We start from the raw sequence: 117,975 nt of genomic DNA, 5'->3' as shown, positions 1-117,975 counted from the left end.
GTGGAGTGGTATCCTGGTATTTTAAAGAGTTTCTGTTGAACTTTTTTACATGACATCATAAAGTTCAGATTTGAAATCAGAAACTATACTAGAATAGAAGATATTCTATTCAGTGTCTGTTGAACAAGAGTTTCAATAACATATACATCTACTCGGAAAAAACCAGCAATTATAAAACATTAAAACTCTTTAGCGTCCTTAATGTAAAAGGGAAATATATATATAATTGGGGTTTTTGGAAATTGTAATAGTCAGAATTCTTATTTTTAAGAATGGCTCCTAACATGGTGGCTAGTACTTTAATCTGTAGTTCTCTAAAGAGTGTGCTCACTGTAAGTCTCAGGGATAGGGGGAAGGGGGTGTAGGGAAGGGGCCCGACATTAGACTGGGGCCAAGAATGTGCTAACTGAATATACTTTAAACTTTGCCCAGTCGCTCTGTGCGTAACCACCCAGTTTTATCTGCCAGCTCATTGTCACCAACTACTGCTGTACTCACAACAGCTACCATACCAACAGGATCGTATGTTCCAATTACCAGTGCTACTTAAGTAACCACCCAAACTTAGTGTCTTCAAACAATCAGCGTTTTATTATGCTCGTGCTTCTGTGGCTCAGGAATTTGGACAGGGTACAATAGGGGTGGCTTTTCTCTATCCTGCAGTGTTTTGAGGCCTCGGCTGGGAAAACTAAGGACTCGGGGTGGCTCCCACAGCTGGTGGCTCTAATCATCTGGAGTCGTCTTCACTCACATGGCTGATGACCGGGCTGAGATGACTTGAAGCCATCACTCGACCAGACCACCTGCACAAGGCCTGTCCACATGGCTTGGGCTTCTTGCAACGTGGCAGCTGGGTGTTGAGGGGGCGTTGCAAAAGACCCGGAAGGAGCTGCCTTGGAAGCTGCATGCAGCATTACTTCTGCTACAGTGTCTTGGTTGTAAGTGAGACGCTTGCTATAAAGCTGTATCAGATAGGAGGCCTTCAAAGAATGTGTGGACATGCTTTAAAACTGCAACAGTACATACTGAAAGGACGAGCTGGCCGTGTACCACGACAGTTGGCCTTTAGGATTGCCATATCTTCGACAGAAATATGGATCAGTAAGTCTTTTGTAACAGGGACTATTAGTACAAATCTTTAATGAGCAAGGACACAAAGGTGCCAGTGAATGTTAGTCTTGTGTCTGGTAACAGTGCAAATATTAGTCTGAACCTGGCAGTTGTGTCATCAACTCAGACCCTCTGTCTATATTGTCAATGCTCTTTAGCCAAAGACTACCAGGACCACACCTGTACCTGAATGTGCTGGGTTTAGTACTTGTCGTGAGTCAGAATATACACCATGGGGAACTGTGGGGTATGTCAGTAAGAGGGTGTTCAAAAGAACTTAAAAGATTTGGGCTTTGGTTGGATAATTTGGGAGAGGGCCTAAGAAACTGGAGGTTCACTCTAGCTTGGGTGCTGTCAGAAAGCAGGGGCAATTCTATGATTAGGTATTTCATTCAATCTTATCTATAGGGAGGACAATAGAGCATGGATTAAGTTGTAATTTGTTTAATAAAAAAATCGTCACATTTATCGAGAGAGGATGCTTGGTGTAAAAGTAAAAACCTGTCCAGGACGGAAGGACTGAAAATTAGCTCAAACTGAAAAAGAAGGAAGTAGCCCTGCCTATTCATCAGTCTGGGAGGACAGACACAGGTAAAGCCAGCTGCAAATTTAACAGGAAACATTTTTCCCCAAGGTCATGACCACCTTGCGTGGCCATTGCTTTGCGTGGCCACTGCTCTGTTACCAGTGATGCCTCCAGACGTGCTTTGCCATCCTCACCCATCTTTTACTGGGGATACCCAGTCGCTAAACTGCCCTCACTTCATGATAACAGCCAGTCCTTCAGTTAAACCCTGCTGCTAATCCTGTGCAGAAACAGCATCCAACCAGGAACTGGTCTCTCTTCCCTTAGAGCTTCCTCAGAATTCTTCAGCAGGAACCCAAACCTTACAACGATGAGGCCCTCCTCCCCCTGTGGAGAGCACCGTTTGTGTTTCCTCTGAAGTGTGCTCTCTTGCTTACATGTCAAATATTTTGTCAGACTACAGGCTTGAGCCTGGTGGTCTTTGGCTGACTAGACTTTAGCAGATGTAAATAATTTAAGGTCATGTATGCTACTGCTGTATTGTGTAAGCCTAGCAAAATGCCAGCCCTGGATGAACTGGACACTGCTGCTGCATCCACGCATCTGGAGGTCATGTTTCTGGTAGGTTTGTACTGCTATAAATTCATAGTCACCACCTTCATTTAGGCTGTCAGTGCTGCCTGTTATCTTACTACTTCTTCATTCTCTTGTTTAATTCAAACCCTCTCTACTCTGCCTGCCCCTTTATTCCCTAAAGACTTGCTTCACTGGAAAAAAAAAAAAAAGCCACCGGACAAATGTACACAAATGCATCTGCATATACTTCATCCCTCCTCTTCCTGTATAAGAAGTATCCCTCCACCTATTAAAAACCAGTTATTCAACATGTGCTTGAATCCCGTGCCCTCTCACTCTCATGAACTCTATTGTTACTTGGTCTGTAATTTTTAAAAAAATCTTTCTCCATTGGCCCTTTGCATGAACTGTTGAACATGCCATTCCTCTCATCAAAAGAAATCTGGCCCTTACATTTCTCTCCAATTACAGTCCTATCTTTGCTTCCTAGTCAGACTTCTCAAGTGTTTTCCCATTTTTTTTTCCATTTCCTTACCCATTTGCTCTTCAAACCCACTATAGCTGCTGCCACCACTATATACAACAGATTTCATTAGTCAACAATGACGTCCATGTCATTAAGTTGAATAAACACTTCATTCTTTAGCTTGTTCTCTAGGCAATATCTGACACCAAAATTGAATACACCCAGGCATCTAGAATACAATAGCTTGCTTTCTAGCTTTTGTGCTGTTTCTCAGTGTTTGGGGGGATTCTTTTCCCTTACCTAATCTGTAAGAACTGGTGTTCCTCAAAGCTCAGTCCTAAGCATTCTTTTCTCACGTCACAATATCCTTGGACTATTTCATCTTCTCCTGAAGCTTCAGTTAGCATCTATCACCATTGACCTCCATATTTATTTCTAATCTGATTCTAGACCTTTACTAACTTGTTTCCACTGGGAGGTCTCACAAAATTTGTCATACTATTCCCTAAGTTTACTCTTCTTACATTCCCCTCTCATTGATGGCACTGACACCTACTCACTTTCCCCAACCAGAAACCCCTGGAATTGTTTTTAACTCCTACTCTTAAATCATCCCCAAAACCAAAGAGTTGATCTCCTAAATATTTCTTGGAGCTATAATCTCCATTCTCATTGTCCAGTCTTGAGTCTGAACTGCCGTCATCTCTCCTGTTGCTCTTTCAAAAGCCTTTTACTGGGCTCCACACGTCTGTTCTCATATCTTACAATCCACTCTCTATTCAGCAGTTCCAGGTATTTTTCTAAAGTACAGAAAGCACCACAAAACCCCTCTGTAGTAGCCAAAATTTATATATAGGAGGTTCTTATACACTGGAGGGGGGAAAGGTGGGAGTTGGATAGGACCTATGTTAGCACTCTGTAATAAAACTGATGTTACAGATCAATGAAAACATGGTTGTCTGAGGATGCCCTTATTACACTTTACATAAGATTGAGGTCAACTTGCATATCAGACTTTTTAAAATAGAGATGAATTTAAGGAGCTATATTTCAATCCCTTAGTGCTGCCACCTTTTGCTTAAAGCCCTTGTAATAGTTTACCACTGCTATTAAGATAAAGTCCATAATTCATAAATCTGTACTGCCTACCTCTATAGCCCAATTTCAGGCTTCTCTCCCCTAAGAAGAGCCTCTCTCTTCTCTTTAATCATTCTTAAACCAAACTGGCTTTTTCCCCAGCCCTTTTAAGGGGCCAGATCTTGCCTTTGGGCCTCAGAGCCTTAACACAAGGCTGTTACCTCTGCTTGAAACACTTTCCCCCTCTACTTGGCTAACACCTACTTAGCCTTTGGATTTCAGTGAAAATATTTCCTCAGTCTAGGTTAGGTCTGCCCACTATATACTCCCACAGACCTCTGTATTTTTTCTTAGGAACACTTATCACAACTGTGATCAAATTATTGTCCAGTCGTTTCTTTCCAGTTAATCTCTAGCCCCCATCCTCAACCCTGGGTCTCATTTGCTGCTTTATCCCCAGCACGCCCAGCACGTAAAAGACTCTCCATAAATACTTGTTTTAATGGAAATAAATAAATATAGCAGACGCGTCCACTTGCCATTGTAGAAAAAGATTTAAAAGGTGCAGAGAAACTGTTGAAAGCCATTTTCTGATACCAAACTAGGAAAAGAAGCTCTCTATCTTTGCCCAATTTTTTTAACGGCTTTATTGACGTATAATTGCTTAGATTATTTAAATAAGCATTACTCCACTAAATTACACCTCTGTAGCTATCTCGGATAGACCATCAGAATGCAAGCCCCAGCCAGCTTTGGAACAACCAGGTCAGACCAGTTCCTTGGGGGGTACCGGAAGTAAAAGCCGGAGAGGAGCGGACCAGCTTCCGGACTGGGAGCCCCGCCTCCCCTACTTCCGGTCCCGCCCCCCGATGCGAGCGGAGGGCGCGGTCAGGTCGGGACTTCCGGTCTTCATTTGTAAAGTGGGGCGGCTTTCCTAGCGTGCGGGAAGGTTTGAATCGCAGCTGTTTGCCTTCGCTTCTTCTCCGGGGTCAGAGCTGTCGTTGCTGCTGCCGCTGCTCTTCCGCCACTCGGACTCGACGAAAGACCGCCAAACACTCTCCCTTTGGCCTTACTCCTCTCGGTTATGATTGTTTTCTTTCATCGAGAAACATAACTTGCTGGTAATTTGTTAAACTCAAGACAAATTCCTCGAGAAGCAGTCGTGGGCAGGCGCAGACGTTTCTACTCCGACCATTTTGGCAAATTAAAAGCACAAGGGCCGTTGATTGTCCTCATTTCCACGACTTTTCAGCTCAGAACTGCTTGCTGTGTGAGTTTAAGACGTTGGTTGTTGTTTTGATGAGGCTTTTTCTGTAACTAGATAGCGCATTTTAAAAAATGAGGTTCCCGTTTATGTCAAGAACAAACTTGAGGCTTTTTGATCGTTAAATATACTCGGACGTAATGTGCTGGGTGGTGAAAACACAAACAGGAATAAGACAGTAGAGATGAGGCTGGAAATTTAGGTTGGAGCTGGATTATTTTTTTATGATGCCAGGAACTTTAGACATTCTACTGTTTCCTGTGTATGCTTGATTATTTAAATAATCTAAACAACAATTATACCCCAATAAGCTGTTAAAAAAAAAAAAAGAAAACTTGGCTAAAGATAAAGACCTTTTTCCAATTGTTACCAGAAAATATGTTTTCCAACTGTGTATCTGCACCTGTTTTTTTCAGAAATAGCAGGTTGATATCATACATATATATGATACGTATAGCTGCAATATAAATATATTTATTGCTATGAATATTTATTGCCGTTTAACAAGTATGTAAACAAGTGATGTAAAGTGGTTGGTATGGTCGGGTTGTGGAAAGTTACTTGTGAGGGCAGTACTGGAAATGGATTAGAGAGGGGAAAAATTGGAAAAAGTTCCCAGACAGTTTACAGGAATGGAGGGGCAAGTTGTCGGCCTGAAACAGAAAAGGAGGAGCCAGATTTATGGGAGAGACTGACAAAATCAACAGGACTTGTTACAAGGATGTAAAGGGAAACACTGAGAAATCAAATATTGCTAACATTGAGATGCCATTAACTCAAATTGCAAATTCAGGAGGAGCAAGAATTTTAAAATTCACTTATATATTCTTATATATTACTTATATATTTATCATTAAAAAAAAATTTATTGCACCCTTATTATTGGCCAAGTATTGTTTTAGATGCCAGGGATAGAACTGTGAATAAGACAGATGAGGGCCCTGTTCTGAATGAGTTTATGTGCTAGTGGGAAAAGACTAAAAGCAAGTAAATAAATAGAACAGTTTTAATAGCAATAGATATTTTGAAGAAAAACGATGAAATGGATAAAAAGCGATTGGGAGATGGTTGGGAACAACTTTAACTGGTCAAGTTAGGCCTTTGAGGAAGTTAGATATTTGTACTGAGGTATTAATGGTGCCAGAGAACCAGCCATGTGATGAGCCAGGGAAAGGACATGCTAGGCGGAAGGAACAGTGCAAAGGTTCTGACATGCAATACAGCTTCCTTAAAAAAACATTAAAAAGGCCAACGTAGCTAAGTTGTCCTGAACAAGAAGGAGAGAGTTAGGAGATGACATTGGAGAGGTAGATGGGGGCAGGTTGTATGGCTTTTATAAGCTGTGGTTAAGAATTTGAGTTTTGGGGCTTCCCTGGTGGCGCAGTGGTTGAGAATCTGCCTGCCAATGCAGGGGACACGGGTTCGAGCCCTGGTCTGGGAAGATCCCACATGCCGCGGAGCAACTAAGCCCGTGAGCCACAATTACTGAGCCTGCGCGTCTGGAGCCTGTGCTCCGCAACAAGAGAGGCCGCGACAGTGAGAGGCCCGCGCACCGCGATGAAGAGTGGCCCCCGCTTGCCGCAACTGGAGAAAGCCCTCGCACAGAAACGAAGACCCAACACAGCCATAAATAAATAAATAAATAAATAAAATTTAAAAAAAAAAAAAAAAAAGAATTTGAGTTTTGGGCTTCCCTGGTGGTGCAGTGGTTAAGAATCCACCTGCCAATGCAGGGGACACGGGTTCGAGCCCTGGTTCGGGAAGATCCCACATGCCTAGGAGCAACTAAGCCCATGCACCGCAACTACTGAGCCTGCACTCTAGAGCCCGCGAGCCGCAATTACTAAGCCGGCGTGCCACAACTACTGAAGCCTGTGCGCCTAGAGCCTGTGCTCCGCAACAAGAGAAGCCACCGCAATGAGAAGCCTGTGCACCACAACGAAGAGTAACCCCCGCTCGCTGCGACTAGAGAAAGCCCCTGCACAACAATGAAGACCCAATAAAGGCAAAAATAAATAAATAAAATAAATTAATTTAAAAAAAAAAGAATTTGGGTTTTATCTAAGTGCAAATGTTGGGTTGTAAGTCAAGAAGGGTTAGATCTCATTTTTATTTTAAAAGGTCCCTCTAGCTACTGTTTGTAGACTGGCCTCCAGGGAGTTAAGAATGAAAGTGAATTAGGGGGTATTACAGAAGTCTGCTTTTGGTGGGAGTGATTAAGTTCCATTTTAGTCATGTGGAGTTTGATGTATCTGTGGAACAGGGACATGAAGAGAGGTCCTGCAGGCAACTGGAAGCTCTGGAGAGAGGTCAGGTAGATTTGGAAGTTCTCTAAAGAAAGAAAATGATTAAAGTGTGAATTTCCTCAGGAGAGATCATTTAATATTGGTTTAATATTTACTTATATCCTGACATATTCTGCAAAAGATTATAGGCTATATCATACGTAGCTAATTACATACATTGAAGAGGGGTAAGATTTTTTTTTTAATAAATTTATTTATTTTATTTATTTATTTTTGGCTGCGTTGGGTCTTCGTTGCTGCATGTGGGCTTTCTGTAGTTGCGGAGAGCGGGGGCTTCTCTTCGTTGCAGTGCGCAGGCTTCTCATTGCGGTGGCTTCTCTTGTTGCGGAGCATGGACTCTAGGCACACGGGCTTCAGTAGTTGTGTCTCGCAGGCTCTAGAGCGCAGGCTCAGTAGTTGTGGCGCACGGGCTTAGTTGCTCCGCAGCATGTGGGATCTTCCTGGACCAGGGCTTGAACCCGTGTCCCCTGCATTGGCAGGTGGATTCTCAACCACTGCACCACCAGGGAAGCCCGGTAAGATTTTTTTTTAAAAAGCAAGGGTGGGCATAAAAGCAACATGAGTGTATCTAGTAAGAAGAGATGAAATGGGGACTAACTAAGGTCAGGTGTTGATGAATCCTTGATTTGAGAGAATGGTGAAGAAAAGGAATGATTAAAAAGAGCAGTAGATATAGAGGGGGTGGTGGAGGAGGGACCATGGCGCACCCACCCCCCCTTTTTTTTTAAAATAAAAGGCAGAGGAAGAGGAAGTTTGGTGCAAGGGAAGATAGACAACATTGTCACACGTTGACCAGTTTAGCAGGGTGAAGACTGAAGTCATTGGGTATAGGAAGATACTGGTGACCGTTGTGAAACAATTTCAGTAGAGAGGTGGAGGAGAAAGCTGGATTGCAATTCATCGAAGATTGTTGGGAGAGAAAGCTGACACTGAGTGGATACTATACCTGAGAAGTTTATTGGTAGGCAATAGAGGTAAACTGGGGAAAGTGGTATCTATGGAAAGTTTTTTTTTTTCTGACAGGTGAAACTTTTTATCACCTGAGTAACAGAAGGAGATGATGTCCTAGAAGGGGATGGAGTTAGTTTTAGAAAGAACCATAAAATTTACTGAGCTCCTACAAGGCAACATTCACACTACTGGCGCTGTCATACGTGTTGTCTCATTTAATCCTCACAATGATCCTGTTACCCCCATTTTACAAATAAGGAAACAACCAACCCAACCAACCTGTGGTTTATAGCTATGAGCTGGTGGAGTTGGAACCCAGCCCTCCATTCCCCTTCCGTCATACCTGTATGGAAAGCGTAAGTGAAAATACAGAGACATTTTAGAGGTAAAGAAGAGGAAATTGAATTCAATGAAATAAGGATGAATCTAAGACACTAGGTGGTTACTTAGCTTTCTGAGTCGTGACATGGATCTACTTCCTTAATGCCAGGCTGGGGGCAAGAATCCAGGTGTTCTTTTCCCTTAGGCCTAATAGTTACTTTTGGCCTGCCTTTTACATGTCCTACAAATGATTTGCTGTATTCTTTTTGCAAAGATGGAATTTGCTTGTTATTTGAAATGAGACACTGAGCATACAATTTTCGGAAGTTAAACTTCAGAAGTAAAGCTACTAAAATGATAAGGGCATTTATAACTTGGTGGGCCATCTCCCTCTCAGTTTTCTTCCCACACTGAAGTAGAGCCCTTGGGGTTAATGAAGGCATTCAGATCACATAAGCGTGTATAGCAAGATAATCACTTTTCATTCAACAAAAGTAAATGCAATGGCAATTTTGTGTTTTGCTTATGTTCATCCACTTATTTTGATAGAACTTTTGTACATGAAGAGAACTATTTGGAGCTACTGTATTTCTTATTTCCTCAGCCTTTGCCTTGGAAGGACATTTTATCCGTAGTCATAATAATGGCGGCTGAAGTGCAAATAGTACTTTATGAAGATGACTCAGTGCAAGTACAATATGTTGATGGTTCCAGATTGCAGCTTTCTCCCTGTGGCTCTGAATTTTTATTTGAAAAAGCACCTCCTATTTCAGCACATCCTTTACAACAACCAGAAAGAATTCGCCAAAGGACACACTTTGTTATTAGCACGTACAGAGTAAGTAAAGATGACACAAAAACTACTCTTTTTAATACTAAAATATTGTTGAGGTGGCCAGAATATGGAAAGTAGTTAGTGTTCCGGATTACTGTCATTCTAAATTGATTTTCAAATCATTTTTTTAAATTACTTTGTATTTCTTTTTGTAGGAGCAGCTACAGCGAGCCCTAGATTTCCGTAACTCTTTTGCTACTTGCCCTTTTTTATCTGAAAGCATCATACCTTCTGAAAGGAAAAAGGTAATATTTTTTAAACTTCATTTTAAAAACAAATATTTGAGGACAAGTAATTACAAACAGGTAGTTTAATATTTAGTCTTTTTCTTCATGACACTTTGAGCATAGGCATGTTGCTATAGAACACATAGACCTATATATTTCCACAGACTAGGGTGTTTTGATATTTTGTACATTGAGACACAGAAGTTATATAGTTTATCTCTCTGCCTTTTTTTTCCTTTAACATCTTTATTGGATTATAATTGCTTTACAATGTTGTGTTAGTTTCTGCTGTATAACAAAGTGAATAAGCTATATGCATACGTATATCCGCATATCCCCTCCCTCTTGCCGTCTCCCTCCCACCCTCCCTATCCCACCCCTCTAGGTGGTCACAAAGCACCGAGCTGATCTCCCTGTGCTATGCGGCTGCTTCCCACTAGCTATCTATTTTACATTTGGTAGTGTATATATGTCAATGTTACTCTCTCACTTCGTCCCAGCTTACCCTTCCCCCTCCCTGAGTCCTCAAGTCCATTCTGTATGTCTGCGTCTTTATTCCTGTCCTGCCCCTAGGTTCTTCAGAACCATTTATATGTGTTAGCATATATATGTATTAGATTCCATATATATTCCATATATATGTGTTAGCATACGGTATTTGTTTCTCTCTTTCTGACTTACTTCACTCTGTATGACCGACTCTAGGTCCATCCACCCCACTACAAACAACTCACTTTCGTTTCTTTTTATGGCTGACTAATATTCCATTGTATATATGTACCACATCTTCTTTATCCATTCATCTGTCGATGGACACCTAGGTTGCTTCCATGTCCTGGCTATTGTAAATAGAGCTGCAATGAACATTGTGGTACATGACTCTTTTTGAATTATGGTTTTCTCAGGGTATCTGCCCAGTAGTGGGATTGCTGGGTCATATGGTAGTTGTATTTTTAGTTTTTTGTGGAACCTCCATACTGTTCTCCATAGTGGCTGTATCAATTTACATTCCCACCAACAGTGCAAGAGGGTTCCCTTTTCTCCACACCCTCTCCAGCATTTATTGTTTGTAGATTTTTTGATGATTCTCTGCCTTTTTTTTTGTAGCAGAGGATTATACTCAGAACTTTACAGGTTGGTGACTTTTTGATTCTCAGAGGTGTCAATATTAACAAACTTTGCGGCCATTTTAAGTAGCTTATGTGTAGTTATTTGTTAATGTGTAGTAGAGATGTGTAATTACTTATGGGTATACACATTTTATTCTTTTATTCTATTTTGAACTTTTAGGAGTAATAATAACCATCATTTCTTGAGGGTTTACTATGTGCCAAGAACTAGGAATAGTATTAAAAATATTTAATAACACCAGTATGGCATGGGTACCTGCTGATCAAAATGGATGTCCAAACAATCAAAATCAGGTGTATTGGTTACCTACCAAACCCCTTTTTACAGGTGAGGGAGCTAAATCTCAGAGAGTTTACCTAATTTGTCCATGAAAATTTTCTAAGTGGCAAAGTCAGGATCTGAACCCAGTCTATCTGACTCTGAAGACTGTGTCTCTTAATCACTTTCTGCTACAGTCCTGATGCTTGCCTGCTTACTGAGTAATTTTCTGTTGTGTTGTCTCATGGCAAAGGAGTCAAGAAAAATTGTAAGCTAATGACTTAGTTTACAAGGCCATTTTTCCATTGTATCTTTTTTTTTTTTTTTCTGTCTGCAGTGGGTCTTTGTTGCTGCACGCAGGCTTTCTCTAGTTGCGGTGAGCGGGGGCTACTGTTCGTTGCGGTGCGCAGGCTTCTCATTGCGGTGGCTTCTCTTGTTGGGGAGCACGGGCTCTAGGTGCGTGGGCTTCAGTAGTTGCAGCGTGTGGCCTCAGTATTTGCAGTGCATGGTCTGTAAGGCATGTGGGCTTCAGTAGCTGTGGTGCACAGTAGTTGTGGTGCATGGGCTTAGTTGCTCCATGGCATGTGGGATCTTCCCAGACCAGGGATCAAACCTGTGTCCCCTGCATTGGCAGGTGGATTCTTAACCACTGTGCCACCAAGGAAGTCCATCCACTGTATCTTTTGAGTAACTATTCATTGAAACTATGTAACTTGCTGCTGATGCTGCAGTAGGATCATTAGGTAGTCTGAGGCTAGAAAAAAGAATTGTCTGAACTGACCATCCTTATAAAGCAGCTTTGCCATCAATGAATACTGCCCTTTTTTTATAATTTTTTTTTTAATTTTTTTTATTTATTATTTATTTATTATTTTTATTTTTGGCTGTGTTGGGTCTTCGTTTCTGTGTGAGGGCTTTCTCCAGTTGCGGCGAATGGGGGCCACTCTTCATCGCGGTGCACGGGCCTCTCACTATCGCGGCCTCTCTTGTTGCGGAGCAGAGGCTCCAGACGCTCAGGCTCAGTAGTTGTGGCTCACGGGCCCAGTTGCTCCGCGGCATGTGGGATCTTCCCAGACCAGGGCTCGAACCCGTGTCCCCTGCATTGGCAGGCAGATTCTCAACCACTGCGCCACCAGGGAAGCCCTATAATTTTTTTAATTGAAGTATAGTTGATTTACAATGTCGTGCCAATCTGCTCTACAGCAAAGTGACTCAGTTATACACATATAGACATTCTTTTTATTAATATTCTTTTCCATTATGGTTTATCCCAAAAGACTAGATATAGTTCCCTGTGCTGTACAGTAGACCTTGTTGTTTATCCATTTTAAATGTAATAGTTTGCATCTACCAACCCCAAATTCCCAGTCCATCCCTCTCCCTTCCCCGCCCCAGCCCCTTGGAAACAAAAGTCTGATCTCTATGTCTGTGAGTCTGTTTCTGTTTTGTAGATAGGTTCATTTGTGCCACATTTTATTTATTTATATTTATTTATTTATTTGTTTTATTTTTGGCTGCGTTGGGTCTTCGTTGCTGCGTGTGGGCTTTCTCTAGTTACGGTGAGCAGGGGCTACTCTTCGTTGTGGTGCACGGGCTTCTCATTGCGGTGGCTTCTCTTGTTGCGGAGCACGGGCCCTAGGCGCACAGGCTTCAGTAGTTGTGGCGCATGGGCTTGGTTGCTCCGTGGCATGTGGGATCTTTCCAGATCAGGGCTCGAACCTGTGTCCCCTGCATTGGCAGGCAGATTCTCAACCACTGCACCACCAGGGAAGCCCTGTGCCACATTTTAGATTCCACATATATGTGATATCATATGGTATTTGTCTTTCCCTTTCTGACTTACTTCATTTAGTGCAGTAATCTCTAGTTGTATCCATGTTGCTGCAAATGGCATGAATACTGCCCTTAATTTTAGCACACTAACATCTGTACACATAGATAGCACTGTAAATTTACAAGGCTTTCTTGACAGTAGTTTTCGTAAATCTACGGTTTTATATAAATGGAAGGTGAAATGTGTAATCTGGCAAGCTTAACTGATTAAAAGACTGTTATGTGACACTTACCGTTTTTATCTTATATGAAAAGATGCAACAGGCACTGTTACCTGTTATGAATCTGTTTGCTGTTGGTCCAGATCAGTTTACCTTTGAGTAATTCGATTTTTTTAAATGTTACCCTTTAAGGCACCCGGAATTTATTTTAGTGTGTGCTGTACCTGGTGCTATGTAGGACGAGTACCTTATACATGTTATCCTATTTAGTCCATGTGATAATCCTTTGAGATAGCATTTCCCAAATGCTGTTCAATAATTTCAGTACCATTTACTAAATATGTAATCTCCCTTCCCCCCCTTGTTTTGAAAAACTTATGTTATCATATGTAACATTTTGAGATATGGTTGAGTCTGTTTCTGTGTTCTCTAAGTTGTTCTGTCAGTGATTTTTATGCTGGTTCCATACCATTTAAGTTATGATTGCTTTTCATACAGCAGTGCTGGTCTTCCCTCATTTATATTCTTTTTCAGAATAGACTTTTTGGGAGGGGCTGCAAATCTATTTATCTCTGATTCATTGTACACTTTAAATCAAAATACGTTTAACATTAAATATAACCAAGATGATTTTTCTTTCTCTTCTTTTCTGTCCTTTTTGTCAGAGAGTGTGTGTGTGTGTGTGTGTGTGTTTTATGTCTACTTTTCTAAGAAATAATCTTAACAATATCAAATGTTCTCTGGAAAACCATATATAGGCTGACATTTTTCATTCTTTCTAGGTAGTAGAACACAAAACTTTAAGAGCTTTCTTACATAATATGTAAGTATCAAATGTATGGAAAAATTGGACTGTTAACAGAAAATACCATCCCTTTTTCTCCCCTCAACTCAGCGTATCTTCACTGACATCTCAGAAGTGAGATGGCCCGGTCTTGATACTGATGATGGCATGGTACGTATGCAGAGTGGCACCGTGAAGATATCATCTTTAGATGGTCATGCATACCTTTGCCTGCCCAAATCTCAGAATGAATTTACAGTACATTTTTTGTGTAAAGTAAGCCAGAAGCCAAACTCATCTATAGTACTGTCAGAAAAAAATAATAAAGCCAAAAAGCACAAACTAGTTGAAAAAGCTGGCAAAATCTGTACATATGGAAGTTTATCAGGACAGAGACTGAAGAATAAAGAAAATGAACTTTATTATCAGATCACGAAATCCAAAGAACCTTTAGAGAAGAGTTGTGTAAATGGAACTGAAGGGAGGGAGGCGCTGTCTTCACCTGGGACAAAAGACACGTGTGTATACACGTGGGTAAAGCAGTGCTGGTCTGTGGCCTCCTGTCCGGAGGAATGGAAATATCCTTTGTCTTTAGCACTTCGTTTTCATAATAAAATCAGCAATATGTCTGGAACTGATGCAGATATCACCCAGAAGAGAATTTTAACTTCTGACGTTTCTGAGGAAAGAGGAAAAGAAGTTTCTGTTCTTCCCAGGGCCCTGTTACTAAGCTGTCCTGTCCCACACCTGCACAGGTAATGGAAGAATGACTTATTTGTCCTAATGCTTTTGTCAGAACCAGACCTTACCTAAGGACCATTTTTCTTTCTGAATCATCTGATACCATTCATAAGGGAAGTTCAGTTGATCTAAAACTTTGCTTGTAACGGATAGTAAGTAATGTCCCCGGCTAATGTGTTGCTTATATTTCTTACTTTACATCCATGCATTGGATGTTGGTGGAAGGCTGACTACACTAGGTACTTTGTTAAGCATGGAGACTGTAGAGATGATTAAGAGTCCCTGCTTTCTAGGAGCTTAGAGTCTAGTAAGGGTCACTATCACTGAAAAGATTATTGAAGTGTGGTAAGTGATGGCACAGAGCTCGGTGGGAGCGAGCCCTGGGAAGCATCCGCTGCTGCTCAGTGGAACCTGCTAGTTCTGTTGCTGGAGCATGGACCTGACAAGTGTGTGATCATGGGTTCTTTCTTTCATACATAGCCTCAGAGGACACCCTTGTCTTTGGTTAACTGACTGTAAATATGTCCATCTTCAAAAGGGATAAACATGGAGAGGCTTCTGGATGGCTAGGTACAAACCTTTTACCTTCACTAAGGAATGAATAGCCTAATGGTTATAGATTTGTAACATGAACTCTGTATAAGTAGTGTAGTAATAATGATAATAGCTAACACAGAGCACTTTGTGCCAGTCATGGTTATACTTACCTATTTTGTCCTCATAGTAACCCCATGAGGTAAGTACTATTATCAACCCCATTTGGTAGAGGAACTTGAGACACAGAAATGTTAAATAACCCAAGCACAGTCTCACACCTAGTGCTTGTAGAATTGGGATATGATCCCAGGTAGTCTTCTGAGTACATATTTGTTATTGGAAACAAAAAATGGGAATGATTTTTTGCCTTGTCATGATTATGTAGTTAGAATTGGGAATTCCAGTATTATAAGTACACATCAAAAGAGATTTATGCTTCTAAATTAACAGGTTTTCAGTAACTTACCACTGGCCTTGATTGAAATCCATTATCCTTAGGCATGGCTTAAAAGGCCTTCTGTTATCTGGTCTCTTTGTGGGTCTGTAATCCTCACCACTGTTGCCCTTGCTTTCTCTACTCTTGCTAAACTGGACTTCTTGCGGTCCCTAGAATTCTTGCCCAAGCTTTCTTTTACCACGGCACCTACTCTTTCCATGCCAGGAACACTCCCTTTATCTCTCTCAGCTCGCTAACTTATGCTCATTTCTAGGTCTTAGCATAAATAAGCCTTTCTTCCTTAGGGTCATTATTCTGAAGTCCCTAGATTGGATTAGGCTCTATACAATCCCATTGCATACAGTAATTCTCTTTTCTTTATGTTCAGTATCTACTACTTTATGTCCCTGCTAGATAGAATCTCCATTGAGGGCAGGGACCATGTCTGCTTTCTTGGGTGTCATATCCATAGTGTGTATTGCACAGTGCCTGGCTCACCATAGATATTTCAGTAAATATTTATTGTTTGAATCCTAAATTTTAAAGGTTAGTGAAACTTAATTTATATATTTATGCTGAGGTTCAATAATGAGATTATTAAAAATACATGGAAAAATAAGATTACAGTTGACTCTTGGACAACACAGATTTGAACTGTGTGGGTCCACTTATACACAGGTTTTTTTCAATAAATATAGTGCCTGTATTTTTATTTTTCAGATCTTTAAATGAACTAAGTGTGGGGGGAAAGTTTGTGTTCGATTAGAGATCACAATTTGGGGAATCAACAGAACTAGGGTTTGAGTCCTGATTTTATCCAAACTGTTTCAGCTTCCTGCCCTTGGGTGAGTCATTTATAAACTCCTTTGTTTTTGAGGCAGAGATAACAGTACTCGGTTTTCTACTGCACTGGGGTTAGTGCCCCCAACCCCCATGTTGTTCAAGGGTCAAATGTAGTTTTAAATTTCATTAATGCACTTTCATATTAATTTCTACTTTTCTTTGATCTAATACTTAAGCAAGAAATAAATCCTACTACAGTAGCACTGTTATGTTAGGCAACCAGAATTAATAGCTTGTATTTTGTCCTTTACAGGTGGAATTATTGTGATTCACTTTCACAGTTCGGTGAAGAAGAATATTCCTATCCTGAACTAGTGAAAGTGGTTTGGTACAAGGGTATTACCTATAGGTAAGGCACTTGTGTTGCATTTGGAGCTATTTAGCAATGTCACGGAGGGTATAGGACTAGCCTTGTGGATAGACTCCCCTGTGAGGACAGTTTTGCCGTGGCCACCATTCTCCTATGTTTGGCCTTGAGTTTTATAGATCTTTATGTGTACTAATAAAATTTAATTTAAATTTAATTTAAATTAAATTTAAATTTAATTAAAACTAAATAAAATTTAATTAATAATTTTATTAGTGCACATAGATGTCTTGTGACTAATTCACATTAACCATATTCACAAGATTTTTGTGACAACTCCAAAGCCAATGAGGGATTAGTTTTGCTTGTGAATGAAATATTTTGCCAGTTATTTAGGATACCGCTTCCAAGCAATAGGGGATCTAGTCATCTGAATCAGTCACATCAGAAGGATGCCTGTTGAGCATGGAATTAGAGGAGAAGTTAGCTAGCCTAGGAGAGATTTCAGCCACCATTCATGCCACAGATATTCACTGAATGTCTCCTCTGTGTCTGAACTATTCTATTGAATTATCCCTCTTCTACCACGAAGTACACCTCTCTAGTGACTGGAATACTAGTGTTGGCTAGATTCAGAGTTTCACTTCTGTAAATAATGCTAGAAGAAATTTGTGAAATTTTTGTTCTTTGGGGTCTCCTTTTCCTGCATGAAAACCACCCCTTTCTCTTTTTTGTTGTTTGTTTTTATTTTTTACTTTTATTAAAACATTTTTTTTATTGAAATATAGTTGATTTACAATGTTGCGTTAGTTTCAGGTGTACAGCAAAGTGATTCAGTTATACATATGTATGTGTGTGTGTATATATATGTATGTGTGTGTATGTATATATACATATATTCTTTTTCAGATTCTTTTCCCTTAGAGATTATTATAAAATATTGAGTATAGTTCTCTGTGCTATACAGTAGGTCCCTATTGGTTATCTATTTTATATATAGTAGTGTGTTTATGTTAATCCCAAACTCCCAATTTATCCCTCCTGCCCTTTCCCCTTTGGTAACCACAAGTTTGTTTTTGTTTTTTTGTTTTTTTTTTTTTAATTTTATTTATTTATTTATATTTATTTTTGGCTGTGTTGGGTCTTCGTTTCTGTGCGAGGGCTTTCTCTTGTTGTGGCAAGTGGGGGCCACTCTTCATCGCGGTGCGCAGGCCTCTCACTGTCATGGCCTCTCTTGTTGCGGGGCACAGGCTCCAGACGCGCAGGCTCAGTAGTTGTGGCTCACGGGCCTAGTTGCTCCGCGGCATGTGGGATCTTCCCAGACCAGGGCTCGAACCCGTGTCCCCTGCATTGGCAGGCAGATTCTCAACCACTGCGCCACCAGGGAAGCCCCACTAGTTTGTTTTCTATGTCTGTGGGTCTATTTCTGTTTTACAAATAAGTTCATTTGTATCTTTTTTTTTTTTTTTTTTAAGATTCCACATGTAAGTGATATCATATGATACTTGTCTTTCTCTGTCTGGCTTACTTCACTTAGTATGATAATCTCTGGGTCCATCCATGTTGCTGCAAATGGCATTATTTCATTCTTTTTTAAGGCCAAGTGGTATTCCATTGTATATTATACCACATCTTCTTTATCCATTCATCTGTCAATGGACATTTAGGTTGCTTCTGTGTCTTGGCTATTGTAAATAGTGCTGCTATGAACATTGGGGTGCATGTATCTTTTCAAATTAGAGTTTTCGTCTTTTCTGGATATGTACCCAGTAGTGGGATTGCTGGATCACATGGTAACTCTATTTTTAGTTTTTTAAGGAACCTCCATACTCTTCTCCATAGTGGCTACACCAATTTACATTCCCACCAACAGTGTAGGAGGGTTCCCTTTTCTCCACATCCTCACCAACATTTGTTATTTGTGATCTTTTTGATGATGGCCATTCTGACTGGTGTGAGGTGATACCTCATTGTAGTTTTGATTTGCATTTCTCTAATAATTAGCAATGTTGAGCATTTTTTCATGTGCCTGTTGGCCATCTGTATGCCCTCTTTGGAGAAATGTCTGTTTAGATCTTCTGCCCATTTTTTAATTGGGTTGTTTGTTTTTTTGATATTGAGCTGTGTGAGCTGTTTATATATTTTGGAAATTAATCCCTGGTCGGTAGCATCGTTTGCAGATATATTCTCCCAGTCCATAGGTTGCCTTTTCGTTTTGTTTATGGTTTCCTTTGCTGTGCAAAAGCTTTTAAGTTTAATTAGGTTTAGAGAAATTTAGAGAAATTAAAGAAACAATTCCATTTGCCATCACATCAAAAAGAATAAAATACCTAGGAATAAACCTACCTAAGGAGACAAAAGACCTGTACTCCGAAAACTGTAAGACACTGATGAAAGAAATTGAAGACGACACAAACAGATGGAAAGATATACTGTGTTCTTGGACTGGAAACATCAACATTGTTAAAATGACTATACTACCCAAGGCAATCTACAGATTCAGTGCAATCCCTATCAAATTACCGATGGCATTTTTCACAGAACTTGAACAAAAAAATCTTAAAATTTGTATGGAGACACAAAAGACCCAAAATAGCCAAAGTAATCTTGAGAAAGAAAAATGGAGCTGGAAGAATCAGGCTTCCTGACTTCAGAGTATACTACAAAGCTACAGTAATCGAAGCAGTATGGTACTGGCACAAAAACAGACATATAGACCATTGGAACAGGATAGAAAACCCAGAAATAAATCCACGCACCTCTGGTCAATTAATCTATGACAAAGGAGGCAAGACTGTACAATGGAGAAAAGACAGTCTCTTCAATAAGTGGTGCTGGGAAAACTGGACAGCTACATGTAAAAGAATGAAACTAGAACATTCTCTAACACCATATACAAAAATAAACTCAAAATGGATTAAAGACTTAAATGTAAGACTGGAAACCACAAAACTCCTAGAGGAAAATATAGGCAGAACACTCCAAAGAGTGTTCAAAAGATAAGTTGCAGCAATATCTTTTTGGATCTGTCTCCTAGAGTAATGGAAATAAAAACAAAAATAAACAAATGAGACCTAAACCCACCCCCTTCTGACAATATGTTCTTCATATATGTTTCAATAAAATTGACTTGGCTTAAGTTTTTATAAATTATATACCCAATACCTTGATTGTACCTGGCTGCTCCAGGTACAGTCACCTTCTCTTCGGGGTGGCTCCTTTTACACATGGCTAACCTCATCCATCAGGTATTGATTCTACTAGTTTCATTTTTACAGAATAATATTATTTTTAGGTTCTGGAGTTGTCATATTTAACTCCTATGCAGTGGGCATTGCTTTGATGACTATAATGTACCAGCCACTGTGAGTGGCAGTGGGATACCAGGATGATAAGACAAGATGCCTGACTTCTAGAAGTTGAGCTTAGTTGAAATAGATACATTAACCAATTCTGGGTGTTCTGTTTATTTTTTGCAAAAAAATTAATTTAGCTGGTTGATGTGCAGAGCATGAAATTATCCATTTTTTTTAGATAGGCAAAAAACCCCTCATACTACCTTTTTTTTTTAATATGATTGCCGTCATCTGTATGTTAATCTCAATGAGAAAAATATTTTTTTAATGATTATTTCTTTTCCTTAGACTTACCCACAAAAATATGAACTCAATAGAGGTTTATCCTGGAGATGGATCTGTTTTCAAATCAGAAGGAGCTTATTTGGGAAACTATTTTATATATTATTCCATTCAAGAAGGATCAGAAAAGGTAAGTTGACAATGAGGTCTCAGCTCAAGAAGATTTTTGGTACATAGCTGTTTCTAAATAATTCTGAATATATATATATGGGAAATTTGATCTTTTATAAAATTTCTTGCTACTACTTCTTAGTCTAGAGAATTAATATAATCTTACTGCCAGCATTGGCACAGTAATTACTAACCACCTTATTTTTGCTATATTCTCATCCAGTATTCTGTCTGCCTAAGCAGTTTGTGTTTAAATCAGAAATTAAATTTCTTCTGTCATAGAATTTATCAGTAGGAAACACTGAAACCAGCAATATAATTTTGAATCAGTATACTTCTTTGAATTAATACTTGCATATTAAAAAGCACATTCTGTTCTCCCCACATACAATTGCTTGCATATTTAAAACACCTTTTAACTTAACTCCTAAATCTTCATATACAATTAGAACATTGAACAGGATCGTTCTGTTGTTGAAAACAGTGAAACATAACATGATCTATTTAATATATCAGACCAAAATGTAATCATGTGGAAATTTTGTTAATAGTCCAAATTTGCTTGTTCCCAGTCTGACGCTTGAAATCCACCCTTTTATAGGGATTACTATAGTATCACACAGCTTTGCTTCGCAGGATGGAACATAATACGTTTTCTTTCTCTATTACAGAGTATTTGAGTGATAAGATTATCAGGGTTGCTAGGGAGAAGACTTAAAACTAGAGCAGATTTTTTTTAACTAGGGAAAATTTCAAACATATGCAAAAGCAGAAAGACAAGCGTAACAGACCTTCATGTACCCATTACCCAGCTTGTTCCATCTATACTTCCCACTGCCCCCTCCACTCCCTATTTATTTTTAAGTAAATCCCAAGTATCATTTTATTCATAAATATTTTAGTATATATCAGAGCAGATTCCCTGCTGAAGTCTATTTGTAGGAAAGTATTCAATAAATATTAATCGAACATTCGTAGGCAGGCACTCTATTAAGCACTGGGTAAAGATGAAGCGTTCTTGCAGTCACGAGTTCACAGTCTAGTAGTCAGTCAGTCAGGCAAACAGGCAAATGAGATGAAGGCATGACCAGTAGTGTGTGTGTGTGCGTGTGTGTGTGTGTGTGTGTGTGTGTGCACGCACACGTGTAGTACATGAGATGATTCAGTAAACAGGCAAATAGAGTGGGTATGCATATACATCCACACTACTGACTGCTATGTATCGAGAGTTCAAAAAACTACAAGGCAAATACAGAACATCTTCCTGGAGCTTCAGTTTTACTCAAAGGTGTCATGGGGAGGGGGTGATAATTTTTATACTGAAGCAAACATATCACATGTGCTTTGGAGATAAAACAAAACTTCCAGACAAGTTAGTTGTGCCTTTGTGGTGGACTGCCTTGGGCTTTACACACTCAGACCCCAGTGAGCAACACATTCATTCTCCTCTGTCTACTTGAGTGAAAAGATTTAGAAACAATCGGCTTTCTTTTGGGAGTAAAATTGTTTGCTCCTTACTTTAACCCATATTCCAAAATATATTCCAGGTGGATTAAAGGGCTAAATGTAAGAAACCAAACTTTATATTTATTAAAAGAAAATAGAAGGACAGTGTTTATAATCTTGTGATAGGAAAGGCCTTCTTAAGTACAATACAAAAAACCAGAAGACATAAAGAAAAGTTTGATCAGCTTGAAATTTTTAAATGTATGTTAAATTTTAAATATTTAACTTTAGTTAAATTAGATAAAGTAAAAAAGACAAAGGCTTGGAAGAAAATATTGTACACTATAAATCATTAATAAAAAGACCAAAAAAAAACCTAATAGAAAAATGAGCAAAGGATAAGAATGATTATGCCATGTAACCCATAGTATTTGAAAACATGTTCAACTTTACTACCTGCATCAAAGAAATGCAAATTAAAATAACAGTGATATAATATTTTTCACTCATCAAATTGTCAAAAGGTGGATAGTATCTACTGCCAGCAAGGGTATGGGGAAAAGGGGTGCTTTCATAGTGTTGATTGGAGTGTAAATTGATTCAGCCTTCATGAAGGCCAACTTGATAATATCAAGTAAAATTGGCTAGAAATTCTGCTTCTAAGGTATCTATCCTAGAAAAATATGAGCACATATATACAAAGAAGCATGGCCAAGGATGTGGACTGTGGTCTTGTTTGTAGTAGCGAAAAACTGGAAGCAATCTAAATGTTCATCAGTAGAAAGTGGTGAAATAAGCTATGGTGATCAGGTCGTGGGAATGCTGGAAGCAGTTTAAAAGAATGAGGAAGATGTAGACGCATAGAAAGACAGATATTGAAAGATCTCCAAAATGCTGTTGAGTGAAAAAAAAGTTGCATGAGAAGATGTACAGTGATATCGTCTATGTAAAGAACAAAAAACAAACCCCAAACCCAATTATATTACTGTATATAATATATGTGTAAATGCACAGGGAAAGATCTGGGCAGATAAAAACTAAACTGAAGTGGTTACTTTTGGGGAGGAATCTGGGATTTTGTGAGGGAGGAAGAGTCGGGAGGGACTGAAATCTTATATTTTTGAACTCTTCCCCCCCCCCCCCGCCAAAATGTAGTAATGTATCATTGCTTGTATAGTTAAAAATTTAAAGAGGAAAGATTGACGGGACCGACAGTGTAAGTGCTTCCGTAGAGATAAACACTTGGTGCTTTGGGTCCACATAAGGAAGGGTACCTGACCCTGTTTGGGAGGCTCCAGGAAAGCCTTCTGTAGGAAGACATGGCAGGAGGAGTTATGCAAAAGAGGGATGGATGTTAGAGGAGCATATAGCTAAGGGAACACTGTTCTTGCTCAACTCTTTGCATGGCTGGCCTCTTGTCATTAGAATTTCTATTTAAATGTCACCTCCTCAAGGAAGCTTTTCCTGACTATCCACATTAAAGAAGCTACCCATGACACTCCCTATCAAGGTACCCTCCTCTTTTTTTCTTCTTGGCATTTAGTACTTTGTGACATTTTCATATTGATCAATGTTTGTTTACTAACTAACCCACCTAGAGGTAAGCCTTGTCTTGTTCAACACACTATTTTGCTAGTGCATAGAACAGTAGATAAATGTCATCTAACTGGAGGCAAGAGTCTGCGGCCAGTATGGAATGTTGAAGGAAATGAAAATGCTGTGGTAGGCTGTAGTAGGCTAAAACAGAGGTAGAATGGTGGGGGAAATGTCCAGAGAAGAGATTAGACCACCAAGTTGAGCCAGTTCATTAATGGAGCATGAGAAACCCTATTGCTTTTGGAGAGCCACTGAAGGATTTAAGTAGGGAAGTGACATCATATTTTTGTTAGGTCTTTTCAGAGGAAGATGAACTGAGATGGGGAAGCAGTGGCACTTCAAGCTGTAGAACCAGTTAGAAGACATGTATAGTAGTGCAGAGAAGTAAGTATGAGGGCCAGGCAGTGGTAATGAGAATGGAAAGATAAGAATGGACCCAAGAAATATTAAGGAGACAGAACTAATGACTGATGGGATATTGGGGATGAGGAAGGAGTTGAAAATGATGCCAAGTTATTGAATTAATCAATGAGTGGTGGTACCAGGCACTGGATTAAATCAAAAATTTTTTAAACCTGAAGTGTATTGATCTTACCAAGAGATTTCCATAAAAGATTTAAATTCTATTATAGTTCCGTCCCATCTGCCTGATAGTAATTGAAAGAAACTCTTAATTGTAAGATGCATCTTTATTTCAGAGAGATTAAATTGTGAAAAATAAACATTTTAGAATTGATGAAATTAGGGCAGTGGAAAAAGACAAGAACCTTCGAGGGACTCAGTATCCAGTAGAGAAAGACATAAATAATTAAGGTGCGATATTTTGAGTGCCTACCATGTGACTTAGCCCACCGTGCTAATAAATGCTGAGGATACAGAGGTCAGCAAAACAGATTCAGCCCCTACCTTCACGAAGCTCCATTCTAGTAGAGAAGACCAACATTGAGTATAAAACATTAAATTGAAATTGTAATGGAAACCAAGAAGCAGGAATAGAGGTTTTCTGTACTTGTAGACATAACTAGGGGATTTCACCTAGCGTATGGGACCTCCTTAATGGCTTCCCTGATGCTGAAGGAAAAGTAGGAGTTAGTCAGACAAAGGGAGGTGATGGAGGGAGGGAGCTGAGTTCTAGGAAGAGGGAATAACATGTAATGATTGACATATCAGAGGTAAATATGAAGTAGGAGAGAGGGAAAAAAAATGCAGACTTTGAAGGAAAGGTAATTTCATTTTGACATTGTTGAAGTTGAAATGTCTTTGTGATACCCAGTAGAGATTTAGATATTCAAGTCTACAGTCCAGGATAAAAGAGGAGAGACTATTTTTTGAGTACCATACTATAGATTAAGTTCTGTCCCAGTTGCTTTATATATGTATTATTTCATTAATCCTCGGGACAATCTGGATGGTAGGTAGTATCCCCATTTCATAGGTTGTAGGCACTGAGACTTAACACAAGTTTGTATAACCTGCCCATCATTATAGTAGTAAGAGGCACACCTGTGATTTGAATCCAGCTCCAACTTTGAAGCTTATCTTCTCTCACTGATGGTAGAGTATGGGCAACACTCTCCTGTGGTTCAATTCAGACCTCTACTACTACTTAGCCCTCAAGCCTCAGTTTCCTTATCTAAAAAATAGACATTAATAGTTCATATCTCTCAGGATTATTTTGAGGAGTAAATGAGATAATCCTTTGTAAACTACATAGCGTAGCACCTAGCACATAGTATCATCTGTTTAATAAATGTTAGTTGTTGCTGTTGTGATATTTATTATGAACATAGTTTTGGACCCTCCTGGGATTACCCAAGAAGAAACCGGGAAATCAGAAGAGAAGGCTGGAGACAGAGTCCTGGTAAACACTAGCATGAAAGAGTCTGAGAAAGAGGAAATTCAGAGGGAATAACAAAACAACATTTTTTTCTAATTCAAGAAGTTGAGCTTATAAATAATAATATTGTCTTACACAAACTAGCAATTGTTCTTCCATTAATAAAATATAACAAAATGATATAGTCATTCAATTAAAATAGTAATTAAAACAGTTTTTTAAGCTTATTTAGCTGCCGCCTTCTTCTTCTTTTTTTTTTTTTTTCTGTCTAAAGGGAAAAAGGGGCTTATGGTAGGTTTCCTGTTAATGCACAAGGAAATTAGTTTGTTAATTTGAGTACAGCCAAGATTTAAATTGAGCGGTAAGTTATAGGCTATTAGAATGTAATTTTTGAGTAGGATAACTTTTGATAGGAGGAATTCTAGACTTTTAAAAAAAAGGGAAAATGGAAAAGCATCATAAAATACCTTTTAAAGTTACCTTTTATGGGCTGTTGATTAACTTAACTGCTCGCCTTTTCACTGTATAAATACATATTTTAAGGGAGAAAAATAGCTAAGTAATAATGGCCAAAATTTATTATTGAATCTTTTTTAAAATTTTAAACTAATTTTCAGAGAGAAGACAAAACTTATTCAGTAAATAACCTTCCTCCAGATAGACCAGGAAGTCCATTTTCTGTTTGTTCTCTAATTAAACAGGCAACCAGGTAAGTGCTTCACGTTCAACTGAATCAAGTGTTATGTGTCTGAGAAACTTGATACATTTTCTAGTGGTTAGGATAAGATTAAGAATTGGTAGGTACAGTGGAAATGTCTTTAGTAAAATCTGTCAACTTTTCTGGTCTCATCATTTATAAAATAAAGTGATCACAATATCATTATAAGAGTACTTCTTGGCACTTCCCTTGTGGTCCAGTGGCTACCACGGCCCCAATGCAGGGGGGCCCAGGTTCGATCCCTGGTCAGGGAACTAGATCCCACATGTTGCAACTAAGAGTTTGCATGCCACGATTCACATCCCCACCACTCTTAGACTATGCTAAACCTTTCAGGTGCTGTGAATCTGTCACTTCTTAAAAAGGAGCAAATTCTGAAAACCTCTCCATTTGGAGTCATTTCATTGCTAAAAATCAGAGGAATAACCTTAACTATGTAAGATTAGCACAAAGGGAAGCAACAGTAGTAGTTCCCTTCTAGGGGCTTAAGGAAGAAAGAGGTCCAAACATATTTTTGTGGAAATGAGTTACTTGCCTAAAATGTTGTATAGCAGTGAGAATGGGTTGCTAGAATTGGAAAATGATGTTATTTGCAAATGTTTAAGTAGTATTTTTCTTGTTCACAGAATTCTTCAGCATTGTGCCAAGGTGAAGCTTTCTTTAAGCCATAACTATCATATATGCTGCTGGAAAATGGTATCTTAAATTATTTTAAAAGCAAGATAATTTTAATTGCTTTATTATTTGTATACATACATATAAGTTCAAATTACTTTCATCCAAGTCATGTGAGAAAGTCTTTGTAATATTAATACTGGTTTATTTTAAAAATCCATTTAATAGATAAACACTGCAAAATTGGGCTTTTATGTTATACTTTTACTGTATATAGTTTGTTGTTTCTTTTTTCTTAGAGGGGGGAGGGCAGGGGAATTTATTGAATTTGAAGTATGTGAAAACAGTTATTTTGAAACATATTACAGTATTCATTCTATTTTCATAACTGTAAAAGTAAATTTCTTTTAATGCTGACTTGGAGGAAGTGATTCTCAGACCTTGATTTCTGTATCTATACTGCTTTGATTATAAACCTATATGTTGCTCTAGTTCCTAATCTTTGTCTATTTTCTATGTAAAGTTCAGCAGAATGGTGACTTTCCAAAGGTATTAGTACTTAATCTGCTTACAGTAGACTCTTTTGGGTAGCCACTTCTGGAAAAGTCAAAACATCCATAAGGATTCTACAATATTCAACTTCTGAATGAGAATCTGAAGTTGTCTCAGTGTTCATTAATCATTTCAATCTTATTAGTGGATAACTCTCTTTCCTGCTATTTTTATTTTCTGGTTTTAGGTACCTGGGATAAATGATAGCAATATACTGCCTTTGCTTTTGAGAGAATCGTTCATACCCAACGTGGGAAGATTTCTTGCATACTCTGATGACAAAGTACATGCTGTCTTTTCAGATGGCATTACTCTGACCCTGAATTGGAATTTCAGCTCTCTTATTGAAAAGAGACAGGTAATTATACTTCAGACTGAAATCTATTTTTTATTTATTTATTTTTAATCTGTGGAAATAGTACAAAGAAAATGGAGTACCACAGTATCTCTATTTTTTGAAGTATAAAATCTGTCAAGAGGCTTTACTGATCTCATTGGATTTCCTAGCAGAAATCAGAAAGGTGTGACAAATCGTCATTTTTATAAAGGTAACTCATTATGGAGAGAGGGACTAGTATTTTTGTTCTTTTGATAATTATCTATATAAGGGTGGTGGTTAAATAATACCCATATCCCATGTAAAATAAAACTTTTAAGTTAGTCAAAATAAAGTTTTAATGATTCATCTACTTCTTATTTTTTTTTTTTTACTGAAAATTAATTAAAAAGAAGGTTTTGTTTTTCAGTTCTAGAATACTAAAACTTACCTTTCCTCCTTGCTTCTTAAGGTAAATCGAGGTCTCAATTTAGGTTGGTGTAAGTTAACTTTTCCTGATGGACAAAATCAGTTAATTCAGATTCAACACCCTGGACCATATGAAAGGTACTGGAAAGCAGTTAAAAAAAAATTTCATGTTAGTAAACAACTTCCTTTTAGACAGAGAGGAAGCATAAAAACATGATTTAAATGTTGTATATATTTTTAGTTTTTCCATGTGGAAAATGTACATAAAGTCATTTCAGCGGGTTTCAGTAGCTGCATTGTTTTTGTTCTTGTTTTTTTGGCCACACCACGTGGCTTGTGGGATCTTAGTTCCCCGACTGGGGATCGAACTCGTGCCCCCTGTAGTGGAAGCGCGGAGTCTTAACCACTGGACCTCCGGGGAATTCCTCAGCAGGTTTCAGGGGTTACAGTTATATTGGTCTCTAGCATAACTAAATAGATCAGGTCAGCTTTAATCATTTCCATTTGTATTCTAGTGATTTTTCAAAATAAATGTGTTATAGATATAACTGGCTTGCTGTGGAGGTTGGACTGTGGTCAGCTGTGTTAACCAGTTAACTAATTATTCCCCTAACCAATTTAAACTAAGGCTTACAGCCACAAATAACTAAACTTATGTATATTTCTGTAAAGTGAAATAAAACAAACTAGCTAATGATTTTTCTTAAAATGGAGAAGATTCTTGAAATCAGCTTTTTATGAATATGCTTTTTCTCTTTTGGCTTATGTAATTTGTTATAATAATCATTCTCCTTGTGATGTTCTTGACATGTTAGTGATTTTACTTGAGGATGGTCACAAAACAATTGCTTTTTTTACCTCTTGAATTTATTTTTCTGTTGGGATTTATTGCATTTTGGTTTAAATGCTCCAACATTCATTGCTAGTTTGAATAATTTGCCTCAAAAGATAGTGTCTATTTAGCAAACATTAACTATTTATTTCAGCCAGTCACTCCAAATCATTCATTTTATTGAACTTGATACTTGTTTTGTGTGTTTGATGAGTTATATGTAATTCTGGATGTGTGTGTGTGCATTAATAGGTGTGTTCTGGTTTAAATTTTAGAAAGCAAATGCTCACTTAGTCTTGTGTGTAAAGACATTTTCATGATAAAATTTAATGAAATTCATTTTACTTTGAAAAACTAAAAGGAGAATTTAGACATTTGAACTTTGAATGAAATCCAAGTGTTAACCTGTGTTCTGATTCTTAAATCTCATCTTTATTAATCATGAATGTGAGTAAATCATTTTATTCCTGATGAATGAGAAAAACTTGCTTTTTCTTTTTCCAGTGAAAACGATTTTTAAAATTGCCCTACTTTAGAATTTTTTCTTTATTCTTTTTTCCCAAACCATCTTAATGATTTTTCCAAATTTTAAATACTTTTATAAATATTCTACAAGTTCATTTTTCAAATATCTGTCTTACTGTATTCAATCTAGATATGTGACAACAGTAATATCATGGTGCAGAAGACTGACCCAGACTAGTCAGAAAGAATTGCCTACACATCCTTCATCTTCTGTTCCGGAAGAAAACTGGTATTTGTATTTATTTTAAACTTAATCTGTGTAGAAGAGCCAAGTAGTCCTCAAAAATTAAAATGTTAAAAGGTAAACTGACTCTTTTTCCCAAAAAAACTTTCTCTTAGTTAAATATATTTAACTCCTATGATTTTTTTTTTTAAAAATATCTCGTGATCTCACCTATTTTTTTTAAATTTTTTTAAATTAATTATTTATTTAGTTATTTATTTATTTATGGCTGTGTTGGGTCTTCGTTTCTGTACGAGGGCTTTTCTCTAGTTGCAGCAAGCGGGGGCCACTCTTCATCGCGGTGCGCCGGCCTCTCACTATCCCGGCCTCTCTTGTGGAGCACAGGCTCCAGATGCGCAGGCTCAGTAATTGTGGCTCACGGGCCTAGTTGCTCCGCGGCATGTGGGATCTTCCCAGACCAGGGCTTGAACCCGTGTCACCTGCATTGGCAGGCAGATTCTCAACCACTGCTCCACCAGGGAAGCCCTCCTATGATGTTCTGATAGCTTAAATCTTGAAAATAATTTATCTTTAATTGGATATCTCATTTATTACAATTCATCATAGTATATTTCATCTGAAGATTTGAAAACTTCATATCAAAATGGGTGACTCTTTTAGTGTAATAAATTCATCCTGAAAACTTTATGGAAAAATTTAGAGGATATATATTTTTTTATCTTAGTAATATTAAAGGATATAAAATGTTGACTAACATAACAAGCTTTCAGAAAAAGTTGATTTTTAAATAATTTCTATTATATTAATTGCCTCCCCCAAATTAATTGATAAATCAACAAATAAAGCAAGATTTCAGTCCCTCCTGTGTGCCCTTCAGTGTGTAGGTGACTAGAACTGGGCTTCAAAGGAATATTTAGGGAAATTACAACATTTTAGGGAGGAAGCAAGGGCAGAGGTAAAAAAGGGTATTTTGGCTTGTGGAGATAGTAAGAAGTTAGTTTTTATGGAGCAGACACTTATCTGCTTGGGTGTAGTGTGACTTTGATGGATAGGAATAGACCTTGTAATCAATAGAGGAATTCAGACTTCATAGAATTACACGTTCCTATATGGAAAAATGACAGGAAGAAAGAGCCTTAGGAAGGTTAGTGTCACTGAAAGAGTATAATCTGATTATATTGGAAAAGAAGGCTATCAGGAACAATTTAGGAAGCTTTAAATTAAAGTAAGTTGTAAGAGGACTTACCTGGTGGTCCAGCTGTTAAGACTCCGAACTCTCAATGCAGGGGGCCCAGATTGGATCCCTGGTCAGGGAACTAGATCCCACGTGCCGTAACTAAGAGCCCACATGCTGCCACTAAAGATCCTGCGTGCCACAACTAAGACCTGGCACAGCCAAATAAATAAATAAAAAGAATAAAGTAAGCTGTAAGGTGTCTTAGTGCATGGTGAAAAAAATATAGAAACAATAAGCTTGATTCTTATCACCTTTTCCTAAGTTACTTAGAGAAAGAGGTACAATCAAATCAGTAGATGTTATTTGAATATCCAGATATCTTAAGGATTCAGCTTTCCAGGTCCCTCTCTTCAGCTACAGTTTGGGAGCAGAAAAGTTGCCTTAATAGCTAGCAAAAAACATAGTTGGGAAGAAAGGGACATTGTACATGGCTATAAAATTGGTTACTTCATCATTGCTCAGCTGGCAAAGTTTGTAAAATGCTAGCCTTTTTATATGAGAGCTTAAAAGAGGATAACTGTCAAGACAAACTGAGAAGTGAGGGCGTAAGAGAAGTACAGATTGGTGAAAGCAGCTATGGGTGGAAGCAATGCGGAGCAGAGGGGAGGCAAAGGAATTGAGGAGTGGGGAGGGGAGATACAGCACTTAAACAGCTCCATTCCCCTCCCAAAGCCTAAGACATCTCCACTGTGATTCTTGTTTTCTTGTCAAAGTGGATAGGTTGAAGGGAGAGAAGAGATCGCATAATAAACAGCTACCTAAATTGTATTTCAATATTTTATTTCCAACTCACCTTATATTGTTAGCTTACTCGTTCAACTTTTTAATAGGGATGCTTGTCAAAAAATAGTACAGGAGATATGTCATAAGATATTGGTTTATCATATGAGTGACAGCATTAAAGGTAGTTTGTATGGTTCTGGGTGTACCCAGAAAATGTGTTTCATGTTTAAAAAAGGGGGGGGGGAATGTGTTTTGCAATGACGAAGAGTCGGCGGGTTTTGTAGTAAGTCACATCCAGCTTTTTACTACAGATGCTTAAAATGATGAAAGATCTCTTTTATTCTCCGTTCATAGGCTGGAGTACAAGGAAAGAGTGCAGGCTGATGAGGTGCATGTGGTCCATTGCGTGTGGTCCATTGTCTGCCAGTAAAGCAGACAAGTCGTATACCCTATTGTGAGCTGTGAAAAGACTATTCTAGTGACTTGAATAAAGAGATGTTTGCATGAATGTCCTCATTAATTTTGCAGAGCTAGTCCAGTTACACTATTTTCTAGTTGTGTGCCACTGCTCATACTTCATCTAGTGATGAGGGAAAACACAAAGAACACACACATAAGAGGTTCTGCTGGATTTGTATACATTTACCCTTCTATCCCATACCAGTTGCCCCTATATCTGTTTCTATGGAACATGGTAAGGGCTAATGTTCATATGTTAACCCTTCAAGTCAAGAAGAGAATGTTTAGTATACTGTGCTTAAGAAAACAATGAAATGATTAGGTAGTCTATTCCAGAAGAAATTTAATAGAAAATAATTATTATGTTTTCACACCTAATTCAATCGTATAAAAAGTTGGCCCTGGAGACCATCCATTCCCTAAGAGTTCCATATAAATGAGGTCTTACTATATGTGTAAGATCCCTTCTCCTCCAAAGAAACTATCTAGGTATGAAGATCAGAAAATTAAATAGTGCAAGAGAAAGCATTACAAAGAAGTTTATGATTAATTAACATACTGCTGTAGGAATTCTAAGGAGAGAGTATTTCTTTCATAGAAGTGATGAGATTTTAGTAGGTTTTTAAAGTTTTAGTAAACCTTGAGGAGGAAAGTAGAAGATATGCCACGTCAGTACTGAGTTGTAGCAGGAAGGCCCATTACCTTCAAACCTCAATACTTAATTCAAAAGTCCTGGAGGTGGAGGATTTTTATTCACTTGCCTTAGTCATGAAATGCACTCAGTAAGTATCAGTTGAGTCCAGGTGATTTGTTGCTAAATAAAGCCAATATAAAGAGAATTCTTAATCTCTAGGTTCTTATGTCAAAAATTCTAACCTTTATGAAAAAAAAAATTAAGTATGCTTATTTGAAATATTGTGGATATAAAAGAATCAGACAACTAGCATGAGTTTTTTTTTGCACAGGTCTGTGGCTTCTGAACTTGAAAAGATACAGAAGTTTAACTGTATCCTTTGAACAGAATGTATTGTCCTGCATAATTTCTCCCTTTCCATTGTAGGCTTAATTCATGACTCTGTACTTTATATTAATCCATACTTATATATTACAGAGCTTTATTGAATAATATTTAAGATTGTGATTTAAGATGTATAGCATTTGTACTCTTCATTGGGTTTAACTCAGCAAAGGACAGTGAACTAGGGTTAAGATATCCTATGGAGACTTTCACACTTATATAATTATATTCTAAATTATAACTGGGAACTATCTCTGACTTCTTTCTTTTTTAAAATTTGTAGGATTTTTATATACTATTATTTGTAAAAAATTTCAGCTTTATTGAGATATAATTGAAAAAATTATAAGATACTTAAGTAGTACATCATAGTGACCTGACACACATACACTTTGTGAAAGGATCACCCTATCTTGTTAATTAACACATATATCACTTCACATATCTATCTTCCTCCTCTTCTCTATCTCACCACCCCTCCCGGGGGAGGGGGGGTGGTGAGAACATCTGATTTCCACCCTCCCAACAAACCTCAGTCATACAACACAGTATTATCAACTACAGTCACCATGTTATACATTAGATCCTCAGACCTTACTCATCTTATAGCTGAAAGTTCATATGCTTTTACCAACCTCTCCCTCTTTCCCCACCCCCAGCCCCTGGCAACCACCAGTCTACATTCTGTTTCCATGAGTTTGACTTTTTAAAAAACTCCACATATGAGTGACACCATGTAGTGTTTGTCTTTCTCTGTCTAGCTTAGTTCACTTAGCAAAATGCCCTCAAGGTCCATCCGTGTTCTTGCAAATGGCAGGATTTCCTTCTTTCTCATGGCTGAGTAGTATTCCATTGTGTGTGTGTATATGTACCACATCTTCTTATCCATTCATCCAACAATGGACACTTAGGTTGTCTCCATATCTTGGCTATTGTGAATAATGCTGCAGTGAACATAAGAGTACAGCTATCTCTTCAATAGACTGTTTTCATTTCTTTTGGATATATACCCAGAAGTAAGATTGCTGGATCATATGGTAGTTCTATTTGTAATTTGTTGAGGAAACTTCCATACTGTTTTCCACAGTGGCTGTACTAATTTACATTTCTACCAAGGTACACAAGGGTTCTCTTTTCTCCACATCCTTACCAACACTTGTTATGTCTTATCTTTTTGATGATAGCCATTCTAACAGGTGTGAGGTGATATCTCATTGGTTTTGATTTGCATTTCCCATGATGATTAGTGATGTTGAGCACCTTTTCATGTACCTGTTGGCCATCTGTATGTCTTTGGAAAAATACCTATTCAGTTCCTCTGCTCATTTTTTTTTTTAATTTATTTATTTATGGCTGTGTTGGGTCTTCGTTTCTGTGCGAGGGCTTTCTCTAGTTGCAGCAAGTGGGGGCCACTCTTCATCGCGGTGCGCGGGCCTCTCACTATTGCGGCCTCTCTTGTTGCGGAGCACAGGCTCCAGACGCGCAGGCTCAGCAATTGTGGCTCACGGGCCTAGTTGCTCCGCGGCATGTGGGATCTTCCCAGACCAGGGCTCGAACCCGTGTCCCCTGCATTGGCAGGCAGATTCTCAACCACTGCACCACCAGGGAAGCCCCTCTGCTCATTTTTTAATCAGATTTTTTTTTTTTTTTTTTTTGCTATTGAGTTGTATGAGTTGTTTGACTATCTTGGATATTAACCTCTTATCAGATATATAATTTGCAAATATTTTCTCCCATTCCATAGGTTGCCTTTTCATTTTGTTGAAGGTGTCCTTTGCTGTGCAAAAGCTTTTTAGTTTGACAAGCACCGCTTGTTTATTTTTGCTTTTGTTTTCTTTGCTTTTGGTGTCAAAAAGTCATTGCCAAGACTGATGTCAAGGAGTTTATTACACCCTATGTTTTCTTCTAGGGGTTTTATGGTCTCAGGTCTTACATTCAAGTCTTTAATCCATTTTGAGTCGATTTTTGTGTATGGTGTAAGGTAGAGGTCCAGTTTTCCCATCATCGTTTATTGAAGAGTCTATCCTTTCTCCATTGTATATTTTTGACTGTTTGTTGTAAATTAATTGACCATTACATACATACGTGACTTTATTTCTGGACTCTTTATTCTGTTCCATTGATCTATATTTCTGGTTTTTGCCAATGTCATACTGTTTTGATTACTATAGTTTGAAATCAGAAAACTTCCAGCGTTGTTCTTCTTTCTCAAGTTTGCTTTGGCTATTTGAGGTCTTTTTTAGTTGCATACAAATTTCAGTACTGTTTGTTCTATTTCTGTGAAAAATGCCATTGGAATTTTGTATTGTTCAATACATTGAATATTGTATTGACTCTGTAGATTGCTTTGCGTAGTATGGACATTTTAACAATATTAATTCTTCCAATTCATGAGTACAGAATATCTTTCCATTTATTTGTGTCTTCTTCTGTTTCATCTAATGTCTTATAGTTTTCAATGTACAGATCTTTCACCTTTTTGCTTAAATTTATTCTAGGTATTTTCTTTTTGATGTAATTGTAAATGGAATTGTTTTCCTAATTTCTTTTTCTGATAATTCATTATTTATTTATTTTTATAAATTTATTTATTTTATTTATTTATTTTTGGCTGTGTTGGGTCTTCATTGCTGCGCACGGGCTTTCTCTAGTTGCATCGAGCAGGGGCTGCTCTTCATTGCGGTGTGCGGGCTTCTTGCTGCAGTGGCTTCTCTTGTTGCAGAGCACGGGCTATAGGAGCACAGGCTTCAGTAGTTGTGGCACGTGCGCTCAGTAGTTGTGGCTCATGGGCTCTAGAGCGCAGGCTCAGTAGTTGTGGTACATGGGCTTAGTTGCTCCACGGCATGTGGGATCTTCCCAAACCAGGGCTCGAACCGTGTACCCTGCATTGGCAGGCGGATTCTTAACCACTGCGCCACCAGGGAAGCCCAGATAATTCATTATTAATGTATAGAAATGCAGCTTATTTTTTTATATTGATTTTGTATCCTGCAACTTTACTAAATTTGTTTATTAGCTCTACCAGGTTTTTGGTGGAGACTTTAGCAGAGTCTATATATAATATCATATCATCTGCAAATAGAGACAGCTTTACTTCTTCCCTTCTGGTTTGTATGCCTTTTATTTCTTCTTTTTTTTTTTTTTCTAATTGCTCTGGCTGGGACTTCCAGTACTGTATTGAATAAAAGGGGTTGAGAGTGAGCATTACTGTCTTGTTTCTTATTTTAGAAGAAAAGCTTTCAGCTTTTCACTGTTGAATATGATATTAGCTGTGGGCTAATCATATATGGCCTTCATTATGTTCAGGTATGAGTTGAGTGTTTTTCTGCATCTATTGACATATGATTTCTATCCTTCATTTTGTTAATGTGGTGTACCACATTAATTTTCATATGTTTAACCATCCTTGTATCCCTGGAATAAATCCCACTTGATCATGGTGTATGACCATTTTAATATATTGTTGAATTTGGTTTGCTAATGTTTTGTTGAGGACTTTTGCATCTATGTTCATCAGAGATATTGGCCTGTAATTTTCTTTCCTTGTAGTGTCCTTATTTGGTTCTGGTTGTCAGGGTAACCCTGGCCTCGTAAAATTAGTTTTGAAGTATTCTCTCCTCTTCCATTTTTTGGAAGAGTTTGAGGATTGGTATTAATTCATGTTTAAATATTTAGTAGAATTCACCAATGAAACCATTTGTGTTGGGAGGTATTTGATTACTGATTCAATTTCCTTACTAGTAATCAGTGTGGATTCAGTATGTTTCTAGGAATCTATCCATTTCTTTTAGGTTGTCCAATATGTTGGCCTATAATTGTTCATAGTAGTCTCTTAGGATCCTTTGTATTGTGTGGTATTGGTTGTGATTTCTCCTCTTTCATTTCTAATTTTATTTGTTTGAGTTCTCTTTTTTTCTTGATAAGTCTAGCTAAAGGTTTGTCTATTTTATCTTTGTAAAAAAACCCAGCTCTTTGTTTCACTGATATTTTCTTTTGTGTATAAGCTCCTTCCAGGGAGATAGCAGCAACCTTGAGTAGGCCAGAGAAAGAATGTGGAGATATCATCTGCCAGCCTCCTGAGTCTCCAGGGAGGATCACATTCAGCCCCTAGACATGTGCTAGATTGGAAGCTTTTAAAGTATGCAAATAGCCCTCTTTGAGGGAAAGACTGGGAGATGGGTGTTTCTGTGTGCTCAGAGCTAGGAGTTTTAGAGGCCTGTCCCACACTTGGAAGTCTTAAAAGTTGGAGCATTAGATCTTGGGTCAAACCCTTTACTCCTCAGGGAGAAGCTGGGAATTGTGAGTTCCCCCCTGTTGTGCTAAGGGTGGGGTTTATAGTGAAAGTGTGTCTCAACCTTTCTTACCCATTTAATTGTGGATGTTTTCTTATCCACTCAGTGTATAGGAGTCACTCTGGTAGTTCCTGGATTTCTGACAGGGAGAATTTCTCCGTGTGTAGCTGCAGATTCAGTGTCACATTTGTGGGAGGAGGTGAGTTCAGGAACCTCCTACATCTCCAGCTTGGGCTGGACTCTTACTTCTTTTTCTTATTAATAAACCTTTTGTTCTGTACATTCCTATCCCACTCATCTAAATTTCTTTTATCCTGTTATTTTTCCATAATCCTATTCAAATAATAAAGTAGCTCTGTAACAGAGGACAGATTCTTTTCACTCTAGATGTTTTAAGTTAAAAATACCCTACACAGATTGTTTATATTCCTCTCACCCCTACTTTGGTTCCCTTTTATTCCCATATCACTTCTTCATTTAAAGAAATGTTACTGAGGTTTTAATTCTTTTATTTCCTCCCTGTCACCAGACTTCCATCCAAATACAGACATACATACTCTCTTTTCCTTTCCCCCTCTTATAGTCTTAACTAGTTTCTTCATCTATAAGGGATAGACTTGATAAATTCTGAAGTCCCAACTCTATTATGAATCCAAGAGATCTTCCTCCCAATGGAGAAATAATATTTTAATATGAAGGCTAGGCTTTCTGAATTAAAAACAATTATAATGAAAAATATAGGGAAAAAGCTCCTTAACTAAGCAACTTAGTATTATTGGAGAACAGTGGTGTCCTAAGCCAGATTTCTAACAAGAAAAATGAACAGTCTTTGGATCATTGTAAACCAGAATCTTCAGAAACCTTGCTAAAAGAAGTTAATGAAAAGAGTGTATCAGTGGCATTGAAAAAAACCTCTGAAATCCTTCAGGATATTGACTGTCTTCTATCAAACTCTAAAAGGTGAAATATGGAATTATTATATTATTAAACCTTGAGGATGTTATTTCAAGTGACTGCTAAAAAATTACTAGAAAGCCAAGAAATTATATATATGACTTCTGTACAATGATTATATGAGAAATGACATTTAACTTTGGAGGTATTTTACCTAACTTGTAAATTTTAAAATATGTATTTTATTAATAAAGAACTATTTTAAAAATTTGAACAATTTCTTATCTCAGATTTGAGAAAAAATTTTATAAAACTGTAGTTGTTGCTGTTTCGTCTTGTGGAGCATGCACTATTAATCAAGTTTTTTCATTTTACTTAATGCAGAATTGTGTACATTGATCATTTGCTATGTAGTCTCTTTACTCCAAGTATTTTTCAGTAGAACCATGAAAAGAGAATTAGGTCTTAAAAAAACAAAACAAAAAATCTTAATGTGGGCAATATTGCTTCAAGCTAAGAATCGAGCACTTTAGCTAAGACTAAATTTTATCTGGACTATCTCATGTACCAGATATTTTCATTTGTTTTGAACATCTCCAAAGATTTATGCTACAACGTGTATGAAACCAAAAGAGGAATGAGCTCACCAAAAGTGCTATGTATTACACCTGTCTCTTGGGAAAGAACAAAGCCATACATCTAAAAAGACTTCAAGATTATACCAGATATAATCAGAAATGTTCAAATTAACTTATGATTTCTTGAAAAGACCAGTCTCTTCACATAAAAGAGAAGAAGCAACAGAGGAAACAACGAGAAAAATAGAGCAAAGCAAGCAGAGTGTAGTAGGTTAGGAGAGGTAATGTAAGCAATTTGAATGGGCACAATGCTCTCTTTAGCTCCTCTCACAATGGGCTCCCTGCCACCTTCAGGTCTCAGCACAAATATCCCTTCCTCAGAGGGGCCTCACCCAGTTACTATTACATCACCATGTTTACTTCCTTTAGAGCACATATTTCAATCATCCAACTTCTTTGTGGTCTATATCCTCCACTAGAACTTGAGCTCCATAAAGTTATTTTATAGTCTTATTACCAAGCATAGTGCCTGGCATATTGAGAGCACTCAGTATGTATTGTGTAATGAACAGTCCCTTTGGGCAGTAGACTGTCCACAGAGAAAATAACTAAGTTCTGTTTTGGTTGCAGGAAACCACCTATGTTGTCCCTAAATAACTCTAGAAAGCCTAAACTATAAGAAATGCACCCATGCTGCCATAAGGGTAATGCCAAACTGTTACTGCATTCAGACAGAAAAAATTTGTTCTCAACATGACTAAAAGCAACCAATATTGTGGTTAATGTGCTCGGTAATATTTTTAATAAGCTTTTAAGCTGTGCAGGTAAAATATGTATAATTTCCTCCCTCAGTTGAGTCTTTCCCGTTGGCTAAGAACCAAGAGTGTGACAAGCAATGAAAAGTTCTGTAACAGAAACTAAGCCACACTTTAAGGTTCCGTGAAAGACCTATAAGTTTGCTTGAGATTGAAGATTCGGATTTTCTGTGGTCTCCTTCAACTATGTACTTACTATAATCCCATTGCCGGCCCTGCATTACATCCAACACTTGTTTTGAGAAACCAGGTAGGAAGGAGAAAGAAATTTTCCTCTTTGAGCCCCCGCTTTTCGCCCAGTGCTTACTAGAGCCACATGCCAAGCTCGATGTCTCCTTGGTGCTGGCAGAGCAGCCACCACTCCGAGGCAGGGAGTCGGGATGGGAACTGGCCACAGACCCCCTAAACAAGCCGCACCTTGTCAGTCCAGTTAGAGTCAAGCTGCCCTTTATGTTGTCTCTTTTCGCGACTCTTGGCCATTCAGTAGTCATGATTAAGCGTTCTAGCCTTCTCACCGCTGTCCACAAGAAAAAGCTGCCCCCAATGCCCACCGCACAGCGGCAAAGAGTAATTATCAAGAGCTCCCCAAGGGGGCGGCGGAGCGCCACAGCGGAGCGTCAGGTCGGCCAAGCCGCCCGGTCTTGCGGAGTGAAAAACTCTCCTACGCCCACCCTAAAGGATCCCGCGCAGGAAGTCGGAAACATCTCTACATCTCCGGGACAGCCGGCGGCACCGCTGGGCAGAAGCCCGCGCGTCCCATATTCGGTGAGGTTAGTTCGCGTCCCCGGCTTCCCGCCGCCGGGTGAGCTGCGGCCGGCGCCGGCTAAGCCGAGAATGAATCCTCAGGGTCGAGAGAGGGGAACCAACAAGGCACTTTTCACTTCCCACCCGTCGTCCCAAATGTGTCCTTTTGGGGAGCACGACGGTAGGGGAACTCGAGGTACCCAACCCCTCGGCTTAAGAGCCCTCAACCCGCGTTCCTGGCCGCTCAGAGTAGGACCAGTATCCCGGCGTCCTCTCGGCCGGCGTCGCGGGCTGGAGCCGCTCAGGCCCGCGGCCGGCGTCTCTATGGTACCGACAGAAGAGGGTGTAGAGGGGCGGGGCCGCCGTTCGCGCGGCTGGCTTGCTTCAGCTGGGGGAGCAGACGGTGGGTGCGGCTGATCCTCAGCGAGGGAGCGGGCGGGAGGGGGACTGTATGGACGCCGCGAAACTGCGCCCTGAGGTGGCAGGCCGGAGGCGGGGACCACCTGAACCTGAAGTCTAGAAGATCCAGGTTCCCGATGGGGAAGGCGTGGAGGGGCGGCAGTAGCGTGGCACTCGAGAGCAGGCGGGGTGTGCTCGACAGACACTGGCCGGTGTCTCCGGGATCTGCGCGATCCCTGCACGGCCCTCCTGCTTCGTCGCGCCTTATGGATCCCATGGGCGTCAAGCCCTCGCCTAGGCTTCGCGCCCCTGGCGTTTCCCTGGCTCTGGGCGGGGTGCCGGGGATCTTGCCAGAGTTGCCCGTTGCCACCTCACCAGCCACGAGGGCCCTTAAGGCGCCCAGGCTCCCGGGAGGCCTGATTGTGGAGATTGTAACTTGTTCCCTTCCCTGCAGACGCCAGGGCTTTCCACCTATTTTCTTAATCGACATTTTAAAAATTATTGAATCATGCCAACCTTAGGAAAGAATGACTTTGGGAATTTGCTAAGGCTTGAAACATGTTGAAATTCAGAATCGTATGTATTTGTAATGGTCATAGGAAAGAAACATTTTATATGCAGGTTACGAAAAGTATCCGTGAAAGTGAGCAAGATTTGTGTTTCCTTTCTTTGCAAATTAGCTGAATTAAGATTTGGCATCTGCTTTGAGTACCATAGCATTAAAGAAAGTAAATATATATTAAGTTTCACAGCAACTACAGTTCATTGAAGAGGACTTATTTGTAAAGCATAATAAAGGCAGTTCTCGGATCTTAGACGGTGCTTTTTCCTCAGGTTTTTGTATATATTTGTGATGGGGTTTGGGGGGGGGAGAAGGGGGTGAAGCAGAAAAGGACATTTCTGTTGGGAATTTGCTACCTCTTATTTTTTTGGTAGAAATAACGTCAGAGATTATTAACAAACAATGCACAACAGTGTGTAAAGTAACTGGCTAAGTATGTGTTTGTCGAGTTAAGGAAAGGGAGGATTACTACTAGGTATACTTTGAAGACCCCATAGTTGATGGCATAGTACTCTTATGGGAATGGCGCGTGGCAGAGTTTGGCCATTGCCGAAAATGGCTCCCGCAAGTCCTAGAGACACATTTATGATCTGGGTAACTGGCTGTTATGGCAGAAATCATTCCAAATAATATCTTCAGTTCACAGGCTGAGGATTGCTAACCTGCTTACCCCCTGTATTAGTATAATGGAATATTAAACACCTTGAGCACATTAACTTCATGCATGACAAGTTTAAGAAAATTATAATTACTGCTCTTAATGAACTTGCCCAACAAAAGTGAATATGTAAAATAAAGGTATTTTACAGTTTAAGAGGTTCTGGAGTCCATTCTATTTATGCGGGAGGAGCAGGAAGTGGAAAAAGGAAGCAGAGAGAAGAAAAATGGGACAGTTAGGTGTTCTAGTCAGAGACAATAAATAAGAGGAAGTACACCTATTAAATTACTTTCTCAAACTCAGAATCTACTCTAAATATCTGCACCAGTAGTTGCAGTGGAATAGATGTCGGAACTGTGTGTTTCTGGGACCATAATTATACCTTTCTTGAAAAGAGAAACTACTGTTTTAGCTATCCATGCTGCATAACAAATTACTGTACCCCAAAACTTAGAGGCTTAAAACAGTAAACAGTTATTATCTCACTGTACCTTTGGGCCAGAACTTTTGGAAGAGGCTTAGCTGGATGGTTCTGCTCAGGGTCTCATGAAGCTGTAGTCCAGATGTTGGCAGTGCTGCAGACATCTGCAGGCTTGACTAGGGCTGAAAGGATCTACTTCTGGGTTCGCTCAGGTGAGCTTTTTGTTCCTCTCTCATCAAGCAAGCTGTTTAAACCTTCCACTTAAAATGCATTTTGTGCTGCCCCATTATGTGTATCTGTTCCTATTCATAAATTACTACAGTATATAGACATTTGGAAAACAGTAAGTTTTTCTTTTTCACGTCGCTTTAAATTTGGATCATCATTTAAATACTTTAAGTGATCTTTTCATGTTTCACTTTGCTCATGACACTTCACTAGCTACTCGATTCTTTTTGTATCTGAACTCATCGAGTAAAACATAAGGTGAGTACATTTAAATATATTTAGTGATGACAAAAATTGTTTAGTGAGTAAAAGAAGATGGGTGTAATGAAATGGCTTTATAGAGACATCATGCAATTTGCAATTAGGTGGATAATGACCTTTTGTCTGCTTTCTAGGATGAGGCTTGACAATAAATTTGCAATTAAATGCATATAGAAGCATAGTTTGAGCGGCAGAAGAGCTTTTCTGTTAGGCCTCTGTGTATACTGTGTCCAGCCTACGTTCTCCTCACACTCATCCACCTGACTGGCCTTCTTTCTTCTTAGGGTAATTTACAGGCCACCGCTTACCGAAGGAGGGGGATATTGCTCTGCGGCTGTACCTCTCTGGCTTGGTCGTTAATTCAAGCTTTCTGTGTCCCAGTTCCCATCCAGCTAAGTGGATAATGATATTATCTTTGGTTCAAGGGAATATTTTATAAACTTTAAAATTATATGCCCTGAGCCTTTAAACACATTGACTTCTTTATCCATTCAGGTGTCAGATGTTTACTTTGCAGAGCAGAGACCTGATTCATGATGTGTGGAACTATAAATCCTAAGGTATATGGAAAGGATTCATGACCTTGGAGGTTTCTTTTGCATTTTGGTCATATCTTTTGGTTGAAAGTATCTTGAAATCATTATTTCCTAATCCTGGAAGAATCTGTAGACTATAACTCAATCTTAGTGCTTTAGAGAACAATTTTCATTTTTCCAAATGACTAAGAATTTGAGGATGGTTTTAGATTCCATTGTCATTAACAAAATAGTTGTTCTCTGCAAAGCAAGTATTCTTCACACTAATAAAAAAACTTAAAGGAACCTGCATAAGTTTATTTCATCTGGAGATACAGAAATCTTTCATACAGGCTTTTCATGTACCAACTAATACATAAATGTAAATACATTATTTTTATATTATACTATAAATTTGACTTGTGAGATTTGCATACAATTTTATTAATGTTTATTAATGTTATATATTCTAATATTTTATTAATATTTATAATGTTATAAATGTTTCTACATTTTTAAAAATTATACTTTTAAGAAGCTGAGTTTAGCATCATGGTCTGAGTTATTAATTACTTCTAACTTTTCAAAGGAGCTTTATTGGTTTTGTTTTCATGATAGTAAGACATTAAAAATTTTTATGAAATCAAAGAAAAGGAAAAAAAAGTAATGATCACATGTAAGCCCACCAGTGAGAGACAAGCCAAATGAACAGCCTTCCAAATTTTTTATGCATATGTACATATTTTTAATAAAAATGTAATATTTTACATATTATTTTTTAGGATACCTTTTAAATTTTAGTATCTATTGAGCATTTCCTATGTCAACAAATATGGGAATAAGTATTTTTTTAAAGACTGCATAATTGTATGGAATTTATTTCACTAGTCCTGTATTTTGGACACATAGTTTCTAATTTTTCCTTATTATAAACAATGCTGTGCTGAACATCCATGTGTAACTCTTTGTATTTATCTAATTAGTTTCTTAGGATAATTTCCTAGAATTGGAAATGCTGAGTCAAAAGTGTTTGCTCATTTATTAATCATTTTTGATACATATTGTCAAATTGTCTGCTAGAAGAGTTATACCAATTTATACAACTGCTAATACTCTGAGTGATCGTTTCCCCACCACAAACAAATCATTAGCAATCTTTCGTTGATCTTACATTGAAATCTCATTGTTTTAAATTAAATTCAATTGATTACCAATAAAGTTGAAATCTTTTAATAGTTTTCTTTGACCGTTTGTATTTCTTCCTTTTCCAAATTGCCTTTTCATAGACATTGCCATGTTATTATTGGGATACGTATTTTTTCTTCTTGTTAGTTTTATTTTATTTATTTTTTGTTTTAGTGGCTGTGTTGGGTCTTCATTTCTGTGTGAGGGCTTTCTCTAGTTGTGGCAAGCGGGGGCCACTCTTCATCGCGGTGCGCGGGCCTCTCACTATCGCGGCCTCTCTTGTTGCGGAGCACAGGCTCCAGATGCGCAGGCTCAGTAATTGTGGCTCACGGGCTTAGTTGCTCCGTGGCATGTGGGATCTTCCCAGACCAGGGCTCGAACCCGTGTCCCCTGCATTGGCAGGCAGACTCTCAACCACTGCGCCACCAGGGAAGCCCTTCTTGTTAGTTTTAAAAGCCCTTAGTAAAGTAGGGCTTCTAATCTTTCTCCATCATAAATGTTCAAAATTTCCTCCATTTATTAGTCTTTAATTTTGACATGCAGAAGTCTACATTTTTATATAGTCATGTCTATCAGTATTTTTAAAATAATTTTGAGCTCCTCTCTAAAAGTCTAGCTAGCTAGACTATGTAGAAGTCTGTTTACAAATTCATATAAATATCCCAAATTTGATAACCAAACTGATTACAAAAACTATCTGACCATGGAAAATTTTCAGGCATCTAGTCAATGAAACTGATTCCCTTTCTTAATTTAACCAGAGAAACGGTCTGCATTACAAAACTAATCCATGGGATTGTGACATTTTGAAATCTAAAATTCTTTGATTTAACAACTCTACCATATAAACCTGAGCATTGCACAGATGATCCAATCTCAGGTTTCTTCTGATGATTGACTCTCCAGTAATACTTCTTAGCAATTAAACCCTTTTGTAACAGACCGATTACCATTGTGGACTGGTTGTCTTGCTCTGTATAGTATATTTGTGAGATTGCTCATCTAATGCATCTAGAAGAAGGGAGCCCACCTTCTACTATATAGGCTGAAAAGGCCAAATACTATCTATCTTTTTCAACCTCCCTTGCAACTAGGGAATGGGCATGTGACCTAGGCCCAGCCAATGCCCACCTCCAAATTTTGAGAGCAAAGAAACAAATACGCCAAGAATCTTGTATGACAGCAGCAGATAGGGCAGTACTAGCAGCAATGCCAATGATAATATCTGGTGATGGGTCAGGCAGTGTAAGCTGGGCTCAGAGGCAGAGAGGTCTTCACCACAGGTGTCTGGTGTCACTTTCACTGAGGTGCTTGAGGCAGAGTTTGAAGCCTGGTTCTTGAAACCTGGCAAGTCTGTGATTTCCCAATATCCTTTGAATGCTTTTTGCTTTTACTTAGAGTGCTTTCTGTTCCGTGCACTTAAGGACCCTAACTGACACAGGATCTGAGTGAAATCATTGTTCCTTACCAATTTGGGATTATACATGCATTTCCCCCTTCCCCAAATACACACTTGACCTGTCTCAGACTTTGCATTTACCTTTCAGTATTCATATTACTCTGCTTCTGCAAGTTTATTGGCACTTACTCTTTCGAATGCCAATCTGAAAATGTTTTGTGAAGTTGCTAAAAGAAAATCCCTTTTATGATTTTGATGAGAGTTACATTAAATTTATAGATTAATTTGAGGAGGAGAACACCATCCATGTCGTCTTCTTCCTCAGTAAAATGGTCTGGCTCTTGTATCAATAAAGTTCCATCAAAGGAGCAGAACTGCTTTGCGTGCTAAGGAATAAGAAGTTTAGACCTGCTGTAATCATGGGGCTCGGAGGGCAGGCGGTGCAGGCCGTTGCCTATGAGTCTGTTTTTGAACCTGAAGCTGCAGCAAGTCGGGAGGGGAAGGTGGATGTGGATGAGAACAAGGACAGAACAGAAGCTGCACTGGCCTCTCACCAACTCCAGTTTTGATGCCGTGGGTGACCTGCGGGAGAGGCTGGCACCCTTGACCCTGGGGCTGCACATGCAGGCCCAGGATTTGGAGAAGCTGAAGGAAGTATATGGTGAAGGCTAAAGGAGCTACAGGCCTAGCTGCTTGCCCTTGCCAGCAAGGTGAGCTGACAGATCAGCAGCAAGACGTGCGAGCTCCACGGCACGTCCGGCGCCAACCTTCAGAGTTAAAAAATGTGGCTGCTGGGCTTCCCTGGTGGCGCAGTGGTTGAGAATCTGCCTGCCAATGCAGGGGACACGGGTTCGAGCCCTGGTCTGGGAGGATCCCACAGGCCGCGGAGCAACTAGGCCCGTGAGCCACAACTACTGAGCCTGCGCGTCTGGAGCCTGTGCTCCGCAACGGGAGGGGCCGCGATAGTGAGAGGCCCGCGCACCGCGATGAAGAGCGGCCCCCACTCGCCACAACTAGAGAAAGCCCTCGCACAGAAACGAAGACCCAGCACAGCCAAAAAATAAATTAATTAATTAATTAATAAAAATTAAAAAAAAAAAAAAAGTGGCTGCTGCTTCACTTCTGCCTTCCGAGTCCCATGTACAGTGTCTCCTGTAGCCAGCACTACAAAGAACTATAAAAGGAAGGGGATTCTGGGAAATGTCCTTCCAACTTAGCTGCGTTAACATAGCACAAAGCCACCAGAGCTCTAAATAGCTGATTGATAAAGTACAGTTTTGTCATTTTCTTCACATGCATTACCTGTTTAGTTTATTCCTTGATATTTGAATTTTTATTGCTGTTGTGAACGTTCATTTTCCTGTATTTTCCCCTTATGATTATTGCTGGTATATTAATAATTTATCTTGAATTAGCCGCCTTTTGCAACTTAAATTCTAACAATTTTCAATTTATTCTCTTGGATAGGCAGTCATTTCACTTACAAACTAATGTAATTGTTTTCTTCCTGATAAAGTAATGATACATTTTCTCTCTCCCTCCCTCTAGCCCTTCCTTGCCTCATTACATTGATTAAAACTGCCAGAACAATATTATAATAGCTGTACTGTTTTTGACTTTAAAGATAATGTTTCTTGGTTTTCATTCATTCTGGTTTCTTATAACCTAGCAGTTCTTAATGTTTAGTGAACATAAGAATTACCTGGTATTCGCACTTGCTAAAAATGGAGATTTCCAGGAACACATGCTACATTTTACTAAACGCCGTTTAATCATTTAATAGGCAATACCTGGTGGATAACAGATACAGTGTATGATGATTTTTATTTAATTCATTCAATAAATACTTGTTGAGCATCCACTGTGTGCTAAAAAATAGTGGTGAACAAATAGACCAAGTCTGCTCTCTGAGCTTTTGTTTTCTTTCCTGAAATGTTTACAGAGCATAAACACTTGAAAAGTAGGCAAGTCTTCTGGCTCTAACAGAATTACTTGCACCACCATTTAAGCTTAGTTTCTTTGAGCTAATTAGGTCACTTTATTTTTCTTTTAAGCAGTTTAAAAGTGATGAATTGTATATTGCATTGTGGTCAGAGAATTTGGCCTGAACATTTCCACTTTTTAGATTTTGTTGAAGTTTTTCTTGTGGATGAGTAAATGTGTAATTAAATTTTATAAACGAGCCAGAGACATTTGGAAATAATGTGTATTCTATGTAATATACACAGTTTTAGACCTGTATATGAAATAAAATTTGTAATTAAAGTATTCAGACTATATCTTTTTTTTTTGCTACTTGACCTAATTCATGTAAGCACGATTTGACATGTAAGCATCTTCTTATATAACTTTACTATGACTTGAATATTTTATCCCTTTTGATCCCACTGAGTCTTTTGCCATAAATTGTGTTTGATGGTAGTATTACCACAGCTGCTTAATTTTGTTTGTGTTTTCTAGATATGTATTTTCTCATCTCTTTATTTTCTATATTGCTGAGACTTTTTGTTTGAGATGTTTTCTTATGAACAGTAACTTGGGAGATGTTTACTTCTGTTCCAATCTGTCTCTTTATAGAGAAATTTAATACATTCGCATATATTATAGTATTTGTGTTTGATGTGTTTGTTTCCTTTTTTTTTTTTGGTGGGTGGGGGTGGGAGTAAAATTTTCTTCTTCATTTTTTTCCTTTTCTGTTTTGCTATATTGAGCAAGTTTTCTGTATTCCTCTCTTCTTCCCCTAGAAATTTAGAAGTGCTGCTCCTTATTTTTTCCCCAGAAATCATATGTAAATGTGTTATAATTTCTAAGGCAAGAATCTTAAAATTTGCAGTTGTCACATAGAGGCCATAATTTAGTTGTTTAGAACCCTTTTGTCAGAATCCTGTTCTCCCAGAGCTCTGTAATTGCTGTCCCACAATATTTGGTGTTGGTGTTAATCACATTCTCTTTCTTTTGCAGATAATCATTGTTGTTGATGATGGTGTTGTTTTTGGACTTGGAAACTCTTAAGGATTTTCTCTTTATTTTTTGAATTTGTTTTTTCTTTCAATGCCCAACTCTTTGTCCTTTTTTTCTCCCTCAAGCTTTGGGAAAATTCTTTGAAAGTATTTTTACTCACTAATTGTGTTTTTTGAAGCATTCATTTTACTATGCATTGCTTCTATTGACTTTTTTTTGGGCCATCAGGTTTTTTATCCCCATAATCTCTTTCTTATTTTCAGATTGCTCCTTTTACATGAAAGGCTGCTACTGTTACTGACAATAAAATATTTTCCCTAACTTTTTAACATCTTTATTAGAGTATAATTGACATGTAATAAACTGTACATATTTAAAATGTGCGATTTGATATGTTTTGATGTGGGTATGAGACTATGAACCGTGAAACTGTTACCACAATCAAGATAATGAACGTATCTGTCCCTCCAGTGTCCTTATGCTCCTTTTTAATCCTTCCTGCCCCTCCGGTCTCCATGCAACCACTGATCTGCTTTCTGTCACTTAGATTAGTTTGTATTTTCTAGAATTTTATATAAATGGACTCATACTATGTACTCTTTTAAAAAAATATTTCTAAATGAAAATTTCAAACATAAAAGGAGTATAATGAACTAAAGTATATCCATTACATAAATTTAACAATTATAACATTTTCACATACTTGCTTCAATTATTTACTTTTTAAAAATAGACTTTTTTTTTTTTAATATAGCAGTTTTAGGTTTTTGGAAAAATGAAGCAGAGTAGAGAGTGTTCCCATATATTCCTTCTACCTCTGCACACATTTCTCCCTATTAACTTTTTGCATGAGTGTGGCACATTTGTTACAATTAATGAACCAATATTGATACAGTATTATTGACTAAAGTCCGGAGTTTACATTAGGGTTCATTCTTTGTGTTATACAGTTCTATGGGTTTTGACTATGTAATCTTTTTTTTTCGGTCTGGTTTAGTGTTATTTTAAGGTTCATTCATGTTTTTGTATGATTCACGTTTTGGTTTCTTTTTATTTCTTTTTTTCCACATTTTGTTTATCCAGTTGGGTTGTTTCCAGTTTGGAGCTAATGTAAAGAAAGCTGCTATGAGCATTGATGTGCAAGTCTTTGATGTGCAACTCTTTGTGCAGATGTTTGCTCTCATTTCTCATAGGTAAATACCTAGGAATGGAATGACTGAGTCATATGGTAGGAGTATGTTCAACTTTTTCAGAAACTGGAAAGTTGTATCATTTTACATTTCCACCAGCAGTGTATGAGAGTTCTGGTTGCTCCACATCTTGTCAACATTTGGAATGGTCAGTCTTAAATTTTAGCAGGTCTAATAGTTATGTTTGGAATCTCATTGTGGTTTTAGTTTCCATTTCCCTAATAATGAATGATGTTGAATCTATTTCATGTGCTTCTTGACCACCTGTATATCATCTTTGTAAAGTACCTTTTCAGATCTTTCACCCATCTTTGTATCAGTCTGTTTTTCTGTTATCATGTTTTGAGAATTCTTTGTTCTGTGTACAAATCCTTCACCAAATATGAGATATGCAAAAATGTTCTCTCAGTCTGTGTCTTGTCTTTTCATTCTCTTAACGTCTTTCAAAGAGCAGAAGTTCTTAACTTTGATGAAGTTCAATATGTCAACTTTTTAAAACAGATGGAGCTTTTGATACTGACACTAAGAACTCTTTGTATAACCCAAGGACAAAAATATTCTCCTGTGTTTTCTTCCAGAAGTTTTACAGTTTTGTTTTACTTTTAGGTCTGTGATCCATTTTGAGTTAATTTTTGTATAGGGAGGAAGGTATGGATTGAGGTTCATTACTTTTGCATATGGCTATCCAATTGTTCCAGCACCATTTGTTGAAAGGAATATCTTTTCTCCATTGACTCTCCTCTGCATGTTTGTCAAATAATCAGTTGACCATTATGTGTGGATCTATTTGTGATCCCACTCTCTATTCTGTTGCATTGGTATATTTGTCCATCTTCATAACGATACCACATTCTTCATTACTGTAGCTTTATAATAAGACTTGAAATCAGATGGTGTAAGTCCTTCAACTTAGTTCTTTTTTAAAGGTGTTTTCCTGTTCTAGGTCTTTTGCATTTCCGTATAAATTTTAGAATATATACAATGAGCTATGTATAGTTTTTATTACAGAATGGAGGTTGAATCATTCTCAATAAATCATTTAGTTATTCTTTAAGTCTCAGAACTAAAACAAAACAATACAAAAACTTCAGGTATCACACAATGTTGATAACTTTAACTAGATAAGTGATTTCAATATTCTATGCCAGGTAAGCACTCAGAATTATGATTACCTTTTTATGTCAGTTAAGGTTCTTTGGTTAGAGGTAACAGAAAGGAAAAGGGGACTTATTGGGAAAATCCTGAGGTAGCTCATAGAAGGTGAAAGGTGAGCTGCAGGAACCAGGGCAGCTCTGAGAACCTTAGAGATTGGACCTGAGGACTTGAGGTCCTTATGATTCTTTTTTCCTAGGCTGTTCCATGTAGTGGAGTCCATGGTCTGTAAGAAGAAAAAGAACTTTCCCCATCAGCTCCACTAGGAAAAATTCTGGAAAGGAGTCTGATTGGCCCAGCTGGGGTCACCTTCATAAGCAGAGTAATCACTACTAATCACTACTATAAAATTATTACTTATTAGTAATTGCTTGTTAATCACTACTATTAGAAAGGGAGACAGGGAATTCTAATTGGTCAGCTCCAGAGTTTGGGTATTTTGATGAGCAGTTTTCCCAAAGGAAGTGGATGCTGTTATCATAAAAAGTATGGAAAGCAGTTTCTGGGTACACAGACACAATGGATCCCCACTACTGTGTAGTACACATTGCTGAAAGAAAGAACTATTTGATGACCTCAAAGTAGTAGATTAGTCAGTGGGCTTTCTTAAATTTCCCTTGATACATGCTACCATCTAAACTGTTGTTCCTACAAAGCTAATCTGTTCTCTTTGGGCCACATGGCATATTATATATAAATGTAAGAAATACCATTTCTTTTAATACTTGAAAGTTGCTAAGAGAGTATATCGTAAATGTTCTCATCACACTCACACAAAGGTAACCATGTAAAGTCATGAATGTGTTAACTAACATTATTGTGGTGATCATTTCACAATACATACGTATATCAAATCATCATGTTGTGTAACATAAACTTACACAGTGCTATGTACCAGCTATATCTCCATAAAGCTGGAAAAAGTAAAATGAAATTACTGATAACAGTTAAAGAAAAAAAGAAATACCAGTTTTTACAACTTGGTTTTATACTTGTAAAATTATTCTCAATATTGTTTTGTTTATATATTATATGGCAGCCCATAATCTTCATTTTCTCTGCTTTCTATTTTAGGGTGACTGGGAATGTAAACAAGAATAAGCTGTTTGTTTCCTAATGGCTTTTAGCATATACTGACATACTGTTTGTGATGGCATCTGAGACTGAGAAGACCCATGCTTTACTCCAGTCTTGTAGCACCGAATCTCTTATTTCCAGCCTTGGTCTGGGCATTTTCTGCCTAGTAGCTGACAGACTTCTTCAGTTTTCCATAATTCAACAAAATGACTGGCTTCGTGCACTCTCAGATAATTCAGTACATTGCGTGATTGGCATGTGGTCATGGGCAATAGTCACTGGAATCAAGAAGAAGACTGACATTGGAGAAATCATTTTAGCTGGATTTTTAGCCTCTGTTATTGATATAGACCACTTTTTTCTAGCTGGATCCCTATCTTTAAAGGTAAGAAATGTATATGTTTAATTTTTCTGGTCTTTCATTTTTTTAACATCATTTTATTTATCTTCACAGCATCATTCTACTTAGAGCTAGAGAAGATTAGCCTTATTTTAAAACAGGAAAGCCCATTCTTCCAACTTTTTTGAGCATCAAGTAGTTCCCTAGAGCACAGACATGTTGCTGACCACATCATATGGCATCACAAAGTGCCGTGGATGCACCCAGAGCAAGGGCTCACTAATTGTACCTAAGGAGTTCCATTCTGGCTTTACAGAGGATGTGTTTAGCCAAGTCTTTTTTTTTTTTTTTAATTGAAGTATAGTTAATTTACAATGTTGTGTTAATTTCTGCTGTACAGCAAAGTGGTTCAGTTATATGTATATATACATTCTTTTTTTAAATATTTTTTTCCATTATGGTTTATCATAGGATATTGAATAGAGTTCCCTGTGCTATATAGTAGGATATTGTTGTTTATCCATTACCCAAGTCTTGAAGGAAAGATTAGCTAACTGCTTTAAAGTAATGGGGGTCATTCTCAAGGCCATCCTAGTCCTTTTTGTATCAGGGTTCTTTCTTTAGGACCACACTTAAAATTTTCCCCTATTCTTCATATTTTACAGTTAACATGAAGCTCCTAAGTGCTCCATAACAGCTGAATAGCTTTAAGATGATTCCTAGGCCTGGGGAATGACTGTAATGGATTCATTCATTCCTCAAGGCCCTCTTGAGGCCAAGCTGTGCATTTCAGCAGGCTGATGCGGACACAGTCCCTGGTGTAGAAATTGAGGAATTTCATTGAGGCTTTAGGGGTATAGCTTATACAGTGACCTATTAGTATTGAAAATGCACTAAGCCTAAAATGGCAGTTCAGATAATATTTTCTAAGTGTCAACAGATTTACCTACTGTTTGTGTAGTTATGATCTATAAACACTTCAGGAAAGAAATACAAACTTGTAGAGCAAGGACTTAGCTTCGTTCACCACTGGCTAGAACACTGTCTGGCTTACCTAGTAGGTGTTCAGTAAACATGTGTTGAATGAATAAGAAATGATCTTTTGTTCTTCCTAGTATGTGTCAAGTCCCGTACCAGGTACTTCTCAGAGGTTGTCTCACTTATTTAGAAATTTAATCAGTAAGGAATCAGTAATTCCTGATTAAAGACAAATTTTAACTATTTTTTTTCTTTTTTGCTATAACTGGAGGCAGCATAACATTGCTGTTAAGATTGGAATCAGAAGACCAGAGTTTAAATCCTAGTATATGGTCTCATCAGAGCACTTTTCTTCCTTAAGTCTCAATTTTGTCATCTCTAAAATGTGGATCATAACGTTACTTCCCTCATAGGGTTGTTGTGAGGATTAAATGAGTATGTTAAGTGACACACCCTGGCAAATAGTTAACAATAAATGTTAGTAGAGATGGTAAAAAGTGTGATTTAGGAGAGCTGCCAAGATGGTGGAGTAGAAAGGCCCTGAGCTCACCTCCTCTCATGAGCACACCAAAATCACAACTATCTGCAGAACAACCATCAGTGAAAAAGACTGGAACTTACCAGAAAATATCTTCTACAGCTAAAGACATACGGAAGGAACCACAACGAGATAGGCAGGAGGGGCAGACTCGTGATACAATCAAATCCAATACCCCCTGGGTGGGTGACCCACAAACTGGAGATAGTTATACTGCAGAGGTTCTCCCACAGGAGTAAGAGTTCTGAACCCCACGGCAGGCTTCCCAGCCTGGAGGTCTGGCACCGGGAAGACAAGCCACCAGAGCATTTGGCTTTGATGCCAGCAGGGTTTAATTGCAGGAGCCTCACAAGACTGGGGGAAAGAGACTTCACGCTTAAAGGGCGCACACAAAATCCCATGTGCACTGGGACCCAGAGCAAAAACGTTAATTTGATAGGAGCCTGGGCCAGACCTACTTGCTGGTCTTGGAGAGTCTCCTGGAGAGACAGGGCAGCTATGGCTCAACCTGGGGACATAGACATTGGTGGCAGAGATATTGGGAAATATCCAAATGTGTAAATACTGCTGCTGGGGGCTGCCATCTTAGCTCATTAGTGCCAAAACCTGGCCCCACCCAACAGCCTGTAGGCGCCAATGATGCCTCAGGCCAAACAACTAACTGGGTGGGGAATAGCCCCACCCACTAGCAGAAAGTCTGCCTAAAGACTTCTGAGCCCAGACACACCCCTAGACATGGCCCTTCCCACCAGAGGGCCAAGACCCACCTCTACCCACCAGTGGGCAGGCACCAGCCCTTCCCACCAGGAAGCCTATACTAGTCTCTAGACTAGCCTCACCCACCAGGGGGCAGATGCCAGTAGCAGAAAAATACAGTCCTGCAGCCTGCGGACCAAGCCTGCCAACAGCAAGCCAGACCTGACCCTGGGAAAAGCTGGGCCCTGGCACAACAATGCAATCTTTGGGACAATCCACACACTATACCCAACTGTGTCAGGAACTGCCCCCCACCCCCCTGCCAGTCAATGATATGAAACGAGCTTTGGGATCCCTGGGCCCTGCAGTCAGACCAGGAATGAGCTCTGCCTGCCAGTAGTCCAGCACTAACCCCAGGATCTAGCTTCACCTGCCAGTGGGTAGGCAATAGCCCCAGAGTCTTCAGGACCCTGACTCTGCTCACCAGTAAGCCAACACTAGCCGTGGGGCCCCATAGAGTTCTGCAACCAGCTGCCTCACGACCAGGCCCCGCTAAACAGGAGCCAGCAGCATCCACACAAGGCAGGGCCTGGCAACCAACTGGACTAAGAGCCAACCAAGCCTACCAGGCCACCCACATAGTCAGCCCAACACAAAAGAAGCACCCACACAGCCCTCTTAGGGGGACCCCTAGACCATATAGCTTGGGTGATGAGAGGGGAGTGCACTGCTGGGATGCATAGGATGTCTCCTACAAAAGGCTACTTCTCCAAAGTTAAGAAATGTAACTAACCTACCACATATACAAAAATACAAATAGCAACCTATGACAGAATGAAGCAGCAGAGGAATGTGTTTCAGACGAAGGAACAAGATAAAAACCCAGAAGAACTAAGTAAAGTGGAGTAGGCTATGTACCTGAGAAAGTTCAGAGTAATGATCGTAAAGATGATCAAAGAACTCAGGAGGAGAATGGATGCACAGAGTGAAAAGTACAGTTAGTTAGAAAATATAAAGAAAAACCAAACAGAAATGAAGAATACAATAACTGAAATGAAAAATGCACTAGAAGGGATCAATAGTAGACTAAATGATACAGAAGAATGGATCAGTGAGCTGAAAGACAGAGTAGTGGAAATCACCGCTGCTGAACAGAAAAAAAGAATGAAAAGAAATAAGGACAGTTTAAGAGACCTCTGGGACAACATCAAATGCACTAATATTCACATTGTAGTGGTCCCAGAAGGGGAAGAGAGAGACAAAGGGCCTGAGAAAATACTGAAGAGATAACAGCTGAAAACTTCCCTCATGTGGGAAAAGAAATAGTTACCCAAGTCCAGGAATTGCAGAGTCCCATGCAGGATTAACCCAAAGAGGAAGACACCAAGACACACTGTAATCAAAATGACAAAAGTTAAAGATAAAGAGAGAATATTAAAAGTAGCAAGGGAAAAGCAACAAATAACATATGTGGGAACTCCCATAAGGCTATCAGCTAATTTTTTCAGCAGAAACTCTGCAGGCCAGAAGGGAGTGGCAGGATATATTTAAAGTGATGAAAGGGGAAAACCTACAACCAAGGACACTCCACCCAGCAAGGTTCTTGTTCAGATTTCAGAGGGAAAGCAAAAGCTTATAGACAAGCAAAAGCTAAAAGAATTCAGCACCACCAACCCAGCTTTACAACAAATGTTAAAGGAAATTCTCTAGGCCAAAAAGAAAAGTTTGCAACTAGCAACAAGAAAATTATGAAAGGAAAAACTAATGGTAAAGGCAAACCTGCAGTAAAGGTAGGAAATCATCCAAACAGAAAGCTAGTAGGGACGTTAAAAGACAAAAGTAGTAAAAATCATCTGTATCCACAATAAGTGGTTGAGATACACAGAACAATTACATGTAAAATATGACATCAAAAACAGTAATCGTGAGGGCAGGAGAGTACAAATGCAGGGTATCTAAAATGCATTTGAAATTAAGAGATCAACAACTTAAAACAATTATATATATACATATATATATATTAGAGAGAGAGAGAGAGAGACACTTACAAAAACCTCATGGTAATTGCAAACCAAAAATCTCTAATAGATATACACACAAAAAGAAAAAGGAATCCAAACATAACACCAAAGATAGTCATCAAATCACAAGAGAACAAAAGAGGAAAAGGGGGAAAACACATACAAAAAAAATCCAAAACAATTAACAAAATGAGAAAAAGAACATACATATGGATAATTACCTTAAATGTAAATGGACTAAATGCTCCAAACAAAAGACATAGAGTGAAGAAAAAAAAAAAAAAAGACATAGAGTGGCTGAATGGATACAAAAATAAGACCTGTATACATTCTGCCTACAAGTGACTCACTTCAGATCCAGAGACACATACAGACTGAAAGCAAGAGTATAGAAAAGGGTATTCCATGCAAATAGAAATCAAAAGAAAACCAGAATAGCAATACTTATATCAAACAAAATAGACGTTAAAATAAAGACTGTTACCAGAGACGAAGAAGGACACTACACAATGATCAAGGGATAAATCCAAGAAGAAGATATGACAATTGTAAATATATGCACCCAACTTAGAAGCACCTCAATATACAAGGCAAATATTAACAGCAACAAAAGGAGAAATCAACAATAACACAATAATAGTAGGGGACTTTAACACCCCACTTACATCAATGGACAAATCATCCAGACAGAAATCAATAAGGAAACACAAGCCTTAAATAACACGTTAGACCAAATGAACTTAATTGATATATAGAGAGCATTCCATCCGAAAGCAGCAGAATACACATTCTTTTCAAGTTGGAACATTCTCCAGGACAGATCACATGCTAGGCTACAAAACAAGCCTTGGTAAATTTAAGAAAACTGAAATCATATCAAGCATCTTTTCCAACCACAACACTGTGAGACTAGAAATCAACTACAAGGAAAAAAACTGCAAGAAACACAAACATGTGGAGGCTAAACAGTATGCTACTAACCAATGAACCACTGAAGAAATCAGAGGAAATCAAAAAATACCTAGAAACAAATGATAACAAAAACATGATGAGCCAAAACTTACGGGATGCAGTAAAAGCAGTTCTAAGAGGGATGTTTATAGCGATATAAGCTTACCTTCGGGAACAAGAAAAATCTCAAATAAATAACCTAACTTTACACCTAAAGGAACTAGAGAAAGAAGAAAAAACAAAACCCAAAGTTAGTAGAAGGAAAGAAATAAAGATCAGAGCAGAAATCAGTGAAATAGACATGAAGAAAACAATAGAAATGATCAATGAAACCAAAAGCTGGTTCTTTGAAAAGGTAAACAAAATTGATAAACCTTTAGCCAGACTCATCAAGAAAAAAAGAGAGAGGGCCCAAATCAATAAAATTAGAAATGAAAAATGAGAAGTTACAACCGACACCACAGAAATACAAAGGATCATAAGAGACTACTATGAGGAACTATAAGCAAATAAAATGGACAACCTCTAAGAGATGGACAAATTCTTGGAAAGGTACAGTCTCCCAAAACTGAACCAGGAAGAAATAGAAAATATGAACAGACCAATTACCAGTACTGAAACTGAATCAGTAATTTAAAAACTCCCAACAAGGGACTTCCCTGGTGGTCCAGTGCGTAAGTCTCCACACTCCCAATGCAGGGGGCCCAGGTTCGATCCCTAGTTGGGGAACTAGATCCCACATGCATGCCACAACTAAAAGTTCACATGCTGCAACTAAGTCTGCATGCCGCAACTAAGAAGCCCAAGCCTGCATGCCGCAACTAAAAGATCCCACGTGCCGCAACTAAAGATCCTGCATGCTGCAGTGAAGATCCCGTGTGCCACAACTATGAGCCGGCACAGCCAAAATAAATTAATTAATTAAATTTAAAAAAAACTCCCAACAAACAAAAGTCCAGGATTAGTTGGCTTCACAGGTTAATTCTACCAAACAATTAGAGAAAAGTTAACACCTATCCTTCTGAAACTGTTCCAAAAAATTGCAGAGGAAAGAATACTTCCAAACTCATTCTATGAGGCCACCATCACCCTGATACCAAAACCAGACAAAGATACCACAAAAAAAGAAAATTACAGGCCAGTATCACTGATGAACATAGATGCAAAAATCCTCAACAAAATACTAGCAAACTGACTCCAACAATACATTAGAAGAACCATACACCATGATCAAGTGGATTTATCCTAGGGATGCAATGATTTTTCAATATCCACAAATCAATCAGTGTGATACACCACATTAACAAGCTGAAAAATAAAAACCATATGATCATCTCAATAGATGCAGAATAAGATTTTGATAAAATTCTATATCTATATATTATAAAAAAATTCTCCAGAAAGTGGGCATAGAGGGAACATACCTCAACATAATAAAGACCATCTAGGACAAACCCACAGCTAACATCATAGTCAATGCTGAAAAGCTGAAAGCATTTCCTTTAAGATCAGGAAAAAGACAAGGATGTCCACTCTTGCTACTTTTATTCAACATAGTTTTGGAAATCCTAACCACAGCAATCAGAGAAGAAAAGGAAATTAAAGGAATCCAAATTGGAAAGAAGTAAAACTGTCAGTGTTTGCAGATGACATGATACTATACATAGAAATTCCTAAACATGCCACCAGAAAACTACTAAAGCTCGTCAATGAATTCAGTAAAGTTGCAGGATACAAAATTAATATACAGAAATCTGTTGCATTTCTATACACTAACAATGAAATATAAAAAAGAGAAATAAAAGAAACAATTCCATTTACCATCACATCAAAAAGAATAAAATACCTAGGAATAAACCTATCTAAAGAGGCAAAAGACCTGTACTCAGAAAATTATAAGACCCTGATGAAATAAACTGAAGATGACACAAACAGATGGAAAGATATGCCATGTTCTTGGATTACAAAATCAATATTGTTAAAATGACCATACTATCCAAGGCAATCTACAGATTCAATGCAATCCCTATAAAATACCAATGGCATTTTTCACATAACTAGAACAAATAATCTTAAAATTTGTCTGGAAACACAAAAGACCCCGATTAGCCAAGACAGTCTTGAGAAAGAAGAACAGAGCTGGAGGCATCAGGCTCCATGACTTTGGCCTATACTACAAAGCTACAGTAATCAAAACAGTATGGTACTGACACAAAAACAGACACATAGATCAATGGAACAGGATAGCAAGCCCAGAAATAAATCCATGCACTTATGGTCAATTAATCTACCACAAAGGAGGCAAGAATATACAATGGAGAAAAGGCAGTCTTTTCAGTAAGTGGTGCTGGGAAAACTTGACAGCTACATGTGAAAGAATGAAATTAGAACATTTTCTAACACCATATATAAAAATAAACCCAAAATGGATTAAAGACCTAAATATAAGACCAAATACTATAAAACTCCTAGAGGAAAACATAGGCAGAACACTCTTTGATATTAAATCACACCAATATTTTTTTGGATCTGTCTCCTAGAGTAGTGGAAATAAAAGCAAAAATAAACAAATTGGACCTAATTAAACTTAAAAACTTTCACACAGCAAAGGAAATTGTAAACAAAATGAGAAAACAACCTATGGAATAAGAGAAAATATTTGCAAATGATGCAACTGACAAGGGATTAATTTCCAAAGTATACAAATAGCTCATATAGCTCAATATCAAAAAACCAAACAACCCAATCAAAAAATAAGCAGAAGAACTGAATAGACACTTTTCCAAAGAGGAAATGCAGATGGCCAACAGGCACACGAAAATATGCTCAACATTGCTAACCATCAGGGAAATGCAAATCAAAACCACAGTGAGATATCACCTCACGCCTGTTAGAATAAATATCATGAAAAAGATTACAAATAACAAATGTTGGCGATGATGTGGAGAAAAGGGAACCCTCATACACTGTTGGTGAGAATGTAAATTGTGTAGCCACTATGGAGAACAGTATGAAGATTCCATTAAAAACTAAGAATAGAGTTACCACATGATCCTGCAATCCCACTCCTGGGCAGATATCCAGAAAAGATGAAAACTCTAATTTGAAAAGATATATGCACCTCAATGTTCATAGTAGCGGTATTTACAATAGCCAAGACATGGAAGCAACCTGAATGTCCATTGACAGAAGAATGGGTAAAGAAGATGTGGTGTATATATATGTGTATATATATGTGTACATATATATATATATATATGTGTGTGTGTGTGTATATATGTGTGTATATATATATATACATATATATATATATACACAATGGAATATGTCATTTTCAGCAGCATGGATGGACCTAGAGATTATCATACTAAGTGAAGTCATACAGAGAAAGACAAATATATGACATCACTTATATGTGGTATCTTAAAAAAATGATATGATCTTATTTACAAAACAGAAATAAACTCACAGACATAGAAAACCAACTTATGGTTATCAAAGGGGAAAGGTGGGGGAGGAAGGGATAAATTAGGAGTTTGGGATTAACAGATACACACTACTATATAGAAAATATTGAATAGATAGACAACAAAGACCTACTGTATAGCACAGGGAACTATATTCAATATCTTGTAATAACCTATAATGGAAAATAATCTGAAAATGAATAAATATATGTGTATAACTGAATCACTTTCCTGTATACCTGAAGCTAACACAACATTGTAAATCAACTGTATTTCAATTAGAAACAAAAACAAAAAAGAAAAAGTGTAATTTATAAATGCATTCATCTAGAATTTAAGTATTTCTATTGTAATTCTTAAAAACATTTAGGCTGTATACTGTATTTATTCCCTGATTCATTGATAAGCAGTAGTGTTAAGAATATGAGCCATAGAGTCAGGCAGATCCAGTATTAGATTCCAACTCTGCCCCTTGACAACTGCACACTGTGGGGAAGTTACTTAGTCTCTCTCTTATTCGTTTTGTTGCAGTGGTGAATGGGAGTGTTTCCTTAATTTCTCTTTCAGATTTTTCATCATTAGTGTATAGGAATGAAAGAGATTTCTGTGCATTAATTTTGTATCCTGCTACTTTACTAAATTCATTGATTAGCTCTAGTAGTTTTCTGGTGGCATTTTTAGGATTCTCTATGTATAGTATCATGTCATCTGCAAACAGTGACAGTTTTACTTCTTTTCCAATTTGTATTCTTTTTTATTTCTTTTTCTTCTCTGATTGCCGTGGCTAGGACTTCCAAAAGTATGTTGAATAATAGTGGCAAGAGTGGACATCCTTGTCTTGTTCCTGATATTAGAGGAAATGCTTTCAGTTTTTCACCATTGAGAATGATGTTTGCTGTGGGTTTGTCATATATGGCCTTTATTATGTTGAGGTAGGTTCCCTCTATGCCCACTTTCTGGAGGGTTTTTATCATAAATTGGTGTTGAATTTTGTCAGAAGCTTTTTCTGCATCTATTGATATGATCATATGGTTTTTATCCTTCAGTTTATTAATATGGTGTATCACATTGATTGATTTGCTAATGTTAAAGAATCCTTGCATTCCCAGGATAAACCCTACTTGATCATGGTGTATGATCCTTTTAATGTGTTGTTGGATTCTGCTTGCTAGTATTCTGTTGAGGATTTTTGCATCTATATTCATCAGTGATATTGGTCTAATTTTCTTTTCTTGTAGTATCTTTGTCTGGTTTTGGTATCAGGGTGATGGTGGCCTCATAGAATGAGTTTGGGAGTGTTCCTTCCTCTGCAATTTTTTGGAAGGTTTGAGAAGGACGGGTGTTAGCTCTTCTCTAACTCTAATAATAGTCCCCCACTATTATTGTGTTACTGTCAATTTCCTCTTTTATAGCTGTTAGTAGTTGCCTTATGTATTGAGGTGCTCTTATGTTGGGTGCATATATATTTATAATTGTTATATCTTCTTCTTGGATTGATCCCTTGATCATTATGTAGTGTACTTCCTTGTCTCTTGTAACATTCTTTATTTTAAAGTCTATTTTATCTGATATGAGAATTGCTACTCCAGCTTTCTTTTGATTTCCATTTGCATGGAATATCTTTTTCCATCCCCTCACTTTCAGTCTGAATTGTCCCTAGGTCTGAAGTGGGTCTCTTGTAGACAGCATATATATGGGTCTTGTTTTTGTATCCATTCAGCAAACCTGTGTCTTTTGGTTGGAGCATTTAATCCATTTACGTTTAAGGTAATTATTGATATGTATGTTCCTATTACCATTTTCTTAATTGTCATGGGCTTGTTTTTGTAGGTCCTTTTCTTCTCTTGTGTTTCCCACTTAGAGAAGTTCCTTTAGCATTTGTTGTAGAGCTGGTTTGGTGGTGCTGAATTCTCTTAGCTTTTGCTTGTCTGTAAAGCTTTTGATTTCTTTGTCAAATCTGAATGAGATCCTTGCCGGTTAGAGTAATCTTGGTTGTAGGTTCTTCCCTTTCATCACTTTAAATATATTGTGCCACTCCCTTCTGGCTTGTAGAGTTTCTGCTGAGAAATCAGCTGTTAACCTTATGGGAGTTCTCTTGTATGTTATTTGTCATTTTTCCCTTGTTGCTTTTAATAATTTTTCTTTAATTTTTGTCAATTTGATTACTATGTGTCTCAGCATGTTTCTCCTTGGGTTTATCCTGCCTGGGACTCTCTGTGCTTCCTGGACTTGGGTGGCTATTTCCTTTCCCATGTTAGGGAAGTTTTCGACAATAATCTCTTCAAATATTTTCTCGGGTCCTTTCTCTCTCTCTTCTCCTTCTGGGACCCCTATATTGTGAATGTTGTTGCGTTTAACGTTGTCCCAGAGGTCTCTTAGGCTGTCTTCATTTCTTTTCATTCTTATTTTCTTTATTCTGTTCCACGGCAGTGAATTCCACCATTATGTCTTCCAGGTCACTTATCCGTTCTTCTGCCTCAGTTATGCTTCTATTGATTCCTTCTAGTGTATCTTTCACTTCAGTTATTGTATTGTTCATCTCTGTTTGTTCTTTAATTCTTCTAGGTCTTTGTTAAACATTTCTTGCATCCTCTCAGTCTTTGCCTCCATTCTTTTTCCAAGGTCCTGGATCATCTTCAGTATCATTATTCTGAATTCTTTTTCTGGGAGGTTGCCTATCTCCACATCATTTAGTTGTTTTTCTGCAGTTTCATCTTGTTCCTTCATCTGGTACAAAGTTCTCTGCCTTTTCATTTTGTCTGTCTTTCTGTGAATGTGGCTTTCCTTCCACAGGCTGCAGAATTGTAGTTCTTCTTGCTTCTGCTGTCTGCCCTCTGGTGGATGATGCTATCTAAGAGGCTTGTGCAAGCTTCCTGATGGGAGGGACTGGTGGTGGGTAGCTACTTCTATTTTTAAGATATCTGGTTTTACTTGTATAATTTTATGATATGTCTTTGTTTTAGTATTTATCTATGAATGAAAAATTTGCATGAATATTTTAGAAACTAGGCAAGCAACAGAAACTTCTTGTTTCTTCCTTAGCAACTATTAATATAAATAGACTTCACAAATGAAAGCGTGAATAGTCAATATCCGTCCACACATCCAGAGCACAACTGCTAATCATCTCAACATGAGGCTATTGCTCTCCTCCAAGTACTGATTACTGTAGCCCATCCCGCCCCCCATCCCACGCTGCTATTGAGGAGCATGATATATTGTGGGTATATAACTTAAAAACAAAGGTGGAGACTAAACTGGCATAATACAGAAATGTTATGTGTTCTGACAAAGTAAAAATAAAACAACTAAAAATGTGGAGGAGTAGGGAGAGGGAATTAGGAATGTAGCATAAATAAACTCTTTGATGTTCAGCGGGTAGGTGGGAATTAAAGAATACTGGTTTAAGGAGTGGCTTTACAAGATACCCAGTTTAAGGTTGGTCTGATTTGACAGTGTTGCAAGGTACAGTCTCTTTACTGGATGACTCTTTTTTTAATGTGGTGGGAAGGTTGTGTCCTCTATTTTTTTAAAAATAGGAACCTGACTTTTTGCCTTTACTACTTCTTTTTTCCCTTTACTATTTCTTTTTTCCCTTTACCACCCAGTCTCCAAAGGCTACCTCTCCCTTCCTTTGTACCATCTTCTCCTGGAAAACTAAAGCCTTTCAGAGCCTTGAATCATGCCCACTTTTAAGTCCTTTCTGTGTAGTGAGTGCTCTTATGTACCAGGACCCCTTTTCAGTATTTTCACACTTGGGTTGAACTTTCTCTTTCTAGTGGTAACTTTAGATCAATCTTAGATTTCCCCTCATCTTTCTTCAATGCAGTTTTTCCTGGCTTGAGGGGGGAGTGTGAGAGAGCACTCACTGACTTGGTGTTTATTTTAATACTCTAGAGTAATTGAAGTTTGGGCATTCTCTGACTTATGGCTATGCTAAGTGGGGCTTGGTATAGTTTTATTTGTCGTTGTTCTGTAGTGTTTTTGAAGATGTATGGAGAGATTCCAAATCAGGCAATCTTCTCTATCTTCAGCTTTATTTTTATTAAAAATTATCTAGTTGGAAATTAGCCTTTAGAATGTGTGAGAATGAAACCTTACTCCTGGATCATTCAGGGGTTAAGCCTGAAATTTTCATTTGTTTAGATATTGATTACATTTTTACAATGGTTTAGAAATGCTATTGGTTTATTTAACTCAACTTTCAAATACTTGTTTAAAATAATATACTGCCTCTAAATGTTGTTATAAATAAATTCTGAAAGTATTCAAGGCTAATATAAATGGTTACAACAAAAATACTCAGCTTTTATGCATTTATTAATTGAAGAAGGGGGTGGGGGGAGGGACAAGATAGGGGACGGAGATTAAGAGGTACAGACTATTAGGTATAAAATAATTAAGATACAAGGATGTAATGTACAGCACAGGGAATATCACCAGTATTTTATAATAACGTTAAATGGAGTATAATCAATAAAAATATATGTTGTACACCTGAAACTAATATAACATTATAAATCAACTATACTTCAATTTTAAAAAGTTTAATTGAAGAATATTTTATTCAGTTGTGAGACTTTTTCAATGCTCTTAGAGGTCCCAGACAATTCTTTAAAACTCCAAATTTACACTAACCATACATTTAGGATATAAATTGTTTGTATTGTGACTCTTCTAAGTAAATAATAGGAAGCTTTTAAAAATTAATCACCTGTTCCTGAGATCGTGATTTCATTTTTAGTGCAAAGTGTTTTTGGAGGAGGTGGCCTAGAAAATGTTTCCTTTGCATTTCCAATAGCCTGCAGGAAAACAGATGGTTACAATATTAGGAAGCAGCTATAAAATTTTGTTTGCCAAGGATATGATACTAGCTACCACTTTCCCTGTGCAGGCTGCTATTACTCTTCCACGAAGACCTTTCCTTCACTGTTCTACTGTGATACCCGCTGTGGTTCTGACCCTGAAGTTTACGATGCACCTTTTCAAGCTCAAAGATTCATGGTGCTTTCTTCCCTGGATGTTATTTATATCCTGGACCTCACACCATGTTCGAGATGGAATTCGCCATGGCTTGTGGATATGCCCATTTGGAGAAACTTCTCCTTTGCCATTTTGGCTTTATGTAATAATCACATCATCTTTACCTCACATCTGTTCATTCGTTATGTATTTCACAGGGACCAGCCAAGTGATGTCTTCAAAACATGGAATTCATATTGATGTCTGAGATAACCATATGGCAGTCTTAAAGAACCAATGGTTGAGACAATGACAGCCAACATTAAAGTGAATTTAAAAAACATGTTAGGTACTTATATTAATTATAAGATGTATAATGAATGCTAACATTTCTTTATTTCATATATTTTCATCCTGACTGAAGTTTAATTTGCCAAGTGCTTTAGTGAGTTGTGATTACTGGCAGAAACTGCTTTCATGCACTTATGTTATAATATTCTTAAAAGACAGTAACCTTAGACCTAGGTTATTGTTTCAGAAATAACTTTAGGAAATTATTATTATAATATGTTGACTGTAGTAACATTCTACCAAAGTAGTATTTTTTCATTATCTTTGCCCTCAAGTCTCATGTGTTGGAGTTTTAACTGTTTTGAAAAACATAACTAAATTTAACAAAATATTTGTTTAAAATTAACATTAACAAAATATTGATGCTTGACTCATAACCATAAAATTCACAAAAAAAGGACCTAACCAATAATGTCATTTCAAATGTAAACTCCTGAATGTGCCATTAAAATTGTTTTAGTTGCTGTCAGTTTGTTTACATACTATTCTAAAATATTAACCAGTTAAATCATTTTTTAAAAATTTGCCTGATACTAAGAGACAAAACTTTTTTTTTTCAAAAAATAGTTTTAGGAAATTGGCTTTTTCCTTTGTTCTTTCAGGTTAATATTCTATTAAAAATGATTAACCTTTATTAGAGAAGGAAAATTGAGTTGCTGTAAGTTTTACATTTGCACAGTTTAATATACTTTGATATAACAGTCAGTGCCTCAAAGGCACCTGCTTTTTTTGTAGCATTTGTACCAGCTGCTGTCTTCAGATTTTCTTACACATTTGTGTTTGTAATGCTGGTGATTGTGTGCCTTAATCTCTGAGAAGTGATTAAACAGTGCCTTATCCAAAGCAGATTTTTCTTATTAAGTTAAACAGAGTTCTGTAAATTGTTATAAAGGGTCAGGCTCTTTACTTTTTGTTGTTAACCAATTGGTTGCAATCTGTTATATTTTATAATGTATTAGCTCTTACAATGTGTTATTGTCTTTTGAGAGCAATTATTGTCAGTTTAGTTGGTTTAATAGTAAACATTATATAGTGGGGGTAAATTTGATTAAGGTAGAGATTTTTTAAAAGCATATGATTTTAGAAATCCCTGGAAATAAAGCATATATGTTGTGTAACTCTTTCTGACTAAATCACAAAACTCTCCCTTTTTTTCTTTCTCCGTATTAAACAAATGAATATCATAAAAATATAAGGCCTTATTTAAGAATGTCACATTGACATTTTGGGGGTTGTCCTAACTTTATTAGAATGGGAACTCACTTTGACCATGAGTCCTTGCTTAAACAATAACTGCAAATTTTAAGTGTGGGTTTATCTTTGTTTATCTTTGTTCCTACCTCATCAGAAATGTTCCTTGTCCTCTAAGTGGTCTCTGAAAGCTGTAGTTGTAACCTCTAGAGATATAGTAACCAACTTCCCATGCCGCCATTTTGTTCCTTTTCTTAGAGAAAGAGTTTGCTTCAATACAACTTATGTTGAAAGTTGGATTGTATCTTCTTTGCACGTGTGTGTTTTCTCCATTCTCCAGACGTCCTCCTTTCACTTAGTGTTCTCTCTTGGCGGTTTCACTGATCTGACCTCCCCATCTACTGTTTTCTTGAGCCACGTTCATTATGCTGGCTACTCAGGAGAACTTCCACCACTGAACTATTTTCTACTCATCCCAAGCCTACTTTCTTTAAGTGGTGGGCTAAGAACCCCAGTTGTGTATGGGTTAAAACTCCCATTTATCCTCACCTCCTTTCTTTAACTTAGACCTCTCTTCTCCCAGGCAGCCACCCTCTTTCTCCCAATCAGACACATACTTCTTGGCTCCTTTCTCTTTTGGCTGGTGAAACAATTACTTGGTTTTTCCCATTTTTCCCAACTGAAGGGGAGAGGAATAGGGGCTATTCTGGTACTTGCTCACCACTGTCACAGCTAAACCATTTATCCATCACAATTCTGTCTTCTTCCTTTGATATCTCATTATTCGTTCCAAATCCTCCTCACCCTCACATACTACCCTCTAAGACTCAGTTTCACCTTCTTTGATGATATGAGCAACTGAATCACTTTTTTCCTTTTATTCTAACCCTTGATTTTATTCTCAGTCATCAGATGACTCACCTGAAATCTGGACTTCAGTATCCCCTCTTCTTCTGTACCACTAACTCTCATCACCACATCATATCAGCCATCCACCAGCACAGTAGGCCTCTGTACCTCCTTTTTAGGTGACACTGCTCATCTAGGAGAGCTCCAACTTTGTTTCCTTTTTCTAAACCAGTAGTTCTCAAACTGACATACATCAGAATCACCTCTAAGGCTTGTTAAAACAGGGATTGCTTGAGGCCCACCCCAGAATTTTGACTTGGTACTTCCTGAGAATTTGCATTTCCAACAAGTTCCCAATTGATATTGATGCTGCTGTTCAGGAACCATCCTTTAAGAGCCACTGCTCTAGACCCATCCTGTTTAACTTCATTTTTCTCCCCTCGCTTCTCTTCATTGAGCCAACTCTTTGCCTTACTGATATGTTTTTCTTAACCTTCTTTTGCTGGCAGGTCCACCAGCCCACTGCTGGGTACATTTAATTCTGTCCTGGCTCCACATATGCAGTGTGTAAGTTACTATGTCAACATCCTAATACCCCAGACTTCCTTGTGTACTATCCAATTAGCCAACCCGGAATAATCCATAGCCTGCTTTCACCAGTTCTCCTTTAGATCACATGTCTTTAAAGTAGTTATGGATCCATGCTGACTTGGCCTACTACAATTCATACTATCTAACTTCAACTGGGTACTTAATAATACTTTGCTCACTGCCAAACAATTTTTTCCCAAATATTGTACTAGACAAGCCGAGCCTCAGAATATCTGCCCATGTTAGATCCAGCCACAAGCCAGGAAGCTCACAGCATTCCACTGATCTGAGAAACTCTTGTTAATAATCAATCTCCACAGTTACTTTGCACTTTGCATAAATCCAAAGCATTGCCACATGCGTCCCTTGGCATTTCTTTACTTCCCAGGGATCATGATAATAATCAAAGGGTTTCTGAAGCATATTACCCTTTTGACTGACCTTGCAAGGAGTTATTTGGCTTATATACCCAGCAGCACTAATTACCGCTGCTTCAAGGTTTGGGCAGCCTTCCAATTCCATCGGCCCCATGATTGCCTGAACGGGAGGGGAATGTCAGATTAGGGCTCTAACACTCTGATATTCCTCAAACATCTGTGTGAGCTCACAAAGAAAGCACCCATCTGAATTCACACATCCTTACTCATTCAGTATTCATTTGACTTAATTTAAGCACTGTCCAGGTTCTCAGATTAGCAATATTGATACCACGTACATAAAGTGGAAGTCAGAGAAAATTTTCCATAAATATCTGGGTGATGTTAAATAAAGTGTAAAAATTTGGTATAGTGGTTACATAACAGACCGCATACAGGGGTGGCATATCTAAATGACAGTGGTCATACCTCGCTACCCTGAGCTATTTCACGCAATCGCAGGGAGTAATTGGAGCTTTTTAAAGTATTCATAAGAGATCCTATCAGGACCACAATGTATGTATGCAGCAGAGGCCCAAAGCCATGTGTAAATACCATACTTCCCTCTTCCTGGAGCTCCGTGGCTGTTTGCCCAGAGTCAATAACAATAGTCTCTCAGTGTTAGGCCTGTTCCATGGCCAGCAAAGACTGTGTCGTTTCTCTAGATTCTAAACTGATTGGCACAAGGCTGCCTTTGGTCAATCTGGACTCACAAAGGGTTGCACGAGCCCCAGGCCAATCTTTCTGGAAAGGGCTCTGCCATTTCTAGGGTGTGAGACCCAGAGCAAATCACTCCGCAAGCCCTCTGCTCCCACCTCGACATATCAACCCAAGTGAGAAGGGATTAGATAACCCCAAGATCTCTAAAGGGTAAGAATACTACAGAAGAGTGAGAAGAAATTATGGACAAGAGATGGGAAGCCTGCCTATTTGGCCTGCTTATGATGTGTGTAGCCTACATTACTCTTCTCTTGATGCTGTAACAAATTACTGTAACTCAGTGGTTTGAAACAAAGGTATCATCTTACTGTTGTGTATGTCAGAAATCCCACACAGGTCTCACTGGGCTAAAATCAAGACATCAGCAGGGATGCCTTCCATCTGGAGGCTCTAGGGGAGGATCAGCTTCCTTGCCTCTTTCAGCTTCTAGTTGCCACCTGCGCTCCTTGGCTCGTGATACCCTTATTCCACCTTCAAAGCCGGCAATGGCAGGTCAGCTTCCTTTTCACATTGCATCTCTCTGTTCCTCCATCCATAGTTACGTCTCCCTCTGACCACAGATGGGGAAGATTCTCCGCTCTAAGGGCCCATGTGATTAGATTGGGTCCATCTGAATAATATAGGATAAACTCCTCATCTCAAGGTTCTTAATCACATTTGCAAAGCCTCTTTTGCTGTGTAAGGTAACATTCACAGGTTCCGGGGATTAGGATGTAGAGATCTTTGGGGCCATTATTCTGCTTACCCTTTGATTCTAGCCCTGGTGTCGTTGAACAAGTCATTCGTCTTTTTTTAAGCCTATCAGGAATAAGCCAGGTGCTTTCCAAGACTCCCTTCCTGCTCTTTCTGTAACCTTCGTCTCCTTGTCCTAGTAATGGGGATCCTCAGTTTCTGGGGAAATGACCTTCAACTTGTCAGAGTTAAGTTTAACCTTGGGATAATAATGTCCTTTTCTCCCCTGCTAGTAACACCTTTGGTTGTTATTTCTCTTTATTTTTTCCATGTGGAACTACTGAATCTTCATACATACCCTTTCTCTATTCTCCATGGGGGGAAAAAAAGATTTAAATTCATAAAATTCTTAGCCCGTAAAACACTCAGCATTCCTTTGGGTGAAAATGAACACAATACCTACCCTCACATAACACCGGTTCAGTCAGCTCTGAAACAAATGTTTAATGTATTCCTGCTGTGTTGCAGGCTTTCAATTAAAAACTAATGTTCTAATGGTGAAAATGACAATCTCTATATTAAAAGAACAGCTAGAAAAAAAAAAAAAAAGAACAGCTAGGCTAGTAGTGGGGACATAACAAGAGACAGCACATTTCAGTACAGCGTGTAAGTGCTCCAATAAGCAAGCGCAGGGCCTCTGAGGTCCCACTAGGGAAGAAAGGGGGGTTCCCTGAAACTAAAAGAAAAGCAGGAGAGCTCCAGTGAAGGTGAGAGTGAGGTGATGGGAGGTGGGTGGGAAGATCCCCACAGGCAGAGGGAACAGTGTTTACAAAAGCCTGGAGAGACTCCAAATTGTAGGTAATTCAGCATTGCTGGAGCAGGGTGTTTGAAGTGGGAGAGTGGTGAGGGTTGATGGCAGTCAGCTGACCATGACTAGGGCCTGGAAAACCTTGTTTACTTGTTAAGGAGTTGGGAATTTATGCTGAGGGCAATGTGGAAGCATTGAAAGGTTTAAGCCTGAGGTTGGCATGATCAGGTTTGCCTTTTTTCCTGGAGACTCTAATTGGGAGCTCAATCCAAGAGCTCCTGCATTTTAACTGCTGTCACGTAATCATGCGGCATTCCCATGAAGAACTTTGGAGGTTAGAGGCATAAGAGCAATAAGAAGCCTATGTTCTCGGTGCCACTTGCCTCTGAATCTGGCTACTCATAATCTAAGAATAAAGCACTAGAAATACTATGTAAGCAAAATCACCCCTACCTTAAGCAAACCAGGGATGTGGTCCCTCTCCCGCTGATTGCAGCTGTTTGGTTCAGGTCTGGCCCCTTTACATGGAGCCCTGGACTCTGCGGTGCCTGGAACGAACCGTGCTCCACAACACCTTTGTGCACATGCTGGAAGGAAGCCATTTCCTTCCCCACTTAGGCGTCAGGGTAGCTCTTACTCTCCCTTCGAGATTCACCACAAGTGTGTCCTGTCAGTAAATCATTTAAATCCTCTCAATTCAGCCTCCAAGGCTGAGCTAGGGCTCCACTTCAGTCAAGTGTTCTGCATCCCTCTGTTTTGTGGTTATCACACTATGATGCAGGCTAAATGCTTTTCTTGTCCTACCCTTATTCAGCTACTCCCCCTCACCACCACGACAAAGTCCAGAGGAGAAGTCTTGTAACTAGAACAGATCTGAATGTGCACCCTTTGTTACCAATGCAGGATGCTTGGCAAGGGGAATGCTATCTTAGTTTAGCAGCCCCAGGGTATTAATTAACAAGAAACCAGTTCAGAGATATGTTAATGAAAGGGTTAGGACTTTCTCATCTCACCAGGGCTTCGCATGGGAATTAATCTTGGGGTGTTGAACCAACCCTAACCCTGCACAACTTCTCCCCCACACTCACCTTTGCTGGGCAGCAGTAACTGGGCAGAGGAGGAAAGGACAGGGCTGCAGAATCTGCAAGTCTCAAGGCACTGGTGAGGACAGAGACGTGATTATTTCCACAGGGAGGTGCCAGTGCCTGTGCAGAGGACCGTGAAACGGCAGAGCGCTGAGGGGAGAAGGCTGCTGGGAGGGAAACGGGGCACTGAGGTGGGAAATGAGGATGCCCTCTGAAGGCCCAGGGAGAAGTCCCTGAAGGAGGCCCAGGTGATAAGCCTTGCCCCTGAGAAGGAATGGCTCAGACAACGTGTTCACTGTGGAGAAAAATATCAGGAAGTATCAGGAAAGTTGACAGATGAGGTACTCGAGGTTCCCAAACTTTCTTGGTTTACAGTTGATGTTCTTAATGTCTCAGTAATTTTTTTTCAGCATACCACTAGCCCAAAAGAAATACCAAATAGTGCCTGTTATTTGGTTGGATCCAAATGACTTAATAGTGGTAGCTGTGTGGCGTCCGACAGTTGTCCTTGTATGTCTCTCAATAATTTAGAATATCCCACAGCACCTCTAAGAGTTCGTTTCAGCACCTGGGTGGGCCTCAGCACACAGTTTGGGAACTACATTACCAATGCAATAGCAGCCTTCTTTTTGAGGACTTGGGTTCTAGGAAGCATCAATCCCAGACAAGACAAAGATTCACCGAAGACCTGTAAGGGTGGTTGTTTTGATTTTCCCCACTTCAGAGTGACCTAGGGCTCACCCTGAGGAACAGAATAGGACAGAACCTATCACAGGAATTAACATTGAAATTTTTGATTTTCTTGCACTCTCCCTCCACCAGCAAGGATTCCTTGAGGGCAAAGACACTGTCCGCACCTCTTACTCTTTCCTTAGAGCTGTGCTCAACACAAGGTGGGGACTCAATACAGGCACACCTCCCTTTACTGCACTTTGCAGATGTGTCCTGCATTTTTTACAGATTAAAGATGTGTGGCAACCCTGCGTTGAGCACGTCCATTAGTGCCATTTTCCCACCAGCATTTGCTCACTCTATGTGTCTCTATGTCACACTTTGGTAATTCTCGCAATATTTCAAACTTTTTCATCATTATTATATGTTATGGTGGCCTGTGATCAGTGATCTTTGTTGTTACTATGACTCCCTGAATGCTCCGATGATGGTTAGCATTTTTTAGCAATAAAGTATTTCAAAATTAAGGTATGTACATTGTTTTTTTTAGACATAATGCTATTGCACACTTAATAGACTACAGTATAGTTTAAACATAACTTTTATATGCACCGGGAAACCAAAGAATTCGCTTGACTCACCTTATTGTTGTATTTGCTCTATTGTGGAGTCTGGAACAGAACCCACAGTGTCTCCAAGGTATGCCTGTACATTTTTGTTGAATGAATGACTGAATGGTTATATCTATTTCACCCTTCCCTATTTTCTTAGAAGATAAGCGCTGACATGTCCTTGACAGTCTTAACTCAGGACTCTTTCCTGAAATGTCAGCCAAAAAAAGGAAAATATAATTATCCAGGTTCAAAGCCAGCAGCAAAGACCTGGTGGGAGGTTAAAATTTCATTTGTTCTCCACCCTAAGGGAAATGCAACGGGAAAGGTGACCTAGGAGTACAAACACAGGAAAAAGAAAGATAGACATTACTTTGATGTTTTATCATTTAAGATTGTGGGGCCTTTTTTTGATGCTTTTAAAGAATTGCTGAATTATTGGGGTGGTTTGGGTACAAGCTAGCTCTGAGATAGAGGAATACATTAATCACCATTTTAGAGGCAGTTCACAGCAATATTTCAAGTTCTCATGCTTTTCCAGAACCTTGCCAATTTCCATCGAGAAGTAAAGTCTATTTCTCCTTCCTTTCAACCTGTGTAGAATTTTGACTGCCCCAGCTAATCAAATGCAATAGAAATGAACCTGCATAAGTTTCCAAGACAAGTCACAGAAGGCCATATAACTTCCACCTGGCTCACTCTCTCGCTCATGGGATACTTGCCTTGGAAGCCAGCCACCAGGCTGTGAGGAAGACAAACTAGTCACATGGAGACGCCCATGCAGAGACCAACTGAGGTCCCCAGCTGACAGCCAGCATGAACTGCCAGACATGGGAGTGAGCCCTCCAGCTGATTCAGGCTCCCAGCCTTCAAATTACTCCAGGTGATGCTGAGTGGAGCAGATGTGAGTCATCCACTGCCACAAGTGCAGATTCATGAGCAAAATAAACGCTGATTTTTTTTTTCCACCCCACGTGGCATGCAGGAGACCTTAGTTTCCCGACCAGGGATCAAACTCGTGCCCCCTGCAGTGGAAGCATGGAGTCCTGACCACCGGTCCACCAGGGAATTCCCCAATGTTGTGGTTGTTTAAGCCACAGTGTTGGCATATTTGTTACGCAGCCTCAGTCAAAAAAAATTTTTTACCACTGTGTTTGAAAAATGTATACATAGTGTAGTAAGGAACACAGAACTCTGAACATAGAATGCCTGGGTTCCAATGCTAGCTCCAATACTTACTAGCTTTCAACCTTGGGTAAATCACTTAACCTCATGCCTGTTTCCTTATCTATAAAATGAAGGTAATAATAGTTCCTACTTCATAGGATGGCGCTCATCATTAGGTGACTTAATATGTGCAAAGTGTTTGGAACTGTGCCCACTACGAAATAAGCTCTACATAAGGATTGGATATTGTTGTGGTGGTGATGCTGGTTTTATAGTTGGTAATCTTGGTGTGTTTTATAGTTGGTAATCTTGGCAGAATTCTAAAACCCCAGTGACTCCTGCTTCATGGAATCCTGTCACTTGCTTCTAGTCAATAGATGTAATTAAAGTCCCTAAAACTGACTTGAAGTGAATCAAAAAGGGAGATTATCCTGGGTGGACCTCACCTAATCAGGTAAGCTCTTTAAAAAGAGCTCTTTAAAAGAGAATCTAGAGGTCAGACTCTTGCTGGCCTGGAAGAAGCCAGCCACCAGGAGTTCAACAACTGTGAGGAAATGAAAGCTAACTACCACAGGAACTTGGAAAGGACCCCCAGCCTCAGGAGAAACTGCAACCCTGGCTGACACTTTGACTGCAGCTTGTGAGACGCTGAGCAGAGGATCCAGGTAAGAAATCATACTTGACTCCTGACCCGTGGAAACTGTGAGCCAATAAATAAACAGATGTTGTTTTAAGTCACTAAGTCTGTGCTAATGTTATTCAGCAATAAAAACAAATATAATTAATAAAAATTCAAACCATAAAAAAGTATATACAATGAACAGTAGATTTTTCTACCACCCTAGACATTCACCCTCCTCAGAGGCAACCACTAGGAAAAACCTGTGCCTCATCATTCCAGAAATTTTCTATGCGTATGAAAACATTTACATGCATCTGTATTTCCTTCATACACACACACACAAAGATATATATATAGTGCATATATATATATATATAAAATATGGATATATATCTTGAAACATGGGCCAAGGGCAGTGAGTGAGTGTGTTATCTCAGAAATCTGTATTCTTTTTTTTTTTTTTTTTAAAGGATATTATCTATTTATTTGTTTTTATTTTTGGCTGTGTTGGGTCTTCGTTTCTGTGCGAGGGCTTTCTCTAGTTGCAGCAAGCGGGGGCCACTCTTCATCGCGGTGCGCGGGCCTCTTACTATCGCGGCCTCTCTTGTTGTGGAGCACAGGCTCCAGACGCGCAGGCTCAGTAATTGTGGCTCGCGAGCCCAGTTGCTCCGCGGCATGTGGGATCTTCCCAGACCGGGGCTCGAACCCGTGTCCCCTGCCTTAGCAGGCAGACTTTCAACCACTGCGCCACCAGGGAAGCCCAGAAATCTGTATTCTTTAGAAACAATATAGAACATCTTCCAGCTGAAATGGCTTTTAGGGGAGACAGGATAGGTCCTCTTAAGTGCTTAGGTGGTTTCATGATTTACACTCTGTAAATAAATGTGTGATGGGGTTGGGCATTAGTTTGCCAAAGTAGAGAAGAAAGACTATTTTTCCACTGCTTTCCACTTTCTTTTTTCCTTTCACTTACAGACCAGAGATCTTTTCTTACAACACCTTATCTTTACTGCTACAGTAAAGTCCATCGTGTTGTGTGCCCTGATTTATTTTTCTAGCACCCTACTGATAGGTATGCAGGTTGTCTTTAATAGTTTGCTATTTAAAAATGCTACAATGAGATTCTTATGCTTACATCTTTGCATACATGTGTCTGTAGTATAAACTCCAATAGTCAAACTCTTAACGTCTTCATTTTAAATTGATAGGTATTGCCAAACTAATGTCCGAAGACTGCACCAAATCACACTCCTTCTAACCACTTGTGATAAATAGATACTTGCTAACACACTTTGACCTTTGCCACTCTCATAGGTGAAAAATGTATCTCACTTTGTTTTCTTTTTACTTGTTTACATAGTTTTGAATGTTGAATAATGTTGAATAATGGTTATAAGCCTTATTTTTGTGAACTACATGTTCATATCCATAGCCAAATTTTCCATTAAGTCACTGGCCTCTTCCTTATTGATATACAAGATCTCTTTATACAATAGCCCTTTGTCTGTTGTCTTACCAATGTCACCCCCCTCCACATGCAACTTTATGCCATTTGTCTTTTATAGAGTTTTATTTTTCCATGACAGAATTTCACTTTTCTGTACAGTCAAATTTTTCATTCTTTTCCTTATGACTTCTGAGTCTTGTTTTATGCTTAAAAAGTTGTTTCCTGCTCTATTTTTTTAAGTTCATATTTCCTTTGGATACCTTTATGTTTTATTTACATTAAATATGTAATACATATGGAATTCAAAGCTTCAACTTTTTTTTCCCATGGTTAACCAGTTGTTTCAAACAATTCATTGAATAATCCAGTTTTTCCTGATGTAAAATGCTAACTTTACTATGTAGTAAATTCACACATTATATTTTCTGGATTTATGCACTGGTGTCTTGTGTCTACCGTAACTCTTTTAATGATAGTAGATTTACAATATATTTTAACATCCAGAAAGACTAGTCATCACTCACAGCTCTTCTTTTTCAGATTTTCCTGAGGAGATTCTTTTTGTTTTTATTAGCTTGAGGTACTATTCTGCTTTGATTCCCAATTTATTGACTAATCTTAGGCAAGTCACTATATTTCTGTACCTCACCATCATAAAAAACTGATGATACTGGACTGAATCTGGATGATTTATATATATGGAAAGCATGAATGCTAAAAAAGAAAAGTTATAAATTTAAGTCTGGAACAGAAACTACAGTGTTAACCAGGAATAAGAAATCCAGTGAGAGGGAAATTCCCTACTGAGGCTCTCAGGTTATACTGTTTCCACTTAGTCCTGCATTCTTTGCTCTGTTTACTTTGGCCTACCTGATACCCAGCCCCATCAAACATTTAGTTAAGAGTATATATCAGAAACTGTGGCACTGAAAGAGACCTAGCATGGCTCTCCTAAAAGCCATCTCAGCTGAAAGATGTTCTAACCCGTTTCTAAAGAATACAAATTTCTGAAATATCACATACTCCCTCTCTCACTCACTCAATCACTCACCCTTGACCCTTGTTTCAAGCCTACAAATTCCCTGGTGATATATATTTTTATAACTAACTGTCCTCCATGCTTTAAGGAAAACTCAATGCATAATTTTTTTGTTTTCTGTGTGGTATAGAAAACAACTCCTTCTGAGAAATGAACATTTGAAATATTATTACCAATTAGACTATAGACATTCAGAAGAGGCCACAAGTACCAACCGTGGACATCTGTGACCACATTGGCAAGATTTTGCCCATATAGTGAAGGCTTGTTCGAATAATCCAATTTCTTGTTCATTCAACACTAAGCCTCTAGTATTTGCTGAGCACTGAGTGAGGCACTGGGGGTATAATGATGAGTAAGATACAGGCCCTGTCCTCACTGAGCCCCACTCTATTGGAGGGCAGAGGCACACACATATATACAACAGTGTGAGATAAGTTGGCAATATACATTAAAAAGTGACTTAAATGGGCATACCCTTTGAGAAGTTCCATTCCTAAGAATTTATTTAAGAAAATTTTGAGATGACTGAACAAAGTGTATAGAACTGATTATCATAGCATTTCCGTAATAGTAATAAATACCAGAAAAGGAAAAAACCAAACTACCTAAATATCCAGCAACTGAGTAGAATCTAGTAAATAAACTATGGCAAAACCATGTGATTGAATACTATTAAACCCTTGCAAGATAAAAAAAAAAAAATACAGATCCATAGGTTTGGCTACGGAGAGCTATTCCTGATTAATATAAAGTCACAAAACAGAGGGGGGAGGGGCAAAATAGGGGTGTGGGATTAATAGATACAAACTACTATGTATAAAATAGATAAGCAACAAGGGTATATTGCATAGCACAGGGAATTATAGCCATTATCTAGTACTAACTTTTAATGGAGAGTAATCTGTAAAAATGCTGAATCAATATACTGTATACCTGAAACTACTATAATATTCTAAATCAACGACACTTCAATTTTTTTAAAAAGTCACAAAACAGGAAGTGTTATGACTATTTTTGTAAGAATAAACTATACTTACAGATAAAAAATCAAAAAGATAAACATCCAAATGTTAAAAGAGTTCACATTTGACTGGCTATTTGGCTATAAATTATTTTTAATTTTCATATAATATACAGTATTCTGATATATATTATTATATTTTATATTCATATAAATATTTTACAAAGAGCATGCGCTTTTTTTTTTTCAGTCAGAACAAAAGTTTATGAAAACATAAGAGGAGGCATTCTTTCACAAATATGAGTGAAGCACCTTCTGTGTGTCTGGCCTGGGCTCCACTTGGGGCAGGTAAAGCTAACTAGAGGAGTTTGCTGCTCTCAAGGAGCAGCCTGGAAGGCTGTGGGTGAGGAAGCAAAGGAGGGCAGGGAGATGCAGAGTGACACTGGAGCTAGGCCTTAAAGAGGGAGTAGGAATTTTCTAGATGGCATGGGAACGGTTTGGAAGATGGTCCAGACAAGGGCAACAAGATCAGAGAAGACACAGGAAGACCAGGGCTGCTGTGGACAGTTGCACGGTTTGTGCACTGCAGAAGGCTACTTGTTGAGGAAGGAGTGGGGGCAAAAATGTAGGCTGGGCTTCACTTGCCGAGTCTTACGTACTGGTTGCATCTTCCCAGAGGAAGGGGCACCTCCTCATCCCACTTTTTTAATAGAGAAAAGGGGCCTTTTGTTTCTGTCAGCACCTTCTGCTTGTCAAGCTGTGGGTCCTGAGGCTGTGTCCACCCAGCGAGGGACAGTGTTTTCTATTCACACAAGGTACACTGAGGGCCCCGCACAAGCGAGTCTTTAAACCTGACTTGGCAAATAGATCTTCAGAGGCTGGAAGGGCCCTGCCATGTGCTCTCCAGAGCCATTTTAAAGCATGGGATTTGCTTTATATAATTAGAGCCATCATTGTAGGACGCTAGAGAATTGCAGAGTGTTAAAGATAAAAAATGTGGGTAAATATTTCAGCTGACCAGCCTGAATATATATCAAAAGCCTTTCAAGTAACTATGCCCTTTAACTTTGCAGTTCTGCTTTTCAAGATTTATTGTAAAGAATGAGCATAAAGGTTTGCATTATATAAGTGATTCACTGCAGACTTATTTATAATAATGAAAAGAAATCCACAATTTAAAAGTTCAGTATTAAGAGGTGGGTTCAATAAAGTACAATACTCCTGTGTTACGAGATACTAAACCAGGCATCAGTTTAAAAGACTGGGTGAAATGCCCCTGCTACGAGTGTCCTAAGCACTGCTCTTCCCTGTCTTGGCACTTAGCGGACTGTACTATTACAGCTAGCTGAATTGTCTGTCCTCCCTGCAGTAGGGGCTATGGCCTCTTTGCTCACCGTTGGTTAACACAACATCTGGCATAGATAAGAGTAGATCCCTAATAAAGGTTTATTCAATGAACGAATATGCACAGAAATAAGACTGGAGGAATATGCACCAAAGGTTAAGAAACTTTATTTCTGGATATTTAAACATTTTCCTTCTTTATATTTTTTTACATATTCCAATTTTTTTAACAGTGGACCCAATATAATTTTATAATCAGAAGAGAACAACATACTATATTCAAAAATGGTAACTCAGAGCCTACCATAAAGTATTTGAAGCTCAGTTTTGAAACAGAGACCCCTGTTTGGCCCTTCATATCACAGAGGTTAAAAGGTGATTATTCTCATCAGCAAAAGATTAATGGAGGAGCCCATTAAACTGTAAATTCTTCTAGGACATTTAAAAGTTGACATGGGGACTTCTCTGCCAGTCCAGTGGTTAGAACTCCACGCTTCCACTGCAGGGGACAGGGGTTCGATCCCTGGTCGGGGAACTAAGATCCCGCATGCCGTGTGACGTGGCCAAAAAATAACAATAAAAAATAAAATAAAAATAAAAGTTGACATGATTTTCAAAATATCAATCTATATACTTATTTCAAGACAAATCTTCAAGGGAAATTAATTTTATTTTGTGAAATCTACTGTTTAGAAATCTTCTTCATCCCCCTAACCCAAACTGGCCATTTTACCTAGGGCCTGGATGGCATCAAGTATTTTTATGACAGTCAGAGGTTCACACTTTACTTCTCTTTAAAGTGAAAACGATTTGGTTTTTCCGGGTAAAGTAAAATATATGTACGTGCGTATGTGTGTGTGTGTGTGTGTGAGTGTGTATATATAAATTTTTTCTTTTAGGTTTGCAGTCTGGTATTCTTTGCCAAGGACAATGGAAAACACAAAACCACACAGTTTTAGACTGTACTCAAACTGTTTCATTCTATTGCTCTCCCCTCCAACTATCTTTCCCCTAGGTCCTAAAGGCATACGTTTCCCAGGCTCCTCCTCATTTGGTTTTGTAGAAGCCCTGAGCCCAGATAACAATATTTCAATAATCAGAGTTGTTCTGATACCACTCTTGAAGCTCCTTCCCAGTTAATTCTGGTCCACATCTGCCTAGTGAACACCCTGTCACACACAGACATACACACCCCATAATTACAGCTTGTACCATGTTCTCTCCAGGCAAAGTCCCATCCCAATTTTGCCCTCACCCCAGTCAAACTGATCTGCTGGTGGATGTCAGGTTTGCTTTTTAACACCAGGCTGACTTAATGCCTTGCCCCAAGGCTGCCATTCTAAAGGTGGTAATTTCACAAGTGCAAGCTTTAATGCTTTGGGTTCCACACCAACTGCCTTCAGGTTACCACTACCCAAGCCACCATCTCAGCAGTGACCCCCAGGAAGGAGAGGGAAAGTACTAATAACCTGTGACGACTCAAGGAGGGGCCCCTGTGCTCTCCAAGTCCGGATTCTGTCCCTAGGTCTTTTTCCTGGAAGGCCCATGGTGACATTTCCTAGCAGAGGAGACAGGCACACAGTGAAAGGGAAGCTTTCCTGTTAAATAGAGAAGCAAATAAGAGTTCTCGAAAAAGTACACAGGGTCTGTCTAATCCCAGGTTCATCAGAACTGAGCCCAGCCTTCCTGTTGGATGAAAACCACTCCTATTACCCAATAGTCATCCTTCATTTCATCTGAACAGAGGCTTTTTTCTACTGCACAGAAGCCACCCTCAGGAAGGCCTCTTAGGGCAGGAACTTCAGGCACAGTGGCAGGCTGGTGACTGAATGTTTATGCACCTGTGTTGTTTCTGTAAATCAAAATAATTTCTTAACTGTGGCTGTTTCAGAACATAACTTTTGTGCAGCTTCCCTGACTCACCTTCAGAGCACTTGGTCCTCTGCTAGGTCCAGAGGCTGCGCAGTTGTGGTGGGCGCGTATAGCTTCATGGGCCTTGACGGTCACCTCTGCAGGCTCTCTGTGCTCTATTTCCGAGACCTTCGGCAAGAGTCTTAAGACCTTTGGTTAGTGGCAGAGTCTGGAACGGCTGCTCTGCGTCACTAGGTCTTCCCATTCTTGGCCTAGCCCCGTGCCCACAAAGCTCCCATTTCCTATTTTATTATAACTCCAGTTCTTGACAGTGAAATTAGAGCTTGCTTAAGTACCACAACTTGACAGCTGGGGGACAATTCTGACCTCGAGCTCTTGACCTTATAAAGTAGCGCTGCCCAATGCAAATGTAGTGTAAGCTACATAAGTAATTTTCTGAGTAGTCACATTAAAAAAAGTAAAAAAGCAGGTGAATAATTTTAATAATATAACTTATGAAACTCAATATATCCAACTATTATCATTTCAGCATATAATCAATACAAAAATTATTAACGAGGTATTTTATATTTCTTTGTACCAAGTCTTTGAAATTCGGCATGTATTTTACACTTATAGCACATGTGAATTTGGACTAGCACATTTCAAATGCTAAAGGACCACGTACGGACAAGACGCTACTGCATGAGACAGTGCAGTTAGAGGAAGCATGGCAGGACTTTGGAGGTCATCCAGCCTGACTTCTTATTTAAAGTCAAGAAAATTTGCTAAGGTTATGTAACCAGTTAGTAGAAAAGGCAGGATTAGAACCCAACTACCCTCAGCCTACCCTATAGTTTTGTTCACAAAGCTGATTAGTGACAAAGCTGGACTAGAGCCCACACCTCCTCATGCCTGCTCACACCTGCTCTGGGGCTCTTTTCTACCAGGCACAGCCCCTCTACCTGTCTTACTACCTTTCTCCTAAATAAACTAACAGCCTCACTGGAAACACTTTGGCTGCAGACCAAGACCAGAATGGGGTTGAATTTTCCCATCTTTCCACCAGATAATGTTTTTTATGACTTGCCACCTTTGTCCCTAGAAACTCAGTTTCAATAAGCTACTAAAAAACTGATTCCTTTATGCAATGGTTCTCAATAGAGGTATCCATCAGAATCACCTACGGAGCTTTTTAAAACTTCAAATTACTGGTCCTCTACTCCAAAATTCTGATTTATAACTGGAGGAATTCATGTAGGTAGCTATTTTTAATGGTCCCCAAATTCTGATGCACACCTCCAAACTCACAACAATCTCACCAGAGGTCAGATCACCACAGACATCACCTGATCCCTCAGGTGGTTGAATACAAGTCTGGTCTTAAGAAAGAGCCTGGTTTCAAGGAAAGAAACATGAGAAAGAGGTACCCTAGCACCTACCAGGGTGGAGCTTTCTGGCTTGCTTTCCTCCACGCTCTTTCTCTGCACCCAAGGGCACTTTTAGCCTCATTTCCTGATCTTAACAGCCTCACCTGCGGTGCTGTCTGTCGAGCTGCTGGGGCAGGCAGGAATGCAGCGGACAGGACTCGCTCTCCTGGCCTTGGCTGCCTGGGTGGCTCTTCGCCCCTCGGAAGGTGAGTGGCCCCTCGGAAGGTGAGTGGCGGGCTGGCTATCTAAGCCTCCAGGGGAAGGAGGGGGGCTGCCTTCCAAGATGGAGTTGGAAGGAGTGAGGTACTCCAGCAATTAGGGGCCGGAATTTCCAATTATCTACATGAGAGTGGCATAGGTTTAAATTCCTCATCTCCAAGAGGCAATTTCAGGAAGGAACCTCATTTGAACTGAAATATCAGTAATTTGCCACCAGTGCAACTTTGAGCAGTGCTTTCCTTTCTGATGATAGTATCTTAAGAGAATCCCTGGGTAGAGGCTGGAGGAAAGCCCCTATTATTCAACTGTCTTCCCCCTTACCCTGACCTGCTAAACTGTCTGAATACAAGTGTGCATATTCCTGGAAGAAAGATAGACTTGACCTCTGGTTCATGTTTTGGTAAGTTGCAAGCTTTCTGATCAAAGTCAGCCCTGTGGTTACTGAAAACCAAAACTTCAGTCTGATCTTTAAAAAGGGACACAGGATAAAGGAGATGATTGAACCATACAATTTATATCAAAGAGAACTTGTATTGTGATTTGCTAGCATATATGTGGAGATTATAACTGCATCTGGACTGGAGGCAATCTTTTCTACTGTATTTAGGAAACCCTAAATATAGGTATTTAATACTTGACTGATTTGACTCTTTTCCACTGTCTTCTTTTCTGAAACTTTACCCTGAATAGAGTCTCTAAATTCAGAACAGAGGTGAAATGTAAATTTTGTTTGGTCTGCTTTTTGAAAAATTAAGCCAACATTTTATTTTTTTTTAATTTTAAAAAATTTTATTTATTATTTTTGGCCGCACCCAGCGGCCTGTGGGATCTTAGTTCCCCAACCAGGGATCGAGCGGGTGCCCCCTGCAGTGGAAGCGCGGAGTCTTAACCCCTGGACCACCAGGGAAGTCCTGAGCCAACATTTTTAAACTGACAGATTTCAAATACACATACTCATATATACACACATACGAATTCGATTTTAGAGCTTCTCTTGAAAAATCAGATCTGGCAACAATGGTTCCACATTCCCCAGGGAAGAAAGAGCTAGAGCAGACCAGCCTCTGTCCTACTCTGGAGTTGGCTATCATCCTATTAGCTGCCTGGTTCCTGGAGGCATTTGCTTAGGGACTCCCAATATCGTGCCCCAAGCTACTGAGCTTTACTACTGAGCACAGTTCTTCATCTCTATCCACTTATCTTAGCAAAACAAAAAGGTTTTCAGTTTATATGTTTCTGTAAATTTTTCAGAAAATTTCGCCATTGAAATTTTAGGACTCACCCCCATTGTTAAACAGAAGTCTACCAGCTAAGGCTTTATTCCTAGTTTTAGCAATGCAATTTTTTTTTTTTCTCACATAAAGGTTTGAAATAAAAGTGTATACAACTCCCGCTTCAGCTTCCGGGCCTGTTTCTAGCTTCCCCCCAGCCGCAGCCGCAGCAGCAGAAGCAGACCTCCTCCAGGAGAGGAGGGAGGGAGAGGCCGGCGGAGGGGGCAGGGTAATGAGGGAAGCCCTGCCAGACCCAAGGCCAAGGTCTGCATGGGACTGAGCTCTGGCAGAGAGGGCGGGACACAAAACACAGAGGTGTTTGAAAAGGAACAGTTGGTGATGATAAGAAAGAGCTGAGGAGACCCAACAGTAACTTTCTGGGTTAGTCTTGGGGCTTTTTCCTAAGGCAGTTTGGGTCACAGGAAAATCACATTGTCTGAGAAGCTCCAGCTTTCTGCAATTTAAAAATAAGTGATGTCGGGGTTAAAATACATGAGAGTAGGCCTGAGAACAGTTGTGGAACTGAGGGGCAAGCCCACTGCTTTCCGTGCCAAACGTCCATTCACGTGTCTGTGTGTCTCAGGTGCCCTGTGGGAGGCTGTAATGAATTCAGGCTGGGAGGAAGGTCAGGTAGGGAGGGAGAGAGGGAGGGAGGGAGGGAAGGAGGAAAGTGAATACTGAGCAGTGCAGGGAAGGAGGTATACATGGCCCTGGCAATTGTCTCAGGCTGAGGGAGGGGATAGGGAAGTGGCCCGTGCCAGTGTGGGACTTTGGGAAATACATTTTGTTTTTTGAGGCATTAAATGTTCCATTATCTTAATGGTGCCTGAAGTGTCCATCTTGATGTGATGGCTCAGTAACTGGCATCCCCAAAATATTCTGCATAAATCAGGGAGCAGTTGACTTACCCATAATTAGAAGCCCTGGACCCTCCTCAAAGATAGGGCATACTCCACACCTGCTGACGTGGCTGCCGGCTCCCAGAACTCAATTCAGACTCCATAAAAATGTCTATCATCCAGTGGCCAAGAGCCAGATTATTTAAAGCCACAATCTAGGGCTTTGTGGGCCTTGCTGTTTTTATTGTGCGTTAAACACTAAGGGTCCACTTTGTCCAGCAGATACAAGTTGGGGGATTTTGCTTGAGTCCCAAATTGGCTTTCTTCAAATTTCCTGTGACAAGCTACTTTCTCAGTGCAGGATGGCTCCTGATTAGAGACACCTGCTAGGGACTTGCTGCTCGCATCCTGAAAGAAAACTTTATCTTTTGTTTGTTTTAATCACAGAAGACTCACTAAGGAGGGTTGGAAGAATATACATTTGTGCTTGAAAGTTGTTCTGAACAGTTGGGACTCTGTTTCACCAGGAGTGGTTCCTGAGAAGCCAGACAGGATGTGCTCAGGAAATCTGCCCTTCCGCTTCTCTCCGAGTGCCCTTTAGTTAAAACAATAGGTCCTGATTTCCCTGAGTTCAACAACATTATTGGATTTAGCATCTAGATTTGGTTAAAAAAAACCCAATCATCCATCATCTTTATAATGTAGTTCAGGTTTGTTTGTTTTTAATGTCCTTTTCTATATCTAGAGAAGCAGAGTGGCTTCTTATAATAGCAATCTTCTCAAATTTCAGTCATATATGGGCCCCTTTAAAGAAAAACATTCTCTTTATTCTCAATGATGACTTTTAAATTATTTTACTACATCACTTGATGTATAAATATGTAACTAGGTATAAACCCCATATATATGTGTATATATATATATATATATATATATATATATATATATATATATATATATATATATATATCTTCTGCAATTGTAAAACCAAAATAAATTTAAAATTTAAATAAAGGGGGCTTCCCTGGTGGCGCAGTGGTTGAGAGTCTGCCTGCCAATGCAGGGGACACGGGTTCGAGCCCTGGTCTGGGAAGATCCCACATGCCGCGGAGCAACTAGGCCCGTGAGCCACAACTACTGAGCCTGCGTGTCTGGAGCTTGTGCTCCGCAACAAGAGAGGCCGCGATAGTGAGAGGCCCGCGCACCGCGATGAAGAGTGGCCCCCACTCGCCGCAACTAGAGAAAGCTCTCGCACAGAAACAAAGACCAACACAGCCATAAAAAAAAAAAAAAAAAAAAAATTTTAAATAAAAACACAACTACAAAGCCAAGAAGATTTAAATGTAACAGTATTAATTTAATGTAATAGTTAATGTTTGGCCAAAACGAAAATCGCTATTCCAAACATGAATATAGCACTGATACTCGAGGTGCAGGTTTTGAGTTTCATGTGCATAAACTACCCTGTTCAGAATAAGAAGTGTCTTTTCCCCCACCATCTTTTTCTGTTTAAACCCTGATGGTATAATTTGCCCCTCCCTTAGCATGAACCCATTTTGAAATTCCACTCTGTTCTCTTCTTATTGGCCTGGGACAATTAAGATAGTATCTGACTTGGTAACAACACTAGCATAAACTTAAAGCAAAATTCAAATGTCCTGCAAGTGCTCCTTTAAGATGGTCTTCCAGAAGGTCCGAAACATGTCTATTTAAAGATTATCACTGAGATGAAATATTAAATTTAGGCATTGTCTGGAGAGCTCACGGACCCTGAGAACACATCCCCAGAGGTCTATGAAACCCAGTTTAAGAAATGCTGGCATACTGGGAAGAGTGTGAGCTTTGGACTCCAAAACGCCAGGTCAGAATTCTAACTACATGAACTTGGGGAATTGCTTAACCATGCAGAGCCACACAGATTTTTAAAAACATTAAATAGGACCATGAAAATGTTCCTGTACCCAATTCCAACATGTGTGTAGGTTTCCCCACACCAACAAACAACACCGAATTCCTCTCAATTCTGACACTATTTACCCAGAGATAGAATCAGATTCCACAGGCAAAGGGGTCAGCCCCACAAGGCTGCCCTCCACTTCGGATGCCAATCGCAAGCCCACGTTGTTACCTGTGCTTCTGACCAACTGGCTACAAATGGGTGGTTCCAATGATCTCCCTCTTTGGGTTTGATTAATTTGTTAGAGGGCTCATAGAACTTAGGAAAACCTGGTTACTCACGAGATTACTGATTTATTACAAAGGATATCAAAGGATACGAATCAACAGCTGGATGAAGAGATACATAGGGTGAGGTCGCAAACAAAGGAGCTTCTGTCCTTGTGGAGCTTCGGGCCCAGCATGGCGGCACATGGAAGCATTTTGGTTCCCCAACATAGAAGTTCTCCAAACCCCTTACTTTTTTTTGCTTTTATGGAGGCTTTATTACATAGGCATGATTGGTTAACTCATTGGCCATTCTGTGATTTTTATTTATTTATTTTTGGCCACGCTGTGCAGCTTGTGGTATCTTAGTTCCCCGACCAGGGATCGAACCCGAGCCCTCAGCAGTGAAAGCGAGGAGTCCTAACCACTGGACCGCCAGCGAATTCCCAGCCATTGGTGACTGATTCAACCTCCAGCCCCTCTCTCCTCCCTGTAAATTGAGGTGGAACTAAAAGCTCCAACCCTAACCAGCCCGCATCCTTAGGTGCTTTGCCAAAGTTACCTTCATTAACATGAACCCAGTTGTGGTGGAAAGGGCTTATTATCAATAATAACCAGACACTCATTTCACCTTTATGGTTTGAAGCGTTTTCAGGAACTGAGGACAAGAAAACCAAATATTTTAACAAAAGATGCTCCCATTGCTCTTATTACAAGGCGATTCCAAGCGTTTTGGGAGCTGTGAGCCAGGAACTCACGTATATTTGAAGATCAAATATATCTGAGAAATATATTTTGGTCATGTGACTGACCTATATTTTGGTTGTCTGAATGTCCAAATATAAATATTTCTTATAAATCACAAAATCACAGAACACAATCTACATACTGCTTTATATTTTTTTCCACTTAATCATAGGTAACAGTATATCTGTACAACACACATAGTCATTTCTTAAAAGTTTGCATCATTCATCTTAACAGACAACAAATAAACTTCTTGGAACATTAAAGTTTCATTCATTCATTATCAATCAAGAGTCCTATCAAGAGACAGAAACCAGACAATTTGAACAGCAAAAGTTTAATACAACAAATTATCAACTATAACAAGAGACAGGCTAGGAAGAGGACACTAAAGCCTACAGGAATAGCAGACTTTCCCAGGACAAAACAGAGTACTCAAGGAAGACATCCTGCACCCCTTCCCTGCCCGGCTGAGACCAAGACCTTGTCGGAGAGGGCACAGCCATGCTCACTGAATGGCAAAAACAAACCCACCAGGTCTGCCCTCCAGTTTGCAGGGGAAAGTTCTTCACAGGGAGGTGTCTCACTGGAGGGAGAGGGGGCCAAGGATGGGGCAGTCTGGCTCCTTAGTTGTGCAGCTGACAACATGTTTATTCTGTGGATGCCTCTGAAATGGATGCCTTGGCAATCAAAAGCTTAATGTCAGGCACTTACATTACAATCAAAGCAGGTGACTTTCAGGCACTTACACTACAAGGGCCCATCTTAATTTCATAGAATAGGCAATTAAGGGTGAATCTGAAGCTAAGGGGCAATACACTGACAATGGACACATTCCACAAACACTCAGACACCTGGATACCTACAATGGAGCTGGCACTGTGTTGTATATTGACCTCCAGATGATGTCTTTTTTGTTTCCATTTATTGTTTACTATTTGTCACTTCTGTTCTAAGCACTTAAAATATATAAACTCATACAATCCTCACAACCCTATGAGGTAGGTGTATTACCATCTCCATATTGCAGATAAAGAAACTGAGACACAGAGTATTAAGTACCTCACCCAACATCAGCTAGTAAGTGGCAGAGCCAGGACTTGAATCTGGTGGTCTGTCTCCACACACCTAATGACTGTGCAGTAATGCCTGTCAGCATGTCTCTACGGCAAAAAATTACCTAACCCCCTTCAAGACTACCCCCTGAGCACTCCAGTGTCCATGATGTAAGAAGTACTGGTGACCAAAGCTGTTCAGATTAACTAAAGAAAAACCCTCATTCACTCTCCATTACACAAACATTATCTCAGGGCTCCAAGAAGTCTCTGGGAGAACTTTATTTGGGCACAGCAGTTTCAGGCATCATATCTTCGTGACTCCTTCTTGCCTATATGGTGACAGCAGTGGACACCTTTGTCTGCAGGCATCCACAGTGTGGTATGGCTCCATTAAGGTGTGAAGTTCACTGGAAGGGGAACTGTGTCCCCAACCATATTTGGAACATTTATTTAACTACTATCATTCTTTTTTTAATTAAAAAAATTTTCTTTATACTGCAGTGGTAACAGGGACGAAAAGGGGGAGACAAATCTGAGAAATGTCCAGGGAGTAAAATTTACAGGTGTTTGTGACTGGCTGTGGAGTGCAGGATGGAATGACACACGGGTTTCTGGCTTGGGTAACTGTAAACGATGGTTAAATGAGATGAGAAAATGAAAAGGAGTAAGTTTAAAGTGGCAGGAGATAATGTCCTCAGTTGGATACAGAGGAATGACTGCATTAGGGGAATGAGGAATTTAGTGTCTTGAAAATCAGGGATATGGAAAATTTCTAGGAAGGAAAGGGTAAAAATGTCACATGCAGCAAGGAGGTCTTCTAAGATGTAAGGAAATTGTCTGCTGGGGTAGGGGCTCTGAGTTCAGGTACAGTGACTCACTAATTTTTGTATACTTAGTGCCTGGAACAATGACTGACACAAGGTAGGCGCTCAATAAACGCTGCTGAATTGTACTGATGTGGCAATTACCTTCATTAGTAAAATAATACTTAAACGATTCAAACTCAAAAAGATTTGTATGAGATATTGTTGCTCTTCTCCCAGGGAAGGTTTTTCTTGACCTAACGAAGCCTAAGTTTTCATTAAAAAAATTTCTTAAGGAAATGTAGAAAACTTATCAATCCAACCGAAGGGGAAAAAACCAAAGAAAAAAGATGACTGAAAATACAAAATAAGATGGATAAATAAATTTAACCAAACGTTTAGTGTCACGCTATTAATATCAGAAAAACAGAATTTAAGCAAAAGTCTGTAATAGCACTAGAGGAATCTTAGGGAAGGATAAATACAATCAATCCACCAAGAAGGTTCACCCAAGGCTGAGAATAGGGTGCGGAAGTGATGTGACCGAGGTGAGTCGTGCAAGCGCAGGGTCGAATTTTGTTTTTATTTAAAATTGCAGTATTTCATTCATCATATACGTCTTTGTATTAATTCTTATCTTTAAAAATGCTGCATTAAAATGTGACTTGTCTTCGTTACTGAGTTTTTTGGCGCCCCTTTAAATTTGGCACCCGAGGCTAGTGCTTCTACTCCAATCCCGGCTGCATACCGGAAGGGTACTTGTACGCGTTTGAAAATATAGCCCCAAGCGATGTATTGTAAAAGCAGACAGACTGGCAAGAAAAAAAAAAAAAAAACTGACATAATCTCAAGAACAGTGTAAGATTTCTTACCTACGTGCATCAGAAACGGATAGATCAAGCACCCAAAGCACTAACGGAGGTAGGAAAGACGTGCCCAGAGCAACTGACTTTGCCCCACAGGTCCAGGAAGGACAGCCCGCCGTACGCCAGGCTGGCCCTGCGCGCCCCGGCCGGGCTCTCCCGCGCCGCCAGAGCGCGTCCTCAGGAGCTGCCGGGCAGAGGCTGGACTCGCGCTTCCGCTCGGGGAGGTCCGGGCGGCGGGCGCAGGTGTCTGCGGTTCCAGGGTCGCGGCAGGGGAGGCTCGCGCTGGCGGACGTCCGTGAGTGCGTGAGCAACCCGGCCACCACGCCGGTCGCGTGATGTTACCCTCCCGGAGGCGCACTCCTTATACTTGCCCGCTTCTCCGCTCCCGCGCCCTCCCTGCGCCCTCCCTGCGCCGCACGCACCAAACACCCGCTAAGCGAAAAGCAGGCCCACCTTGCCTGTGGCGCCCAGCAGGTTGCACAGGCGCGGAGACCGGAAAAGCGGCGGGACGTGGCCCAGACAAGAGACGACAAGCACCACCCGCTGCCCGCGGCTGTCGCCCCGCACTCCTCCTCCTCCTCCCCTTTTTTGGGCAGGGGCTTCGGCTTCAGCACCTAGTCTCCCGATCCACGGCCGCCTTGCCTACAGATAGGTGTAGCGCGACAGCCGTAAAGCGCTGCAGCGTCGTGCTGGTGTCTTTTTCCCATCTTCGTTTTAGTTTCCTCTGATTTTCCTTTTCTAGGGTCGCGAGTTGAACCTTTTATTTTATCGTGTTTGTGTTTTAAATAAATGCACTTAGGCTAAATTTAGCTGTATCCTACCTGTTATAATAAATAGCACCTCCGCTGTTTTCCAGAATAAATGTTTCGTGATTTCACTTTTAACCAAAGAGTTCAATGCATTTTTTAGTTTCTAAGCAAATGATTTTTGTAAATTTATAAATATATTTTCTTTATTATTTAGACCCAGATTTTTAAACGGTTACTTTGCACAGGAACCGCCTCTTCAAACACTATATACTAAAAAAGAACTCAACTATAGATACGGTAAGATAGTGCTGTGATGTAGGGAAGGAAAAAAATTTTTTTCCTTCTACCCTTCTAGGTTCTGTACCAGGACCCCTGTAACAAAAGACAGATTAACAAGAGAAAAGCATACAAATTTATTTAATGGGTGCCTTTGAGGCAGGAGATAGATGGGCCCCAAGCTAGGCATTTGCAACTGGCCTCCCGTTTACATTTCTTGGGGCAGGAAAAAAGTGGGCTTCAGGCGGGACACTTACAACTAGGCTCCTGTTTGCATTTCCTGAGACAGGAGTTAGATGGGCTCCAGGTTAGACATTTAAAATCAGCCTCCTGTTTACTGTCCAAGATGGAAGCTATAACAGGGACAGGGTAAATAGCCAAGCTTTGTCTCTTGTGGATGCCTTAATATAACAGTTATGGCAAGAACAAAGAGGGGCAAAACCTTGTTTGAATAAAGGATCAAGGGATCTCCGCTTCCCCCCTCCTTGGGGCAAGGGAGACACTAAACATGCACAGAAAGTCTCTTTGGGGGTCAAAAGTCAGGGAACAACGCCAGGCCATGATGAGTCTTCCTGCCCCCCCAATCCTTTGTGTTGCGATCCATCTTAGCTGAGAAGTGCGTGCGCACCTACGGGGAGGGTCCTGAGACAAATTAGCCTAGGGGGACAAAGCAAGATGATTGGCCAGAAGGGAGACAAGGACCCAGAAAACTGCCCCCTCATAAAGGATTTAAGCTTCCCAAAGGTGCGACCCTCTCTCGCGGAGTTTGCCTGTGCGTCTTTTCGCATGTACTCTGCTCTTCCAAAACACTTTTTACTTTTCTCTTTACCTTCTGCCTCCTCTCCTGAATTCTTTCCTGACAAGGCAGGCAAGAACTGGGCGTTTAGGCCCTAGCCGCTGGCCTCTGTGGTCTAGCAGTTAGGACTCCCGATCAGGGAACTAAGATCTTGCTTTCAGCTACTGCTTACTATAAGCTGCCGCTTACTGCTGCGTGCGTCCGAAATCACCTTAACGATGGACTAATGGGCTAGTCCTTAATGGACTAATCTTTTTTATGAACACAGATGCAAAAATATAAAAATGCAAAAATAAAAATATGTTTTTATATTTATATTTATCATCGAAATCAGAGGAAGTTCCTGGTGGGTCTTTAAAAATGGAAATATTCTGATAGGAAGCTGCCTAGAAAACCTCTAGGGGGCGATGTTATCTAAAAGAATCTTACCTTTGCTGTAGTCCAAACCACGCTGTTAAGATTCTTCATTGCTTAACTCCTTGTGCACGCTTCAGAGGATTCCATCTTTCTCGGCCTTTTACATTTCCAGCTGCCTCACTAGGGCACCAGTCACATCTGTGAACATATGATAAATGCTGGCCTGCCTCTTGCCTTTCGATAGTTAATCTGTCTTAGGTTAAGTGATCTCCAGGTGAGCCCAGCCTCCCTTTATATCTGAGAAATATAATTCAGTTTATTAAGTACATATAGGTCCTGAGTGCTTTTCTGGCTTAAAACTGTGCTTTGAATTGATGTCAGCACTCCGATAACTCAAATTCTTAAGCACATAGGTTTGCCTATGATTCTTAATTCCCACAATGCTTCTGAAAGTCCATTTCATATTTTATAGTTGCCTGGGTTACAACTAATAACAGAAGTATGTGTAGTAGTAACTCTTCATCTTTCTACCCACAGGGTCCAGCATAGTGATTCACTGTAAAAGAACTCGTAGACATAGATATAGATAGTATTTCATTTATAAGAATTCACATAGTAATTCTTATATAGTAAGATGGGTGAATGAATGAATGGTCACATGAATAAACCCAAAACCTTGTTTGGGATATTAAAACAGTTTGACTTGGAGAATAGGAAGCACAGCGTAGCTAAAGAAAGAAACAATTAGTTTAAGGAAATCAATGCATTAATAAATGTGAGGACAACCAGTGTCCTTCTCCCGTCGTACTTTTTAAAAAATTGAAATAAGGAATTCCCTGGTGGTCCAGTGGTTAGGACTTGGCGCTTTGCTGCTGTGGGCCTGGGTTCGAAGCTCAGCACGCCCCCCCCCACCCCAAAAAAGCATATAATTCAGGAAGTTCCCTGGTGGCCTAGTGGTTAGGATTCCAGGCTTTCACTGCCGTGGACCGGGTTCAATCCCTGGTCAGGGAATTGAGATCCCGCAAGCTGCGGAATGTGGCTAAAAAAACCAAAAACAAACAAAAAAAGGGGCACAATTCAGTAATTTTTAGTATATTCACAGAATTGTACAACCACTACCACTATCTAATTTCAGCCTGTTTCATCAACCGAAAAAGAGACCCTGTACCTATTAGCAGTCATTTCCCATTCCCTCCTACTCCTACTCCCACCCCTGGCAACCACTAATCTGCTTTCTGTCTTGATGGATTTGCCTATTCTGAACATTTCATATAAATGGGATCATACAATATGTGGCTTTTTGTATCTGGCTTCTTTCACTTATAATCTCTCCTTGTCCCAAGAGCAGGGACCTCTATGGCTTAGAGCTGACACCACTGAGGGGTTTTACTCATTTCTTTTAACCTCTAATTCAGGGGCTAACTTCTGTCTGTTATTATGAGACTGCCACCTGCAGCCACTGTTGACTATAATTTCTAATTTTTTTTAAAAAAAATGTATTAGCCACTTGGAAGAATGGGGAGCATAGAATACTGTGTGCATGTGGCATGTAGGAATTTGCAGATACACATTTTAGTAGGAGATGAGGTTTCCTTGCATATTTGTGTTGCCCTTTTCTCCCTATATCTGGGTAACATAAGCTCCTCCTAACCTGACTTCCTGCCCCGGTCACTCCTCACTTATCTTATCCCCACTTGCTCATCACTGCAAGACAAATTTTCCTAAAACCCTTCTCCTTTCTCAAATCTTTAATGGACTCCATTTCATAAAAGATAAACCTCCTTAGACTGACATTCAATGGGGTGTGACCTCAGTCTATGCTTTGAACATACCTCCCATTACTCAGTTTCCCAGCCACTCAGTTCAGACCAAGTGGTCTATTTTTCTCTATTCTCTAAATGTGCCCTGGGCTTTCCTATCTCAGAACTCTTGACCATGCACTTCCTTTGACCTGGACAAGTTTTCTCCATTTTTCTCCACCCATCCAAGTCCTTAAAGATTCAGTTAAGAACTTCCCTGGTGGGTCAATTTCAAAACTGCTCCAGGGACCCATGTGGTTGCTCCCTTCTGAGCTCACGGGACACTTTGTCAACCTCACCTCTCTAAGCAAGTACGGTTGCAACCCCAGTAACATCATCTGAAGCTGTTTCTCAACTCTTGCCTTGTTTTGTGTCCTTGCTTGTGCTTAGTTTTATCTCCCCCCCCCACCCCACCCAATACAGTGTAAGTTCTGGAAGGTAGAGACGTGTCCTGCCCTGGAGTCTGCATGCACAAAGCCCCCAGTAAGTGTTTGCCTCTTGCTCCAGTGGGTTAACATTCTATTTCTCTAGAGTCTTCAAGATAAGAGCCAGGCCAGTGTTGGGTAAACTGTTAGAGTTCACATTTCTTTCTTCTCCTCTTTTAGCCATACTTCCCATTGCCTCCAGCTGCTGCACTGAGGTTTCACATCATATTTCCAGAAGGCTTCTGGAAAGAGTGACTACATGTAGCATTCAGAGAGCTGACGGGGATTGTGACTTGGCTGCTGTCATGTGAGTGTTCTTGGGCAGGGAGGTCTAGACCTGCAGAGTGATCATTTCTCGTCTAGTGAACAATAGGTTGTGGAGACTTTGCCTGATACACAGCATACAAATAATTATTTGAACAAGGGAGGGGAGGGTGGCGTGAATGCACACTCTCTCTGTGCCAGGATGTCCAGAGGCCCATGCTAACCCTCTGTTCCCTGCACTGCACTGCTGTGCTGAGAGGGAAATGCCTTTAGTCACCAGACCGTGTGCACGACTTTCCTCAGCCAAACAAGGGACATTCTGAGTGAAAACAAAAGCAAAAACAAAAATAAAAACAGAAGGTGACTCTATTCAATTTCATGGCTCTAACTATAATTTTTCCCTGCAAGTAATGGGCTGCTATCATTTTTCCTCTCTGAATTCATCAGAAGTGTATGTAAGATTCAAACAGAAGCGTGGAGGTGTCCATACCTGTCACAAGTGCTACATGCAATCAAGTTCAAATGCCCTTCTTTGCTTTTGATTCTGGGCTATTGGCTGTTGGTGAACCCTCTCACCCCTCCTACCTCCACCCATGGCTCAGCTATTCAAAACTCTGGACTTATATATGTACTCAACGTCCCCACAGAGACTTCAGAATCGGAAATGCATTGGTACTTAGCAAATCTGGGTTCTGACAGTAATGCTGTGAGGAAGGCATAAATCATATCCATGTCACACAGGAGAACGCTGTCACTGAGCAGATGACAGAGCTCACCTGGTGACAGATAGCTAGTGAACGGCAGAAATGGGATGAGAACCCAGGTCTCTTCGTTCAGAACACTATATTCCAAGGTCTCTCAAAACAATGGTGGGACTACCCATAAAATGTTCTCCCAAACTCCAAAGCATTTGGCACCTTTAAATCATAACAAGGGCACATTAGGCATCTCCCAGGAGTGCTGGTTTTAATACCACTTGTGGCTCCAGGTGACACAAATAAGCCCTTTGGGCTACAAATAAGCCCAATGCCTGAGTTCCTGAGTCACTGGGGAACCTCTTTATTAATTGAATGAATTCAACAAATATATATTGATTAGCGATTATGTACCAAGTACCGTTCTATGTGCAAAGATACAGCAGCAACAAAACAGACTCTGCCCTCCTGCAGTCCCCAGGAGACTCAATCCAACTGGGTCCTGCAGACCATTCTCTGAGATTTAAGATACATTTCCCCCCCCCCCTTTCAAAGGAATACATCCACTACTCATCCTTGAGAAACACTTCTCCAAGAAAAGATTCTCAGAAGTTCAGAGGAAGAGTTTGTAAGCTGTCCATGGAGAGACTTTCTTCAGGTCAGGGGGCTGTGAATTCCCTGAAACTTGTGGGTATGAATGTGTGAGCATTTTCTTAGGGAGAAGGTCCATAGAATTTATAAGCTCCTCAAAAGGATCTCATATCCAACAAAGTTTAAATATCACACTTGGGGTTAGATGTACGGAGGAAGACAATTCCTGACCCAAACTTTTAATAAGCACGAGTGTCTGTGGGGGAGAAGCGAGAGGACTGGACATTCTCTCCGTGTCTCCTCAGATCACGCCCCCTCATTGGCGCCCTCAGCTCAGGGGGTTAGTCGGTGGGAACCAGTGACTCCCATAGCAATCCGGGGAGTACTAACTGACGAGCTCCCTTCTGAGGGGTTGCTTCACGTTCCCAATGGGCTTGAAAAGCTCCCATAGTATATGCCTGGCCAAGATCCCATCAGTTTTTATTTAATCTGAATAAATAGTGCTGGTAATAGTTGGAGAGTGAAAATTCATAGGCAGTTCATGGATAGGCAATGCTCTGGAAAATTGGAAACACCTGGGTATTTGTGTCAGCCCTACCTAGCTGAAGTAAATCTGCCTGAGGCTGCTCTCAGAAATGCTAGATTCTCAGCTTTCAATTCCCTCCACCTCACTGGCATATGTCACCTCATACTGAAAAAGGCTTCAGAACTTGTAAGGGCTCCCGTGGGGCTCCCAGAAAGCCATAGAGAAAGAACCAGAGGAGGTGACTGTGTGTATATGAGTAAGAGATAGATGCGGGGGACTCTCAGGGGACACTATTCTCAGAATTTTCAGAGAAGTTTCTTTGGGTTAAGCAGGTGTGAGATAGAGATCTAAAAGGTATAGGTACAGGGACTTCCCTGGTGGTCCAGTGGGTAAGACTCCACGCTCCCAATGCAGAGGCCCTGGGTTCGATCCCTGATTGGGGAACTACATTCCCCACGCAGGAGCTAAGAAGCCCGCATGCCGCACTAAAAAGTCTGCATGCCGCAACTAAAGATCCCACATGCTGCAACTAAGACCCAGTGCAGCCAAAATAAATAAATAAATAAATAAAATAATAAATAAATACCAAAAAATAAAAGGTATAGGTACAGAAATATTGCAAGTCCTCACTTCGATAAGGGAAAATATGATCGAAAACATGAGTCTTCATTTTAAAAAGACTCAATTTTAATTAAAGGGAAACTCTGAAGACAATCACTTGGATCTAAAAATACTTCATCCAAGTACAAGTTTTTAAATTGGCCCCTCTGTGCTGATAAGACAGCTGAAAAATATAGAGTAGTTATGACTTGGTCTCAAATAAGATGAAATTGGACTATGTAGTATTTTGTAATCATAAATTACAGGTCATCTCTGTTGTGTTTTCTGATTCGACATAAATAAATGTTCCCTTGTTTTCAAATTGTTTTACTACAGACCATGTTTTTACTTATCCAAAATGTAGTCCCTTAACCTTGACTGTGTATAAAGACGTTAAGATTTGAGACAAGTGTTTTAGATGTAGAAAATATTGCAAGTGTTGAAAATACAATTCCCCAAAAGCATGTATCAATATTATTAATCACAATTAACTAATATAAATTAACTTACATTGAACCCACTAGATTTATTTCCTTGTCCTTTCTGCCTAGAAATAGGTCCTTTGTTTCACACCTTTTAAACAATCACTGGAATATTTGATGTCTGAGACAGCAGTTTGTTTAAAATTTCTCTACAGTGACTTCATTAAAGAGCTTCTAGCTCTTTCTAAACATAAACACAAGGCAAAGTTGTATATCTTGAGCAGAGTACTGCGTTTTTTTGTTTCTGTTTTTGTTTTCATCTTTTGGCCATGCCGTGCAGCATGTGGGCTCTTATTTCCCAGACCAGGGATCAAACCCTTGACCCCTGCAGTGGAAGCGCAGAGTCTTAACCACTGGACCGCCAGGGAAGTCCCTGAGTTGTCTTGAATCATATAGACATTATCCGCTGGGAAGAAAATTTAGAGTTATTGAATAAAGATATTTGGGAATCTTTAGTACTTTTTCAAAAGCGGTGTTGAAGGGCTGTTGTGCTTAGAGGAATAGGTAAAGAAATAAAGTTTAGGGATCAATTATAGGCATAATCTATGGCAGGGCCACCCCTTTAAATCCGCTGGGCTGTCGCTAGCTACTCTCTTATGGGTAAAAAAAAAAAAATCAAGGGATCAGCCTAATGGTTTCTTAGAGTCAAACCTCTTCACCTAGAAGTTCACAACCGGGTGGGTCAGTGCCACCAGAATATTGTGGAGTTGGGGAGAGGGGAGGGAGTCTGAAATAGGCTACCTCCTTGCCTGACATTACCTCGTCTCTTTTTATCCTGATGGAGACACATGGGATACAAGTGGAAGTTTAAGCAGTCTTTAAATTTTAGGAATTTAAAACATCAGAGCATCTTGGATTTGGGAGCTGTGTTCCGGCAGCTGATTTTTCCCTTTGTATTACACGAAGAGGTCGAGGCCCCAATGGGTAGGCCTTTGAAAAGGGTCCCACATGGCAGATGTTGCCTGTTTTCCTGTGGCTTTCTTCCTCCCTGGATCCTCTGTCTGTATTCCCCCATCCAGGTCTCTCCTGCAGCCCCAGAGCCAGTGCTCCTCCCTGAAGCTCCTCACTCCCCCAGGAACAGTGGTGTTGAGTCCTAGTTCTCTCCTGTGTAACCAATGGGCTTATCTGGGTGTCGGTGGAGTCTTTCTCCACTGGATGTCTGCTCAGGTTCCTGCTGACACCACAGGGAGAGGAGAGAATTTAGTCCTTTGGAAAGGGTAGGAGCTTTAGCTCTTTCTTGTTTGTTGTTTTTTCCTCCACATTAATGCTATAGCCACGTTTTCTCCTCTAATAGCTTAAGGCAAACCAACTGGCCATAGTGAGAAGTAGCTTCTCTTTTGAAGACCTCTCAATCTACTACACTTAGAGAATGTGTTGTCCTCCTATTAAGATGCCTTACTTCTTTCAAATTAATAATCCCACATGCTGGCTTTATTATGCTCAAGTGCATTCAAGCCTTTCCCAACTTTTCCTCCCATTTTAGGAGTCACCACATTAGCTGATGATTCCTCTTGGGTCATTTGGAGAGATGGCAGCCTACTCTCTATCACGGTTTTTTCCCCCAAAGAAAAGGGTAGGGGGTTTCAATTTATCCAGATACAGAAATATTGTATATGTAGAGCCAGCAGGATCTGCAACATTTAATAAAAAGCTGGATGGCATCTGATGGGGTATTAAAAGTCACAATACTTTTGTAACAAGAAATTGTGAATGGTGCTCTAGGATTCTCCCACCCCAGTATCAACATTTCATATAAAAAAATGAAAACGAAAACAAATTCTGAGACATGGTTTAGATCTATATTATATTAAAATGTTAATACATGTCTAGAACATTTTAGTTGATTGTCTTGTTGAAACAAAACCAGATTGTCCTTATTTTGAACAATTTTCACTTCATATCTACAACTAATTACTGGATTCCTGCTCTGAACAAGGCCTTTTCAAGACACTTCCAGACTATTCCTCCTTCGAGGCTCCACAGAGAAAGGAGAGAGTCTGAGACAAGTACTCAGATAAAAGGTGGAGTAAACTAAGTGCCAGAAGAGAGGTAACAAGCGCCACGGAGATTCAAAGGAAAAGAGGGCATTTAGCTGAGAGGATCTAGAGAAACCTTAAGGAGGAGGATGTGTTTAAGATGGGCAGTGAGGAAGGAATTGGTTTTGTTGGGTGCTTGGGGTCAGGAAAGAGAATTGTTTTCACATGGTTTCTCTCCTTCCCTCCCCCTCCTCCTCCCCCTCCCCTCCTCCTCCCCTCCCCCTCCCCTCCCCCTCCAATTCCTTCTCCTTCTCCTTTTAGTATTTTCTGCAGGTGTCTGAGGAACCACAGGCAGCACCATAGTAAAGATTCATCCTTGTGGTCCTCAGCTTTAGGATTCAGTCTATGTCCAAAGATACACTGTCCCAAAGTGGGAACTGCCTATAAGTTCACTAAGTTTTTACTGACTTGTACTTTCTATCAGTGATTTTTTTTTTCTTCCCTTCTTGGCAGCCTTCACGTCAAGCGCAGAAGAATCTGTGTCAGCCCGCACAATCACGTTATTAAGCAGTGGATGAAAGAACAAGGAGCCAAGAAAGATGCTAAAGGCAACATTTGCCATAAGAAGAAACACCACGGCAGGAGGAACAGTAAAGGGGCACGTCAGCAGAGGCATGAAACACATGGCCATAAAGCTCCTTATTAGAGAGAGTACAGATGAAGGTACACAGATGAGCCCTGAGTGAGCTTGGCCATGGCTGGCTGTAAATATATCATGTGACTGTTCCAACAGGGAACAGGGCAAAGCAAAATATATTTTTTTAAAGGAACAATTATACAGATGCAAATGTAGCCAATAATATAATCAACTGAAAAATGAAATGAAGAGAGAATACTTATCTTCACATAATATTTTAAGCGCAGCATACAAATTGAATTTCTCCAGCTTTTTTATTATGATGTTTTCCAAACCTACAGAGAAGTGGAAAGAATGGTACCGCGAACATCTGTATGCCTTTACCTAGATTCATCCTTGGTAATATTCTGCCACATTTGTTTTGTTCTCTATCTTCTCTCCCTTCTCTCCTTGTACATGTATATATAAAACATTATATACATAAAGATATAATTTTTTTTGCTGAACCATTAACCATTTGAAAATAAGTTACAAACATCATGACACTTCATTCCTAAACTTTTTTTAGTGTTAAAACTTGGCATCCCTCAAGAATAAAGACATTCTCTATATAATCGCATAATCAGCTTTATACCTAGCAACAATTTCATCATATATATGATATAATATATATGTTCATATCCCACATTCAAATTTCCCCAACTATCTCCAGAGCATAGATTTTTTTCAACCAATTAATCAAGGTTCACATATTGCAATTGTTACATTTCTTTTTTTTGGAATTTTGGAATTTTATTTTTTTATACAGCAGGTTCTTATTAGTTATCCATTTTATACATATTAGTGTATATATGTCAATCCCAATCTCCCAATTCATCACAGCACCACCCCCCAGCCGCTTTCCCCTCTTGGTGTCCCTACGTTTGTTCTCTACATCTGTGTCTCAATTTCTGCCCTGCAAACCGGTTCATCTGTACCATTTTTCTAGGTTCCACATATATGTGTTAATATATGATATTTGTTTTTCTCTTTCTGACTTACTTCACTCTGTATGACAGTCTCTAGATCCACCCACGTCTCTATATATTTCTTTAGTATCTTTTCATCTAAGAAAGTCCCTCTGCTTTTTTTCTTTCTTTCTTCCCATGGCATGAACTTAAAAAAAAAAAGAGTGTAGGCCAGAACCTGTTCTACATTCTGGGTTTGCCTGTTTCCTCAGGATCATGTTCAGATTTAACATTTTTTGGTAAGAATGCTTCCTATGTGAATTAGTATATTTCTTATTGCACCATTTAGAGTTCGTGAACAGTGGAGTTCATTTTCTACATAGGAAACTTTTAGCTGAATATCACCTTAAAACATGTACTAGTTTGTGTATCTGCTGTTGTTTGGACTGACAGATTTGGATGCTGAAAAAAAACGCCTGCTTTGCTCTGGGGGCCATCTGCCTCCCAGAGTCAGTTCTTGGCGCTTGTAAGCGGTCCAGAGTTGGGTCCTGTGTGGGATGATTTTAGGGTTTCCTAAACAGGGAGCTTACATTCTTTCATTCCTAACCCACCTTTCCCACACCCTGTGGGTTGATCCCCAAGGCTCTGCTTCTCTTTTGGCCTCCTTGCTCAGAGGCTTCGGGATGTAGAGTAAGAGGTAGTTTTCATAAACAGCCACCAGATGGCAGGAGCACAGGGTCCACTCAGCCAGGCGTCAGGCGTCTGAGTCGCTGTCGGCGCTCTCTGGCACCGGTGTTGCCAGCATGACTTGGAGGTGTTCATGAAGCACACGGACGTGCTGAATCTAATGTAGGTTAAAAATATCACCAAATGACCGTTTGTCTAATACTCCTCATTGACACTAATTTAGCATGTGATTTATTTATTCTTACCATCAATCCTGCGAGTTTTGTATTGCTGTTTCTACTTTATGGATGAGGAAACCAGAAGCTCATGGGGTAAAATGACTTGCCCAAGGGCACACAGTAAGTGGCAGAGACAGCCTTGTACCCAGGTCTCCAGACGCCTCCTGTTCTCCCATCAGCCCCAGCAGTCGAGCCTAGAAGGTGTGGACGTGGAAGTGGGGCAGAAGAGGAGGAATTCAGGTAAAGATCTGGGCATCAGGTGCTCCACAAAGGGCCAGGGATGCCTGCTGACAGTTTTGCTTGGGTCTAGAATTAAGACATGTTGCTACTGGCATTGGTGCTAATACTGGCAAAAAACGTCTTCATAGATTAGAACAGGCCCCAACATGATTTTATTGAGTTTTGTACTCTTAGGCAGTGAAGGAAATTGCACACTAGTTATGGCCTTTGTTCTGCAAAATCTCCCTCACCAGCTGCTTCTTTTCAACTTAAAGACAGATTTTGTCAGAAAATGAGGCATGCTCAACTCAACTCCATCATGCTTTTTAATATGATAATATGATAAAGCACGTAATCCTGAGGAAAACAATTCCTAAATGTCTTAGTCCGTCCCAGCTGCAATAACAAAATCTAATACCGCAGATTGGGTGACTTATAAACAAACCTTTATTTCTCACAGTTCTGGAGGCTGGGAAGTCCAGGATCACAGTGTTGGCAGATTCGGTGTCTGGTGAGGGCTCTCTTCTGGGTTGGAGACTGCTGACTTCTCTCTGTGTCCTCACAAGGTGGAAAGGATTAGGGAGCTCTCTGGAACCTCTGTCACAGGGCACTAGTCCCATTCATGAGGGTTCTATGCTCATGACAAAAGCACCTCCCAAAGACCCCGTCTACTGATACCATCAGCTTTGGGGGTTAAGATATCAACATATGAGTTTTAGGGGGACACAAACATTCAGACCATAGCGCTAAATATTCCCTTTTGATCTTGTAGTCCTATCATCCAGTGTCATCAAATTGCAGGTTCTAAAAGCTGAAGAAAGTGACATTAAATTAAAAATAATTAATAAAATAAGGTAATAATATGGGAGTAACTTAAAGTCAATCACAAGTTTTAAAATTAATTAATCATAACAGACAACATTAATGAAAAATTAAAATAAAAACATTGGTCTCTAAACTTCTCAACCAACAGCTTGAATTATTTTCAATTTTGTCTCCCTTCCAGTCCAGATCCAGAATTCTGCACAATTTTTTGTAGCTATAAGGACAGTAAGTTTTATGTGATATTTTAAAATATTGATTTTACTGCAATGCAAATAAATGAAGCTTTGTATAAGGACCACATGCCTGGGAGAACAGCTTCTTAAAGAAATTCCATTTTACAGGCCATCACATGTGCTTATTAAAACATTACTGTGTCACCAATACTGCACTATGAATATATCACCCAGGTTAACCCTCTAAGTTTTATTTTTAGATTACATTTTTATTAAAATAATGCAAGTGTGTAGTAAAAAATAAAAGAAAAAGAAAAAGTGCAGCAGAACTTAGCATGAAAAACAACATCCTCTCACTTTGTCCTCCCTCTTCCCAGACCTGCTTCTTTGAGGCACCCTCTTAAGTTTTTTAAAAGTTTTCGTTCTTCTGGAGGTGTAGGGGAGGAAAAAGTTTTTCTCCACCTTCTTATTGTCCCTGGCTGGGTCTGCAAACTAAACTGACAAAGACAGATTAACAAGAGAAAACGTACACATTTATTTAATATACATTTTATGTGACATGGGAGACTTCAAAGGGAAATGAAGACCCAAAGAAACAGACCTGAGTATTTTTATGCCGAGTTTGATGGTGAGTGGATAGTCATAGAGGAATGTGATAGGTAAAAGAATATGAAGGCAGTGTAGTCAACTGGGAGAAACTTAGCAAGACCTGTTTGTTAGGATTCCTTTCTATGTCCCTTTGTCCTCAGAAATAAGACTGCTCCTCTCCTCCATGTATAGGGAGAACACCTGTCACCTGAGGGTTTTATGACCTGTTTCAGGGAGGAAGGGTGGGGGAAGGTCAGAGTGACCTTCCTGCTTCTGCTGTTTTCTCAAACTCCTTCAGCTTAAAATATTCAATATTCAAGGTGCCGTATTTTGGGGTAGTGTGTACAGAAGCCCATCAGTGGTTACCTCCATAATTTCAAGTGAAATGCTTAAAATATTATTTTTTTAATCAATTTTAGGCAATCTCTGTTGTCTCCTCATTACTTCCTATTTCCCTTCCCTTCTCCCTCCTCATCTTGATAGTTTTATCACTACTGTTTTTCCTTATCTTTATAACTTATAATATACCCACCTTCCATTCATTAGTCTGTTAATCCTAGAATTTCAATCTCCTCTTTATGTAAGATGTAGATAATACCCCATTCTCCTTTTCTTTTCCTCCTATCCTTCCATCTTGCATCTTGTGTCATATCAGCTATATTTTTACATTTATGTAACTATAATTCTGTACTATAATAATAATCATCTTTCATGCTTTAAGCCAGGGCCTCTCAACTCTAGCACTACTGACATCTTGGGCTGGGTAATTCTTTACTGTGGGGACTCTCCTATACGTTATAGGTGGATTAGCAGTATCTCTGCCCCCTACCTACTACGTGACATTCAAAAATGTCTCCAGATATTGCCAAATATCTCCTAGGAGAGAGGAGTAAAATTACTCCCAACCCTAGTGGGGAATCACTAGTCTAGAATCTAAGGTAGGTTCTAAAATTGAAAACTATATTGCTGGAAATTTTCTAAAATGATCCCCAAACTTCCCTGCCCTGACACAAACCTTCTCCCAAATACTAATCTAGGTATTGCAGCAAAAGTTTTTAAGGTCACAAATCAGTTGACCTTAAGATAGGGAGGGACTTCCCTGGGGGTCCAGTGGTTAAGACTCCATGCTCCCAGTGCAGAGAGCCCAGGTTCGATCCCTGGTCAGGGAACTAGATCCCATGTGCTGTAACTAAGACCCAGCGCAGCCAAATAAATAAATATTAAAAACAAAAAAAAGATAGGGAGATTATCTGGGTGGGAATGACTTAATCACAGGAGCCCTGTAAGTCTGGGTCTAGAGGTCAAAAGGGTAGTCAGAGAGTTTCAAAACATGAGAAGAATTCAACATGCCATACCTGGCTTTGAAAACAGAAGGGCCAAGTCCCAAGGAATGTAGATGGCCTGTAGCTGCTGAGAGAGGCCCCAGGCTGACAGATAGCAAAGAAACAGGCACCTCAGTCCCACAACTACAAGGAACCTCATTCAGCCAGGAACAAGAATCAGCCTGCAGCAGATTCTCCTGCGGAGGCTCCAGAGGGAATGTAGTCCAGCCAATATCTTGATTTCAGCCTTCTGAAACCCTAAGCCGAGAACCCAGTCACACCACATCTGGACTTCTGGTGTACAGACAGTGAGCTAATAAATGGGTGTGGGTTTAAGTGGTTAAATTCATGGTACTTTGTTATGCAGCAATAGGAAATTAACACAACCAATAAATGGCGCTTTTATTTACCATCCTGACTATGTAAGTATTGTTCGCTGCCGGGCCAAGTAGTGTGCTAGAGTTTAATATCCTTCTCTAACAATGAACTGTGTATAATTCACTATTCAGGCAACTTGAGCCTAATGAAACATGACTACTTTCTACATTATTTGCGTGTTTTAGATATTTTACTTCTTTCTCAGGAGTAGCCAGGTCTCCCTGTGAGCTCTGGATTTTTGTATTATCCATTAACAAATGGAAATCTGACGTGTTTCACAATTTATATGACCAATTTGATGCTCTTTTGACAATTGTAGCAATTTTCTAATTATTATTTTATTTTTATAAAATCATGCTTTCCCTGTGGTAAATATAAGAGAACTCCAAGTTCATCCCATCCTACCCCCAATGCTGTGATTATGCTCTTCCTTATAATTCACTGACAGATAATTTGATCAATTGGTATACTGCAGTCTCTCCATCTTGTTGCCATTCTACCACTGCAGAAACGACTGAAAAAGTAAACATCTCCTTCTTTCATTCAGGGTTTAGCACATAGTAGGCTATGTATATTTACTGAGAAAACATTTGTAGGCAACTGACCTCTTGCTTGGCCAATTCCAATGAAAATAAGACACCACAGAAGAGTCCTGCATTCCTGTAATGAACAGCCTCTACTGAAGAGTGAGAGGGATACTAAGGGTTAAATTCTGCAAGGTCCTGGCCTGGGAGAGTACACCAACTAAACCCAGTATGACTGGGTTTCATTGTTCTCAAGCTTTTCTTAATCTCAGAAGTTTTACGTATTTTACCTCTTCCCTACATCTCCGACTCCAGCCTGTTCATAACACGGACTTTATCTTCATTACTGATTATCTTTCTCCCAGGGCACAATCATCTGTATCAGGGAATTACAGAACTTTCTTTGCAGAGGAGGTAGGGCAGAAGAAACAGCTTCTGGCAGATTGACTTTGCTAAACCCAGATCACAGTGAAGGCAAATTGTACAATCTGCGAGAAAACCTAGGTTTAGGAAGAAGTGGGGTGATAGGGGTCTTGGGGATTATAAAAGGGTGAAGAAAAGAGGTGACTCCCTATTTGATTCTCAACTTTCAGAGTTACCCTGGACCCACCAAAATGGCTACAATTAAAAAGACGGAGAGGGCTTCCCTGGTGGCACAGTGATTAAGAATCCACCTGCCAATGCAGGAGACACGGGTTCGAGCCCTGCTCCAGGAAGATCCCACATGCCGTGGAGCAACTAAGCCCGTGCGCAACGACTACTGAGCCTGCGCTCTAGAGCCCGCGAGCCACAACTACTGAGCCTGTGTGCCACAACTACTGAGGCCCACACGCCTAGAGCCTGTGCTCTGCAACAAGAGAAGCCACCACAATGAGAAGCCTGCGCACCGCAACCAAGAGTAGCCCCTGCTCTCTGCAACTAGGGAAAGCCCGCACGCAGCAACAAAGACCCAATGCAGCCGAAAAAAAAAAAAAAGGAGAAGATACCAAATGTTGGTGAGGATATGGGGTAATTAGGACCCTTATGTGTGCCGGTGGGGATGTAAACTAATAAAAATCACTTTGGAAAACTGATCAGTAGTATCTACTAAAGCCAGATACCTACCTTATGACCCAGAAATTCCACACTTAAGCAATATCTGGTTAAGTAAATATGTTCACCAAAACACATGCATAAGGATGTTCATAGCACCCCCAAAATTACAACTACCTAAGTGCCCATCAGCAGTAGAATGGATAGATTTTAAATGTTACACTCATTACTGGAGAGGGTATGGAGAAAATGGAACCCTCCTACACTGTTTGTGAGAATGTAAATTGGTGCAGCCACTATGGAAAACAGTATGGACTTTTCTTTAAAAAACTGAAAATAGAGTTACCATATGATCTAGCAATCCCACTCCTGGGCATATATCCAGACAAAACTCTAACTTGAAAAGATACATGCACCTCAATGTTCATAGCAGCACTATTTACAATAGTCAAGACACGGAAGCAACCTAAATGTCCATCGACAGAGGAATGGATAAAGAAGATGTGAGTGGAATGGAATACTACTCAGCCATAAAAAAGCATGAAATAATGCCATTTGCAGCAATATGGATGGACCTAGAAATTATCATACTAAGTGAAGTAAGTCAGAAAGAGAAAGACAAATACCATATGATATCACTTATATGTGGGAACTAAAAATGATACAAATGAACTTATTTACAAAAGAGAAACAGACTCATAGACACAGAAAACAAACTTATTATGACCAAAGGGGAAGTGCTGGGGAGGGATAAATTAGGAGTTTGGGATTAGCAGATATGAACTACTGTATATAAAACAGATAAACAACAAGGTCCTACTGTAGATAGCACAGGGAACTATATTCAATATCTTGTAATAAACTATAATGGAAAATTATCTGAAAATGGTCTGAGTCACTTTATTGTACACCAGAAACTAACACAACATTGTAAATCAACTATACTTCAGTAAAAAAAAAAAAGTTACATTCATAAAATGAAATAGCATCCATCAATGAGAAATGACAATCTATAACTCGTGCATCAACATGGATGTATCTCACACGTATATTGATCAGACACAAAGGAGCCAGTATTATTTATCTGTTGATATGTATCAAATTAATCCAAAACTTAATGCTTAAAGTGGCTTAGCTGGATGATTCTGGCTCAGGGTCTCTCATGAGGTTGCAGTCAAAAAGTTGGCAGGGGCTGCAGGCATCTGACGGCTTGACTGGGGCAGGAGGACCCTCTTCTAAGGTGACCTGCTCACTTGGCTGTTGGCAGGAGTCCTCGGTTCCTTGCTTATCTGAGTGTTGGTAGAATGCTTTGTGATCCTCCTCTTGCTGGCACTCTCTCTTCTGTTCTTGGCTTACTTGCTCTATTATTTTCCTAGAGCTGCCTTAACAAAGTAGCACAAACTGGGTGGCTTAAACAATAGAAATTTATTGTTTCACAGCTCTGGAGTCTAGAAATCAAGGTGTAGGAAGGGTTGGTTCCTTCTGAGGGCTGTGAGGAAGAATCTGTTCCATGCCTTTCCCCCAGTGGTTTGCTGGCAATTGGCATTCCTTGACTTGTCTAAACAGGAGACTGATCCCTTCATCTTTGCAGGGTGTTCTTTCTGTGTGCATATATCTATATTCAGATTTCCCCCTTTTATAGAGACATCAGTCCATATTAGATCGGGGCCTACCTTAACGACTTCATGTTAACTGATTACATCTGTGATGATCCTATTTAGAAATAAGGTCACATTCTGACACACAGGGGGTTGGGACTTCAACATATGAATTTGTGGCACACAATTAAACCCTTAACACTTGTCTTAATGAAGCAAGTTGCCATGTGAGAAAGGCCCACTTGGCAAGGAACTGAGGGTGACCTCTAGCCAATAGCCATTGAGTATCAGAGTCCAGTGGCCTGTGAAGAACTGAATACAGCCAACAACCATGTGCGTGAGCTTGGAAGTGGATCCTTCCCCAGTTGAGGCTTGAGATGACTACAGCCCTGACCAACACCTTGATGACAGCTTGTGAGAGGCCCTGGGCTGACATCTTGATTGAGCCTTTTTTTTTGGGAGGGGTGTGTGAAGTAGAAAAGAATAGCTTTATTGCTTTGCCAGGCAAAGGGGGCCACAGTGGGCTAATGCCCTCAAAACTGTGTGTCCCAACCTGGAGGGAGTAGTGAGAAGTTTTAGAGTAGTGGTTCAAAGAGGGTGTGATCAGCTCGTGGACACTCTTCTGATTGGTTGGTGGTGAGGTAAGTGGGAGTCAGCATCATCCACCTTCTAATTACAACTGGTCTGGGGTCTACGTGCTGGTGGGCAGCGTACCGTTAACTTCTCCCAGCTGGTGGGGGTTTCAGTGTACTGTATTTCCGAGCCTCTAGTACTTCTCATTTTAGGGTGGTCCAGGAAACACATCTGTATGGGTGTGGATATGCACATTTGGAGGCTCTGGGCCAAAAATTAAATTGCCCTGGTCTCAGGACTTAATGAAGCTCAGGTTCTTGATGTCTCATTGCAGAAAGAATTCAGTGACGGACAGTGATGAAGTGGATTTATTTAGAGAGATACGCATTCCATACACAGAATGCAGTCCGTCTCAAGAGGCTAGAGCAGCCCCAGCGCATGGGGTTGTCTCGGAAAGTGAGAGCGGCCAAGGGGGAAACTAACTCCTCAGAGTATGGGTCATCTCAGGAGGCAAGAGGCCCTAGAATGAGCCTTTTGAGAGAGTCTGAAGCAAAGCACCAAGCTAAGCTGTACCTGGATTACTGACGCACAAATATTGTAAGATGATAAAGGTGTGTTGTTTTAAGACATAAATTTTGAGGCAATTGGTTATGCAGCAATAGATAATGAATATAAAGAGATAGTGTAGTCAAAGAAAAGCAAAAATGGCAACAAATTCTACAATTAAAGAACACACACACACACACACTGAGGATTGGGAATCAGATGAGGTAGCTTCTTTTTTCTTATTGTACTTTTAAAAATATTTATTGGGGCTTCCTGGTGGCGCAGTGGTTGAGAATCTGCCTGCCAATGCGGGGGACACGGGTTCTAGCCCTGGTCTGGGATAGATCCCACATGTCGCGGAGCAACTAAGCCCGTGAGCCACAGCTACTGAGCCTGCGCGTCTGGAGCCTGTGCTCCGCAACAAGAGAGGCCGAGATAGTGAGAGGTCCGCGCACCGCGATGAAGAGTGGCCCCCGCTCACCGCAACTGAAGAAAGCCCTCGCACAGAAACGAAGACCCAACACAGCCATAAATAAATAAATTTATTAAAAAAAAAAATCACATTTTCTTTAAAAAAAAAAAATTTATTTATTTATTTACTTATTTATTTTGGCTGCACTGGGTCTCAGTTGCGGCATGAGGACTCAGTTGTGGCAGGCATGTGGGATCTAGTTTTCTTACCAGGGATCGAGTCTGGGCCCCCTGCATTGGGAGCATGGAGTCTTAACCATTGGACCAGCAGGGAAGTTCTGAGTTAGCTTCTTTTAAATATATTAATAGAAAATATGGCTGACAGTGAGAGCTATAGATATAAAAGGCAAAGAGAAGCTGAGGAAAACAGGAAGAGCTTAACTTCAAACATAGATATTCGAAGGCTGGCAGTAACCTGAGTGACAGGATATCTGAAGCCAAACAGAGTGAGAATGAGAGGAATGTTTGGGTTTGAAAGACTGATATTATCATGATATGTCAGAAAAGACACTGAGGAATAAGAGGAATGGTTTCTTATTTAATAATTTGAGAAGATCCCATTTCCGACTATATAAAAGCCAAATACTAGAATCAAATATCTTTCATTGTCATTGACACGGTGCCATACATCTGAATTTTTTTTTAATTAATTAATTAATTAATTTTTGGCTTCATTTGGTCTTTGCTGCTGTGCGCGGGCTTTCTCTAGTTGTGGCGAGCGGGGGCTACTCTTCGTTGTGGTGCGTGGGCTTCTCATTGTAGTGGCTTCTCTTGTTGCGGAGCACGGGCTCTAGGGTGCGCGGGCTTCAGTAGTTGTGGCACACAGACTTCAGTAGTTGTGGCTCATGGGCTCTAGAGTGCAGGCTCAGTAGTTGTGGCGCACGGGCTTATTTGCTCCGCGGCATGTGAGATCTTCCCGGACAAGGGCTTGAACCCGTGTCCCCTGCATTGGCAGGCGGATTCTTAACCACTGCGCCACCAGGGAAGTCCCATACATCTGAATTTCTAAAAATCCTGATAATTATCTGATTTTGTTTTCAGTCAGACTCAGCCTAAAATCCGCTGATCAAAGAAGCCTTGTTCATTGCAGTTCCCCAGGAAGTTCAAAGCCCAAACCAGAAGGCAAAATGTTAAAAAACAATACACTTACAAGGAAGTAAATGCTCTAATGGGGAGGAGTATAATAATTAGTAGATGCGATAATAATAGTAATTAGTATAGGAACTAATTTGAGTAGCAAAAGAACCAGTTATCTGAAGAAAACTAGACAAGATCATTTTTTTCAACCACATAATGCCCTGAGAACAGTTCACTGAATTTTGACTTTGTGCCTTTGAATGGTTGTATTTCATTCACAGGAGTGAGTGTGCCCATTTTCTCCCTTCCTCCAACCCCAAATTATAAATATCTTCCACCCAAAATAGAACATTCCACTTAGCTAAGAATTACACTGAATGCTGCCTCAGACAGCCTCCTCTGGTAAACAGGCTGTTTATTAATCATCGTTTGTTTTAGTTAGGACTCTGGTCCAGATTCTGAAACAAAAAGTAGTCCAAACCAGACACAAGTTTATTTCTCTCTCCTCACACAGCACTCCAAGCGTAAACACTCCAGGGCTGAAATGGTGGCTCTGTGCTGCCTTTTGCCTTGTTTCTCTGCTGTCCTCTCGTCCACATGATCAAACACGGCTCACCACCATGTGTGCTGGGGCCACCCCAGGCTGCAGTAAGAGCGCCTTAGTCTGCTAGGGCTGTCATAACAAAGTACTATAAACGGGATGACGTAAACAACAGGAATTTATTTTCGCAATGTTCTGGAGGCTAGAAGTCTGAAATCAAGGTGTTGGTAGTCTTGGGTCTTTCTGAGGTCTGTGAGGGAAGGAGCAGCTCCCGGCAGCCTCCTTGGCTTGTCCATGGTCGTCTTCTCCCTGTGTCTCTTGCCATCATCTTTTCTCTACACGTGTCTATTTCTGTGCCCAAATTTCCCCCTTGTATAAGGACACCAGTTATACTGCATTAGGGCCCACCCTAATGACCTCATCTTAACTAATTACATCTACAACAACCCTATTTCTAAACAAGTCACATCCTGGGGTACTAGGGGACTAGGACTTCAATGTAAGAATTTGGGGGCGGGGAGCACAATTCAACCCAGAAGAGGGAGGATGAGTGAGGTGGGAATGAGGGAGGAAATGCTCTTTTCTTTTAAGTGCATGACCCAGAGGTTGTATATAACACTCCCTCGAATCCTTCGGCCAGGAATTAGCCACATGAACACCCAACTGCAAAAGAAAAAGGAAATATAGTTTCTTGCTGGTGGTCACATGCTCAGCTAAAACTATTATTAGAGGAAGAATGTGGGATGGATATCAGGGCAACAAGTAGCTTTAGACACATTACAGTTTGCAAAAATCTTAGGAAGCAGAGAGCTAACATCTTCCTCCAAAGTGCACTGATAATTACTCTTTGAGTACTACCTACCATACCAGAAATGTTATATTTAGTTCTCACAATAACTCTGAAAAGTTGATATTTTTTCCCCACGTATTTCAAAAAAGGAAACCCAGGTTGAGAGAGATTAAGCAACTTGCCCAAAGCTGAACCTATTAAAAGCTGGAGGCTGGAATCCAGCTGAGGATTTTGTCTGGTGCTGAAGCCTGATGAATGTCACCACACCCACCGCATCCTGAACACTGGCCAGCAGCTCTCAGCATGCCTGACTTACTGGTAACTGCTCAATTTCAGCTCACTTCAGCCTCGGTTCTGGTTGGTGACTTGAAGATTTCTATGGGAGACATCAGAAATGCCCATTTCTAGACTTCATGGGTTAGCAAAGTGATAGGCAACCAAAATTTCATATACAGACACACAATGGCATAAATATATAAAAGATTATATACATATAACACCCTACATAATACACATGCACGCATAGGTGCACACACATGTACCACACACACACACACATTTTGCTTTTGTGGAAAACTACTGTTGAGACAGGAGGGGGGCAGAGCACAACCTTTAAAAGAATGACAGCCGTTGAGGACATGACATAAACTGGTTAGAACCAACTAGGTCCAAAATGGCGGACAACTCAACTTCCACTAGACTTTGAGCCTCAGTATACGCTCATTGTAACACATCACCACGCTAAACGACACATCCACAGGTGCCAAGTTCAACCATAAAGGTCAAAAAGTGGGCGGTGGCCCAATTCCTGGAAATTCCCACCCCTTCCCCAAAATAGCTGGAATACTCCTCCCACTCATTAGCCTGTGAAATTACCCAGCCCTATAAAAACTGACAACCCCATACCCTGGTGTCTCTTGCCTTCGAGATGGCCCACACTCTGTCTATGGAGTGTGTATCTATCTCCCTGAATAAACCTTCTTTCACTTTACTATGGCTCGCTCTTGAATTCTTTCCTGCGCGAAGCCAAGATCCCACACTTGGCCGTCCCAGGGGCTTGCCCGAGATCTGGGATGTGAGCATCTTCTCATGTCCCACTTTCTTTCCTGCAACACTATCCTTTCTTTCTTGCCTCCCCACCTCCACCCCCCAAGGCATCACTTTGCTCTGTGTTGCTCTAGTTAAAAAATAATCAAATATGATCTCTCGTATGTGAAAACTAAAAAAACCCCCAAATTTGTAGAAACGGAGAACAAATTGGTGGTTGCCAGAGGCGGGGTTGGGGCAGTGGGCAAAATGGGTGAAGGTGATCAAAAGGTACAAGCTTCCAATAATAAGATAAATAAGTCCTGAGGAAGTAATATATAGCACGGTGACTACAGTGAGCAATACTTCATCGTATATTTGAAATTTGCTGAGAAAGTATATCCTGAAAGTTCTCGTCACAAGAAAAAAACTGTAACTGTGTGTGATGATGCATGTTAACTGTGTTGTGGTGATCGTTTTGCAAGATATATGTAGGTCAAATCATCATCTTTGTACACCTAAAACTAATATAATATTTTATGTCGATTATATCTCAGTTAAAAAAAAAACCCACAATGTTTATTAGAAAATGAAGTCTATAAATAAGAATTCTCTGGAGTTAAGCAGAGAAACTTTCATCCCTCTCCTTCTCCCCAAAGACGGAGACAGGTAAAGCAGTGCTGTTATGGTTTCAGTGGTCTTAGTCTCTTTCTTTCTAGGCAGACAGAAAGTCACCTTGGGATGGTGATTTGCTAGTCTCAGTTTTTCTGTGGTGGGTTTCCTGAGTGGCTTCCTTTTGCTGCATAAATATAAGGTCAGTGGACGTAGGCAAATGTCACAGTAAGAGCTCCCTCTCCCCTTTATGGTTTAGGAGCAGTTTCTTCTAAAATTCTGGGGAATGAGTGTATGATTTGAACAAGGAGACCAGAGCATCTGGGAAAAAGGACCAACAGTCTAACCTTAACTGCTGAGATGGGAGTTAATGTCATGGTAATTTCCCAAGGTCTGCTGGCAGGCAAGGCACCAGTTGCCACTAAGGCAACCTCACCTGAACGGAAGTATTCTTCTCAGCTGATGACTCAGGCTTGACACCAGGGGCTCGGTGTTTGCGCACAAACGTATACTCTTTCTACCTCGGTGTGTGGTTGACAGTCAAAGCTCTCAGAACCTGGCCACTTGGTATATTGTCTGAGCCTGTGTGTGACCCAGGAGAGCTGCAACTGTGGAACTAAGCATGGAACATCTCCCTAAGCTGGTCCGTGTGTCTGGTCCAGTTAGGGCATCATCCTCTGGACTATGGTATTGGGAAAGTCTCATGAGGATGGAAGCCATGTCTAGTGTGTTCTCAGCTACATCCTTGGTGTCCAGTGCAGCGACTGGTACATAGCAGATGCTCAGAGAATATCTGAGCATAAAATATCCTAATAAAGGATCCAGGATCCAGAATTCAGTAACAACACCCTATGGTAGCAACCACACCAACTGTAGACTCCAATCTCTCTACCTGGTGTTTGGAAAGCAGGCGTGCCTTGCTTTGGACTGAATTCTTAGACTATTCAGGTAGAGGAGATAGAGTGTCCTTGAGAAGGCAATACTCTAGTTCTTGTGAATAGAGGTAAATTGATTTGCAATCAATTGATTGGAAGAATAAAAGAAATGTGACTCTATTTATACATCCCAAGCCAGTGGAGCAAGTCTTATGGGTTGCATAAGATATTATTTCAGATATCTAAATCTTGTAGAACACAGGTGCCAATTGCAAGGTTCTGATTCCCCGAAAGGACAGGCCTGAACAAGGTTTATTTCAACTGGGTGTAACCCTTAATATAAATGAGACAGGAAGGGGGCAGGGCACAACATTTAAAAGAATGACAGCCGTTGAGGACATGACATAAACGGGTTAGAACCAACTAGGTCCAAGATGGTGCACAAGTCAACTTCCACTAGACCTTGAGCCTCAGTATAGCTCATTATAATTCCTCAGCATGCTAAATGACACACCCACAAGTGCCATGACAGTTCCAAGGCTGACCATAAAAGGCCAAAAAGTGGGGGGGGGGGGGCAATTCCTGGAAATCCCCACCCCTTCCCCAAAATAGTTGGAATAATCCTCCCACTCACTAGCCTATGAAATTACCCAGCCCTATAAAGACTGACAACCCCATATCATGGGGCCTCTTGTCTCTCTCACCTTCCAAGATGGCCCACACTCTGTCTATGGAGTGTGTATCTCCCTGAATAAACCTTCTTTCTCTTTACTA

At 39.8% G+C, this 117,975-nt stretch overlaps 3 protein-coding genes across 13 annotated transcripts; all 3 read left to right on the top strand.

Moving 5' to 3' along the window:
* The first annotated feature begins 4,689 nt into the window (after positions 1-4,689).
* Positions 4,690-38,389, top strand: C2H5orf34 (chromosome 2 C5orf34 homolog). Of its 3 annotated transcripts, none has more exons than XR_009006632.1 (13): positions 4,690-5,025; positions 9,202-9,435; positions 9,588-9,677; positions 13,938-14,581; positions 16,637-16,732; positions 20,335-20,458; positions 25,936-26,027; positions 26,663-26,732; positions 27,391-27,561; positions 27,992-28,086; positions 29,436-29,534; positions 31,804-32,914; positions 37,989-38,095. XR_009006632.1 is itself a non-coding variant. In XM_057537964.1 (13 exons), the coding sequence occupies exons 2-13, from the start codon at positions 9,241-9,243 to the stop codon at positions 38,180-38,182; spliced, it is 1,863 nt and encodes a 620-aa protein (XP_057393947.1). In that variant the 5' UTR covers positions 4,690-5,025; positions 9,202-9,240; the 3' UTR covers positions 38,183-38,389. The 3 variants fall into 3 exon arrangements, 2 of the variants coding, with proteins under 2 accessions (XP_057393947.1, XP_007195611.2); XM_057537964.1 differs by having other exon boundaries at positions 26,663-26,684; positions 32,874-32,914; positions 37,989-38,389; XM_007195549.2 differs by having other exon boundaries at positions 32,874-32,914; positions 37,989-38,389.
* A 1,729-nt stretch (positions 38,390-40,118) lies between these two features.
* TMEM267 (transmembrane protein 267) lies at positions 40,119-67,657 on the top strand. Of its 8 annotated transcripts, none has more exons than XM_057537987.1 (4): positions 40,119-40,270; positions 50,032-50,176; positions 52,255-52,642; positions 66,143-67,657. In XM_057537987.1, exons 3-4 carry the CDS (start codon positions 52,331-52,333, stop codon positions 66,476-66,478), a joined length of 648 nt encoding a protein of 215 aa, XP_057393970.1. In that variant the 5' UTR covers positions 40,119-40,270; positions 50,032-50,176; positions 52,255-52,330; the 3' UTR covers positions 66,479-67,657. The 8 variants fall into 8 exon arrangements, with proteins under 8 accessions (XP_057393970.1, XP_057393961.1, XP_057393986.1 ...); XM_057537978.1 differs by lacking the exon at positions 50,032-50,176 and adding an exon at positions 49,922-50,031; XM_057538003.1 differs by lacking the exon at positions 50,032-50,176 and adding an exon at positions 49,922-50,031 and having other exon boundaries at positions 40,119-40,275.
* A 16,519-nt stretch (positions 67,658-84,176) lies between these two features.
* Positions 84,177-108,714, top strand: CCL28 (C-C motif chemokine ligand 28). 2 transcript variants are annotated; one of them, XM_057539235.1, is made up of 4 exons: positions 84,177-84,246; positions 96,589-96,715; positions 102,056-102,265; positions 108,654-108,714. In XM_057539235.1, the coding sequence occupies exons 1-3, from the start codon at positions 84,183-84,185 to the stop codon at positions 102,246-102,248; spliced, it is 384 nt and encodes a 127-aa protein (XP_057395218.1). In that variant the 5' UTR covers positions 84,177-84,182; the 3' UTR covers positions 102,249-102,265; positions 108,654-108,714. The 2 variants fall into 2 exon arrangements, with proteins under 2 accessions (XP_057395218.1, XP_057395210.1); XM_057539227.1 differs by lacking the exon at positions 108,654-108,714 and having other exon boundaries at positions 102,056-102,584.
* The last annotated feature ends 9,261 nt before the right edge of the window (positions 108,715-117,975 follow it).

This window comes from Balaenoptera acutorostrata, chromosome 2, assembly GCF_949987535.1.
Source record: "Balaenoptera acutorostrata chromosome 2, mBalAcu1.1, whole genome shotgun sequence".
NCBI lineage: Eukaryota > Metazoa > Chordata > Mammalia > Artiodactyla > Balaenopteridae > Balaenoptera > Balaenoptera acutorostrata.
Note: the sequence above shows the minus strand (reverse complement) of the source record. Positions and strands in the feature narration are given on the sequence as shown.

What these genes read in the sequence shown, in the direction of transcription:
- TMEM267 (XM_057538011.1), top strand. Translation starts at nt 52,331, where the DNA reads ATGGCATCTGAGACTGAGAAGACCCATGCTTTACTCCAGTCTTGTAGC. An exon ending in CTGGATCCCTATCTTTAAAG is followed by an intron (nt 52,643 to 66,142) that starts GTAAGAAATGTA and finishes TTCCCTGTGCAG; the next exon opens with GCTGCTATTACTCTTCCACG.
- C2H5orf34 (XM_007195549.2), top strand. Translation starts at nt 9,241, where the DNA reads ATGGCGGCTGAAGTGCAAATAGTACTTTATGAAGATGACTCAGTGCAA. An exon ending in TACCTTCTGAAAGGAAAAAG is followed by an intron (nt 9,678 to 13,937) that starts GTAATATTTTTT and finishes CCCTCAACTCAG; the next exon opens with CGTATCTTCACTGACATCTC. An exon ending in TACAAGGGTATTACCTATAG is followed by an intron (nt 16,733 to 20,334) that starts GTAAGGCACTTG and finishes TCTTTTCCTTAG; the next exon opens with ACTTACCCACAAAAATATGA.
- CCL28 (XM_057539235.1), top strand. Translation starts at nt 84,183, where the DNA reads ATGCAGCGGACAGGACTCGCTCTCCTGGCCTTGGCTGCCTGGGTGGCT. An exon ending in GGCTCTTCGCCCCTCGGAAG is followed by an intron (nt 84,247 to 96,588) that starts GTGAGTGGCCCC and finishes CTCCTCTTTTAG; the next exon opens with CCATACTTCCCATTGCCTCC. An exon ending in TGTGACTTGGCTGCTGTCAT is followed by an intron (nt 96,716 to 102,055) that starts GTGAGTGTTCTT and finishes CCTTCTTGGCAG; the next exon opens with CCTTCACGTCAAGCGCAGAA.